Source organism: Amphiura filiformis, chromosome 3 (assembly GCF_039555335.1).
Source record: "Amphiura filiformis chromosome 3, Afil_fr2py, whole genome shotgun sequence".
In the NCBI taxonomy this organism is placed as follows: domain Eukaryota; kingdom Metazoa; phylum Echinodermata; class Ophiuroidea; order Amphilepidida; family Amphiuridae; genus Amphiura; species Amphiura filiformis.
In genome coordinates this window covers 42320423-42462585 of record NC_092630.1, presented here as the reverse complement: position 1 = coordinate 42462585, position 142163 = coordinate 42320423, and the positions used below count along the sequence as shown (strand labels likewise).

Here is a 142163-nt window from a genome sequence, read left to right as displayed (position 1 = left end):
GCGCATCTATTGAAAATCACTCTCATGTGACGGGATTTTGAATAGATGAACGGGCGTATGATACGTACGTTTGGAAATCGCAAGCTCTCTACTACATGTATACCCATTTTGGGACTAATGGCCATGAATATTACGCTCTCATTTTGTCAGGGTACTATTATGAGAACACCTCACAGAATATATTTCAATATGACATTCTAATAAAAGGACAAACTGAGAAAGGACTATAAGTAATAAAGAGGGACAAAATGGCAAAAGGACAATCTGGAAAATAGACAAGTGGTTTAAAGAACTAAGTGACAACTGCACAATATGCAGTGGTATAGCTAGGGGTTGTAGCGCCCGGGGAAAGAATAGAGCCTGCCTCCTCCCCCATTTCTGACAATTGCGCGGCAAGCGCACGAATTTCATTAAGTTTTGGTCTTAAAACGTCTTTCAAATGACTATTATAAGTTAAAATGCGCTCAAAATGCGAGGAAATTTTGACTTTCACCAACTGAGGGGCTCAGAATCGACTAGCTTGTGCTAAATCGGTCGATTCGGACCAAATGGCAAAGGACGAATTGGTGGTAAACCTTTCCTATCGGAAAAGATTGAGACAATCGTTTATTTTTATCTGTTTAACACGGATTAGCCTACATGTTATTATGATTTGAAAGAAGACGGAAACGTTATTATGGCGATCTTTTGTAATCTAATTACATGTAAGAGGTAATGTTTGATATTTATGTGAAAAACACTCCTTTAAAGGAACAAGATAGTCTCATGTAAATGTCTTTCAAATGTAAGTAACTTAAATCAAGCAACCCAACTGGAATGTGAATCATGCGGCAAAGACTAACACCCTAACCACCGAGCCACGATGTCACAAATCATGGTCTCCATGCGTAGCATAGAAGAGATTAATAATTCAATTTACCCAGCTTGGATCATCATGAAGGAAAAAAGCGGCGAGCGAATACACAGTGAATGTAGCTTGACTGAATTCGACAGCATAGTACACCTCGCATATTTGACTTCCTCATATTCTCATCACGCATGGGCGAGGTTCAATGAATCATATAAAATGTTTGCCAGGAAACCTAACCTGGGTATTACAATCATACAATTGTCCTTATGTTTAAACTATTATGGTAAATATAATACTCTCAGTGGTTGAACTGCGACGTAAGGGATGAGGTTGTATTAAGTTTGTAGTTATTGTGCAATGAAGCAGGACCGTAGATGATATCCTAATGACCGTGCCGGTTCTAGACATACTCAATTATGTATGTTTGATTCCACAACTGTATCGCCAACTATCATGATTTAAACATACAAACGCGTCATACGCATGCGCTCTTATCATTATCGCTAATGCAGGAGTGTCAAGTCCCCCTTTTTAAGAAGCGATTCTAAAACCAGAAATGGTTTACGTAAAAGTAAAATACAAGGGAAGAAAATTACTTTAAATAATTTAGACATCCTCAGTGTGAGCATTTTAACATGAGGATGGTGGAAACCTGTTAAATTTTTAACGCGTAGGTTGATGAGCTCAAATTGTTATAAAATTACTCTTTCATTTTTAATAAAGAAGATACATGGTGACAAATTATGTTAATTCGTTTACAGTATAGACTTAACTTACTCCGAAAACAGATTGTTAGCCTTAATTTCATCATTTATATTCATACTAGGTTTATTGCAGAACTATTACGATTACAATAAGCAGTTGCATATAGATGGTACTTTTCACCATATTCTAAAACGCTCCCTCTCCGTTAAAATATTGTAAAGACTTGGCTCGTTTGTTCGTGTTTCCACGCTTATACATATTTCATACACACCACAGTGGCAGAGGATGTGTTTCTACTCGACACGGGTTAAAAAAGAATTGTATAATGTGGCAACGTGTTATGGACATGTATAAATCAAATTAAATATATCCTTTCTAACATATAACTAACTATACACTGTAAAAAATAATGTGCTGAATTTTACGGACATTTCCGACAACAGTTACTCCTCCTTCAAAAATTCTGCAAACTAAGTAACTTACCATAAGAATATAAAGAATCATTCACATCCTTACGGAAAGTTAAGGATTCCTACAGAACAGTTTTGCACAAAAAGACAGCAGGATTTTTTGACAGTGTACATCGGATGTATACCTGTACCATTGAACTCATGACCAAGTTGGTATTTTGATATGTAATGTGAAATCAAATTGGAGGCGAGTAATGGTTACGTCGGGGTTACGTCAATGCTCATACCTGCAAGTTTCAGTGTAAAAAAACCCACACCCGTCTGTGCCTCAGTCTCCCTATGGATAAAGAATATCTCACCGAATCAATAATATACATGTTTGTATGTACTCGAATGTTTAGCATCTGAGTTTGAGTTTTAAATCGTGAGGGTTTGGATGAAATGTTAAATTATGTTGGACAAGTAAAAACTGAACTACACAACATTAGCAGACGGAATAGTGTTAACATAGCCATGGGATGCATGTATATAATATCTTACGACAAGGCCGCCATATTTCTTTTGAATTCAGTAGCATTCAAACCTCTAAGGTTGTTTTTTACCTGTTTGACATTCAAAACATGACCAACACGTTTTCGTTATTTCTTTTGGATCGGTGCTTGACTTTAGATTAAAGGAAAATAATGTACTCGAGTATTCCTTTAACGTGCAACACGTGTCAAGGTGAATTCATCAGTGTTTCATTTAATATTCTCTTTCTTTGCATTAATTCCATTCTGTTAGATTGCACATCATGTTTGTTCTGAGTGGCTACTTAGCCAGGCCAGATGTGAAATTGACCATTTCGACGTTTCCCGAAATCCTTTGCAAAAGAAAAACTACCGTATACTGTGAATCCGACATTACATTGTAAACGAGCACTTTCACAATATGCGGATTGGTAATGACGTATTTTCGGTATCTGTGTACGGGATTTTGGGAAATGCCGAAATGGTCAATTCTTAAGCTCTGCTTTTACAAGTACATTATACACAAAAACTAAATTCGTCATTTACAATGTTCTGTTAGAAACTTACTTGTCTTTTCCTAACCTATTTTAGAGCCAATTTACTTAATATTGATAAAGGAAATTCAAGGCTATGGAAAATAGACATTACGGATGCGGCGAAAACAATTCACTTTATAATGTACACTCAAATGCTTTTATCATTTCGAGAAGTGCCTAATTTTACACTTTCATTTGAAAAGATTAAGAGGAACCTTTCAAACATTATTTCAACGAGTCGACTTAACCGTTACGTGCAAACTCCGATCGGAAATAGCTATTTCCACCTGCATAAATAAATTATACAAACTATCTCAGTTATTCAACTACCTGCCTTTAAATAAATCCCTCAATCCCTCGTGCTCGTAAGTTTTTTCCAAGTTACGTAATTAATTTGGCGCACCCAAGTTAACCAAAATATAGAAACTACACTGCAGCAGGTTGCCGAATCATTCCAACATCATCAGCCTTGAAAGAGGGCGGCATTACCGAAGACAGCTCATCCTCGCTCGATGTTTGTTTGCTAAAACGACTTAATAAAATATTGAATCTATACTTTTGTATTAAGTTTCTTCTTCTTCATATATTTTTTTTTGTCTTTGAATTTTGATTTATCAAACAAACACTTGTGTCGGATACTTGTGAAGGAATGAATTTACGTGACATAAATTCTCATCTATCGGAACTACAGAAGCAGACGGCATGACTGAAAAGGTTATATTCAAAATGCATAAAACATGTTAGGTGTGTACAAACATGCCTCACTTATGCTCCTAACATTAGCTTAATAATTATAACAACCCCTAAATCGTTCCAGTGTTTGATGATTTAATTTAAGTTACGTGCTCCCCGTAGTTTTGAAACGCTTCATTTTATTGCTACAAACAACAAAATGCACTATTCTGATTTTTCTAAACATTATCACGAAACCTTTAATTCTGTCGTATTTTTTAATATTTAGTCACATCGTGGGTTTATTGATCCAATAATGCTATATTTAACTTGTCAATGATATGGCATTCTTCGTCTATTTCGTTCTGACATTTTAACTCATATAAATGGTAACATTAACATACCTAAACCTAATGCTTTTCTTAAGCTGATATACACTTTCAACTGTGGAAATAATTAGGGCACTTTATGTCTCTATGCATATTTTTTCCGAATGTTTTAATATCTCCGTGTATAGTATATTTTAGATATATGTATAAAAAAACTTCGACATTAAACACATTAGCATATGATAGTTGGGTTTCCATGTCAAATATAATGCAGGTTTTACATACTTAAGAGTAAGGATCCAATCCAGTCAGTTTTGCAACAGAATTTGGCGAAATTTATCCCCGTATTTCGGACAATTTGAATTTTAACAAAATATGAAAGTACGGGGTAAACCTTTGTATCTGGGTCAAGTTTTCTTGGCACGGAATAAGAATTCCCAATTTCTTATTTTTCGACCCAGGGGCTAAGAGCAATTGATTCGTTGGGAGTGGCCTTCTTTTCCTTGTTCTTTTTCCTCAATCCTGTTTCTTTCTTTTCTCTTCATATAGGCAAGCATTAAGCATGCTTTTAAAACTTGGCTAAAGCATTTTGCTTGAACCTGCTTCCATCAGGACCCAAGTGTGAGCCCGTCTGGACCAACCTGTTAAACAAACAAACAAACTACAAAGATTGCAAACAAGTGTAGCCGCAAACAAGTGTAGCCTGTAGTCAGTGACGTTATTAAAAAGGCGTATCTTATAGTTATGTTGCTATTTCCTTCTGCTGAGGTACATAGTATTTTCATCCCATTTTAACCCATGTACGATGTGAAATTAACCTTAACAATATAGTTTTCTGAAAACTGTTTTCAAAAAAATATGAACCAAAGTGTATAAGCTGCCAAAGCTTTATTTACATTGAGGACAAGATTTACCATATTGTAAATGATATTTTAGAATATGAAGAAGTTGGAAATGTGTATGTAATATGGTGATTTTGTCATAATGAACCCTTGTAAATCTCCGATCGGTTTTCTTTAAAATCGCTGATTTTCTGCCACGGATTTACGTCTTCGCTCGGCAAAGATACCATCTATCTTATGTGTGTTAGCTATATGGTAGTTACCAATATATGATAATAGAATATGCACACTATGTTTTTGTGTTCTATGAGATCTGATAATGGTAAGATGTCGTAGACGGGCTATCTAATAACATTAGGGACCATCATAGGGCCCACGGGAGTGAAAACCAATCACAAACAACATCTACGGAGACTAATAGTAAGAATAAATTCGGTCCCGTACACTAACATGATTTGCATATTAGGGCATGTGCTCGCTAATATTGCACAGTGGAGTAGTACATACTTGGCAGGCAGGGCATACATGGATTGCTTAGGTGAGATTGGATGGGATTAACCTTTTCAATGGCGATGTTGGATGATAACCACTTCCGATTTTAAAAATCTATATATAGATATGAATATAATACATTTTCATTAACATATTTAAATCTACATAAAATATTATTAAAATCAATTCAAACATATTGCTAAAGTGATTCTTTCGACCCAATCTAGAACTTAGTAAAACATTTGTAACCAATAAAATAGTACTTTATATGACTGCGTATAGTACATTAAAGGGTGAAACAACTAATGTTATGTGTGTTATTTCTGCTGTATACGTGGGTGTCGAGGCAACCTGGCATATTCTTATATTTAATGTGTATGTAAAAATCCTATGAAAAATTGTATAAGTTCAAACATGTTTATTATCATCTATATTAGACTAGGATATTTGTATAATTTGATGTTGTAATGTGAAATACTAAGCTACTTGCACACATACACACCACAGTGATTTTACGATCTTACCCGAAATCAGTTCCATTCTTATATCATGATTAAAAAGCAACATTGAATTTTACTCAACGTAATATAATGTTGTATGTCTTTTATCAATTGACACATAGTTGCCTTAACCCACAAGTTCAATATAATATCGATATGTTTCTATGTGATAAAATTAGTTTTAGATTCCTCTCCTATCTATCTTAATTAATGTTTTAGAAATCATTATTGACATAATAGAAGCAATGGTGGAAAGGAAATTATAGAAGATTGCAATGACATTTGCATTGTATTCACTGGGGAAATTATTCTAATTCTCTTAGTAATCTAGTCAATTCCTTAATTGACAAAGGTGTAAGTGCAGTACATTAAAGAGAACATACTTTATTTTGTCATATGTATTTAACACAAAATCCACGATGTGCTTCATGTCATTTGTGATAACTGTGTGTCAGTGGGCAACAATATCACCTGTATCCTGTGGAATAAAGGTGTAGATTATATCAATAGCACAAGGAGTCTGGGTATTATCAATTAGTTGTAACATTCCAATGAGAGACAAAATAGCACAAACAACCAGGGTAACTAACGTTTTGTATTGCCAAAGGATTCATGAATTTAGATTCAAATGTGCTAATTATATAATATTCAAGTTCAAGTTTAAACTGGTATACATAGAATGTGTGATTGTGTGACAGTAGGGGTATGTTTGTGATAAAGATATGCGATTACTGTAATATTTTCCGACAGGTTTACGAGTAATATTAAATTATATCTGAAAGTATGTTCGATTGTGTTTAGGGATATACTTGTGTGACATAGAAATGCATTTGTTGTAATATTTTCAGACTAGTGCTTTTTTTATTACATACAATGTCTTTGAACTCTGCCTATATGGAGCGAAATCACAAGAGGTCCAATACGAATTTACCAATGTAGCCTTTCAGCCAAATTGTAAATAGTTACAGTAACCATATTGAAATTGATATACTAACTTATCAAAACTTTGAGCATAATCTCTAATACATCGCTACACACTTGAACGTTCTAAGTTCATAATACAATTCTTCCCTACATACCCAGTTTCATGTCGGCTTTATTTGATCAACTTAAATTAAATACTGCACTGCGTAGTCAATTTGGATTTTGTTAATAGTTATTGCACTACTCAATAATGAATTTATTACTTTATTTTAATTGTCAAAGAGTAACTTGACTTTAAACGAAAAAAAAAACTTCTTCAGGACACAAAATATATTGGCAACAACACAAACGTGAGCTTATTACTGTGAGTATACTCACACCGCATAATATGGTAAGATCATGTTTTCCTATAGATTCTGTTCAGCATGTTCAATGATTAACAACTCTTTTGAGAACGACACGACTCACGTGTTTCCGCAATTTCTTCCTCGAGTTAGCTTTGTTTTTGTTATTACACCAGCCTTCCTTGCAAAGGAAGTCAAGAAACAGGTCTAATATACAAGTCAACATGTGAAGAAACAGAGAGTTTGTGACAAAGATGTCCGGACAAAAGATGTTTATCAAAGACAACTCCATTTGAAGTTCAAACCAGAATGGAAAACGTGATTGTGGCAATGAAAATCTGTGCAGGAGTAAGTTAATAGAATGTGTGAAAGGATAATGACTAACGGATATGTGTCGACTGTATTTCAGAGTGTGTACGTAGGTACCAATGTTATTATAATGTCAAAAGTGTTAATCTCTTTTTCTTGGGAAACCTAATTACATTTTATATTTCTCTTGAGATAAGTTAGTGGGTTAACATGTTTATTAAAACAACAGGTCTCATGTTCCAGTTTTTTACACTTCATCGAGTGCTACAGTGTTCAACGAAAATACTATTTCAGGGGTCTTCTTATCATTGAAGTATTATAATATTTTTGAGTCACGTTAAAATCATGCTTGCGTAAGCATGGGACATTTTAGGGCTTATGTGGTGTTAGATGTTTATGAATCTACACAAATGTGGTGTGATCAAGCAAAATCAGTCTGAATTCAATTTTCAGTTTTCTACATGATTGTATCATTCATTTGCAAAGCTACATTTGGCAGAAAACCCCATAAAAGTTGAATATTTAGTTTCAAAGATATGTACAGTTGAAGTTTTTCCAAAACAAAAGATAGCAAAAGAAAGTAGATCCTTTGTTTGGCCGTTTCTGAAAATCAATATTTCCGACTTCCAACTGATTTTGCTTGATCATAAGATCAGACATATACGAAGGTACGAAAAGATGAGATGAGATTAACCTTTTCAGTGGCGATATTGGATGATAACCGCTTCCGATTTTAAAAATCTATATATAGATATGAATATAATACATTTTCATTAACATATTTAAATCTACATAAAATATTATTAAAATCAATTCAAACATATTGCTAAAGTGATTCTTTTGACACAATCTAGAACTTTGTAAAACATTTGTAACCAATAAAATAGTACTTTATATGACTGCGTATAGTACATTAAAGGGTGAAACAACTAATGTTATGTGTGTTATTTCTGCTGTATACGTGGGTGTCGAGGCAACCTGGCATATTCTTATATTTAATGTGTGTGTAAAATCCTATGAAAAATTGTATAAGTTCAAACATGTTTATTATCATCTATAATACACTAGGATATTTGTATAAGTTGATGTTGTAATGTGAAATACTAAGCTACTTGTACACATACACACCACAGTGATTTTATGATCTTACCCGAAATCAGTTCCATTCTTATATCATGATTAAAAGCAACATTGAATTTTACTCAACGTAATATAATGTTGTATGTCTTTTCTTAGATTGACACATAGTTACCTTAACCCACAAGTTCAATATAATATCGATATGTTTCTATGTGATAAAATTAGTTTTAGATTCCTCTCCTATCTATCTTAATTAATGTTTTAGAAATCATTATTGACATAATAGAAGCAATGATAGAAAGGAAATAATAGAAGATTGCAATGACATTTGCATTGTATTCACTAGGGAAATTATTCTAATTCTCTTAGTAATCTAGTCAATTCCTTAATTGACAAAGGTGTAAGTGCAGTATATTAAAGAGAAAATACTTTATTTTGTCATATGTATTTAACACAAAATCCACAATGTGCTTCATGTCATTTGCGATGACTGTGTGTCATTGGGCAACAATATCACCTGCATCCTGTGAAATAAAGGTGTAGATTATATCAATTAATAGCACAGGGAGACGGGGTATTATCAATTGGGTGTAACATTCAAATGAGAGACAAAATAGCACAAGCAACCAGGGCAACTCACGTTTTGTATTGCCAAAGGATTAATGATTTGATTCAAATGTGCTAATTATATCATATTCAAGTTCAAGTTTAAACTGGTATACATAGAATGTGTGATTGTGTGACAGTAGGGGTATGTTTGTGACAAAGATATGCGATTGCTGTCATATTTTCCGACAGGTCTACGAGTATTATTAAATTATATCTGAAAGTATGTTCGATTGTGTTTAGGGATATGCTTGTGTGACATAGAAAAGCATTTGCTGTAATATCTACAGAGGAATACTTTAATTTTATTTGAACAAAATGGCGGATACACGCCTATGATATATTCAAACATTTCCTCTCCAAGTCTTGGGACATATTTTTTTAATTAAATACAATGTCTTTGAACTCTACATAATTATATGGAGAGAAATCACAAGAGGTCCAATACGAATTTACCAATGTAGCCTTTCAGCCAAATTGTAAATAGTTACATTAACCATATTGAAATTGTTATACTAACTTATCAAAACTTTGAGCATAAAATATCAACAAATATGCTCGCGTATCAAAAGGAAACAATATACTTTTTATGTACCAATTTTCATCTCTAATACATCGCTACACACCTGAACGTTCTAAGTTCATAATACAATTCTTCCCTACATACCCAGTTTCATGTCAGCTTTATTTGATCTACTTAAATTAAATACTGCACTGCGTAGTCAATTTGGATTTTGTTAATAGTTATTGCACTACTCAATAATGAATGTATTACTCTATTTTAATTGTCAAAGAGTAACTTGACTTTAAACGAAAAGAAAGCTTCTTCAGGACACAAAATATATTGCCAACAACACAAACGTGAGCTTATTATTGTGATTATACTCACATCGCATAATATGGTAAGATCATGTTTTCCTATAGATTCTGTTCAGCATGTTCAATGATTAACAACTCTTTTGAGAACGACACGACTCACGTGCTTCCGCAATTTCTTCCACGAGTTAGCTTTGTTTTTGTTATTACACCAGCCTTCCTTGCAAAGGAAGTCAAGAAACAGGTCTAATATACAAGGCAACATGTGAAGAAACAGACAGTTGTGACAAAGATGTCCGGACAAAAGATGTTTATCAAAGACAACTCCATTTGAAGTTCAAACTAGAATAGAAAACGTGATTGTGCCAATGAAAATCTGTGCATGAGTAAGTTAATAGAATGTGTGAAAGGATAATGACTAACGGATATGTGTCGACTGTCTTTCAGAGTGTGTACGTAGGTACCAATGTTATTATAATGTCAAAAGTATTAATCTCTTTTTTCTTTGGAAACCTAATTACATTTTATATTTCTCTTGAGATATCTAGATAAGTTAGTGGGTTAACATGTATATTAAAACAACAGGTCTCATGTTCCAGTTTTTTACACTTCATCGAGTGCTACAGTGTTCAACGAAAATCCTATTTCAGGGGTCTTCTTATCATTGGAGTATTATAATATTTTTGAGTCACGTTAAAATCATGCTTGCGTAAGCATGGGACATTGTAATGCTTATGTGGTGTTAGGTGTTTAAGAATCTACACAAATAAGGTGTGATCAAGCAAAATCAGTCTGAATTCAATTTCCAGTTTTCTACATGATGTATCATTCATTTGCAAAGCTACATTTGGCAGAAAACCCCATAAAAGTTGAATATTTAGTTTCGAAGATATGTACAGTTGAAGTGTTTCCAAAACAAAAGACAGCAAAAGAAAGTAGTTCCTTTGTTTGGCCGTTTCTGAAAATCAATATTTCCGACTTCCAACTGATTTTGCTTGATCACATCACAAATGTGATAAGTAATACCTCAACATTCGCTTGTCTCGTCTACAGTGACTCTGTAATACCTAGTATGCAATGCAATGATGCTTATGGGATATGACAATAGGAAGGTACGAAAAGATTATCTTAATATTGTTATTTGTTTTCTCTTTTTTGCCAAAACTTTGTCAGTTTAGCTGTACAATAAGTTTCAATATAACCTACATCACTATATAACCAAACCTCTCTAGAAACTGATATCCATTCGATGCAAGACATTCAACAATTTTATTCCTAACCATCCATGACTTCTTTTTTCATAAAAGTGAGTCAATAGTGTTTGGTCTATTCCCTTTGTTTTGTGTACCTCTTGGAAGAGGAGAAAGAATGAAGAAGAAGAAATGGAAGGAGAAGAAGAAAATAGAATATTTATTTATTTATTTATTTATTTATTTATTTATTTATTTATTTATTTATTTATTTATTTAATGTCTGATCTTCATTGTATGCTTATTTATTTATTAAAATTTATTTATTTATTATTTATTTATTTATTTATTTATTTATTTATTTATTTATTTATTTATATTTATTTAATTATTTATTTATTTATTTATTTATTTATTTATTTATTTATTTATTTATTTATTTATTTATTTATTTATTTGTTTATTTATTTGTTTATTTATTTATTTATTTATTTATTTATTTATTTATTTATTTATTTATTTATTTATCTAATGTCTGATCTTCATTGTATGCTCTCAGCATTTCTTGTATTTAAATATAATAACATTCTTGTGAGCATATGTGAAAGAGGTTACTGGATGTGAAAAGTTTAATTTACTATCATAATTGGATTTCAGTTTATTTATAATTTCTGCTGTATACGTGGGTTTAAAGCCAACCCGACAGCTTTCTTATATTTCATGTGTGTTTAAAATTCCTATGAAAAATTATAGACGTTCAAACATGTTTGCTATCGTCTATATTAGGCTAGGATATTGTATAATTTGATAGCATGTTGTAAGGTGAAATACTAACGTACCACAAAGATTTTACGATCTTACCCGAAATCAGTTCTATTCTATGGATGGCGGAAACCTTCAAAATACGCCTAAGAATACGCCTAAGAATACGCCTAACCTTAGACGTCTAAGATGCAATCTTAGACGTCTAAGATGCATTCTTAGGCGTCTAAGATGCAATCTTAGGCGTCTAAGAAATTTGCGGTAGACTTAAATCAACGAATCACAGGACCAGAAATCCCAAACAACCAATCATCTTAGGCGTATTCAATTATTGACCAATGAAATCTTAGACGCCTAAGATTTTACACGCCTAAGAATTCTTACACGTCTAAGATTGATATTTTAGTGATGGACGGTATCACCAATGTGATTTTCTCTGAGGACTTGCAGCAAAATTGATTAATTGGTTTGATTTTATTTTCGTTGGTTTGGTGTGCTGTTTTGGTGTGGCTAGTAGTAGTCAGGTATTAATGTTGATGAGCATGATGACGGCGACGACGACGACGACGACGATGATGATATGATGATGATGATGATGATGATTATGATGATGATGATGATGATGAAAATTAATACACAAACAACAAAGAGGAACAAACATGCCTAGCATATATTTATATACCTCCATGATTCTATTTTTAACATAGAAAATTTGACCTCTTGTCTTCTTGCACTTTGCAGACTGAAATTATGCATATCTGATCTCTTCAATTATAAAAGACGATTTGGCCTTGGCCCGGGGGCCTTGGTGAAAATATGTTACACGCTGTTCGAATTATAAAGACATAGTTGGTTGACCTTATAATGTGTGTGCAGTAATAACTTGACCTCTGAACGTATTGGATATAAACGCATCATACCCTACACCGTCAGGTTAACTTTCTTGTTGAATGGAGGTATCGAGGTCTCTTAACTGTGTATTTTGGCTCAGTCATAGCATACGTGTTAAGAAAAAACATACATGAAAAGTGAGCAGGGTGACACCATGGACACGTGCTCTTTGTTTAAACATAACAAGTAACATGAGTGGCAAACATTAATGTTTCATATTGCTTGCAACCCCCTCCCACCAATCAATGTTGGAGCCAATACTAGTCCGTTCCTATCTCAGTATCAAAACAACATTGACTGGGTGGGTGCGGGGGTGAAAATTTCATACTAAATTTAATCCTCATCACTGCCATCATCATCACCACCACGACTCTAATAATCATCTGACATCATTTGTATTATCCATCATCATCATCATCATCATCATCATCATCATCATCATCATCATCATCATCATCATCATCATCAACAACAACAGCAACAACAACACCATCATCATCATCATCATTATCATCATCATTTACACTATAGCCACACAAATAGAAATCTTACATTAACTGCAAGTCATCAGAAAAACAAAATATTTAAAACAAATTAAAGTTTTATCAGTTTGCAACAACAACAACAACTGCTAGATTATGTTCAAATGAAAAAAAGCCTATTATGTAAAAATACATTGTTCCGCCTGAGTTGTCTGAAAAGAACAAAACAATGGGCCATTGTGCCGAAAGGTGGAGAACATGTACCCTATCCCCTCCCACCCCATCACCCCTTTCTCTTTGGGATTGACGCGGGTGGCTATGGAGAGAAAAGGAGTTTATTAAAAACACACCACCCAGCCATTGTTCGAAATATTCTCTAACGCACAGCGTCCGTTGTACGTTTTGATACCGTCCATCACTAGTCACGGTCAAATGGTCAATCTTAGACGTGTAAGAATTCTTAGGCGTGTAAAATCTTAGGCGTCTAAGATTTCATTGGTCAATAATTGGATACGCCTAAGATGATTGGTTGTTTGGGATTTCTAGTCCTGTGATTCGTTGATTTAAGTCTACCGCGAATTTCTTAGACGCCTAAGATTACATCTTAGACGCCTAAGAATGCATCTTAGACGTCTAAGATTGCATCTTAGACGTCTAAGGTTAGGCGTATTCTTAGGCGTATTCTTAGGCGTATTTTGAAGGTTTCCGCCATCCATACTATTCTTATATCATAAATAAAAAAGCAACATTGAATTTTACTCCACGTAATATAATGTTGTATGTCTTTTCTTCGATTGACACATAGTTGCCTTAACCCACAAGTTCAATATAATATCGATATGTTTCTATGTGATAAAATTAGTTTTAGATTCCTCTCCTATCTATCTTAATTAATGTTTTAGAAATCATTATTGACATAATAAAAGCAATGGTGGTAAGGAAATTATAGAAGATTGCAATGACATTTGCATTGTACCCACTGGGGAAATTATTCTAATTCTCTTTATAATCTAGTCAATTCCTTAAGTGCAGTATATTAAAGAGAAAATATCTTATTTTGTCATCTATATGGGTAGTTCCCCCAAAAAATCAAACTTGTACTTCTTGTTATTTTGTGATGACTGTGTATCATTGGGCAACAATATCACCTGCATCCTGTGGGATAAAGGTGCAGATTATATCAATTAATAGTACAAGGAGATGGAGTATTATCAATTGGTTGTAAAATTGAAATGAGAGACAAAATAGCACAAGCAACCAGGGCATCTTACGTTTTGTATTGCCAAAGGATTCGTAAATTTAGATTCACATGTGCTAATTAATATCAAGAAAGTTCAAGTTAAAACCAGTTTGCTATACATACGGTATGCGAACATCCTGACACACATTTCCTTTTACGCACAATGTTTTAAACTGTACATATATGGAGATAAATCACAGGATGTCCAATACGAATTGTGCGTAGTTACATTTACCATATTGAAAAATTGTTATATCATTAGCTTACCAAAAGTTGAGCATAAAATATGAGAAAACGGTTTCTTGTATTTAAAGAAACAATATACTTTTTATATACCCACTTTTATAATTCTTCCTTACATACTTCGTTTCATGTCATTTTTATTTGATCTATATTACATTACTTAATAATTAATTTATTACTCTATTTTAGTTATCAAAAAGTAGAAACGAAAAGGAAGCTTCTTCAGGACACAAAATATATTACCGACAAACCCTGAACTTACTATTGTGAATATACTTCCACACTGCATGATATGGTAAGATCATGTTTTCATATAGATTCTGTTTAGCATATTCAATGATTACAAACTCCTTTGAGAACGACACGAATTCCATGAGTCCGCAATTCCGTCCACGAGTTAGCTTTGTTTTTGTTATTACAACAGCCTTCCTTGCAAAGGAAGCCAAGACACATGTCTAAAATACGAGGCAACATGTGAAGAAACAGAGAGTTTGTGACAAAGATGTCCGGACAAAAGATGTTTATCAAAGACAACTCCATTTGAAGTTCAAACTAGAATAGAAAACGTGATTGTGCCAATGAAAATCTGTGCAGGAGTAAGTTAATAGAATGTGCGAAAGGATAATGACTAACGGATATGTGTCGACTGTATTTCAGAGTGTGTACGTAGGTACCAATGTTATTATAATGTCAAAAGTGTTAATCTCTTTTTTCTTCAGAAACCTAATTACATTTTATATTTCTCTTGAGACAAGTTAGTGGGTTAACATGTTTATTAAAACAACAAGTCACAATATTACAGTTTTACACTTCATCGGATGCTACAGTGCGCAACGAAAATAATATTTCAAGGGTCTTCATTTTATCACTGGAGTATTATAATATTATTGACTCGTGTTAAAATTGTGCCTGCGTGAGCATAGGGCATTATGGAGTTATGTGGTGTTAGATATTTTATGAATATATACAAATGTAATTAGTATAGCTCAACATTTGCCCATGTCTCATTGACAATATAATACCATTTCCAATATGACAGCCTTGCACTCCATAATACTTAGTATGCAACCAAACAGCTTATGGGAAATGCAAATAACATGTAGGTCCTGAAAAAGTTTTAACCATTAATAGTAAGTTTTACAAGAGAAGTGCTGGTAAAAAAGAGAAAAGAAAACGAGAAAAAATAGACAGAAAAAGAGAAGAGAAGAAGACTAAGTATAACAGAAGAAAAGAAGGCAAGGAAGAAGGAAATGAAAAAAATGAAGGGGGTAGAAGTCGAGAAAAATGTAAAACGTGAAGAGACGACAACAAAGAAAAACAAAAAAGAACAGGAAGTAGAAAAAGGAGAGAAAATAAAAATAAATTTATTTATTCATTTATTTATCTATTTATTTTTCTAGTTCTGCTTGTATGCTTCACAACATTTCATGTATAATATAGTCGTTACAAACCAATGTCCAGAACGTGGAAAATGTGCTATCAAAATTGCATTTGAATCATTGCCTGTTAGTGTACAGCCTGTCTCAAAAAAAATTGTGCAAGTGAACAGCGCCCTCTCTGGCAATTAGAAAATACCGCTGTGACATAATGCTTACATCAACGTCAAGGCGTAGTCTTAGCTCTCAAATGCCATTTATTCTGTTCAATTTGCTTGTTTTAATCTCGAGATATGTTTAGTTTAAGACAAAAGGGTAAAATCACAATTGTGCCACTTTTTAAAATAAAATTGTGACAGGCTGTATATCGTTCATGGAAGTTTTTAGACAGTGTAAATAAAGGGTATTTACATTCTCCAAACCCCGAGGTATGCTTGTTTCATGAATTGATGATTGGATCGATCAATTTATCGATTCAGTCATTATTTAGTATTTACTCAAATTAAAGTTGTCATAGATAATTATGTGAAGGAGGATCCAGGATGTGAAATACGTATAACTATCAGAATTGCATTGTAATCTTTACCCTATTTTCTCATCAACCCGGTTCAAAATGTTTATTAATGATTATTTCCTTAGATAATTATTTATTCATATACTTGTCTGGCTTTCGATGCATGCTTATAAATATTTCTTGTATTTACGCATTTTAAGTTTTCACAGAACAATGTCAAAGGTTCCAGGATGTGGAAAAAGTACTATACTAACAAAATTGTATTTCAATCAATACCTTGTTCATAGAATTACTTATTTTATGTATGTATATCTTACTTTGTATTAAGCTTTCCTATCAAACATTTTGGCTCCTTGCCATCTTATTTGGCACAGTTTGTAAAATTAATGTTGAATAGTTGCCAGTTCGTTCTGCATGTAGGCTAATTCTCATGTATTTGCTTAACCCAGTCCAAAATGTTTGATAACGCTTATTTCTTTGCATAACGCATGCTAGGAATGACTCATTTTTAGAATGTTTCATTAATGTTTGCAATTCATTTTCATACAAGGATTTGCTGTTGTACTTCTGTCGAATCCTCTCGGAATCCTGTTATATCCATCCATATAGCTCCATATTTTCAACTACATGAACTGGTGCATATGCGGTAATGTATGATTTAGTATAAGAATGCTGAGACCCGCACATACTCGTGCCTGATACAGGTGCACAGAGGAACAAGTACAAATATTATTACCCCAAAATTATGTGGCAAACAATATTAAAAATTACTACAAAGACGCCTATTATTGCCTTATTATTGAAATAACTAACTAAAAATTGCGGTTATCATAGATCCAACTATGTTGAAAATGTGTGTCCAAAACATGGACAATTAGGGTGCATTTCCTAAACCTTTGAATATTTTAATATAAACCCCGCAAGTAGAGATAAATCAATAATTTTCAAAATGTTAATCACATGACATTAGACATTAACCCTAGTACTACAAAGAGGGCTGTACCAACCCCGAAGGATTATTTATCCAGCCTAAAAAACACGTGTGCTTACGCCCAAACGACTTAAGCTAATCGTAGTTCCATCCTTAACACTAATTTTAGTTATAAGTTTATTACCACAGCTCCTTACCCGGGGATAGGACCAACAATTCAAAAATGACCATTGAGGGGAGGGGGTGGTTGGTGTGAGACCCACCATAGGTTTCTGCAGTAAAATGCATGATTTTCGTTTGTAAAATTATTCCAAGATGTGTCGACTTTTTACTTTTACTTTGTAGGTATGAGAAAATGTATGAGAAAATCCAGTGAAAGTCAATTTTGCCTACACTTTAGTAGAAAGTAGCCAGAATTTCCCAATTTTAAGAGGGCGCGCTCACATTATTTACAGTTGTCGTTTAAAGAATAATGAATATGTACCAATCCCGAAGTTTGTTTTTAATCCAGCCTAAAAACCCGTGTATTCACGCCCAAACGACTTAAGCTAATCGAAGTTCCATCCTTAGTTATAAACTTATTACCACAGCACCTTACCCGGGGATAGGACCAACCATCAAAAATGACCATTGATGGGAGGGGGTGGTTGGTGAGACCTTTCTACGGCAACCTGTAAAATGTGCTGAGGCTTGTGGATCAACGTCTAGGCGTTGTGCCTGTGCGTAGCGCACTATAAATCACTGCGGTTTTTTTTAAGCCAGTTTAATTATTTATGTATTTATTTAGTTATTTTTTTCCATTAATATGTATATTTATGATATAAAATATAAAATGTTATATAATATAAACAAAGAAAGAAAGAAAGAAAAAAAATACATCTTATGGCGGAAAAAATTACAAAATTATACAACGAGATAGATGTTAAGACAACCTTTTCAGGACCTACACATTATTGCATATCCCATAAGCTGTCTCGGTGCATGCTAAGTATTATGGAGTGCAAGGCTGTCATATTTGAAATGCTATTACATTGTCGACGAGACATGATAAAATGTTGAGGTATACTAATCGCATTTGTATAGATTCATAAAATATCTACCACCACATAACCCCTAAAATGGCCCATGCTCACGCAGGCACGATTTTAACATGACTCAATAATATTAAAATACTCCAGTGATAAAAATGAAGACCCCTGAAATAGTATTTTCGTTGTGCACTGTAGCATCAGATGAAGTGTAAAAATTGTAGCAATGTGACTTGTTGTTTCAATAAACATGTTAACCCACTAACTTATCTAAATATCTCAAGAGAAATATAAAATGTAATTAGGTTTCTCAAGAATAAAGAGATTAACACTTTTGACATTGTAATTGGTACCTACGTACACACTCTGAAATACAGTCGACACATATCCGTTAGTCATTATCCTTTCACACATTCTATTAACTTACTCCTGCACAGATTTTCATTGGCACAATCACGTTTTCTATTCTAGTTTGAACTTCAAATGGAGTTGTCGTTGATAAACATCTTTTGTCCGGACATCTTTGTCACAAACTCTAGGCTACTTCACACGTTCTCTCTTATTTTAGACCTGTTTCTTAACTTCCTTTGCAGGGTAAGGCTGATGTTAATAGCAAAAACAAAGCTAACTCGTGGAAGGAATTGCAGAGACATGTCAGCCGTGTCGTTCTCAAAGGAGTTTGTAATCATTGAACATACTGCACAGAATAATAGGAAAACATAATTTTACCATATCATGCAGTGTGAAAATATACATTACTCACAATACATGTAGTAAGTTCATATTTTGTCGGGAACATATTTTGTGTCATGTACAAAGTTCTTTTTTGCTTCTAAAACAATTAACATTTTGTCACTTAGAAATAGAGCAATAAAATCATTACTGAGGAGTATGTCTAGAGATGAAATAGGGATAACATACATTGTGATAAAAAGGAGTGTTTCCTTTTAATACGAAAAAAATATTTGTTCAATTGTTTTGGTAAGTGAGTACGTCAATTTCAATGTGTTAAATGTAACTACATACAATTTGGTTGAAAGCCTACGCTTGAGGCTATTTGTAAATTCGTATTGGACCTCGCGTGGTTTTGTAAAAAAGAAATACCGTATGTCATAGTCACAGGTCATGTAAAGGAAAATATTGAAAACATTTTATTTACCTATTTGTTAATTAATTGATTAATGTTTTGTTTTAATTTGTTTACTTACTTTTTTCTGGTTCTCCTTGTATGCTCGTTAACATAGACTACCTCAAAGTTCATATTATTAAGGTTCTCACAACCAAGATGTTCCAGGAAGTGGAAAGAGTACTTTGATTTCAAAATTGCATTTCAATTGTTGCCTTATTAATTCTCGGTGGAAGTTTTAGTATTATAATTTCATTTGCTCTAAACCCTGCTGGATGCTAATTTCTTGAATTATGGATTAATTGCAAGATTGATTACTTGATTGATTGCCTGATTGATTGATTGATTGATTGATTGATGGATTAATTGAGTGATTGAGTGATTGACCGATCGATCGATTGATTGGTTTATTGATTGAATGATTGATTATTCTGGAAGTAAACGTCTCGAACACTTCTTTACTCACTCACATTGAATGTGTCACATACATTATGTGGAAGAGGTTCCAGTATGTGGAAAGAGTACTTTGCTCTCAGAATTGCCTTTCAATTCGTTACTTGCACGAGTTCTGCCATTATGCACTATGTGCGGGAGAGCCTCGAACTGGCAGCATACATGAATGGGAATTGAACCAGTCATATAACATTCTGTGTAAGGTTACGTAATTCTTCCTTTCATGTATGCTGCCAGTTCGAGGCTCTCCCTGCATATAGTGCATAATGGCGGAACTGTGCAAGTGGCGAATCGTTGCCTTATTGTTTCCAATTTTTTCATGAAAGGTTTTTTTTCTTCAAAATTTTGGCAAAAAGGCAAACAGGAGTGTTGATAGATATGAAGCCCAGTTCAGTTGAGTGTAGCTATAAGTGTCCGTGCGCACAAACTCCTCCAATTGACTAAAATGTAATATTTTATCTACATTGGGGCTTAACACCTTTACAAAAATGTAAAAACATGATTTTTGATGAGTGCTTTATAGTTTTGATTTAGTAAATCACAGATAGTGTCTTTAACTTCCTACCAAACATTTGAATGTTTTGACATCTTCTTTGATAAAGTGTGAATGTTCTCCAATACACTTATTTCTTCTGGGTCAAGTCTGATCGTAATCATAGTCCAACAATGTTTGATAACACTATATATATGGATAAGGCATGCCAGGAATGACTCATTCTAAGAATGTTTCATTGATATTTGGGATTCATTTTCATATTCAAGACATTTATGATACATGGATTTGCTGTTGTGCTTCTGACGAATCCTCCCAAAATCCACCTAGATCTATCCGCATTCTCAAACACATGAACTAGTGTGCATGCATATGCGGTGTATAATAAATATGAAATATTTTGATGCGCTCAGTCATCTGACATCGGTGTGGAGAAAAATAGCTACAAATATTAATTATTATGACCATTGTTTCTAAACAATATTAACATTACAACAAACATGTTTATTATTTTTTTACTACTTGAAATACCGAATTTTAAATTGTAATAATCCTCCACATGAACTATTTGTTAGCATTTATTAATTAACAGCCACACACATGTGTCTAAAACATACAAAATTACGGTAGATTTCCTAAACCTGGAAAACATGTTGTCAAATTCCATTTCCAACTAAAACAATGCTTGATCACGTTTGTCTAAAACATTGTAAATCGAGTACTAAGTATCGTGCAAAAATAATGTGACCGAGCATGCAAGCAAGCTTAACGCCCGGGCGTAACGTCACTGCTTGCTCATTTCTACATGTAACATTATTATCATATTGGAGCACATCATACATGTTGTTGTAGAAAACGTCTTGGAACTTCATACTTCAATTATGAAAAAAATCAATATCTGCTCAAAATAAGTGATGTTGGAAATGCGAAAGGTAAATTGCATTGAGTACACGGGGCAGGTGGATGGAAAGAATATAAGTAAGAGAGTATACCATCACTGTCAGTTGCCCATTCTTCAACATGCAATCACTAACCATATTTGAGTACATTATAATGCCCTTAAAAACTACGGACATAATTCCTTCATCAGTTGGCATTAATCTCCCAAGGGTTTCCGTCGTTATATCGTTGTGGCATCCCAAATCCCTCCGAGTAGTTCATCATCTAGATTAATTTTTCACACGTATCTATTAATAGTTGATGAGACGGTTTAGGGACAGTTTTCAAAATCTTCGAACAAAATTTGATTAGTTGCAGTATATTTTTCAGTTTGTGACGTCAGTACAAATAATTTTTGTATCGTAGTATTATAGATTAAATCATACAATTTACCACCATATTTGTAAATACTTCTGAAAATACATTTGGTCAAATTACGTCATCACTCATTTGGCTTCCACAAATCAGTAACGTAAGCGCTTGAGGCAGATATCAATTTGTGTACAGAGCTCAGAGGTACCATTTTATACGTGTTTGGGGATATTTGAAAATATCGATTTCACTGAATATAGCCGAATTTTGTTTACTTTTTCCTGCATGCATTTGAGTGTGTTTGTGCATGTCTGATATTGGGTTAATATAAACTAAGAGGTGCGGATTGAGAGTGCGGATTCATCTTTTGATCAATACATCACTATTACGAATGCATGAGCCTTGTAGCATTGTGAAATCATATGGTGAAATCGTTACTGGTGGAAAATGTCTTTTCGATCGCGCGACCCTAAGCATTTCCAACATCCCTGAAGACGATCAAAATGGCGGTAGTTACTTACATCAACTGAAACATGAAGGCCTATACTGTTAATTCTCATTTTGCATTTCTGGTTAGTTATTTGATTAAAAAATATGAAAGCGTCAGTAATTACATATACAAGCATCAACATTAACGCTCTAAGACATGCAGGTCATCCAATGGGCTCAAACTATATAGTATAACCAGTCACTGAGATGATTGAGATCATTCATGAAGCGGAAGGGCTGAGGTTCAAGTCCAAGTGCAGGCAGGTATGTCCGGAATTCTTCTAATCTCTGGCTCTGGTTTATCTGCCTATGCATGTTATGTTTCCAGGCAATTATGCTAGTGTGCAATGCGTGGACTGTTTGAATGATTCTATGTTTCAACGATGCGTAAACCTCTAGCCTTGTTTATATCATTTCATGGTAAATTCAAGCTTCAATTTTATGAAATTTTAAACATATAAACTTTATGGCGATTCAATTAAGCAAGACCACCTTTTGCTTCCTCTGACCTGATACGCGAACTAAAGTTCAAGTTTTTAGTATTTATAATCACACAATGATCGGCCATGATGAAGCCCGCCTTGTTCTCAAAATGTAAATGGCGGCGCGATTCCTTGGCTACAAACACTTGGATTTTTACATTGATAGCGATAATTGTCATCCAGGCACTATTTTAATAGTGTTTTCTTTTATTATTTTAACCAGGAAAAACACATTAATTATAATGATATCTTTCCAAAATGGCATATGTTCATTGGAATAGTCATCCATCTTTTATGCTAATTTTAATTATGTTATACAAATTTAGCATAGAAGAAAAATCTTGATTTATTACTTTTTTGGACAGCGACTTTTAAAATACTATGACAGTTTTATATAAGAAGCTTAAACTGTCTACAGAATATGGTTCTACGCAATATTCCTTTTGATGTCAAAAAATATAACGACATTCATATAGAGCAGCAAATTTCTGACAGTTAGTTCCCCAAGCACAACGCGCTTCATAAGCATCCTGAGTTACCCTACCTTTTTCCCTCATCGCATCATTTCCCATGATGCAGTTCAAGTTGTCTAAGATAATTACCTGCGTCTATGGCCTCACGCAGTTGTCAATAAGCTTATATTTGGCCTTATGAAAGCTGAAATGACATCGCTTTACCTTTGCATTCAACGTTCCCTCAAAAGACTTTGTACACTTAACCATCGCGGGAATTTGATTTCAGTTCCACGTGCCATGCAAGGAGCTGACCCCGCGGCATTAGATGCTGCTTTATTTGTTCGGTTAGTTGAGAGGCTACCAGATACGTAGTCTATGGCAAGCCTTCAGGCTAACTTCTTAGTTCTTACCTTACATCACTGATTTCTTGAAAGGCTTTGGGGAGCCAGGAAGAACAAGAAACTCATGCGAGATTACTTGCAACCTCTCATGTGATGCGTTGTTCTCTTTTCCTTTGTACACCCTTGGGGTTTGTGCGATTTAATCCCACGAGACAGCTAAAATCAGCTGAAATTTGGCCCTCTTGCTTGCCGTAATTTCGCACTGGTTCACCTTTCGTTTTCTTTAGCAATGGCCGCGAGTGTGAAAGAAAACCAAACTTGACTTGACAAGGGTTTCTTTTCGTATGACACGATGTAGTTCATTTTGACCCAACTCTGACATGATAGAATACACACTTTTCTGTCGGGCTTTTCATGTGCTTTTTAACCCTCCTCATGCTTATCTTAGAAAAAATGCACCAACAAAATATTTTAATTTCAATTTTAAAGTTATAGGGCCAAATTTTTAATCACTTGAATGACACTCAGCAATCGAATGAGTATAATATCCTTTGTTTTGGTTAATTTTGTATTTCAAAAAATGCCTTTCAATTAACAATTAAGTGTGGATAAAATAATCTTCAAGCTTAGCGGTAAACACGCCGGAGAAATCTTCACTCAAGTGCTGCGCGTTATCATAAAATTTCATTAGTTTTGAAAATGAACTCTTTGTAAGAGTTTTGAGAATAAACTTGACAGTTTGTATCATGTAAAATAAAAGCAGGTCAACTGTTGTACGCAAAGGCATGTTAAGGCTCTATAAATACCTCCATGTCAACAACCTAACTGAGCTTTAAGTAGCTAGGACGAGAGACGAGCATCCTAGAACTTAACCAAACCCCCATACATGACCAAACTAATGTATCTGATTATGTCCAAATTTAGGGTATGCACTTAAAGCGTTGCAAACGGCCAGAAGATCACCGTCGAATGTTCAGATTACTCCCAATAATATATGACTATGTCACCAAAAGCTAAATCAATACTATGCATTTTTGTACTCGTATGAATGCATTTTGAAAGTAGATTTCAAGTTCAGTCATGAAAATTATACTTATAAAGTTGTAAACACATATTCATGAGCTTGTAATTTGTACTTAGAAAATCGCACATAGAAGGCTATGGTTCAACTTTTAAAGTACTCTTCTCTGGAGCAAATACATGTGAACTGATGTTTTAACCTCGACATCGATATTACCTAGTACCTTTTTGTCCCGCAGACATTTGGGTACTGTGTAAAACAGTGTCAAAATCTTTACGTTGTATTTCCAGCAAGTGCATGGGGTGTGTTAAAAGTCATGAATGACAAAGTACTACATCATATGCGTGTACACCTTCCAGGTAAAGAGCTTTTAATTTTAAATTGCCGAAGAGAAAAGGGAAATATATATAAAAGATATTTACTTTTTTTAAATAGTGTTATTCTTTATTAACAAAATTTGAACACATTTGAACTGTATTGATTCGTATCTGGCGGTTGTGGAATTGGCAAAACCATGTAATATTTATTACGATTTGTATTTGCCCAAGCATACTTCCATGACAACAGCAACTGACTTGTGGCTAATATTTGAAGGTACCTCTAAAACATTGGAGACGAAGATTAACATTCGTCTTTATAATGTACACCTTGACTTCGACTACGGTAAAGCAGAAATAAAATAACTTTATACTACATTTACCTTGGGTGCTACTACAAACGTACTGTGCCTTTCCTTTTCTACGCTGTGCCTTTCCTTTTTTTCACTGTGAAATTAGTTTAAAGGGCATCTTGAACAAGACTATGACATTCGAACCAATCTTATGTAGAAAGGTTCCATTTCATACTTTCTTACGAGGAAGCGACAAATAATAATGAGTGCTCTAGTAAAACTACCGTAAAGAAAAAACTTTTTATAAAACACTTGTTTGTCTGTGGCAGAAAACATTGTTTGAAACGATGTCAAAATGTGTCCATTGCAATATTTGTCAAACTGAATGTATCAGATACGGGGAGAGAAAAGGGACAATAAGCTATGAATAGATATTTACCTTTTTCTAAATAGTGTTATTCTTTTAAAAAAAACTCTGAACACATTTGTACTGTATTGATTCTTACCTGGCGAAAGTGGAATTGGCACACCCGTATAAAATATATTACCGGTTGTTTTTGCAGGGGGAAACTATCATGACAAGAACAAGGAACTTCTTCATGAGTCATGAGTCAAATGTAACTCAATATTGATTATTAAATTGTTACTCAATTTGAATACAATTTAATCAATGTTGAGTTCTATTGATTCGCTTTGTTGCTCTGTTCCCTTTATACTCAACACTGAGTAATTTGTGATATTTTGATTTGAGTGTGATACAAATATTGCAATGACAAATGTAAGCTAGGATAAAGCTCAAACAGGTTGGCAAAATATTTATATTTGAAGATGAGTTGACAAAATCAACAGCAATTAGTTGGATACTGTTATAGTTATTTACGGCATCCTTGAACAAAATATGTTTATATGGCGATATTCGTAACTCCATGTATCTGGTACTTTCGGTATGAAAAATAGTGCAATGGACACATTTTTACATCGTTTCATACAATGTTTTATGCCATAGACTAAATTTGTAATAATAGAATATTTTCTTTTTAATTTTACCCCTAGAGCACTCATTATTGTGTTATCATGTAAAAAGGTATGAAATGAAGACTTCCTAGATTGGCTTAAATTTCAGGGCTTGGTCAAAATGCCCTTCAGACTTATTTCACAGTGGAAAGGAAAGGCACAGTTGTAAGAATAACACTTAAAAATGTAAATATCTATTCATATTGACATATTGTCCTTTTCACTCTAGTATCTGATACTTTCAGTTTGAAAAATAGTGTCATGGACACATCTTGACATCGTCCAAACAATGTTTTATGCCACAGACAAAAGAACGTTTCATAGAAAGGCTTCTTATAGTTTTACCACTATAGAAATGAAAATTCTTTTATAAGATTATTGGTAAGAAATTGAGCGATTTTGTATTTTCATTGCAGATACCTGGAGAGAAAAAGTAAAATCTGAATAGATATATTATGTTTACCTGTTTTATATAGTATTATATTACCGTTTGTATTTTCCCAGGCATTGTACCGACTGCAAGTGACTAGTGGCGAATATTTGAAGTAACCCCAGCATTGGAGGCTAAGATTAACATTCGTCTTTTTATGTAAAACTTGACATCAGTATAGGTAAGAAGTGAATAACTTTATGCTACAGTTACAATGGGTATTACTACAAACCTACTGTATCTTTCCTTTTTCACGCTGTCCCCTTCCTTCTTTTAAGGTGAAATAAGTTTGAAGAGCATTTTGAACAAGACCTGACACTTAAAACAAATCTTATCAAGGAAGGTTTCATTTCATACTTTCTTACAAGGACGTGACAAACAATAATGAGTGCTCTAGTGGTAAAACTATAAGAAAACTTTTTATGATACACTTTTTGTCTGTGGCATAAAACATTGTTTGAAACGATGTCAAAATGTGTAAATGGGCTATTCCAGTTGAAATCCACACTCCCCCTGTGGAAGATTTTGGAAATATCTTCCACAGAGGGAGTATGTTTTTCAAATGTTATTGGTCAGAGTTAATAATTTTGAAGCCCATATTCCCCCTGTATTATGGCTTTACCTATATCTTCCACAAGTGGAGTAAGTATTTCAAATGGAAGTTACCCAATTTGTCTATTCTATTCAAAATTGATACTCCCTTTGTGGCAGACTTTAGCTAAATCGTCCACAGGGGTAGTATGGATTTTAAATGGAATAGCCCAATTGCATTATTTGTCAAAGTGAAAGTATCAGATACCTGGAGAGAAAAAGGAACATATGAATAGATAGTTGCCTTTTTAAACTTTTAAAAGAGTGTTATTCTTTAAAACCAAACTTGGGTTATTTATTACCATTTGTATTTCCCAATGTATCATAACGACTGCAAGTGACTAGTGGCGAATATCTAAAGTAACCTCTAAAATATTGGAGTAAAACTTCGGTTAACTTATTTGATTATGTTATTCTTTAAAACCAAACTTTGAACAAACTTGAACTGCATTGATTCTTACTATACCGGATGTGGAATTGTCAAAACCATATAATATTTATTAATATTTCTATTTGCCTAGGCATACAAACATGACGACAGCAATTGACTAGTGGCGAATATTTGAAGTAACCTCTAAAAATTGGAGATGCATATTAACATTCACCTTTTTTTTTTTTATTGTGGGATAGACTCTTACGACGGGAGTTCATAACAATTAGTAAGTTTTTAGCGGGTTCGCCGTCGGACAAGTTTAGAACTGTCAAGCTTTCAAGCTTTCGTCAGGAGTAGCTCTGATGGCTCTGAAAAGAGCCGTTCACTGAAGACTGCTTCTTGTGAACAGTGAACAAGCAGACCTACCTATCTGCTAATGTAAAAGTTTTTGGTGGCTCTAAAAAGAGCCGTTTACTGAAGACTGCCCATTGTCAACAGATAAAAGTAAATAAGTGGTGTTTTGAACAAGACCTGACATTTAAACCAGTTTCATCTAGGATGGATTCATTTCATACTTTCTTACGAGGAAGTGACAAACAATAACGAGTGCTCTAGTGGTAAAACTATAAGAAAACTTTTTATATAACACTCTTTTGCCTGTGGCATTAAACATTGTTTGGAACGATGTCAAAATGTGTCCATGACACTATTTTTCAAACTTTTTTAAGTGTTATTCTTTAAAAACAAACTCTGAACACATTTGAACTGTATTGATTCTTACCTGCCATGTGTGTAATTGACAAAACCATATAATATTTATTACAACTGTGCCTTTCCTTTTCACTGTGAAATAAGTCTGAAGGGCATTTTGACCAAGCCCTGAAATTTAAGCCAATCTAGGAAGTCTTCATTTCATACCTTTTTACATGATAACACAATAATGAGTGCTCTAGGGGTACAATTAAAAAGAAAATGTTCTATTATTACAAATTTAGTCTATGGCATAAAACATTGTTTGGAACGATGTCAAAATGTGTCCATTGCACTATTTTTCATACCGAAAGTACCAGATACATGGAGTTACGAATATCGCCATATAAACATATTGTGTTCAAGGATGCCGTAAAAATGACAACTGCCATGTGTGTAATTGACAAAACCATATAATATTTATTACAACTGTGCCTTTCCTTTTCACTGTGAAATAAGTCTGAAGGGCTTTAGTCTATGGCATCAAACATTGTTTAGAACGATGTCAAAATGTGTCCATTGCACTATTTTTCATACCGAAAGTACCAGATACATGGAGTTACGAATATCGCCATAAACATATTTTGTTCAAGGATGCCGTAAAAATGACAACTATAACAGTATCCAACTAATTGCTGTTGACTTTGTCAACTCATCTTCAAATATAAATATTTTGCCAACCTGTTTGCGCTTTATCCTAGCTTACATTTGTCACAATTGATAAATATAAATGCATGTTCAAGTTAAGGATGCCACTTGTGTGTTAAAACAAGTATACTCCTGTTCTTATCATCTGACAGATAACCTGGACCAAAGTGACACAGGGAAAACATTGTTTGGCGGATTGCCTGCGGAACCAAAGAGGCCATCGTTAAAACAATAACTATGTCGTGAAGATTCTCCAGCACGAACGCGCCAAAATTCGAAACATAATAGCCATATGTTGTTACAATATGCCTAAGTTCAAAAAGGTGCAAATTAGTGGATGACAATGTTAAGCAACGAGTTTGAAAGTAGCTGTGGGGGAAATAAAGTTGGATAAGCCAGTGAACTTTATAGCGGTGAGTTAAGTTCGTGACTTTGGCCTTTTTAAGTTTCAAAAGTTTCTTAGTGAATACATGAAATAAGGTGATTTCTGATACATGTTCTTGTTTTTTGAATTATCAGTTCTCTTCAACCAAACCAAGCTTGATGTATTGTATAGCTTACCCAGTACACTGTTCTAAATAAAAGTATTATATGCGGCTCTCAACAGGACGGCAGGTTAGCTTACAGACTTACCTAAATCATGTATACCATGTGATAATCTAGTACTAGCTTCATACTTGTTGCCATGATCAATCTATGGTTGGAGGCTGGCCTTTACCATGGTCTGCATGTAAACTCTTGTTCGGTGCATGAAATACATCACTATGGACCACAATGGCCTCATCCCAATGGCATAGTTCAATAACCTCAATTAAACAATCATAGTGCAAAATTAAACCTCAAGTTTCAGAGTATGAGTTTTTGTACCCAAATTTTTAAAGGTTATATATTGAATGTGCAAATGTATTGGGGTTAAATAACTGTGCCTTGATAGATGAGCATGTTGTGGATCCTAGAGAAACGAGAAAATCAGTCATTATCATAATTGTCATAATACTTAAGTAATGTTTAAGTACCAATTGCAGGATTGCAGCACCATATCTGCTTAATCGCAATCTTACACAATCATTACAAGTGAACATGGTGAAGCTGAATCTCGATTCTATGAAAAGAGTCTTATTAATATCCTTTGCAAAATGGGCTATGCCAGTTGAAATCCATACACCTCCTATGGAAGACACGACCTTAATCTCCCACACAGGGGGTGTGAATTTCAAATGCAGCCACCCATTTTGGTAACCCCATTTGATATTCACACTCCCTGTGTAAAAGATTAAGGTTATGGCTACCATAGGGGGTGTATGAAATTCAACAGCAATAGCCCAATACAATGTACAAAACTATGTTTTGACAAGGTTCTGTCTCTTTGACACATTTTGTCAAATACTGTAATATAAAAGATAACATTTACCTTGGCAGTGTAACACTTGATATAAGTTTGTGCCGCATTTCAATTCAGGAATACATGTGACAAAGTTTGAGTGCTTTGTTCATCTCTTACAAGTTAGTATCAAGGATTTCATTGATCGTGTCATTGAGGACCGTGTTATTTTGCACCCTTTTTACCGGCCCCGCGTGTCACTTTCATTGACTAAATGACATGTTCAGGTTCCGTATACTAGCACTCAAACCCAGAAAACCAGAAAAAGTTGGTGGATTTTTATCAAGGACATGACTATGTTGGTAATCTAAGAAATGTGTGTGATTTTAGTCAATAAGGAAAGATCGTGTCAAATATCCGGAAGTAAATGGCGATGCATTTAACTAGAACTTAGAATTGGATGCTTTTTTCTGTAACTGGACAAAACACCTTTTGTTTATTTATTTATTTATATATTTATTTATTTATTTATTTATTTATTTATATATTTATTTATTTATTTATTTATTTATTTCATTGTTTGTTTCTTTAAATGATCCACAATTTTAGAAACTATATCTGAAGCTATTGTATAAGAATGCTCGGTAAGGTCGAGAAAAAGAAACAGGATTGAAGATGATAAAATTGACGAAGAGAAAGCAATTGATAAGAAGTCAAATGAGTAGCGTTATATTTTCACACAAGAAAGTCCTTTCTAAATCCACAATCTCATTTTAACATTATTAACATACTTGACATAATATAGTCCATTTGGCTTTTTTGAGACAATAGAGTTCACGTGTGACACACACGCGATCAAAGGCGGTGTATCTGTAGAGCGCACTCGCCGCATGATGCACACCTTTGATCGCGCGTGTATTACACGTGTACGCTACTGACTTGAGGAAGCAACGACTTTAGTAATATCCGTCGTGTAAGAAAGCACAAAACAAATCCTAGCCCTAACCCTAACCTTTACACTAACCCTAACCCTAACCATAACACTAACCCTAACCCTAAATCCTAACCATAACCTTAACCCTATTATTATTTTGTGCTCTCTTAGAAGCTCTTACACGAAGGATAAACCCAACTTGGGGCCTAGTTGTCTTCTTCATAGAATCGCAAGAGCTCAATCTATAGAGGTTATCTATGTTCTATAAGCTGTATATCCTATCAGCGACTGCTATACATTGTTTAGGATTTTCAAAAGAAGTATCTGCATGTGCAACTATGACTGTTTCAAAATAGCCCGTCAAAGTCATGCAAGTAACTCAGAGGTCGTGCATTGAATTGGTTTGAATAAGGAATACTACGCGAACCAGCGCCTTTTGTTAGAAGTCACACATGAGTAACGTGGATAACCTCTATTGTTAATTCAGTTAATCTGTGATTATGTTTAATATGTACACGAGTTTCAAATAGAGTATAAATGTAATGAGATTGACACATTAAACAAATACACATAACATTATGAACTTTCAGAAGTCCTCTCGCATATACACGATAGGCTACAGTAAATACGAAATGGACATATAGAATTGAAATTCATGATGTGGTTTGAGAAATGGCAGGACATATTTTGACTGATCTGTTGTCAGTATTGGACCAAGCTAATTAAATCTTCGGTCATTGGCAATGGGAACGTGATCAATTCCGACAGACTTGCTACCATATTTGGACTGCTACAATTTGCCGATGATTTCGCTAGGGATAGTAACACCTGATCCATCCACATCGTGTTATTAGGGGAAAAGGGAAAACAGACACGTCTTTTGCTAGAATTAATTAAATAATGAATTAAAGTGGTCGGATAAATATATTTACAACTGTTTAATTGCTTATGGTAATTGGTGACAAACACATTGAATTTGGCGCCAATGTATGGCCGTTTATGTTAATTTTACCCATATTGACACTAAACGGGCAATACCAACCTCAAAGCGTCCGTGAGGTCGTTTTTCAGGACTGAACTTATCTGTTTACTAGTTGTAATACAAATATAGTAAACAGCAATGTGTGTATGTGGATTTTGTTCCTTTTGAACAATTACAAAGAAAAATGAAGATGTTCCTGTGTTCATGTTAATGACGTTTCTCCATTACACTAAACCTGATATACAGCGCTAATTTGTTGGTATTAAAGAAATATTATCCTGTTTTGCCAAATAAAACATAGCTAAATCTTAATCCTTTAGTCAGTGCTAACTGGCAGTTAAAGTCAAATTTTTATATTGGGCCAATTTTTGGAAATAACATGAATAAGGGCCAAAACATGCCTTTTAGGTGTTGTTTTTTATGCTGTGACAATGAAGAAAAAAATTACTAAGACTAATTTTAAGGTTTTGCATTCTAAATTTTGGAAGAAAACATTTTTTAATATGTTTTTATAACTGATGATCAAAATTAACATAAAAACAACATTTATGACCAAACTCATAGCCTTTACTCCAAACTTTGAATGCTTAGCTTATTCTTTGAATTTTGTGACTGCAATTGCATTGCAAAATTGCATGTTTTTTGGCCAATTTCGCCTTAAATTGCATAGTTATTAACATTTGAGACTTTCCTTGCCAATTAGAACTAACTAAAGGATTAAGATATGGATATGATTCATTTGTCAAAACCTGATAATATTTTTTAAATCCCAAAAAAATTTGAGTACTGTATTTTTTCTGGAATGGGGAGTAGTGGTTTCGTACTGGGGAAACATCACTAAAATGTGATTTAAACATCTTAAATTTTCTTTGGAATTGTTCAAAATGAACAACATCCACAATTGAGTCACATGACATTTCTAATGAACTTGTTCAAAGAAGCAAAGCGTGTCGTTTTACTATAAGCACTAAAAGCACGCGATAAATTGCATGAAAAAATAAATCTTGAGCTTAATTTTTAACGACTTTGTCCTTTCTAAATTGATCTTCTTTTCGGCAGTGCCCTTAATTTAAACATAAAATCAAAATTAACGTGTCTTCAATCGGTATCTCTTCATTGCCTTCAGATCTGCGTAAGTAGGGATGTTGTATAATGGCGAATGCATTGGCAGGATCGTTTTCACAATCTCTTCAACAACTGCAGTTCTTATGTAATTCACCTGCAAGTGTATGTCGTTGAAGTGACTTTAGCAACTATTGTGTATGAGTTCATTACGTACAGGAAATGAAGTGATACGCGTGGCCGGAAAAGGCGCGAAACTTGAAGATCTTGTCGTCTGTTGGAAATGAAGTCAAATGGAGTTTTGTATTGGGTAATGTTTCTTCTGCCCTGCAGTCTTCAGCGTGCAGTATTGGTTATACGACACCAAATAAGCTTTACGGACAAGAAGTGAAGCAGTTGTTAGCCATATTGCATTCAAACGAAATAATATTATTGTCCTGAATGCTAGAGCTGCATGTGGCTGAATTTTCAAAATAATCGTTTACGTGAAAGAAAGAAAAAAGATTCGGCGGATTTATTGCACGCAGTGTCTTAAAACAAAAGTATTGATTGAGCACACACTTTTAAAGAGACATTTTTTAAAAAGAAATTCGTCAGGGCATTTCAAAATATCTTGACGTTGTTTTTGTTGTTGTTGTTCTTGTTGTTGTTGTTGTTGTTTTTGCTGTTGTTGTTGTTGTTTTGTGATGAGCAGAAATTAAGAGAAAGTACATGTGTAGAAGCAATCGAAGAAGCTTTTCAGTTGGAACAATTACAATATGTGATGGTAGCACCACCTTGCCTTGTCCTGAGCCTGTGCGATGCATGAAAATACAACGAGGAACTATTTGTTTGTGGGCCATCTAAAAAGACTGCTTTAAAATCACTGAAATTTACCAAGTTATAAAGCAAAAAAGTACATGTTGGGTGTTGATGCTTTGAAGTGGTAAATTTTGTCTTATTACATGACATTTTTGTTGAAATATTATCAAAATTCATCCGCGCGGCATCGGTTTTTAGTAAATATTCGCCCACTTCATTGTAGCTTTCAGCTTTGAGGGCGCAAGTGCGATATTTACGGTTCAGTGCGTGGGTCAACCTATGTTGAGATTTCTTAGCCATTTTTTCATTGAAAACTGTGTAATAAACAAGTAAAGGTATTGAACCAATAACACAGTATAATAAACTACTATGAAAGGAAAAACCCGCTTATCTTCTTCATATAGAAAGGCGAAGGAAATCTTATCAGGCCACCGAAATATACAATATTTCACAAAACATCAACCACCAAAAGCCTCTTATTTTACAATGTTTCACAAAACATCAACCACCAAATGCCTCTTATTTTTCAATGTTTCACAAAACATCAACCACCAAAAGCCTCTCATTTTACAATGTTTCACAAAACATCAACCACCAAAGGCCTCTTATTTTACAATTGTTTCACAAAACATTAACCACCAAAAGCCTCTTATTTTACAATGTTTCACAAAACATCAACCACCAAATGCCTCTTATTTTTCAATGTTTCACAAAACATCAACCACCAAAAGCCTCTCATTTTACAATGTTTCACAAAACATCAACCACCAAAGGCCTCTTATTTTACAATGTTTCACAAAACATCAACCACCAAATGCCTCTTATTTTTCAATGTTTCACAAAACATCAACCACCAAAGGCCTCTTATTTTACAATGTTTCACAAAACATCAACCACCAAAAGCCTCTTATTTTACAATGTTTCAAAAAACATCAACCACCAAATGCCTCTTATTTTACAATGTTTTACAAAACATCAACCACCGAAAGCCTCTTATTTTTCGATGTTTCACAAAACATTAACCACCAAAAGCCTCTTATTTTACAATGTTTCACAAATCATCAACAACCAAAAGCCTCTTATTTTAAAATGTTTCATAAAATATCAACCACCAAAAGCCTCTTATTTTACAATGTTTCACAAAACATCAACCACCGCAAGCCTCTTATTTTACAATGTTTCACAAAACATCAACCACCAAAAGCCTCTTATATTACAATGTTTCACAAAACATCAACCACCAAAAGCCTCTTATTTTATAATGTTTTACAAAACATCAACCACCGCAAGCCTCTTATTTTACAATGTTTCACAAAACATCAACCACCGCAAGCCTCTTATTTTACAATGTTTCACAAAACATCAACCACCAAAAGCCTCTTATATTACAATGTTTCACAAAACATCAACCACCAAAAGCATCTTATATTACAATGTTTCACAAAACATCAACCACCAAAAGCCTCTTATATTACAATGTTTCACAAAACATCAACCACCAAAAGCCTCTTATATTACAATGTTTCACAAAACATCAACCACCAAAAGCCTCTTATTTTATAATGTTTCACAAAACATCCTCTTATTTACAAACATCAACCACCAAAAGCCTCTTTTTTCATATGGAAGCAGTTACTCCAAAAAATACAGCAGTAATTTTCTGGAATTAAAAATTAAAAAGAATATTATTTTGTTTTGCCAAATGAAACATAACTAAATCCTAATCCTTCAGTTAGTTCTGACTGGTACTAAACGCTACATATTAATATTATTGCAATTTGAGGGGAAATTTTGCATGTATTATAACAATTGTAGTCACAAAATTCTAAGACTTGGAACAAGTCTTAGCACTCTAAATCTTGAGTATAGGCTAAGAGTTAGCTCATAATTTTAATATTTCATATTATTTTTGATAAATGGTTATGAAAAATGTTAGAAAATGTGTTTTCCAAAAATTAGAATGCATAACTTGAAATTAGTCTTAGTACAAGTCTTTGGCCTTGATTGTCACATCATACCAAAAACGCCTTTTTAATTTTCATTGCCAGTTAGAACAAAGAATCAGGATTTAGATATGTTCCATTTGGCAAAACAGGATAATATCTTTTTAATCCAAAAAAAAATGAATGCTGTATTTTCTGGAATGGGGAGTAGTTCCTTTAATAGTGTAAATTTATGAAGTATTTTGCTATCTCCTAGTCTGATCAAGAGTGTTGGTATTCAGCAATTCATCTCCATCATCTCCGTAAGGGCGAAAACACGCCAGTATATTGGCTCAATCAAGATTTTGATATGAGGAATAAAACGTCTAATGATTGCTTTGCAGTAAAGCGGTTACTGGATAAAAACTCGCCGTCCATCTTCATTTCAACACTTGAAATCAGGTTAAGGGACCTAATTAACCACCACCTTGCACTTCAGTACGGGGTCACCAAGACACATGACCGCATCTCACCTCCGTCTATGGATGGCGGAAAGCTTCAAAATACGCCTAAGAATACGCCTAAGAATACGCCTAACCTTAGACGTCTAAGATGCATTCTTAGGCGTCTAAGATGCAATCTTAGGCGTCTAAGAAATTCGCGGTACACTTAAATCAACGAATCACAGGACTAGAAATCCCAAACAACCAATCATCTTAGGCGTATTCAATTATTGACCAATGAAATCTTAGACGCCTAAGATTTTACACGCCTAAGAATTCTTACACGTCTAAGATTGACCATTTGACCGTGACTAGTGATGGACGGTATCGCAAATTCGATCAAAACGTACAACGGACGCTGTGCGTTAGAGAATATTTCGAACAATGGCTGGGTGGTGTGTTTTTAATAAACTCATTTTCTCTCCTTAGCCACCCGCGTCAATCCCAAAGAGAAAGGGGTGATGGGGTGGGAGGGGATAGGGTACATGTTCTCCCACCTTTCGGCACAATGGCCCATTGTTTTGTTCTTTTCAGCCACTTTTTGACAATTCAGGCGGAACAATGTATTTTACATAATAGGCTTTTTTTCATTTGAACATAATCTAGCAGTGGATGTTGTTGTTGCAAACTGATAAAACTTTAATTTGTTTTACATATTTTGTTTTTCTGATGACTTGCAGTTAATGTAAAATTTCTCTTTGTGTGGCTATAGTGTAAATGATGATGATAATAATGATGATGATGATGGTGTTGTTGTTGTTGTTGTTGTTGTTGTTGTTGTTGTTGTTGTTGATGATGATGATGATGATGATGATGATGATGATGATGATGGATAATACAAATGATGTCAGATGATTATTAGAGTCGTGGTGGTGATGATGATGGCAGTGATGAGGGATTAAATTTAGCATGAAATTTTCACCTCCCCCCCCCCGCACCCACCCAGTCAATGTTGTTTTGATACTGAGATAGGAACGGACTAGTATTGGCTCCAACATTGATTGGGGGAGGGGTTGTGCAATATGAAACATTAATGTTTGCCACTCATGTTACTTGTAATGTTTAAACAAAGAGCACGTGTCTATGGTGTCAACCTGCTCACTTTTCATGTATGTTTTTTCTTAACACGTATGCTATGACTGAGCCAAAATACACAGTTAAGAGACCTCGATACCTCCATTCAACAAGAAAGTTAACCTGACGGTGTAGGGTATGATGCGTTTATATCCAATACGTTCAGAGGTCAAGTTATTACTGCACACACATTATAAGGTCAACCAACTATGTCTTTATAATTCGAACAGCGTGTGACATATTTTCGCCAACTTCGGGCCCCCAGGCCAAGGCCAAATCGTCTTTTATAATTGAAGAGATCAGATATGCATAATTTCAGTCTGCAAAGTGCAAGAAGACAAGAGGTCAAATTTTCTATGTTAAAAATAGAATCATGGAGTTATATAAATATATGCTAGGCATGTTTGTTCCTCTTTGTTGTTTGTGTATTAATTTTCATCATCATCATCACCATCATCATCATCATCATCATATCATCATCGTCGTCGTCGTCGTCGCCGTCATCATGCTCATCAACATTAATACCTGACTACTACTAGCCACACCAAAACAGCACACCAAACCAACGAAAATAAAATCAAACCAATTAATCAATTTTGCTGCAAGTCCTCAGAGAAAATCACATTGGTGATACCGTCCATCACTAAAATATCAATCTTAGACGTGTAAGAATTCTTAGGCGTGTAAAATCTTAGGCGTCTAAGATTTCATTGGTCAATAATTGAATACGCCTAAGATGATTGGTTGTTTGGGATTTCTGGTCCTGTGATTCGTTGATTTAAGTCTACCGCGAATTTCTTAGACGCCTAAGATTGCATCTTAGACGCCTAAGAATGCATCTTAGACGTCTAAGATTGCATCTTAGACGTCTAAGGTTAGGCGTATTCTTAGGCGTATTCTTAGGCGTATTTTGAAGGTTTCCGCCATCCATATCCGTCTTTTTATTCCGTCTATAACTCTGAGTTGGTTATTAAAAATCTCTACATCAGATTTACTTGGCTCGACCTGGTGGAAAATATTTCTTTTAATTAAGTTGATGAGTCGAGAATCTCGTTTCTAAGGCGTCGTATGTTCGCTGGCCGATATCCATAACCCCATGCATAACAGTATGCATTCATAGGTTGTTTGATTCGTAACGTAGAGCATGTTTGTTACGTATGACTTCATGCCAACATGAAGCTGGTGCAGGTGAAAGATTTAGCAAGCTTTGCAACAAATAAAGGCATGCACCAAATAATATTATAATTTGAGAATTTCATTTAGATGAGGATGATCCGATCCGATCAACAGCTTATACATCCCCACAGTCATCTCTAAATTTCCTCATTTTGTATTACTGAACTCAAACAGCCCAACCAAAGTGGAAATCACCTTGGTCTGGGGCGGACATTTTAAAAATGAATTTAGAAGAGCAGCAACGGCATCACTTGCATTACATTCCAGACGTTAAATCTACATCATATGAAAAATTTGAGGAAATTCGCACGAGTCCGTTTTATTTTAGGGCCATTTGTCTATAACTGGTCTTTACATGTAGCCCTATGGAGAGAGTGCCTGTTGAGGGCGCTATAACCCCCATTTTAGGAACAAAAATGTGATTTTAAAAAACGGACTCGTGCGAATTTTCTAAAATTTTCAGAGTATGTAGTATGAACATGTAGAAATATAATCAAGTAGTTGCCCTACCTGCTCTTCTCCGAAAAAATAAAAAGTCCTATACCTCAATGATAATGAAACCTAGGTGAAATAGCATATTTTGAAATCGGATCATCCTTCTTCACCTTATTCTTTATTTTAAAACAATTATTAAAAGTGTGATGGAATACGCCTTACTGTCTTTGATGAGTGCCAGTGCCACCACTCTGTAGGATTACAAGAGTCTATCCAGAGGAAGGGCCTTCAAATAATAGGCGTGAGCGAAGAGGTAGCAAGTACAGAGCTGAACATCACATCTCTCAATCAAAGATGTAAAGTGGCTGCAGCAACAGTGCACACCAGTTTGTGCTCACCTGATCTGAAGGCACTGCTACCAAAGCCATTTGTAAATGTAATATAGTTAGAAGAGCTATCCGCTCCAGCTTGTGAATGCCTTGTCTCACAATACCAGTTTCTAGAACCACGTCTACTGGCAGGACCTTCATCAACACTGCAGTTCACTTTTGGAATAACCTACCAGATGGAGTAGTCAGAGACATAAATATATGCATGACAACGGTGCACTGATCCTTCAAGAGCAGTCTGCATAAGCATCTTCATGTGTCTGATACTTTACTGTACATTCACTCTTGTTGTTCCTAAGCTGCTGTGAACCACTGATATTTTCTTTTATAGTGCCTATATAAGTTCTTGACCTGTGTCACTCCTCATGGGCTATTGTTCACTCTAGCATTTTATATATAAAACAATTGCTCTAGAGATTATGTTTTAGGCCAATAGTTCCTATAGTTTTATAAATATGTAGATGCAAATTAAAAACTCCAAAGCGAATTTTAAGAAGTCCATTACAGATCGCCTATGATCTTAAGGCGAATGTCATCTGCAGAGCAACTGAAATCATTACCTCAAGTTTTGATTGTATATACCACGACATTTTGATTCAAATGTTAGACATTTGTATTCCAAAATCAATTACTGATTGGCATGTGACTCATTTTCTCTAATCACCATGATCACCGCAGATACAAACGTGTAGATCACAGTGTGTAGACCGTAATGAAAGAACATGGTCAGATTCTTGTTGTTTGATAGCATGTAAACTGTAGTCATTTCTAAGAAAAGGTTAACAATGATGGCGCTATTTATCGTAAATCCTATTTACATGAAAAGGGGTAGATACTTGTACAATGGCATTAATAGAACATCAGATAAAAGACTAACAAATGGCAAAGAAATTTGCAAAAACTTTTGATCATGGAGTGCAAGGAACAACTCGTATTACTTGGCTAATTTGAATTAATAATGTATGTAAATAGCGCCCTCAGTTTGCACACAAATGTGCAATAAAAATTACCACATAAAAGCTGAAAAAGATGAATCAATTTGATATAGAAATGAGAATCTATGTTACAAATAGCTATAAAATATATGTGTATATTAGTGGGATAACTGTTGATATTGTCCGGTTGTAGAATTGAACATTATATACTGTTTTGTTAGAAAAGTTAATAAATGATCACATCAAACCCTGATGCTCACGACTAAATCAGTCCTCTTTTTGTGTGACCCTTCCGGCTAAAAGAAAAAATGGAGGCATATGCCCTTCTCGTCTGAAAATCTAGACTCAAATTGCTAAAAAAATATCAGGACCTCCACAAAATCTGATACTGCAGTTCCTCGAATTTAAATATGGCGGGAAATGATTGAATTTGGCCGTTCACAATCAGCATGTCGATACCATGATACAGCAAGGGCGCTGTTTAAATGCTTATACTAGGATACGGATATGGAAGACTAGCCATTAGTTAGTTTAACTTTTATCGATTTGAAATCGACTGGTTATCAAATATATTTTAGATTATGCCCAAAAGGTCTCAAAGCAAGCAATAAAAAATGTTATGTTTATGTGACGATGTGCTCTCATCAGCTCTCATCGTGCATGCCCGTGTGGACTAATTTTGGAGCAATGCATATGCATCCGAATTTGTCTATAATAAATGCAGATAGTTCCATTAAGAATATTTAAGTGTGTTTAGAGGTCATAGAATATAACTTGTTAATGTGAAGTGACGTGTATATAGGTTAGTCGTGATTTTTTAACGTCTTTAGCGCTATTACATATCAATCAATATGACATATTCCATTACAATTTTTTAGAAATAAATTGTTCTCCTATTTCATGGGTACTATTTGAAAGAAGTGTGTACAAAAATTGTGTACGTCTTGTTAATTAATTACTGACACGAGCAGCTTCCTAATAATATTTAAACCATAATACAAGCAGCTTCTTTATTAAATAATTTTTAACTTATATGACAATATGTAAGTAGATCAAAAGTTTCGCGGTTATCGGAAATAGCGATGTTCCGATCGACTAGGAAGGTGATGGGGGCGTTATTCCACAAAGACGAGTGCATCTGGCATCTACACAAAGTCGGGTCAATGAAGTTTATTTTAAGAGCTGCCAGAAAGAGAGTGATCACACATTATCTCATGTATAAATATTGTCTCAAATTATGTTGCTGTTGCAGCAGCATGATATGGTTTGACCTCAATTAACTCAATCATGATGAAGGAGCATCGTTAGGTGTCGAGCTCTTCAATCAGGAAAGGATATTTTCTTTTTTAAGTTTAGGTGTTCTCTACCTCAATAATTTCATAATCTTAAACGCACCATTGGAGCCACTTCAAATGACCGGATTTATACGTTATATTTGACCAATACAAGTGGCTTCAGTGGTGCGAGTGGACGAAGAATTTTCCAAAACACCAAAAACTGACGGAAAACAATCATACAAGCTGTATATAATTTGGTTCACCTCAAGTTCGGTAGTGACGTATGTGCGTACAAGAGCGGTTTGTCGGTACGCTTGCGGCGCAACCACGAAAAGGCATTGACGTCACTCAAAGCAAATCAATGACATAGCTCAATAATGCAACCGGCAACCCATGCATTTGTTACCGCTTTTTCCAGACATGACTATAAATATGTACTCCAATACATCAAAGCAAGTTCAATGTCCAGAGATGCTCATTAAAACAATCCGATGGGCTAATAATTTGTTAATAACATTCCATTTTATATAAATTCCTTTGTACTTATAAAGAGTTATGATATTTTGATGCATGCATGTATTCGGTCCATCTATCGGGCGTTGTCTGTCGGCACACGCTAATTTTCCCCCTTTTAGTAATGGATACAGTGCGGACGTATGTAATGTAGTTATCTCAGTACCCTACCATCTACCATCCATTGCAGTAATCTGATATGCAGAAAGATTTATCTGATTAAATGTTTTAATGAAGAAAGCTTGGCAAAGTCCATATCAAATATACTACAACTGGAACAAATAATAGTGTGAAAGTATAGCCTAAAACAATAAGTTATTAAAGAGATAATACATTTCGGATAAGTGCTTCTACAAATCAAATTCTCTTCGCTTTTCAATATTCTGGAATATTTGCAAGCCTCTGAAATACATCGTAGAAGAAAGTGTATTTGTGTCAACAAAATACCCGTACACTATAAAAACAGTGTTTAGACTTAAAACACTTTTCTAAACACTATATTGCACCACGTTCCAAAATACGTTTAAAGTCTACACACTTTTTATATTGCGTAAATTATGATTTGCGAAGGTATTTCTTGTAACAAATCTGCCAGCACACCAAGTAGCCAAATTCGGAAACCGTGACAAATATGTAGTGAGCTAGCCCTAAGGCTATAAAGCTGTGATAAACATTATACTTTACCTAAATTGTACTTCGGCTGGTTCTTTAAAGCAAAAGCAAACTACAAATGACAGAAACGCCTCATTTCATTCAATAATGTCAATAGATTTATCGAGAAAAAAAATCAAATTTGCAAATAGAAAAGTAACCAAAAAAACTAACACGAAACTAGACAAGCAAAGTAACTAAGAAACGAAAAAAGAAAGAAAAACAGAACAGATTGTCTCAAATTTTGTTGCTGTTGCAGCAGCACGATATGGTTTGACCTGAATTAACTCAACCATTATTAGCTTACCGGAAAAAACATAAAACTTTGAACACGTCGAACCCGATACAGAATAACATTAATGGAAAGACAAGTGTGATATGACGGCTAATTTATTTGGGCGTAATCGTGGCACCCGAGCTTGTTTGTACAATGTTGTTTTCTTTCTCTTACAAATTTGACCACGTCTTCTTTTCACCTTCCACACGTGAGCTCCTTCATGCCGGTGCGATTAGGGTGCAATATGTAAGAGAAACCAGCATATTGTCTTACATTTTAACAGTAAGCAGAGATAGACGAGTGGTGCACTATATCGTCAGCCAGAATAGGCTCTTCTGGCAATAAAGATGCACCCCTCGTTATAATATAGGATGCATTTTGTTCAAATATGTGCGGGGATGCAGACACTTGTCGGCGGTGCATCATTTGAATCTGAAAATTTGACGCGAATTCATAATTCTGTATACATTACAAAATCGAGGCAAATAATTTATCACACCTTTCATATGATTACCATTCTCTGAGAAGACGAAAAATATTTTGATTTTCAAACCTTCTAAACTAAAAACAAAAGGCAATTCCTTCAAACCCGATGAGAGGAGTGTGTTTGATTCTTGTAAGGGCAGAATATGACGAGCCATGACTGCAGTTCATCATCAAATTCCCAGTCCTCGCATATGTTTGTCATTGCAGTAGGAAGGAAATTTAATTCATTTTGATGAAATTTTTTGAAGAAATCGGGTAAAATATTTGCCAAAGATTTCTGGAGATATTTGAACTTCCATATAGCGTGGCTCGGGGTAAATAGGCTTAAAGAGAAACTGTGCATGTTCAATCATGCAGGGGCACTGATACGCATAACGCATAATATTTTCGGGTATCAGAAGAGTGATATAGCCTATTTGAAACTCGTGTCGATGTGATATGCAAGGTATAAAATAACTTTCTGTGCAAACACCCTCTTGGTATGATATCCCATATCCGTTCTCCTCAATCAATAATCACATAAGTAGTTTCCATTACCTGCCTTTATATCGAAATATGATCACACCCTGGTAAAAAACTCTCTCTCTCTCCCTCAATTTTGATTTTAGAAAGGAAAGATGAGTGTATTTATCCCGAGAATTTTAAATTGTTTTTGCGAAAGGTAAGCTTTGAAACTAAACGGAGTAAAATGTAAGCAGACACATGGCAAATGATATGCTATACATTTTTTTTTGTAGTTTCCATTTTCAAATTAATGACTTGATTATTAAGTAGTCTCGTTACATGTTAGTTTGCAGTCTTTTGACACCAAAAATCTGCGAACGAGACTAAATCGTAAAAAGAAGATATCGTATAACACAATTATTTTACATTGTTCTTTCAATAAGTTTTGTAACGTCATACGTCAATTATTTAAACATGAAAATTATATACTTGAAAAGTGCGAATGTTAGTGTTCATAATGCAATTTTTGCTTTTTGACTCTGTCATGTAAGTGAGGTTACCGTTAGCAATAGGGATGGGCCCGTTGCAATCATTCGTTGGAATCCGTCTTTAATGGTGAAATGCCGAATTAATAGCTTGCCGAAAAATTTGTTAATAACCATGTCCAATGCATTAGCAGCTGTGAATGTAATTTCGGAATTTCGTCAAACTAGACGAGTATGAAATTGTAGCTAAGTACTACCAACAATACATCAATACCATACGTACTTCAAATGGACTACAAATAATGATACCAGTGCCAAAATTTCGTCATTATGGAAGTATGACGGCACTCACGTTTTTTAGCAGCGACCCTTCGTTGTTCGGCGTACCAAGAAGTTTGTTAAACATTTATCGGGGACAGATTGGTGTTAAGAAAGTTAAATCTTTAACATTTTAAACATTTTAATGTTTGGATCCCAAACACATTTCATATGATTATGATATATTAGGAGCTAAACATTTTTAATTGCTAAACATTTAACATTTAACCAATCCGTCTCCGATTTCTAAAACAATGTTTTTGGATTGTATACATGGCATGTTAAAATTAAACGCTACAAACTGTACAAAGTGATCTTCAGTTGAATATTGAATATGGAAGATTCATCGAAGAGATAACGACACCGCCAACGACTGGATGTGGAGAATGATTAGTCGGCTGACGAAATACGGTAATAATGCTGCCCTCGGAATCAAGAGTGAGTGAGAAATGAAAGAAGAAAAGAAGATGGAGAAATAGGAACAGGGACTGATGGAAAGAGAAAGACAATCAAACACATTGACGCTTACCGTGAAAATATTTTGCAAATTTTGTGGAACCAATGCTGCAGCTATAATATCTCAGGTTTTACTATATACGCTAACTTTTAGTTTTTACTTGATATTACAAATAAAAGGGGCGGTTTCTTATATGATATTATAAAGGAGAGGTATATCTTATATGCTACTGTTTTTTTTACTTGTGTATATACCTTTAAAGAAAATACAAAATGGCACCTCTGTCATGTTAAAGAATTTGACCTGTTTTCGTGGTAGATTTATAAAGTAGATAAGAGTATGTTTATTCGCATCCTTTGTCATGTTTGTGAAGAGAACATGCAATTAAGTCCTGTCGGTTATTGCAAGGATATTTGGTCCCTCAAATCTGTCTACTTTCCTTCCGCAAGTCCGACTTTCTTGACCCCGCCGAAATTTAGTTTTCACACAATAAAGTCTAGCGCAACTGCACAAGAATCCCTACATCCATGTCGGAAAGATTTTTCCCAAATTTAATAAATATGGCAATTTATATATTGGCTTATATAAAGCATTTGGGTTTGACATTCATAACAGTTTTACATTTTTAGTTCATGTTCATATAATGAATCTGAGAACAAGCAGAAGGAAATGGTTAATTTTTGATACAAAGAAATTTGCCTTGTTGATGTTTTGACACGGGCGGGAGTTTTGAAGAGTTAACGACCCATTCAGTGATCTGGACGTAAACAATAGAATTGTGTACAAATTGCTTAAAAGTGAAGGATAAGTCATTAAAGTTGTCATTAGGTATTTTTAAAATCAAAAAGATAAATAAAAACGAAGAAAACAGCAATATTGATCAAGTTGATTAAGGACAGAAATTACAGATCCATGTAAAATGTCTTATTTTGTTTTTAATATACACGGCTTTTAGCTTAAAGTCCCATTCAGTGATCCCCGCGCAAATGTAAAAAAAAATGTTTATACATTGCTTAAAAGTCATTCAAATTGTCATTTAAATTTAAATTTAAGTTTTAAATATGTAGCTAATTTATGTCAGTATATAAATTACAGATTCATGTAAAATGCCCTAGTTTGTCTAAAATGCACAGCTTTCGGTTGAACCACCAGCAGCTATGTTAGCACATCTATATATGACAATGTCAAATGTACCAAAATCTGAATTTGGATGATTTTTACGATCTTCCCGATGAGTAAATCACTGAATGGGATAAGAAAGATGAAGAAAGTATAATAACGAAGTTTAATCACTAGGCCTTATATATGTTAGCACATAAACACTAACAGTTTTAACAAAGGTTCCAAAATCTGAATGTTGAAGATTTTTACGATCCTCCCGATGAGTAAATCACTGAATGGGATAAGAAAGATGAAGAAAGTATAATAACGAAGCTTACGAGGAAACAAGTTGACAAAATTAATGAAAATGATGATGTATCTGTGACGTATCGGTGAATTGAAAAGCGTTCAGCAATGGCCTGATATTATTGTCATACATGTGGTCAGTGTGGTCATTGAATTTGATAATCCTCAACACGTTTCTTTTTCATTCAAACTAATTGTCTTAATTAAACAAACTGATTATTTTAATTCAAAAACCCACAATATGGTTAGCGATATTATAAGATTTTAAATTTTGCATAATAATGTGAGTTATTTAATCAAAAACCCAATTTTAGTCCAGATTTAATTCAATTTACCTTTCATCTATGCCATACATGTGATTACGTTTTTCTTTCGCGGACAGAGATAGTATCATGAACGCTCCAATTAAGTTAACGTATATTGGTCTTCCTAAATAAGATTATAATAAAATCAGTGGAAACTCGTGCATATAATGCAGTGACCGCAAATGGTCTAGACTTAAGGTTAAAACCTTATGAATTGTGCAAGATTTTTAGTGAAACCAATGGTTTGTTGGCAAGTAAACGATCATGCTTATTTGTTTATCCTTTCATTTATTCGTTTGTTTTTTTCCTTCCTCCCTTCATTTATGATATTTAAATAACAATGGGTAAATGAGGGACTTTCCCTTTATCTCAGCTGCAAAAACAATGACGATGCATATCTTATATTAAGAATATGTTATATACTTTTTCCTGTTTTTTTCTTTCCTAGCTCCCTTCATACCATCTCTCTCCATCAGCTTAGTCCCCCTCTCTCAGATTTGTCAAATTTATTACTGAAGTACAATATTTATTTCGGTATTTATCAAAGATATTATGCCTATGTAAATAATTTATTTACGCCTTCATGAACTAAACAAATTATTTGAAATTTGAATAGGTTCTGTTTTTCCATATCGGTCGGATAGTCATTGCGTCCAAAACTTAATACGCGAATGTAAATGTTACGACCTTAAAAAATTGTAACATTTGGTATAGTAAATACATAAGGCCTTATGTAATCATTAAATTATACTCTTTAAACATATTTCAGATATGTTTACTAGAATTCCTAGAAAACAAATAATTCGGTTATACAGTTTTATTGTACCAGTGGTCTAGCATCTGCGCGGATAGAGGTTAATGCGTAAGATGGAGAAACCTTATCCCCTGTCTGCGCCGGGTCGATATCAAGTGATGACATCAATGGGTAGAAATTTGTACAAAATCAGACGAAATTGCAGAATATTTTACAAAATGTACGATATAATGTATATGTATAAAAATACATTCAAATGGAAACAAACATGCGTAGTATTTGATCAGCATTTCTCGTGAGGCATGGGTCTTTAAACTGTCAAAAAACATGGAAAACGGTTGGTGAATTTGTTGAGTTATATATGTTGAAATTTAAAACCATATGTAATGCATTATTACATTTTGCTTGGATGTTTGCAGCAATGAGTGCATGGCTGTGATTTGCCTCTTCTTCTTGAGAGTGTGTCATTTGGCAGCCAGGCTAGGCTGCAAGAAAAGAGCGAGGGAGGCGAGCATCGTAGGCGAGGCAAGAGTTGAACAGCTTCGCAGCTGCCGATCGATAGCCTGCACTCTACCGTGATACGCCACACGATTTGCTTGTGGTTTTTCAAGTCCATGGTCGATTTTAATGCCCGGCCCAAATCTAGCCTTAAACATTAACACCCATAGGAAATGGCGTTAGTAAATACTATACGTAAAGGAGTGAAATCATACGACTTCTACATAATTCGATTATTTTGCGGTTTCTCAGGGGTTAGTTTCCTCACACACCTACATCTTAAAGTTAAACTTACATTAAAATGTCTTAATGATTTGTTGTCGTTGAGAATTTCATATTTAACTCAATAAATTAGACTGGTGGCATCACTTCATATTTTTTATAATGATATACATATTTTTGTGTGCATTATTTGCAGATAACAGAACTTAACAAACAAACAAACAATCAAGTAAACAAATAAATAAGTAGTTTGAATTCTCGGGACGAAACAATTTTTAAATTAAAAAAAAAATGAGTTTACTATCTACGGTAGAAAGCACTTTATATGCAATGTCTTCCGTTTTAGCAAATCAGTTATAATTACAACTTTACTGGGTTTTTTTTGTCCAATATATATCAATAAGCATTAACAACTTTGAATTTAAATTCAGTAATCATAGTTTAAAAATCAATTACAGATGTGTTTTTACGTAAGGAAAAAAATAAAAATTATATATCTGACAAAATACCACGCTATCATTGCCGAGGCCTTGTCGAGGTACATTTTTGCAAAACGGAATGATGGCGCTATTATCTACTGAGTACTCCGGATTCAAGTCAGATGGTGCAAGCCAAGAAGATTCAAATTGGTATCGCCTGAATTAAAATCTGGACGGCAACACCAGCAATACAAGAAATCTGTGAGAATTGCACATACAATTATGCTCCTGGACCATGTCGTTGTCAAAATCGAAAATGATGCTTCATTTTGCTTTGTCTTTGCTCTCTCTCTCTCTCTCTCTCTCTTCTCTCCCCCCTCTTATCCTCCTTCTTCCTCCCCCTCTCTCTCTCCCTCCCCAATCTCTTTTCCCTCTCTCTCTCTCTCTCTCTCCCTCCTCTTCCCCCTCTACCTCCATCTTTCTCTCTGTGTCTCTCTCCCCCTCGACAAAGATAACCCTTTTCCTCGTTCATCACCTTTAACCCTGTGGATCCTCTAGTTAACCTCATAGATCCCAATTTCTTCTCATGCTATTAAGCCTCGTAGATCACCTTTCTACAGTATTCATTAGCCTCGTAGATCACCTTTCTATTCATTAGCCTCGTAGATCACCTTTCTATTCATTAGCCTCGTAGATCACCTTTCTATTCATTAGCCTCGTAGATCACCTTTTCTTCATAAATTAACCTCGTAGATCATCTTTCTTTTCTAATTAGTCTCGTTGATCATCTTTTTTCTCTAATTAGCCTCGTAGATCACTTTTCTTCTCACATTAAGCCTCGTAGATTCCCATTTCTTCTCATATTAAGCCTCGTTGATGACCTTTTCTTCTCTAATTAGCCTTGTTGATCACTTTACTTCTCTAATTAACCACGTAGATCCCATTTCTTTACTTATTAAACCTCGTTGATCACCTTTCTTCTCAAGTTAGCCTCGTTGTTCATTTTTCTTCTCTAATTAACCATGTAGATCCCATTTCTTTACATATTAAGCCTCGTTGATCACCTTTCTTCTCAAGCTAGCCTCGTTGATCACTTTTTCTTTTCAAATTAACCTCGTAGATCCCCATTTCTTCATCATATTATTAATTAAGCCTCGTTGATCATATTTCTTCTCAAATTAAACCTCAAAGATCACATTTCTTCTCATATTAAGCCTCGTTCATCACCTTGTTCTTCTCAAATTAACCTCGTGGACTTTCCTCTCAAATCCCATCTCTTCTCATATTAAGCCTTGTTGATCACCTTTTCTTCTCAAATTAAACTCATGGATCCCATCATCCTCTCTTATTAGCCTCGTTGGTCATCTTTCTTCTCTAATTAACCTCGTAGATCACTTTGCTTCTCTAATTAGCCTCGTAGATCACTTTTCTTCTCACATTAAGCCTCGTAGATCCCATTTCTTCTCATATTAAGCCTCGTTAATCACATTTTCTTCTCTAAAATTAGCTTCGTTAATGACCTTTCTTCTCAAGTTAGCCTCGTTGATCACCTTTTTTTCTCTAATTAGCCTCGTAGATTACCTTTCTTAATTTTATCAAATTAGCCTCGTAGATCCCATCATCCTTTCTGCTCTAATTATCCTCGTAGATCACTTTGCTTCTCACATTAAGCCTCGTAGATCCCCATTAAGCCTCGTTGATCACTTTTCTTCTCTAATTAGCCTCGTATCTCATTTCTTCTCATATTAAGCCTCGTAGATCACCTTTTCTTCTCAAATTAACCTCGTAGATCCCACCATCCTCTCTTATTCCCATCCTCCACTTTTCTTCTGTAATTAGCCTCGTAGATCACCTTTCTTCTCATATTAAGCCTCGTAGATCACCTTTTCTTCTCAAATTACCCTCGTAGATCCCATCATCCTCTTTTATTAACCTCGTAGATCACTTTTCTTCTCTAATTAGCCTCGTAGATCAACTTTCTTCTCATATTAAGCCTCGTAGATCACCTTTTCTTCTCAAATTATAACCTTGTAGATCCCATCATCCTCTCTTATTCCCATCCCCCACTTTTCTTCTGTAATTAGCCTCGTAGATCACCTTTCTTCTCATATTAAGCCTCGTAGATCACATTTTCTTCTCAAATTAACATCGTAGATCCCATCGTCCTCTTTTATTAACCTCGTAGATCACTTTTCTTCTCTAATTAGCCTCGTAGATCTCATTTCTTCTCATATTAAGCCTCGTAGATCACCTTTCTTCTCATATTAAACCTCGTAGATCACCTTTTCTTCTCAAATTAACCTCGTAGATCCCATCATCCTCTCTTATTCTCATCCTCTACTTTTCTTATGTAATTAGCCTCGTAGATCTTATTTCTTCTCATATTAAGCCTCGTAGATCACCTTTTCTTCTCAAATTAACCTCGTAGATCCCATCGTCCTCTTTTATTAACCTGGTAGATCACTTTTCTTCTCTAATTAGCCTCGTAGATCTCATTTCTTCTCATAGTAAGCCTCGTAGATCACCTTTCTTCTCATATTAAACCTCGTAGATCACCTTTTCTTCTCAAATTAACCTCGTAGATCCCATCATCCTCTCTTATTCTCATCCTCTACTTTTCTTCTCTAATTAGCCTCGTAGATCACATTTCTTCTCATATTAAGCCTCGTTGATCACCTTTTCTTCTCAAATTAACCTCGTAGATCCCATCATCCTCTCTTATTCTCATCCTCTACTTTTCTTCTCTAATTAGCCTCGTAGATCACATTTCTTCTCATATTAAGCCTCGTAGATCACCTTTTCTTCTCAAATTAACCTCGTAGATCCTATTATCCTCTCTTATAAGCCTCGTAGATCACTTTTCTTCTCTAATTAGCCTCATAGATCACATTTCTTCTCATATTAAGCCTCGTAGATCACATTTTCTTCTCAAATTAACCTCGTAGATCTCATTATCCTCTCTTATAAGCCTCGTAGATCACTTTTCTTCTCTAATTAGCCTCGTAGATCTCATTTCTTCTCATATTAAGCCTCGTAGATCACCTTTTCTTCTCAAATTAACCTCGTAGATCCCATTATCCTCGTAGATCACTTTTCTTACCTAATTAGCCTCGTAGATCCAATTTCTTCTCACATTAAGCCTCGTAGATCACCTTTCTTCTCATATTAAGCCTCGTTCATCACATTTCTTCTCAAATTAGTAGATCCCATTTCTATTTAAATTAGCCTCAAAGATGATCAGTTTCTTGTCTAATATTTAGACCGCAGATCCCCTTTCTTCTCAAATTAAGCCTCGTTGATCACCTTTCTTCTCTAATTAGCCTCGTAGATCACCATTTTTTTCTCATATTAAGCCTCATTGATCACCTTTCTTCTTTAATTAGCCTCGTAGATCACCTTTTTTTTCATGTTAAGCCTCGTTCATCACCTTTCTTCACAAATTAACCTCATAGATCCCCATTTCTTCTCATATTAAGCCTCGTAGATCACCTTTTCTTCTCAAATTAACCTCGTAGATCCCATTATCCTCGTAGATCACTTTTCTTACCTAATTAGCCTCGTAGATCCAATTTCTTCTCACATTAAGCCTCGTAGATCACCTTTCTTCTCATATTAAGCCTCGTTCATCACATTTCTTCTCAAATTAGTAGATCCCATTTCTATTTAAATTAGCTTCAAAGATGGTCTGTTTCTTGTCTAATATTTAGACCGCAGATCCGCTTTTTTCTCAAATTAAGCCTTGTTGATCACCTTTCTTCGCAAGTTAGCCTCGTTGATCACTTTTCTTTTCTAATTAGCCTCGTAGATCCCATTTCTTCTCATAATTATTAAGCCTCGTAGATCACTTTTCTTCTAGCCTCGTAGATCACCTTTCTTCTCTAATTAGCCTCGTAGATCACCTTTCTTCTCACATTAAGCCTCAGATCATGTAGATCACCAATTTTTCTCATATTAAGCCTCATTGATCACCTTTCTTCTTTAATTAGCCTCGTAGATCACCTTTCTTTTCATGTTAAGCAACGTTCATCACCTTTCTTCACAAATTAACCTCGTAGATCCCCATTTCTTCTCATATTAAGCCTCGTAGATCGCCTTTTCTTCTCAAATTAACTTGTATGGTGGAAAAGCATCATAGACATGTCTTCAACAATGGAAAACACACACAAAATATGTGATCTACGATGCTATTAATTCTCGTAGATCACTTTTCTTCTCAAATTAGCCTCGTAGATCCCCATTTCTTTTCATATTAAGCCTCGTAGATCACCTTTCTTCTCATATTAAGCCTCGTTCATCACATTTCTTCTCAAATTAGTAGATCCCATTTCTATTTAAATTAGCTTCAAAGATGGTCTGTTTCTTGTCTAATATTTAGACCGCAGATCCGCTTTTTTCTCAAATTAAGCCTTGTTGGTCACCTTTCTTCGCAAGTTAGCCTCGTTGATCACTTTTCTTTTCTAATTAGCCTCGTAGATCCCATTTCTTCTCATAATTATTAAGCCTCGTAGATCACTTTTCTTCTAGCCTCGTAGATCACCTTTCTTCTCTAATTAGCCTCGTAGATCACCTTTCTTCTCACATTAAGCCTCAGATCATGTAGATCACCAATTTTTCTCATATTAAGCCTCATTGATCACCTTTCTTCTTTAATTAGCCTCGTAGATCACCTTTCTTTTCATGTTAAGCAACGTTCATCACCTTTCTTCACAAATTAACCTCGTAGATCCCCATTTCTTCTCATATTAAGCCTCGTAGATCGCCTTTTCTTCTCAAATTAACTTGTATGGTGGAAAAGCATCATAGACATGTCTTCAACAATGGAAAACACACACAAAATATGTGATCTACGATGCTATTAATTCTCGTAGATCACTTTTCTTCTCAAATTAGCCTCGTAGATCCCCATTTCTTTTCATATTAAGCCTCGTTGATCACCTTTCTTCTCTAATTAGCCTCTTTGATCACCTTTCTGCTCTAATTTTAATATGCTTCGAAATACCAAGCAAATATGTAGCAAGCAAATAATGCCTATTATATGTCATTAATACTAAATAAAATACATGTTAATGTACAATTAAGGTCATGGTCACTGAGTAGTGGCAGTAGGCCAACTGTGTATTAAACTTTGAATAAATAATTATAAAGATAGCCAGTGTCAAAAAAAAAAGTTTCAAGGTATAAGTATGCAAAATAAAAGTACCCTGAACATTTATGGATGGGGTTTTTTAAGCAAAATATTGGCAAAAATTACATATTAATGTCACTTTGTATCCATTTTAGCTCATAAACTGCAGGATTAACTACGGTACATTGATAAAAAAACAGTAAGATGAAAAGATAATATAAATGAGTTATGTAGGCCCCTATATCGTATGTCCGATTTGCTTCAAACAAAAGGCATATTAATAAGTGTGTTTGACTCTTCTCAATTAATATGTTTCAAATATGCATAGAGCACTTCCAAAATGCCACAAATACCACCTTAACTCTGTGCATTATGTTCCGATTGCTTTCTAGATTTTGCAACAAGAAAATCATGTTCAACCCCCCGTGTGAAATCTATCAGATTAAAATAGCGCCATCCACTCCTTTTTCCTTATTGTACATATGCGTGCTGGACTTTCTTGTTATACACCATTTACCCATCTATGGTTTGATGAGCATCCGTCGTTTTCCCTTGAAAGCACATCAATATAAATTATTATAAAATATAGCATAATTATTCAAATCTTTTCTATCACAAATCAAAGAATTTTATGTCATAATTTAACATTGTGAAGAGAATATTGAACCCGTAATTTGTATGGATGACTTGCTCGATCTGACTATTCGACGTTTGTATAAAACGCCATCAACTTATTCCCATAAAACAAATTGGTTGTTCAACAATAATTTTGCAAATAGAAATGCATTATATAATCGTTAATTTCTTCGCAACCATCAACCGAATTAGATTAAATTTTCAAATGTAATACACAATAAAATAGGCTAAGCGCTACATTTTAAAGTTTTTGATTCTGATATTTATTTCTCGACTTACGTTCAATTTTATTTACTCGGTAATTTTTTATGGGACAGCCTGTATACTCAGTAGTAGCAATCCGGTATGCTATCTACTGAAGATAGAACTGTGTTATATATTGATTTGAACACAATATACACACTACTAACATTCTGGTATGCTATCTACTGAAGATAGCAATGTATTATGTATTGATTTTAACACTATATACTCAGTAGCAGCAATCCGGTATGCTATCTACTGAAGATAACAATGTATCGATTTGAACACAATACACACTACTAGCAATCTGGTATACTATCTACTGAAGAAAGCAATGCGTTATGTATTGATTTGAACACAATACACACTACTAGCATTCTGGTATGCTATCTACTGAAGAAAGCAATGTGTTATGTATTGATTCGAACACAATACACACACTACTAGCATTCTGGTATACTATCTACTGAAGATAGCAATGTGTTATGTATTGATTTGAACACAATACACACTACTAGCATTCTGGTATACTATCTACTGAAGATAGCAATGTGTTATGTATTGATTTGAACACAATACACACTACTAGCATTCTGGTATGCTATCTACTGAAGAAAGCAATGTGTTATGTATTGATTTGAACACAATACACACTACTAGCATTCTGGTATGCTATCTACTGAAGAAAGCAATGTGTTATGTATTGATTTGAACACAATACACACTACTAGCATTCTGGTATGCTATCTACTGAAGAAAGCAATGTGTTATGTATTGATTTGAACACAATACACACTACTAGCATTCTGGTATGCTATCTACTGAAGAAAGCAATGTGTTATGTATTGATTTGAACACAATACACACTACTAGCATTCTGGTATGTTATCTACTGAAGATAGCAATGCGTTATGTATTGATTTGAACACAATATATACACTACTGGCATTCTGGTATGCTATCTACTGAAGATAGCAATGTATTATGTATTGATTTGAACACAATACACACTACTAGCATTCTGGTATGCTATCTACTGAAGAAAGCAATGTGTTATGTATTGATTTGAACACAATACACACTACTAGCATTCTGGTATGCTATCTACTGAAGAAAGCAATGTGTTATGTATTGATTCGAACACAATACACACACTACTAGCATTCTGGTATACTATCTACTGAAGATAGCAATGTGTTATGTATTGATTTGAACACAATACACACTACTAGCATTCTGGTATGCTATCTACTGAAGAAAGCAATGTGTTATGTATTGATTTGAACACAATACACACTACTAACAATCTGGTATGTTATCTACTGAAGATAGCAATGCGTTATGTATTGATTTGAACACAATATATACACTACTGGCATTCTGGTATACTATCTACTGAAGATAGCAATGTGTTATGTATTGATTTGAACACAATACACACTACTAGCATTCTGGTATGCTATCTACTGAAGATAGCAATGTGTTATGTACTGATTTGAACACAATACACACTACTAGCATGCTGGTATGCTATCTACTGAAGATAGCAATGTGTTATGTATTGATTTGAACACAATACACACTACTAGCATGCTGGTATGCTATCTACTGAAGATAGCAATGTGTTATGTATTGATTTGAACACAATACACACTACTAGCATTCTGGTATGCTATCTACTGAAGATAGCAATGTGTTATGTATTGATTTGAACACAATACACACTACTAGCATTCTGGTATGTTATCTACTGAAGATAGCAATGTGTTATGTTTTGATTCGAACACAATATACACACTACTAGCATTCTGGTATGCTATCTACTGAAGATAGCAATGTGTTATGTATTGATTTGAACACAATACACACACTACTAGCATTCTGGTATGCTATCTACTGAAGATAGCAATGTGTTATGTATTGATTTGAACACAATACACACTACTAGCATTCTGGTATGCTATCTACTGAAGATAGCAATGTGTTATGTATTGATTCGAACACAATATACACACTACTAGCATTCTGGTATGCTATCTACTGAAGATAGCAATGTATTATGTATTGATTTGAACACAATATACACCCTACTAGCAATCTGGTATGCTATCTACTGAAGAAAGCAATGTGTTATGTATTGATTTAAACACAATACACACTACTAGCAATCTGGTATGCTATCTACTGAAGATAGCAATGTGTTATGTATTGATTTGAACACAATATACACCCTACTAGCATTCTGGTATGCTATCTACTGAAGATAGCAATGTGTTATGCATTGATTCGAACACAATATACACACTACTATATAGCATTCTGGTATGCTATCTACTGAAGATAGCAATGTATTGTGTATTGATTTTAACACTATATACTCAGTAGTAGTAATCCGGTATGCTATCCACTGAAGATAGAAATATGTTATATATTGATTTGAACACAATATATACCCTACTAGCAATCTGGTATGCTATCTACTGAAGATAGCAATGTATTATGTATTGATTTTAACACATGTTACTAGCAATCTGATATGCTATCTGCTGAAGATAGCAATGTATTGATTTGAACAACAATAAATTATTAGAGACACACATAAAAGAAATTCACACAACAATATTGATTAAAGAATCTTTTTATAATACCTTTATTTTTGTTCACATTTTGATTAACATTAATTGATAAGGATCAGATTAATTGCATGCAAATCTATCAGCTAATTACATGTAATAAAAGTAAGTACGGCAATCATAAATGTGACATAGTCAAGGGAGATGGGTTTGTCAAAAATATTAAATTTCATATACGAGTGGATATTCATACGTAGTGGTAGATAAAATGATTAAAGTGTTTAACTTCAACACTACAGTATTTTTCGCTCACCTGGAACGTTTTCACTAGTTCGACTAGCATCTTCAGCAGATGGTGATGCTGTGATGATATCTTGTCTACAACCTGCTGATGCCCAGGGGGAGCTAGGGGGGGCGGCGCTACATCGTAACATCCTATGACGTCATTCTGTCAATCATATGACGTCATCAGTGAAGGTTATCCCGATCGTAGACAAGATATCATCACAGCATCACCATCTGCTGAAGATGCTAGTCGAACTAGTGAAAACGTTCCAGGTGAGCGAAAAATAGTGTAGTGTTGAAGTTAAACTCTTTAATCATTAAATTTCATGTTTTTCTACATCAGCTAATAGCCCTTACAACATGTACAAAAATGCTACTGGTTACCAAGTTATAGGCAATTTTATCAGTTGCTGAAAATATTTGGATTATTACAAAAGAGTTTGAGTACCATTTTACACCCCGGGGGTACTGTTCAAATTATTTTGACGGGTGGGTGGTCAGTTAATTTGGCCACATAGGGGTCAGAAACTAAAAGTGCTCCGTTTTCAACGAAAATGGTCTCAAACTGTTCGTCATGTAAACTTAAGTCATGAATAAGGAAAAGTAAGGGCATGCTGCAAACAGATGCTAGTGCTAAGCAAATAATTCAATCTTTGTATATCTTTCAAATGATATTTCAAATAATATTGTTAAAGAACACTCAGAAGAAGAAAGACCAAACGCAAAAAAAAAAAAAAATAGGTAGGAATTTCTTGATAAGGAAAAGTAATCAGAAGGAAGGCAGAGTGACAAAAAATGAAAGAGAAAGGACATGGTGTTCCCTCTGAGAAAAAAAAGAAAGAGAAAATCGGGGAGGGCAAAGGAAAAGGAAAATGAGCCTGTGTCCCAGCAAAATTCACACCAATCATGTGTCAAACTAGTATAGAATACCAAATTTTTCCGCGCTACGCTCGCACACTTTCCCAAATAAAGTCATGTTTGAAAGCTTGAAGACTTTACATGTAGAGTCTCTTTAAAAAAAACATCAGCTTGTATGAGAATCTAATGTTTATATACCTATGAGAAAGGTTTTAACCCTTGTCTTCACATAGATAAATGACAGCCGATGTAAATATTTCACTGACCATCCAGGATTTGAACCTGGGACCTTCGGATCAATGGACCGATGCTCTACCAACTGAGCTAATGTGTTTGGGATTACCGGTATATAAACACACAAAGAAAAAGAAAATGTGTTTTGAAATATAAATGACAAAATAGTAATAGAGTAAACGAAGAGAGAAACGATAAGAAATATACCATACTATAAGAAAAGCAATGTTGATTAGGGCGTGTGCCTCAGGCCTTATTCGCCATTGCGCTTTCACTCTTCAATGATCACCCTTTGAAGAAATGTTCCTCACACTACCCCGTGAGAAAAGGGCTGGCTATGGCACTCCTTTAAAATGAGAACACGTCGCTTTCCTTTTTGTACTTTTTGGTATATACATATAGCCCAGAACCATGATTATAAATCAGATTTCCCGATAACCTATCTTTGTGTCATCTTACATTAATTATGTGTCACTGGTTGGTGTTATACCAAAGAATACCCATGCAGCATTATAAATTTCTGTTTACTAAAGCTATGGTCAAACTATGCATGCTAACTGATTGGTCTGTGAACTTACCAACCTCTATGTCCAGTTCATCTTCTAAACATCAATCAACGGTATTGATGAAAACATCATTTAACCTACGGGTTAGCCACTGCTTGAGAACTTAATTTGGGAATTGAGAGAAGCATCTCTAGTTAACTGCCAGTGGCTGCATCCTATCTATACCGGTTTACCTAATTCACCAAAAGCCGATTGATTGATTGGGTAGACGGTATAGATTTGGTAGAAATCTTGCTAATATTTATATGACTATTTTATACCAGGTTTCTAATTCTACTCCAAAAAATGCGTATCGCACGATATTGTAAAAACAGTTGAATGACTTAAAAAATGTAACCATATATTTTTTTGCCTAAATTACTATGCATGGAATTAAAAATGCCGAAACTAATAACATTTTGACCAATAAACCCGCCCTTTTTTGATGAAGTTTTTTAATAAGTCTAAGATTTGACACCAACTCTTTGACTACATGTAATTCCCTAGATAAGAGTAAGCCTTAAACTAAAGAAGCTTACTGAAAGCTGGGGCTACACATGATCAACGCTTCCTTAGTTCTTGTGAAGAGGCGTGTCAAAAACTAATCATCCTCCGGGTATGGTGAGAGTATAATGTTGCAAAAACACTAATATAGCTAAACCTCAGCTAACAGCCTGGAAAATAAACATAATGAAGATATAGATGGAGTGAAAGCCATACTGCCTCTTGGCTGGATTATTGTATAGAGGATTTAAGCAATAGTTTTATGTGGTTGGGTCATTTACGAGGGAAAATGAACACGAGTGTCTATTCAATACACGCTCTTGGCTTTGTTTAGTACCCTCCAATCTAGATGATTTGTTTAACGTATATATTTTGATGCTATATACCCTATGTGTTTGTTATTTTCCTTTCCTAATTGCATAACCACTACAAGAGACTCGTGTCACAAAAAATGTATATATTTCATAATGATCGGTGAACCGGGAACAGGAAAGTTAACCTTGTGTTATTTATTACAGATTCACTTGTAGTTTGCGTGCATGGTGTACACGAAAACAAGCATACCATGATAACATACATGACTGCCTTTACCAACTACTAGCATTTTTTCAAGGAGGAGGAGGAGGAGAAGAAGAAGAGGAAGAAGAAGAAGAAGAAGAAGACACACCATCTTCATTCTTATTATTAACATATGTCTAAATCTGTAAAAGGGGTTAAAATGTAAATATGGTTAAGTTTAGTCAATGTTACATTAAGGTTACTGTTGCTTTCTTGCCCTATAACCCTAACCATATTCATAACCATAACCCTAAACTCTATAAACCTAACCCTGCGGCCTTGATATTTTTGTTGACACTGGGGCGAAAAGGCAATAGCAACTTTGCTACGTGGATTTCCATATTTCGTGGTTAATGATTCTTTGTAGCCATGCGGGCCAAATTAGTTGGATATCCACATTTCGCGGTTAGTGGTTCTTTTTTTAACATATGTTTTTTACATTAAGGTTACTGTTGCTTTCTTGCCCTATAACCCTAACCATATTCATAACCATAACCCTAAACCCTATAAACCTAACCCTGCGGCCTTGATATTTTTGTTGACACTGGGGCGAAAAGGCAATAGCAACTTTGCTACGTGGATTTCCATATTTCGTGGTTAGTGATTCTTTGTAGCCATGTGGGGCAAATTAGTTGGATATCCACATTTCGCGGTTAGTGGTTCTTTTTTTAACATATGTTTTTCATATAAAACGTTTTAAAAACGTCATAACCTTTGTTTGCGGGGTACACACAATTAGCAAAATAAGAGAACACTAAATAATTTAGTAAAGAATAAGGCAACCCCTATCATCTAAAAAGTGATAAACCAATTATTACAAAAATGCTGATTTACCGCGACATTATTGTAAACCATGAACGAGTCCAAATGCCAAGTATATAATTTACTTTTGGGGATATCCCTTGTGAATGGAGCACGAACACTGGCAGTTTAAGTGCGATCGGATAACATTCAAAGAACATTAACTCTTACTCCAACTAATATTGTTTGGGCTTAATTCTTCCACAAATTTTCCACATCCGATTATCAACTGCCATTTTTGAAAACCATCGAAAACCAAGCAAGAACAAACATACATAGAATTGGTTCAGCGACTCCTGAAATATCATACGACAGACCCAATTAACGTAACACATTGATAGCATAGTATGAAAAAAGGGCGCAGATGTAAGTATTAGCGAGCGATTAAAAGTAAATAGACATGGTCTTCAAGAGTGTCTTCTAAGGGCTGTATTTGCTTTTATCAAGTTAGCTCAGTGGCGGCTAAAGTGGCTTGCAAATTTTAAACGCCGTATATATACGACGTTAATAAGCCCTCCAGTCATCCGTGTTTTAGTGCGACAGACGACCGACCATACGCTAGCTTAATTTAAGAAGATGTTCAAAAAAATTTGCCTAAAATTTGATACATTTGGGAACACGGTTGTAAAATTGGTACGATTTTTCTGGGAAAGGAAAGCTTATAAAATGGGGAATGTACTCGCATCTAATTGTCTCTGAATGTTAGAGAATTGATTCTATAATTATGGGAAATGAGTTCAGAGATCTCTAAAAGAAAGGGCTAAACAGGTACAACATTGACTTTAAGCAACAAATATTTGAATCGTAAAAGGGAAAAAGAAGAAAAAAGAAGCGTAATAGTTACGATTCAAAGCAACAAATTCATTTTTACAATTATCGTTCATGTCCAAATAAGCACATCAAACAAGCCTACATTCTTTGTATGTTGAATAAAATCTTCTATTAAAAGAAAAAGAAAACAAGTATATGAACTTCATTCGCAATTCATTATTTAGAGTCAATTTGCTATCGACTGTTAAAACAAGCATGTATTTATTGAACTGTCGTGATAAATGTCTCTGTTTAAATTATACGTACGTTTTAACCTCCTATATAGTCATGCACATATCAGTTCAATCAATCAATCAATCAATCAATCAATCAATCAATCAATTTGATGTGCTTATTTGTGTTTAATTTAGTGTTAGCGTTGATTAAATAAATAAATAAATAAATAAATAAATAAATAAATAAATAAATAAATAAATAAATAAATAAATAAATAAATAAATAAATAAATAAATAAATAAATAAATAAATAAATAAATAAATAAATAAATAAATAAATAAATAAATAAATAAAACTTTGATAGTAAAATACTCTTTCCGCATCCTGGAACTCAAGGATGTTCCAGGATGCGGAAAGAGTACTGTACTATCAGAATTGTATTTCAATCGTTGTCTTATTTTATCTCGCTAACATTTTACAAAAGCTGTGGAAACAGAAGAGGTAAAAGATCATGTACTTGCTCCGATTTTCGCCAAATATAAGTAAATCGTTCATCTACCCATAGCCATTCAGAAAAGAAAACTTTATACCGTGCTTTACACTATCTGTAATGTATGATAAACGTGTTTCATGGTATAAAGAGGTCAAAACCACACAAAGGTCAGTAGGATCACATAGCCATCGCCCATCGCCCTTGTTTGTTTATATCTAATTGGTAAATTTACATCACAGATAGTGCAAACTATACTTTTTAAGGTAAATCTCTGATAGCCATCTCTATGAAGCCAGACGTTCAATATACTGCAAATTAAAAACAAAATCAATTCTGACCTGAAAATTTATATAACCCACATTGTCGTATAATATCACAAACAAAAGCCGATGCTCATAAACATTGCATTTTGTATTTTTGTGATATTTTGGACCAGATGAATAATTTGTCATCTATATACGGTATGTAAAGTAGACGCTTTTTTACATAAGACATCGAGTGATTATGGACATTTACACCTATTTTGGCATCAAACTTGAATAACGTCAGTAATGGGTTCAAACAGTTTTCGGGTCCAGTCCAAATGTATTTACGTTGAATACGGTCACACGTGTTCACAAATATGACGCGATCAAGCAAAATCAGTCGGAACTCGAAAATATTGATTTTGAGATAGAGCCATACAAAGGAAATATTTCCTTTTGTTTCCTTTTGTTTTGGAAACGCTTTAATTGCTCATATCTTTGGAACTGGTTGTTCAATTTCAATGAGGTTTTCTGCAAAATCCAGATTTGTAAATGCTTTTTACGATCCTATAAAAAAAACTGAAATTTTAATATTTCCGAGTTCCGACTGATTTTGCTTGATCGCATCACAAATTAAGAGATCTTTTGCCTGTCTGTGTGGCATACTCGTCTCCAAAATGGGTGTGTCCATGGACTTCATAATAGTATGACGATTTCCAGATGTCTTAAAACGATTCCTTTATGATACACAGCACCGTTTCTATTCTCAAATTAGGTATAATACCGGAATACCCCAGTGTGTCATAAGTTATGATTAAGGATTGAATTTAGGTTAGTGATACTGTTCAGGATGTTTTCCTGCGGGGGGGCTCAGAGGGGCTTTCAGAGTTATGCAGGCTTCTGGACACGCCACTGCCGTTGGGTGACGGTTAAACAAATGGGTTATAGAGCAGCGGTTTCCAAACTGGTGGTCGCGACACTTTTAGGCCTCTTCCAAAAGGGGTTATGGGACTTGCCATAAAAAAAATAAAACAATATATAACCCCATTTTGACCAATTTTATCATTAAAATTGCATATTTATGATTTATCCCATTAAAGTCATTCAGGGAGCCGATCATCAGGACAACTTTGGAAATTTTCCTCTGTACTTACGCCGCTGATGAAGTTTCGGTAAGTAACAGCATTCGTATTATGCTGTGGATCGCGCAATAATTATTTTTCTTGTGAAATTTTGGTCACGGGAAAAAAGGTTTGAGAAGCTCTAGGTTAGATGTGCACATGATTGGATGATAAATGTGTTTGAAGATTGAACGAACATGTATTCACTTATAAGAACGTTAAGAGGGTCCATTGATATTTCAGAAATCCATACACGTGTCTTGCAAAATTATAATATGTTACCAAACAAAGTCATCCCTCTGTAATAAAAAGAAATTAGAAATAAATGAAAACATGAAATTAATTACTCGACAAGATAAAAAATATTGTTTTCTGACTGTTTATTTTCATTTTAGCTTGGCAAAATCAGAACAACGTATATACACATAATTCTATACAATGTTTTGCTTTTGGAAGGATTGATATTAATAGCATAAAAGTTACATTCACAGCTGATATATAAGTATCACATTAGATCAAATTTTATTTACAACTCCACATTTTTCTTTTATTTCAAAGATATAGCGATTCTTCGTCATATTACTTATGTTTATAATGTATGTAGTTTGGTCCACACCTCCAATCCAGAACTCAGAGAGCTGGTTCTAAGGAGAACCTATAAGTGTTTGCGCTGTGTGTAGAACCTTAATGGTTTTACAAAGAGCCCAAAATGGTAAGGCCAGAAAGAACCATTTTAGTTCTGAAAAAGGTTCTGTAAAGGCCAGAAAGAACCAATTTGTTTTATTTTCAAGAACCTTTTCTCTTGATAGTTCTACACGGGACTGAAACTTCATATTGCATGTTGTACTATAAAGTTTGAGCAAAATGCACTAATTTGCTTAGAAAGAGCATGCTTTAACTGATGCTGGCTGTTGAGACGACAGATTTCCAATACGTGTGCAATCTTAAACTTCACAGATTTGGTAAAGCCTTGCCAAAGTGCATTTGACCTTGTCTCAATATTGCATCACACTGAAACAAGAAATGCCCGATCCAAGTGCGGACATTATTATGTTCTCAAAATCTTCCTTCCTATACTTTGTACAGAGTTGAAGGGTCCAATATAATCAACACTTGGACTCAAAACTGTGTTGGATAGGCTCACTTTTTCCCCCCAAATTTTTTGACCATAACTCATTTTTGACCAAAATCACATTTTTGACAAAAAATCACATTTTTGACCAAAAATTACATTTTTGACCAAAATTACATTTTGGACCAAAATCACATTTTTGACCAAAATTACATTTTGATTTTAAAAATCACATTTTGATTTTAAAAATCACATTTTTACCAAAAGTCATGTTTTGACCAAGAAAAGATTCTGAAAACATAATAATGATAAAATTGGATGTTTTTTTTCACCCAATACAAAATTTATTGGTCTCGCTATGAGTTTAAAAATATTGGACTCGACTTCGCCTTGTCCAATATTTTAAAACTCATAGCTCGACCAATAAATTAGTGTATTGGGTTCAAACCATCCAATTTTATATCAAATTCTGGCATGATGGATTATTGCTATATAACGAGACACTCTAAAGAAAGCGATAAAACTAGTTCCGATTAAGGCTTTTGTTTTGTTCGCAAGTTTTAAAAAACTTTCGGTTAGTCTTCTTATTATTCTAAAAATGAGATATACAAAACAAGTGGTCATCTTTTGGGTCATTTACTATGATTTGCACAATATTTTTGATATAAACAGCATTGTATGAATATCATATACGATATCGTATGTATCTTTAGGTCCGAGAAAAGTGTCCCTGCATGAGTACCTATAGTGTCTCTTTAGGGCCGAAAAGTGTCCCTGCGTAAGTGTCCCTTTAAGTCAATTTGGAAATGCTCGAAGTGCCGACCAAGTAAGACCATTCTATTGTCAAAAAAGTTTTTAAAAGGTGTTACAATATAACACCATGTTTATTTTTCTAAACACTTGGCATTTGCATTCATCATGGACCTTGTTTAAATAATAGAATGTGCATTTTTCAAGTTTTATTACCATAAAGTAAATAACATTGAACTATCCAAAACGGTGCTCGTGAATCCATCTAGATCTAATAAAGGATTCAAATCTGATCATCTGACAAATCTGATCAACATTTAAATTATACAACGTGTTCAATGTACATGTGCTCATATAGCGCATAACACCACAATGTGGTCACGATCAGTTTAAAACACATACTGAAAACTTTCTTACGTTTCCTTATTTAAAAATTATATAAAAACGAAAATAGAAAAGAGGAAGCGGTCAGTGTCACCTTACGTCAAAGAAGCAAATTGACGTACATTTTTACCTAATCATCAGGAAGTATTTGTGCTGTGGACGTCTTGCGTAGCTGTAAATTGGAATATAACACTTCTAAAGATGTGATTAATTGTTTAAACACATATAAGTATTTAGATTCTAAACACATACATGTTTAAAACACTTAAATACATACAAGTATATACTAGATTCTAAACATATACATGCGTATTTGTATTGAACTTAAAAGAGGAATGTTTAGTTTCAAAAGTAAACACATTATCTTTCGAATCTAAATACTTTGATGTATTTAATCGTACGTTTAAGTGTTTATTTTAGTGTTTAGTGTTGAGTAGAAAGTGAAACTGCATCTATCTTCACTGTGCCGTTGCGTTGAGAAATATACACTTATAAGTGTACCTTCTTTAAATCATAAAACATGCATGTTTCAACTTTTATTACCATAAATAACATTGATCCAAACGGTGCTTGTGAATCCATCTAGATCTAATAAAGAGATTCAAATCTGATCATCTGACTTACATTTAAAATATACAACGTGTTCAGTTGTACATGTGACCTTATTTAGCACGTAACGCCACGAAATGGGCTATTCCAGAAATGGCACACCCCTAAAGAAGACATGTAAGTTTGTACCATGAATTTCCAGACCAAAATTTTATCAAAAAAATGGAAATTCCCATTTTGACAATAAAATGATTAAAAAATTGGGAATTCCCAGTGTCCTTAAAGAAGACAGGTAATTTTTTGCCAAAATTTTTGGGAATGCTCAAGCCTAAAATAAAAATGTGTCTTTTTCTTGGTAATTCCCATGTTTTCTTTATGTTAGGGTTGTGAAAATAATGACCATCTTTTTGGGGGAATTCCCATGTGAGTCCCATGTCTGCTTTAGGGGTGCCTTTCATTTCTGGAATAGCCCAATGGCCATGATCAGTTTTAAAACACTTACTGACAACTCTCTTACGTTTCCTTATTTCAAAATTATATAAAAACGAAAATAGAAAAGAGGAAGCGGTCAGTGTCACCTTACGTCAAAGAAGCAGATTGACGTACAGGTGCCCCCATTCATCAGGAAGTATTCGTGCTGTGGAAGTCTTGTGTATTATAGTAAAGTAAAAATAATTATTCAGAATAACTCTCAACTTTCCATTTTTAGGTCACGACTATTTATATGGTGCCAACATAAACATCATACTTTGCTATAATACAAATGCTAGATAGCAATATGGCCCAATACATTACACTTTGAAAGTCTTTGGATTCACTGTTTTTTGGTCATGAAGCGTGTCCTTTCTCTGCACTTCCCTAAGCCATTCCAGATGTCACAATGGATAATTCAGAGTCTAAAAAACACGGGTGTAGAGTATGGAAATCACGATTTGTCCTGTTTTCTCCTATTAACAATCGCTGGCATCAAAGGGACTGCATCAGAGTTTATAGAGACTATACCACTGGGTTTTTCAGTAGGTGGCACCATGGGTACAGCAGGCAACAGCGAATTATACGACGGTGGACTACTGAAATACGGTGAGGCCGCTGAAGCTGCAGCCGAGGCGTGCATTTGACTCTGATTCATATAGCTAACCACTCTTTTCATTTCTTCTAAAGCATTTGCTTGCATGAGAATATAATTCTTGGCAAGTAGCAACGTTGCAATCTTGGAGAGCTTGCGCACCGAAGGACTGTGTGCGTATGGAATGACAGAGCGAAGTTCATCAAGAGCGTCATTCAGATCATGCATTCTACGGCGTTCTCGTGCATTTATATTCAACCTCACTACCTTATGTACTTTACCATTACCGTGTTTCTTTAAATGAGTTCCACTCAGACAATGCTGTTTTTGAGTGTGCATTGGTGATGATTCCTCTTCAGATGGATCTTCGCTCGAGCCTTCTCCTTCTGCTTCCTCATCAACAGTTTTCGACTCCAAGTTTTCGGTTTCCCAATGTCTGGGCATATTAAAATAGGCATTACTAGGAACAGATTGCTTACGTCTTTCGCTGGATCCTCGCCAGTCTGGATCTCCAAGTTTAACGGCAGTGTCAATCATTCGATCCAAAGTTGAAGCAACTGTTACCCCTTTCCTAGAATGAAAAACTTGTCCACTCGTCTTGTCGCAAAACATTATTGAGAAAGTTTACACCAATTTCCACTTGAAAACAGTCACAATACCAAAAATGTTTCGTCGAGTATTTCCTCCTCCACACTTTCTTTTGTGCAAAAATGTACAGCTTACCCGCAGTCTGATGCTATTTCAAATGTGCAAACAGAGCCACGCAATTATGCGTTTCGGAAATAGTAAGGCAAGTAATCTTGTCCGCCTAACCGCCCTTTATATTGGTTGAGTGTGAAATCCCTAGAGCACCACACCAAGCTCCACTCGTCTCGCTATTGTCACGTTGAGCTTGGCTAAACTTGCTGACATGTCAGCGCAAATAAAAAGGCATGAGCAATGGTATTACTTAATTAATAAATCAGAACCGAATATATGACGATGACAACGTGCGAGTCAAGCTCTTGCTTACACTACTGACTTCCTCGAGTCAAATGGGGGCTTGGCTTAGCTTTTAATATGCACACACATCACCCTATCAGTGATCACTTAAATAAATGATGTACCATGTTTGTTATGCGTCGCTAAATCAAGTTAGAAAATTACTCTGCATTTTCACGACCTTAATTTTCTTGACTTTGACATGTTTAACTCAAGTCATTTTATAGTATAGAGCGTAAGTGACGAGCCTGATCATTTACAGAGATCTATTCTGGTGACGTGAATATTATATCCGCGTCATCTCAGATTGTAATATCTGATCAAAATTGCTTGTAAATGCTACCGTGAATAGATAGTATCATCAGGATATTATATGAAAAACCTGTTTATGTTCTAATATATGTAAATCAAATGAAGATAATATGCTGCCCAATTATATGTTTTGCATTAATCTTTCTATCATCTGGTTTTTTTTAATTGTATAGTGCCTACGCACTAAATTTAATTCAAATTTATTTCAATTTCTTTCTAGGTCAACCAATCCCAGATCTTTTGTTTAAAACTTGCGTCTTCACTGACCTGGATGCAAATTATTGACAATAACATGTACCAAAAACCGAATATTGACGTAATCCTACATTATTAGCAATCACTTTCTACTGAAGATAGCAGTACATAATTACGTCTTTACTTACTTTGGCAATCACGCTGAATATTTTAGCAGATCATTCAAAAAATAAAATAAGGTTCCTCATTAATTCTGTTATCTACGGCGAGAAAACAACAGCTCATAAAAAGACAAAATAATGAACTCTTAAAAACTAGTCCCTCATACTGAAGATATCATTACATTAAAATACCCAATACTGTACTTCACTAAATCTGATTGTATGCTACCTACTGAAGATAGCAGCCCATTAAAAGACCCAAAATACTGTACTTCGCTAAATATAATTTTATCCTATCTACTGAAGATAGCAGCCTATTAAAAGACCCAATGTTTTGCTTCTCTAAGTCTAATTGCATGATATCTAATGGAAATAGTAGCCCATTAAAAGGCACAATACTGTAATTTATTAAGCTTGATTGCATGCGATCTATACTGAAGATATAATTACCATCATATCAAAATACCCACTACCGTGCATTTAAGTCTGATTGCACGCTATCTACTGAAGAAAGCGGCCCATTAAAAGACCCAAATACTGTACTTCACTAAATCTGATTGTATGCTGTCTACTGAAGATAGCAGCCCATTAAAAGACCCAAATACTGTACTTCACTAACTCTGATTGTATGTTATCTACTAAAGATAGCAGCCCATTAAAAGACCCAAATACTAAACTTCGCTAAATCTAATTACAGGCTATCTACTGAAGATAGCAGCCCATTAAAAGACCCAAATACTGTAGTTCGCTAAATCTGATTGCATGTTATCTACTGAAGAAAGCAGCCCATTAAAAGACCCAAATACTGTACTTCACTAAATCTGATTGTATGCTGTCTACTGAAGATAGCAGCCCATTAAAAGACCCAAATACTGCACTTCACTCAATCTGATTGTGTGCTATCTACTGAAGATAGCAACCCATTAAAAGACCCAAATATTGTACTTCACTAACTCTGATTACATGCTATCTACTGAAGATAGCAGCACATTAAAAGACCCAAATACTGTACTTCACTAAATCTGATTGTATGCTGTCTACTGAAGATAGCAGCCCATTAAAAGATCCAAATACTGTACTTCGCTAAATCTGATTGTGTGCTATCTACTGAAGATAGCAACCCATTAAAAGACCCAAATATTGTACTTCACTAACTCTGATTACATGCTATCTACTGAAGATAGCAGCACATTAAAAGACCCAAATACTGTACTTCACTAAATCTGATTGTATGCTGTCTACTGAAGATAGCAGCCCATTAAAAGATCCAAATACTGTACTTCGCTAAATCTGATTGTATGCTATCTACTGAAGATAGCAGCCCATTAAAAGACCCAAATACTGTACTTCACTAACTCTGATTGTATGTTATCTACTAACGATAGCAGCCCATTAAAAGACCCAAATACTAAACTTTGCTAAATCTAATTACAGGCTATCTACTGAAGATAGCAGCCCATTAAAAGACCCAAATACTGCAGTTCGCTAAATCTGTTTGCATGCTATCTACTGAAGATAGCAGCACATTAAAAGACCCAAATACTGTACTTCACTAAATCTGATTGTATGCTGTCTACTGAAGATAGCAGCCCATTAAAAGACCCAAATACTGTACTACACTAACTCTGATTGTATGTTATCTACCGAAGATAGCAGCCCATTAAAAGACCCAAATACTGTAGTTCGCTAAAGCTGATTGTATGTTATCTACTGAAGATAGTAGTCCATTAAAAGACCCAAATACTGCACTTCACTCAATCTGATTGTGTGCTATCTACTGAAGATAGCAACCCGTTAAAAGACCCAAATACTGTACTTTACTAACTCTGATTACATGCTATCTACTGAAGATAGCAGCCCATTAAAAGACCCAAATACTGCACTTCACTCAATCTGATTGTGTCCCAGCAAACACAAAACGTTTTCGACATCATTCACAAAAGGCTATAAAAAGGATGTCAGAAAACGTTTAAATGTCGGGTTTTATAAAGGGTATATTAAGGGCATAAAACGTTTTCATAACATTAAAAAACATTTTCTGATAATCTTCTGCCCAGCACACACAAAATGTTTGACAGAAAACGTTTAAATGTCGGGTTATATAAAGGGTATAAAACGTTTTAATAACATTCCAAAAATATTTTTGAAATCTTGATATAAAACATTCTATGCAGAATGTTATTTTGGGGTTGAATAAATATTTTGCGAAAAATGTTTGCCCAAAATATTGGCAATAACGTTTCAAAAACATTTTCATGACCTTTATATAACTCGACATTTAAATGTTTTTAAAACGTATTGTAAAAACATTTAAAGAATATTTCTGTGTTTGCTGGGTGCAAATATTTTAACATGTTATTTAAGAGTTGACAAAATATTTAGCCAAAAATGTTTGCCAAGATAGTTTACAATAACATTGTGAAAACATTTTAAAAATATTGTTGTAGTGTATTTTCATGCAAAACGTTTTAAAACGTTTTCATGACCTTTATATAACCCGACATTTTAAAGTTATTAAAACGTTTTTACCTAAACTAAAAGCCAAAATTTAAACGTTTTTAAAACGTTTTTGCTGGGGTGCTATCTACTGAAGATAGCAACCCATTAAAAGACCCAAATACTGTACTTCACTAACTCTGATTACATGCTATCTACTGAACATAGCAGCCCATTAAAAGACCCAAATACTGTAATTTACTCAATTCAATTGTGTGTTATCTACTAGCAGCCCATTAAAAGACCCAAATACTGTACTTCACTAACTTTGATTGTATGTTATCTACTGAAGATAGCAGCCCATTAAAAGATCCAAATACTGTACTTTACTCAATTCAATTGTGTGTTATCTACTGAGGATAGCAGCCCATTAAAAGACCCAAATACTGTAATTTACTCAATTCAATTGTGTGTTATCTACTAGCAGCCCATTAAAAGACCCAAATACTGTACTTCACTAACTTTGATTGTATGTTATCTACTAAAGATAGCAGCCCATTAAAAGACTCAAATACTGTACTTCACTAACTCTGATTGCATGCTATCTACTGAAGGTAGCAGCCCATTAAAAGACCCAAATACTATACTTCGCTAAATCTAATTACATGCTATCTACTGAAGATAGCAGCCCATTAAAAGACCCAAATACTGTACTTCACTAACTCTGATTACATGCTATCTACTGAAGATAGCAGCCCATTAAAAGACCCAAATACTGTAATTTACTCAATTCAATTGTGTGTTATCTACTAGCAGCCCATTAAAATACCCAAATACTGTACTTCACTAACTTTGATTGTATGTTATCTACTAAAGATAGCAGCCCATTAAAAGATCCAAATACTGTACTTTACTCAATTCAATTGTGTGTTATCTACTGAGGATAGCAGCCCATTAAAAGACCCAAATACTATACTTCGCTAAATCTAATTACATGCTATCTACTGAAGATAGCTCAGCCCATTAAAAGACCCAAATACTGTACTTTGCTCAATTCAATTGTGTGTTATCTACTGAAGATAGCAGCCCATTAAAAGACCCAAATACTGTACTTCACTAACTTTGATTTTATGTTATCTACTAAAGATAGCAGCCCATTAAAAGATCCAAATACTGTACTTTTCTCAATTCAATTGTGTGTTATCTACTGAAGATAGCCGCCCATTAAAAGACTCAAATACTGTACTTCACTAACTCTGATTGCATGCTATCTACTGAAGATAGCAGCCCATTAAAAGACCCAAATACTGTACTTCGGTAAATCTAATTACATGTTATCTACTGAAGATAGCAGCCCATTAAAAGACCCAAATACTATACTTCGCTAAATCTAATTACATGCTATCTACTGAAGATAGCAGCCCGTTAAAAGACCCAAATACTGTAGTTCGCTAAATCTGATTGTATGTTATCTACTGAAGATAGTAGTCCATTTAAAAGACCCAAATACTGCACTTCACTAAATCTGATTGTGTGCTATCTACTGAAGATAGCAACCCATTAGAGGACCCAAATACTGTACTTCGCTAAATCTAATTGCATGCTATCTACTGAAGATAGCAGCCCATTAAAAGACCCAAATACTGTGCTACACTAAATCTGATTGTATGCTATCTACTGAAGATAGCAGCCCATTAAAAGACCCAAATACTGTACTTTGCTAAATCTAATTGCATGCTGTCCACTGAAGATAGCAGCCCATTAAAAGACCCAAATACTGTGCTACACTAAACCTGATTGTATGCTATCTACTGAAGATAGCAGCCCATTAAAAGACCCAAATACTGTACTTTGCTAAATCTAATTGCATGCTGTCTACTGAAGATAGCAGCCCATTAAAAGACCCAAATACTGTAGTTCACTAAATCTGATTGCATGCCATCTACTAAAGATAGCAGCCCATTAAAAGACCCAAATACTGTACTTTGCTAAATCTGATTGCATAAAGACCCAAATACTGTACTTCACTAAATCTGATTACATGCTATCTATTGAAGATAGCAGCACATTAAAAGACCCAAATACTGTACTTTGCTAAATCTGATTGTATGCTATCTATCTACTGAAGATAGCAGCCCATTAAAAGACCCAAATACTGGACTTCACTAAATCTGATTACATGCTATCTATTGAAGATAGCAGCCCATTAAAAGACCCAAATACTGTAGTTCACTAAATCTGATTACATGCTATCTATTGAAGATAGCAGCCCATTAAAAGACCCGAATACTGTACTTCGCTAAATCTGATTGTATGCTATCTACTGAAGATAGCAGCCCATTAAAAGACCCAAATACTGTACTTTGCTAAATCTAATTGCGTGCTGTCTACTGAAGATAGCAGCCCATTAAAAGACCCAAATACTGTGCTACACTAACTCTGATTACATGCTATCTACTGAAGATAGCAGCCCATTAAAAGACCCAAATACTGTAATTTACTCAATTCAATTGTGTGTTATCTACTAGCAGCCCATTAAAATACCCAAATACTGTACTTCACTAACTTTGATTGTATGTTATCTACTAAAGATAGCAGCCCATTAAAAGATCCAAATACTGTACTTTACTCAATTCAATTGTGTGTTATCTACTGAGGATAGCAGCCCATTAAAAGACCCAAATACTATACTTCGCTAAATCTAATTACATGCTATCTACTGAAGATAGCTCAGCCCATTAAAAGACCCAAATACTGTACTTTGCTCAATTCAATTGTGTGTTATCTACTGAAGATAGCAGCCCATTAAAAGACCCAAATACTGTACTTCACTAACTTTGATTTTATGTTATCTACTAAAGATAGCAGCCCATTAAAAGATCCAAATACTGTACTTTTCTCAATTCAATTGTGTGTTATCTACTGAAGATAGCAGCCCATTAAAAGACCCAAATACTGTACTTCACTAACTTTGATTTTATGTTATCTACTAAAGATAACAGCCCATTAAAAGACCCAAATACTGTACTTCACTAACTTTGATTTTATGTTATCTACTGAAGATAGCAGCCCATTAAAAGACCCAAATACTATACTTCGCTAAATCTAATTACATGCTATCTACTGAAGATAGCAGCCCATTAAAAGACCCAAATACTGTAGTTCGCTAAATCTGATTGTATGTTATCTACTGAAGATAGTAGTCCATTTAAAAGACCCAAATACTGCACTTCACTAAATCTGATTGTGTGCTATCTACTGAAGATAGCAACCCATTAGAGGACCCAAATACTGTACTTCGCTAAATCTAATTGCATGCTATCTACTGAAGATAGCAGCCCATTAAAAGACCCAAATACTGTGCTACACTAAATCTGATTGTATGCTATCTACTGAAGATAGCAGCCCATTAAAAGACCCAAATACTGTACTTTGCTAAATCTAATTGCATGCTGTCCACTGAAGATAGCAGCCCATTAAAAGACCCAAATACTGTGCTACACTAAACCTGATTGTATGCTATCTACTGAAGATAGCAGCCCATTAAAAGACCCAAATACTGTACTTTGCTAAATCTAATTGCATGCTGTCTACTGAAGATAGCAGCCCATTAAAAGACCCAAATACTGTAGTTCACTAAATCTGATTGCATGCCATCTACTAAAGATAGCAGCCCATTAAAAGACCCAAATACTGTACTTTGCTAAATCTGATTGCATAAAGACCCAAATACTGTACTTCACTAAATCTGATTACATGCTATCTATTGAAGATAGCAGCACATTAAAAGACCCAAATACTGTACTTTGCTAAATCTGATTGTATGCTATCTATCTACTGAAGATAGCAGCCCATTAAAAGACCCAAATACTGGACTTCACTAAATCTGATTACATGCTATCTATTGAAGATAGCAGCCCATTAAAAGACCCAAATACTGTAGTTCACTAAATCTGATTACATGCTATCTATTGAAGATAGCAGCCCATTAAAAGACCCGAATACTGTACTTCGCTAAATCTGATTGTATGCTATCTACTGAAGATAGCAGCCCATTAAAAGACCCAAATACTGTACTTTGCTAAATCTAATTGCGTGCTGTCTACTGAAGATAGCAGCCCATTAAAAGACCCAAATACTGTGCTACACTAAATCTTATTGTACGGTATGCTATCTACTGAAGATAGCAGCCCATTAAAAGACCCAAATACTGTACTTTGCTAAATCTAATTACATGCTGTCTACTGAAGATAGCAGCCCATTAAAAGACCCAAATACTGTAGTTCACTAAATCTGATTGCATGCCATCTACTAAAGATAGCAGCCCATTAAAAGACCCAAATACTGTACTTTGCTAAATCTGATTGCATGCTATCTACTGAAGATAGCAGCCCATTAAAAGACCCAAATACTGTACTTCACTAAATCTGATTACATGCTATCTATTGACGATAGCAGCACATTAAAAGACCCAAATACTGTACTTTGCTAAATCTGATTGTATGCTATCTACTGAAGATAGCAGCCCATTAAAAGACCCAAATACTGTACTTTGCTAAATCTAATTACATGCTATCTACTGAAGATAGCAGCCCATTAAAAGACCCAAATACTGTAGTTCACTAAATCTGATTACATGCTATCTATTGAAGATAGCAGCCCATTAAACAGTAAAAAGACACAGATAATGTACTTCACTAAGTTTGATTGTATGCTACCTGGAGATGATAGCAACACGTTAAAATACACGAAAACTGTGCTTCACGAAGCCTGATTGCACGCTATGAAGATGTCGTCCTGTTAAAATACCAAATATTGGTCCTAATAGGCTGATATCTTATAGCTAGTATTTAATCAGCAGCATGATTGCATGCTATCTACTGAAGATAGCAACATATTATAATACACAAAACTGTACTTTATATTCTGATCTACTGAAATCGCAGCCCACTAGAAGACCCAGAGAGCTTTGTTCCACCATGTCCGATTGAAGATACCCATGAAGATCAAAACAGTTTACACTAATTGACTGAAAATAATGTCAGTCCAATATAGCACATAAAGATATGCTTTTTGCAAATTATGCTACCAATTGCTGTGCTTCTTATTTTATATTCCGATTATTGAAACTCATATAGTCGTATTATAATATCCGAAGAGCATGAAGAGGCAAAAATTTACCCCAAATACCCAAAATCAAGTTCATCACGCTCCTCTTGATTATACTCAAGATGGGCACCTAAACAGGGACGTGTTCAAGAACAGCTTGTTCCGTCTCATTCTATAGATAGTCTGTCGTATTCAATCAATTACAAACATCAATTATAATTCATTGTAACTACTATTTTGTCACCATCTGTGCTTGACAACTAAGTTCCATCACTGTACACAATGAAAACAAAAACATCCAATTGAAACACTTTTCAAGCATTCGTGTCAACCATACGGTATTACTTAATTCAAACAAACACAAATGTTGTTGTGTCCGTAAGTATTGCCATCAGGAATTGATTCTTTTTACATCTTGGTTTTCACAAAAACTATAACAAGAAGAATAAACTAAACTAGTGTTAATCCTCCATGCTCTCATGTCAGTAAGTGTTAAATACAAGCCCCGTCTGGTATCACAGCCTCCTTCAAGACACCCTTGTCTACCAATCTGACAAGCCGACAATGCATTAACCCGCTCACTATCGCAGTCAAGTTCAGGGAGAAAAATCTTATTTGTTTAATAAATATAACACAATAAATTCCTCGCGCTGGTTTTAATCATAACAGATATATGATTTACGTACATAAATACCTTAAATAAGTACAGTCATGCCAAGTATTTATTCTGTGATTCTTGATATTAAGAAACAAAATTAGATCAAAAATCTTAATATCTGTGACTTTATGATAGAAAGTGAGATGTTAGACTCTTTGGCAGAGCCTGCTCGTTTTAATTGATGGAATAGCTCTTTAGCCTTGGGCGCGTATCATAATACATCTCTGTTAACCAGGACAAAGAAATGCCTTGGGTTTATATCTTGACTTTTAAGTCCTACTTTACCCGGTGTGATATAAGATTACTTGTATCTTAACTTATAATATTGCGTTGTTGTCTCAAGGTTTTATGTCGTTATTTAATTTCAAAATAAGCCGAGCAAAAATAAGTGTAGTATCTTAAAATAAAAACAGTAAATTCGCGCTAAGAAGTAAAGTGTTTATATCTCTTCACTCATCAAAGACGAAATGCGTTCAGAAAAAAGCTAAATTAAAAAACAAAATAGAAAAGATAAGTAGAATAGCGCGACCATTGAGATGTTATCGAGCATTCAAAAGATCGGAACCAACCGGGCAAGAAAAGCTAAGAAAAACAACTTTAGATTAATAATTTCTTCTCTTTTTAAGACAAAAATGTGTCCATTAATGTCTGATTCAGCTTTCACATATCCCCATCTTCCATATCGAATCGTAAACTTTAAATATGGGAGAAACATTTAATATAGGCCTACACATTATAAGTACATGCATTGATCTTAAATTGTGATTTGGTATGGGGTTGAAACAACGCGTATTACATGCTGTGTTTAGAAATCCAGTTGGAATTTCATAGTAAGATGTGCTTATAGGCAATATAATGTTCATGAATTAGAAAATTTGACGAAAGCAGACCATCTGACTTTGAGAACATTTTAAGGTTACTTATAGGTGACATATGGTCTTTACTGTAAATATATCTCCAAAAACAGAAATATATATTCAAATTTAAATATCATTCAAAAATTTTGTCCTATTTTTTTTGACACCGAAGCCGTCTGAAATAATTGCTCCAAGAAGGTGGCTCTAAAGCCATTAAGACTCATATAATTGCGCTTCAGTGCACCAATTGATAGATGCTAACTGAACCAAGCAAAATGAGCCACGGATAATTTATCGGTTGTCGTGTCGTTGATGAAAGCGCCATATGTCCATAAACACAACATCTATATAAAGGGTACGAAAGTAGGTCTGAGAAAATGTACAATTTGGAAAAGTCTTCCCGAAATTAAAAAGATTACACCCAGAAGATGCAAATCAATATTATTCCGATTAAAAAAACCCCATACAGAACAAAAATGGTTGAATTACATAATATTCGGTTTTGCCAGATGAGGCATATCGTCAGCTTGCTATTGCCGATATCATTTTTTGTAGTTTTGAGAGCAAAGTACAAAATATGGTTCAAGCATGCATTTAAACATATCTATTCACCAATCTTTGCACAAGAACAACTTTAAATGATAATGACACAAATTAAAAATTAAACGGAATAATCAGAAATAATTAATGTAATTACGTAACGGATGCATGCTTGAGCCATATTTTGTACTTTATTCTCAAAATTACAACAACAAAAAAAGAAAAAAAAAAAGACTTAATCGTAGGGTGGTGATATGACAATCTTAATTCGAGTTTCGACCTAATAGGGCATACAAATAGGAAATCCATATTTTAAATTTTTAGAGTGAAAAGATGGGATTATTTAGGCTAGGGTGTTTTTGTATCATAGAACAGCCACTCATAAAAACGCGAACCACAAAGACCAACTTTGCAATAGTGTACTCAGTTTTGTGATTGGACCTTTCTGTCTCAAGTTATATGCATAGTTAGCATAAAAATGTCAAACATTGTCCAAAGTATATCCACCTTGGTACCAAAATGTGGCAAATTTCACAAGAAAGACTGCAACTGGACCTTTCTGTCTCAAGTTATATGCAAATTAGCGAATTTGGATAAAAATGTACAAACATTGTCCGAAGTATACCGGTATCGATCTTGGTACCAAAATGTGGCAAATTTCACAAGGAAGACTGGAGGTGGTGTTAGTTTTGTGAGGTTTCAGAAAAGAATAGTTTGCACTATCTGGGATGTCTGGTTGGTATGTTACATTTCTTTTCCTGAATCCTTTGAACTTGAGGAATAATTTGCCTCCAGTTTGACAAAATAGGAGCAATTTTCATTTTTACACCTATACAACATGCAAATTAACCTTGAATCTGCTGAGCCTCATAATCTAATAACTATATGCCCTACCCACACATAATTACATTTTTGTGATCCGTAGGCACAGACAAATATAATTTGAAATGTTTTTAAAAAAAATTTATTTGTAATATGTTTAATTGTTGCCTCCTTATGATCCTATGTGGGTTTGGGGGTCCTTTGTCAGGGCTCTGGGGTTCAAATGCCGATTGACGCTTACATAAGCAGATATTTCCGACATAGAACCAGTCTATAATACTTTCCAGTAATCAGTCGAAATACAACAAGTGATATCTGAGACATAATCATTGGTTTCTCTCTGTTATTTTATTAACCAATAGGCAATAGCATCATGGTCCAAATTAGAAACAATTAAAATATACTGAAAATATGCTTTCCTTTCAAATGTTTTAAAATATATTTAAAGCAAACTTCAAGATCCTAGTATTAAATTATTAGGTACAATCATCCCAGACAGGGATTACAGAGGCCACATCATATTACACCGCTTATTCTTTGAGCATTTGGACGCAACTGTGGTGTATTATACAACTGTATGTAGATAACCTACCAATTTTCCATTAGGCCTATATGGTAAAAAGCCAACAGTAAAGAAATATAAACTGCGCACAAAAAGTACCGTAAGAAATCATTTCTTGATGAAATTTACTCTAAATTTGACACAAAATGAGAAATTCTGCCAGTGGAAACATTTTGATATCTCATTCAATTCTATAAGGTGTCGATTGACAAACTGAGGTAGGCCGGAACGTTTTACCCGCCCCATTTAAAACAGACTCACTGCTGTATGACGGGTTTAGAGACTGTGTCCGTATCAATGTGGAAATAAATGGAAATGTTATCAGTTTTGAAACTCTACTACTTGTCAATTAAAATGGGCACAGATTAAAGGAATTTTAATTAAAAGGCGCGATGCACCCAGCAAACACTAAAATGTTTTTAAAACGTTATAAACCTAATATAAACGCGTTATGGTTTTTGTCAAAACGTTTTAATAACATATAAATATCGGGTTAGATAAAGGTTGTCATGAAAACATTAAAAAACCACTACAACAACACTATAAAAATGTTGTCAAAACGTTATCGTAAAATATTTTGTTGGCAAAGATTTGTGCAAAGTGCTTTGTCAGAATCCTTTGCAGTAAGTTTTTTGTGCGCAGCATAATTATAACACATCATCAATAGTTTAAACAAGTTAATAATCTTAATCCTACAATTTCATTGCAAATAAGCTGATACCTGGGTTAATAATTTCCAATATCTTAAAAATATCAATATGTCATACATATTATCTATATATACACAATTTTTTATTAATGTGAAATTATTTTCACCCTTGCCATTAATTTACCTATTATAATACATAATATGAAACAAAATGATTAAAGCGCTCACAAAAGCAATTTATTTTTCCCAGAGTTCATTTAGAATCACATATTACAAATAATTATTTCTACAATAAGACAGCATAGAAACGCAAGTTACTTAAGGGGGTACTACACCCCTGTGGTAAATTTGTGACTATTTTTGCATTTTTCTCAAAAATTAATAACACACTGGTAACATAAGTTGTGCATGTTATTGGGGCAAGGAATCCAATTACTACACTGAAATGTCAGTGACCCAAGACAAGCGGTTTAGTAGATATGATAGGAAATGAGGTACATCCTAGCCGTACCTCATTTTCTATCACAAGTATCGAACCGCTTGTCTTGGGTCACTGAAATTCCAGTGTAGTAATTGGATTCCTTGCCCCTATAATATACTAGTACATAACTTTTGTTACCAGGGTGTTATTAGTTTTTGAGAAAAATGCAAAAATAGTCACAAATTTATTGAAGGATGTAGTACCCCCTTAAAAAGTACCGCAGATTAATTAGAGTCCGAGCTCTTAAAGGCCTATTCAGTTTTTGCACATTTTGTTAGTGGCATAATTTTCTTGCTTGTTTTTAGATTGTTTTCTTGTGTCATTTCATATGTAATAAAGCCTGAAGAAGGTACGCCCAGTACCGAAAATTTGCTGTACAACTGTTTCCCGTCTTCGTTTGTTTTATTTTATGTTATATATTTCACGGGAGTGCATCTTTAGAGATCCAGTTAAAGTATGTGTGTTTCGTCAACTTTCTGTCTACAATTTGTTAGTGGCATAGATATGCGAACATATCCTGCTAGTGGTTAAGCCGAAAGCCATGTAAGACAAAATATGACATTTTATATGAAAATGTATAAGCTACATGTATTTAAATGTAGGTTCCAACTTCCAATACTGTTATTTTTGCCAAATATGTAATTTCAAAAATACATAATGACAATTTTAATGACGTATCCTTCATTTTTAAGCAATTTATATACAATGAAATTTATTAATTTAGACTTCAACACTACTTGTTTATTTCGCTTACCGGGAGCGCTTTCGAGGAACTTCCTCCTCGAAAGCGCTCCTGGTAAGCGAAATAAACAAGTAGTGTTAAGTCTAAATTAATAAATTTCATTGTTATTACCACTACGTATGAATCTGCAATTCCATATAATTTATATACAATTTTAATTTCGCTGGGATCACTGATCAAATATTTGCAAGACGTGTTACCAAATTAACCGGGAGGCTGCAAAAAATGTTGGGACTTTGCTGGGATATAATACTAGTACATTCATAATTTAATAATAGTGGTGTCAAAAGAACTGTAAGAAGTCTAAACAAGAAAACCTCCCAAATTGAATGATGATCTAAAGTCCACATTTGGCAGAATCATGCAAGAAACCATTCCCGCAAAGAAATAGGTTTATGAGAATCAACTTCCTTCTAAAATTCATGTACATAATATTAGTTTCCTTCCAATAGTCTTAATACAGAAACGTCTTGAGAACATCCTTTCGATCAAGAATTGTTTTTCCAATTAATTTCGTTCTTATGAATGATCACTTTTGATGAAAACATCTGTGGCGCAGTTTGGTAGGACTTTAGTTACTTTTTGGCGTGATGAAGAAATCATTCTCATAGAAGTAGCTGGTTCCCCATGTCTTCTGCCATGCACACATTACGTTTACGTTTTCTAAGTGCTCAACTGTGCATTTAGTGCCTGTAAAAAGACAAAATTACATTAACATTATGAATTTGCTTGATCGTCTGAAATTAAAATTATTTTCTGCTTATAACTACTGCCTACTTTATCTGTTCAAAACAATTGTATTGCAATACGTTCTTAGAAAGAAAGAAAGAAAGAAAGAAAGAAAGAAAGAAAGAAAGAAAGAAAGAAAGAAAGAAAGAAAGAAAGAAAGAAAGAAAGAAAGAAAGAAAGAAAGAAAGAAAGAAAGAAAGAAAGAAAGAAAGAAAGAAAGAAAGAAAGAAAGAAAGAAAGAAAGAAAGAAAGAAAGAAAGAAAGAAAGAAAGAAAGAAAGAAAGAAAGAAAGAAAGAAAGAAAGAAAGAAAGAAAGAAAGAAAGAAAGAAAGAAAGAAAGAAAGAAAGAAAGAAAAAGAAAACATTGTTTTATGCCAACAATTATCCCAAAAATGTTTGGTTGTCCTCCGCCGGCCCTCGTTAAATTTGAAAAGTGGAAAGTGTTTTGTTACTAAACTAAACAAAAGAATGCCTACCCTGATTTTTAAATTTCTGAAAAGGTTTTTTTTTTTCAAAATGTCCACATTTTCATTACATTTCAGAAATGAAAAAAAAAATCGTTTGTTAATACTAAACTGGTTTAGAACAAGAAAGAAATATAATAGTGAAATAGCCTAATTCAGATATTTAGGCTTCATCGGTAAATAATTTAAATGAAGTTTTTGATTTATGATTTATTTGAAAAAAAAATTGTGGAGGACAACCACACATTGCTGGATTATTCCAGTTTAAATCCATACACCCCTTATGAAAGACATGACCTTAATCTCCTTCACAGGGAGTATAGATTTCAAATGGAGTCACCCATTTAGGTAACCCCATTTGAAATTCACACTCACTTTGTGGTAGATTAGGTCATGTCTTCCATAGGGGGTGTATGGATTTCAGCCCATTTAGGTAACCTCATTTGAAATTCACACTCCCTTTGTGGTAGATTAAGGTCATGTCTTCCATAGGGGGTGTATTGATTTCAACCCATTTAGGTAATCCCATTTGAAATTCACACTCCCTTTGTGGTAGATTAAGGTCATGTCTTCCATAGGGGGTGTATTGATTTCAACCCATTTAGGTAATCCCATTTGAAATTCACACTCCCTTTGTAGTAGATTAAGGTCATGTCTTCCATAGGGGGTGTATTGATTTCAACCCATTTAGGTAATCCCATTTGAAATTAACACTCCCTTTGTGGTAGGTTAGGTCATGTCTTCCATAGGCATGATAGGGGGTGTATGGATTTCAGCCCATTTAGGATAACCTCATTTGAAATTCACACTCCCTTTGTAGTAGATTAAGGTCATGTCTTCCATAGGGGGTGTATGGATTTAAACTGGAACAGCCCATTTTTAGCCTATATTACATACCGTATAGTTTTTGTGCATCTTCTGGTTCAAAGTTGTGTGGTGGTCCAGCAAATGTGTGATGCTCCAACTGGAACATGTCCAGTAGGTACCGACTGTCAGGTTTCATCAATTCTATGATTACTTCAGAGTACCTGCATTGGTAGAAACATTTATATATAAAATTATCAGAAATATTCCTTTTTCAAGTTTATAGCGCAGTTGATAAGGCATCAGACTCATGCGCGTATTTTGGGGGGCTTTGGGGGCGCCAGCCCCCCGGGGTCAAAGTTGGGGGCGGCAAAAACGAAGGGGCGGCGGAAGAAGAAGGGGCGGCACAAACAGCGGCGGCAAAAACTAAGGGGGCGGCAAAACGAATTAGCAAAGAAAAAAAGGGGCAAAAAATTTGAAAAAGCATAAAAAAATTTTATTTTGAAAAAAGGTTGCTTTTAGGGCGCTAGCACCTAAAATCCTTTTTTTTTTTTTTTTTTTGCTCTTCACTTTTCAAACGACCGTGAAAAAATTGGGTCATCCTTTGCGGGCTGTTAAGGAAGGGCGGCAAAATTGTTTCTTCTTCAGCCCCCCGGGGTTGGGGCGGCCACCGTACGCCACTGAGACTTCAGTGCGAAAGGTCCCGAGTTCGAGCCCCGGTATACAGTTGGAGTGAAAATAATTGGGCCGCAAATTGGTCAGCAAAAATCTGTAAAGTGTGCAGAGGCCTGCTGTAGGGTGGCATCATGCACAATCATGAAAAGAAAAAAATAAAGAAAAGAAAGGCATCATGCACAATCATGAAAAAAGAAGAAAAGAAAATACGAGAGAAAAGTCTATCAATTTTTTATTTGATTTTGTTGTTATTGCTGTTATAGATCTTGTTTTGTTTGGTTGGTCTATTTATTATAGCTTATTATCAAAAGACAAAGAACAAGCAGCAAGGTTTATACATGCATCTCTATATCCAACCCGTATTGGCCGCTATGCCTGACAGGTATTATTGATAAAATTTTGTCTTGATTAAAAAAAAAATATATATAACGTAACAAACAAGCAAGTAACAAAATAACTAATTACTTTTGTCTATCTTCTGGATTAATGGCAGCCATCGAGCCTCTGTCCCAAATGCAGTCAACTTTACTCATGATGGCGCTAGTCAGTTTGAAGAAATCACACGAGTAGATTGTGATGTCGTCATCTGTTCCCTGGAATGAACAAGACATGAAAAAATATGATTTTTGTTCCAAGTAAGGAGGGGCCGTTCAATATTTACGTCAGGGGGTGGGAGATTTGACCAAATTATCGGAAAAATCGCATTCTCCCCTCACGGCCGCTCAAAATTCTCCTTCTTGTTTTCTCCCTTTTCTCCGTTTATAATTTAACATTTATTTATTCCCCCAGGATCAAGAAAACAATTCTGATTCCCCCTAAAGATCTAAAAAATTTCCCTCCTTAAAACTCACACTCCCCCGGCGTAAATATTGAACGGTCCCTATGCTGACAAATATCGCTTCCTCTCCTCTATTTACGCTGTCTTATTTTCACTTCGCTCCCCTCTCCCCATCTCTATCTTTCCCTCCCTTCCTCCCTCCACTCCATTTCTTTCCCTTTCCCTCGCTCTGTCCCTGTCCCGGGGGCACGGTGGCACAGCGGTACAGGCTCTACCTCGCAATCGGAGGGTTGCGAGTTCGAGCCCCGGCGGTGCCTTCGTGTTGCGCACTTAGGCAAGGCGCTTTACCTCTCTTGCCTCTCTCTACCCAGGGGCAAAATGGGAAGCTGTTAGGAATAATGTCCATTGAGCGCCGCCCAAAGGTATGAGCATGCCTTAGGCATTGTGTGGCAGCTGACATATTCTAATGACAGCGGAATAAATGTAAAAAGCGCTTTGATACATGTGAAAGGCGCTATATAAATGTCAACATTTATTTATTTTTATTATTCATAATCTCTCTACATGTACCCTCACCTCTCATCTCGCGGTTCAGTCTTCTATTCTATATATCTGAGTTTTTTTCTTCTCGACTTCCTCTAATACGGAAGCATATTAGTGCCAAAAAAAAAAAAAAAAAAATTAGAAATATTATTGCGAATATTCGCAATAATTATTGCGAATATTCGCAATGTTATTGCGAATATTCGCAATGTTATTGCGAATATTCGCAATATTATTGCGAATATTCGCAATAATTATTGCGAATATTCGCAATGTTATTGCGAATATTCGCAATAATTATTGCGAATATTCGCAATGTTATTGCGAATATTCGCAATAATTATTGAGTATAAAACTATCGACAGTAGATAGCTGGTGCAAAGTGTGAACATAAGACTATCTAGAGTAGATAGTGTGTGAGTAAAAACCTTTCTAAAGTAGATAGCAAAGTGTGAATAAAACTATCAACAGTAGATATCAGGTTATGAGTATGACAGTAGGCCTATATATAGCAGATATCAGTGTGTGGGAATAAAAGTATCTTCAGTAGATAGTAGGTGTGATTATAAAACTATCTAGAGTAGATAGCAAAGTATGAGTATAAAAGTATATTCAGGAGATAGCAGGGTATGAGTGTAAAACGAGCTAAAGTAGATGGCAGGGTGTGCGTATAAAAGAATCTTAAGTAGATGACAAGGTGTCCGTGTAAATATATCTACAGTAGACAGCAAAGCATGAGTATAAAAATATGTAGAGTAGATAGCAGGGTGTGAGTACAAAACGTTCTAAAGTAGATTTCAAAGGGTGAATAAAACTCCCAACAAGTAAAAAATCAGGGGTGTGAGTATTTATAGTAGATATTAGAGTTTGAGAATAAAAGTATCTTCAGTAGTAGGCTGTGAGTATAAAAGTATCTTCAGTAGATTAGAGGACGTAATTATAAAACTATCTAGAGTAGATAGCAAAGTTTGAGTATTAATGTATCTTCAGTAGATAGCAGGGTATGAGTGTAAAACGAGCTAAAGTAGATGACAGGGTATGCGTATTAAAGAATCTGATGTAGATGACATATCTAGAGTAGATATCAGGGTTTGAGAATAAAAGTATCTTCAGTAGATTGCAACATGCAAGTATAAAACTATCTTCAGTAGGTAATAAAGTGTGAGTATCAAACTATCTATAAAGTTATAGAACCGTGACGCCGAAGCATGAAACACCGATTGCATTAATAAGTAGGCCTACATAATCAAACTGGTGGTGTGATTATTGCGAATATTCGCAATAATTATTGCGAATATTCGCAATAATTATTGCGAATATTCGCAATATTATTGCGAATATTCGCAATAATTATTGCGAATATTCGCAATGTTATTGCGAATATTCGCAATGTTATTGCGAATATTCGCAATAATTATTGCGAATATTCGCAATGTTATTGCGAATATTCGCAATATTATTGCGAATATTCGCAATAATTATTGCGAATATTCGCAATGTTATTGCGAATATTCGCAATGTTATTGCGAATATTCGCAATAATTATTGCAAATATTCGCAATGTTATTGCGAATATTCGCAATGTTATTGCGAATATTCGCAATAATTATTGCGAATATTCGCAATGTTATTGCGAATATTCGCAATGTTATGCGAATATTCGCAATAATTATTGCGAATATTCGCAATAATTATTGCGAATATTCGCAATGATTATTGAGTATAAAACTATCGACAGTAGATAGCTGGTGCAAAGTGTGAACATAAAACTATCTAGAGTAGATAATGTGTGAGTAAAAACCTTTCTAAAGTAGATAGCAAAGTGTGAATAAAACTATCAACAGTAGATATCAGGTTATGAGTATGACAGTAGGCCTATATATAGCAGATATCAGTGTGTGGGAATAAAAGTATCTTCAGTAGATAGTAGGTGTGATTATTAAACTATCTAGAGTAGATAGCAAAGTGTGAGTATAAAAGTATATTCAGAAGATAGCAGGGTATGAGTGTAAAACGAGCTAAAGTAGATGGCAGGGTGTGCGTATAAAAGAATCTTAAGTAGATGACAAGGTGTCCGTGTAAATATATCTACAGTAGACAGCAAAGCATGAGTATAAAAATATGTAGAGTAGATAGCAGGGTGTGAGTACAAAACGTTCTAAAGTAGATTTCAAAGGGTGAATAAAACTCCCAACAAGTAAAAATCGGGGTGTGAGTATTTATAGTAGATATTAGAGTTTGAGAATAAAAGTATCTTCAGTAGTAGGCTGTGAGTATAAAAGTATCTTCAGTAGATTAGAGGACGTAATTATAAAACTATCTAGAGTAGATAGCAAAGTTTGAGTATTAATGTATCTTCAGTAGATAGCAGGGTATGAGTGTAAAACGAGCTAAAGTAGATGACAGGGTATGCGTATTAAAGAATCTGATGTAGATGACATATCTAGAGTAGATATCAGGGTTTGAGAATAAAAGTATCTTCAGTAGATTGCAACATGCAAGTATAAAACTATCTTCAGTAGGTAATAAAGTGTGAGTATCAAACTATCTATAAAGTTATAGAACCGTGACGCCGAAGCATGAAACACCGATTGCATTAATAAGTAGGCCTACATAATCAAACTGGTGGTGTGATTATTGCGAATATTCGCAATAATTATTGCGAATATTCGCAATATTATTGCGAATATTCGCAATAATTATGCGAATATTCGCAATGTTATTGCGAATATTCGCAATGTTATTGCGAATATTCGCAATAATTATTGCGAATATTCGCAATGTTATTGCGAATATTCGCATTATTATTGCGAATATTCGCAATGTTATTGCGAATATGCGCAATATTTATTGCGAATATTCGCAATGTTATTGCGAATATTCGCAATGTTATTGCGAATATTCGCAATAATTATTGCAAATATTCGCAATGTTATTGCGAATATTCGCAATGTTATTGCGAATATTCGCAATAATTATTGCGAATATTCGCAATGTTATTGCGAATATTCGCAATAATTATTGCGAATATTCGCAATGATTATTGAGTATAAAACTATCGACAGTAGATAGCTGGTGCAAAGTGTGAACATAAAACTATCTAGAGTAGATAATGTTAGAGTAAAAACCTTTCTAAAGTAGATAGCAAAGTGTGAATAAAACTATCAACAGTAGATATCAGGTTATGAGTATGACAGTAGGCCTATATATAGCAGATATCAGTGTGTGGGAATAAAAGTATCTTCAGTAGATAGTAGGTGTGATTATTAAACTATCTAGAGTAGATAGCAAAGTGTGAGTATAAAAGTATATTCAGAAGATAGCAGGGTATGAGTGTAAAACGAGCTAAAGTAGATGGCAGGGTGTGCGTATAAAAGAATCTTAAGTAGATGACAAGGTGTCCGTGTAAATATATCTACAGTAGACAGCAAAGCATGAGTATAAAAATATGTAGAGTAGATAGCAGGGTGTGAGTACAAAACGTTCTAAAGTAGATTTCAAAGGGTGAATAAAACTCCCAACAAGTAAAAATCGGGGTGTGATTTATAGTAGATATTAGAGTTTGAGAATAAAAGTATCTTCAGTAGTAGGCTGTGAGTATAAAAGTATCTTCAGTAGATTAGAGGACGTAATTATAAAACTATCTAGAGTAGATAGCAAAGTTTGAGTATTAATGTATCTTCAGTAGATAGCAGGGTATGAGTGTAAAACGAGCTAAAGTAGATGACAGGGTATGCGTATTAAAGAATCTGATGTAGATGACATATCTAGAGTAGATATCAGGGTTTGAGAATAAAAGTATCTTCAGTAGATTGCAACATGCAAGTATAAAACTATCTTCAGTAGGTAATAAAGTGTGAGTATCAAACTATCTATAAAGTTATAGAACCGTGACGCCGAAGCATGAAACACCGATTGCATTAATAAGTAGGCCTACATAATCAAACTGGTGGTGTGATTATTGCGAATATTCGCAATAATTATTGCGAATATTCGCAATGTTATTGCGAATATTCGCAATGTTATTGCGAATATTCGCAATGTTATTGCGAATATTCGCAATGTTATTGCGAATATTCGCAATAATTATTGCGAATATTCGCAATAATTATTGAGTATAAAACTATCGACAGTAGATAGCTGGTGCAAAATGTGAACATAAAACTATCTACAGTAGATAGTGTGTGAGTAAAAACCTTTCTAAAGTAGATAGCAAAGTATGAATAAAACTATCAACAGTAGATATCAGGTTATGAGTATGACAGTAGGCCTATATATAGCAGATACCAGTGTGTGGGAATAAAAGTATCTTCAGTAGATAGGAGAGTGTGATATAAAACTATCTACAGTAACAGTAGATAGCAAAGTGTGAGTATAAAAGTATATTCAGATAGTAGGGTATGAGTGTAAAACGAGCTAAAGTAGATGGCAGGGTGTGCGTATAAAAGAATCTTAAGTAGATGATAAGGTGTCAGTGTATATATATCCACAGTAGACAGCAAAGCGTAAGTATAAAAATATGTAGAGTAGATAGCAGGGTGTGAGTACAAAACGTTCCAAAGTAGATTTCAAAGGGTGAATAAAAACTCCCAAGTAAAAATCAGGGTGTGAGTATTTATAGTAGATATTAGAGTTTGAGAATAAAAGTATCTTCAGTAGTAGGCTGTGAGTATAAAAGTATCTTCAGTAGATTGGAGGGCGTAATTATAAAACTATCTAGAGTAGATAGCAAAGTTTGAGTATGAATGTATCTTCAGTAGATAGCAGGGTATGAGTGTAAAACGAGCTAAAGTAGATGGCAGGGTATGCGTATCAAAGAATCTGATGTAGATGACATATCTAGAGTAGATATCAGGGTTTGAGAATAAAAGTATCTTCAGTAGATTGCAACATGCAAGTATAAAACTATCTTCAGTAGATAACAAAGTGTGAGTATAAAGCTATCTATGAAGTTATAGAAACATTTGCAAAGTATCAATGAGAAGCTCTGTCTTTCTGTCTTTTCAATATATATCTCATGATCATAGCACCTAAAATAAACAAGAGGAGTCTTTCAAAAGACACAGTTCACGGATCAGGTGTATAGTAATTTGTTCTAACTTTTCATTTTAATATCTAACCTACTCTGCACTGATCTTACAATAAATTAGTGATTTGACGCATAATGATACCTACATCCTGACTCTAGCTTATATAACTCTCCATCCAGCAAGAAACTCATTGAAATAGAAACTTTCAAATCACTTACACTATCATAGGCCTATTGAAATTCAATAAATATACCATACAGATAATAACCTTGGCCCAATAATTATTAGGGATCCAATTATGATAAGCAAACACCACTGGGTAGATAACAGGAACTAGATTTTGTCAGTTGGAAGGAATTGAGTAAATCGCCTGTATCAAAATAGTAGTGTATTTTTCATGCAGTAATATGCTCAGCCTTATCACAAAATAAACAATAGCATTGACATTACCCACTAATCAGTAAAGCCTATTATAATCATGTGATGGCTCAATCCAATAGTGAACATGCTTAGAAAAAAAGCAAAAAAATAGTCTTGGCTGCCATTGTCTCAATACAAGATAAGATGTGCTAAAAAGTCCTTATCATGTGGGGCAGGATTAGATAAAGCCGGATACAAACCTGGGTATGAGACATTAGGAATTATTTCCTAGCCTCTTAACCACAGGGTTGTTGGGCTACAATAGCTATTTAGCACACTGTGTATATAAGGGATAAAATGTGCATATGAGATATGGGTTCAAGTGGGGAAAATGTTCACTCCGTGAACAAAAAGCGCCAAATAATTGGGCGCCAAATCCAAAAGTTGGTGACCACCATGTGAGATCCCTTGTTATAAGCTTTTATTGATATAAGTATCATCCTCACAGCAACTACAATAAAAGAGCGCCCCATTGGGAGCCAAATCAAAAAATGTGATATGATCAAGGTGAATGAGTCACATGTCGGCAATTTTCAATTAGAAGTTTTATTTTTACATCATCTTCTGGCAGTTTATGAATGCTACATTTTGGTGCAAACCCATCAAAATCAGACATCTGGTTACTGAGTTATGAACAATTTACCAATGGCTGAAAAAATATAAAACAAATGAATTGGAACACTGTTTTTGCCAATATCTCAAAAACAATATTAACGACATCCGACTCATTCACCTTGATTATGTCACAAATTGGTGACCATCATGTCATCTCTTGCCCACCGTGACAACCCTTAACCCACCCTAAGACCCTTAAAGCAACCACACCCCTTGACCCACCATGGCAACCCGTTGATGTTGTCCCGGGATGTTGTCCAGGGAAAGAAAAGCAACTAGATGTCACAGCTGTGTTTGAGCAAACACGAATATATATGCCCGTGGCCCCCCTATGCTCACAAACGAAAACTTGGTGACCATCATGTAAAAGCCCTTGTTAAAAGCTTTAATTGATATCAGAATCATCCTCATAGCTCTTAGAATAAAAAAAAACGCCAAATTGGGCGCCAATTCCAAAAATTGGTAACCATCATGTGAAAGCCCTTGTTATTAACTTTAATTGATATAAGTATCATCCTCATAGCACCTAAAATTAAAAAGCACCCAATTGGGCGTCAAATCCAACAGTTGGTGACCACCATGTGGAAGCCCTTGTTATAAACTTTAATCGATATAAGTATCATCCTCATAGCACCTAAAATAAAAAAGCGCCCAATTGGGCGTCAAATCCAACAGTTGGTGACCACCATGTGGAAGCCCTTGTTATAAACTTTAATTGATATAAGTATCATCCTCATAGCACCTAAAAATTTTAAAAGCGCCCAATTGGGCGCCAAAACCAAAAGTTGGTAACCATCATGTTGAAGCCCTTTTTATAAGCTTTAATTGATATAAGTATCATCCTCATAGCACTTAAAATTTTAAAAAAGTGCCCAATTGGGCGCCAAATCTAAAAACTGGTGACCACCCCTTGCTCACCCCCTTACAAACCTTGACAACCCTTTACCCTCCTAACACCCATTAACCAACCACACCCATGTCCCACAATGACAACCTTTTGAGGTGGTCCAAGGCACCAATATCAAAATGCCTACATTTCCTTTTAAGGGAGTTTTGTCAAGTGATCAATTTCCTTGACGTACGATTCAGGCCGTTATCATTGTAAACCCATGTAGCTAACGAAATGCTACCTATTGCGTTACACTGTGTTAATAGGTCGTACCTATTTTGCCTTTTAAAGCCTTTGAACTTTGACCTTTGGGGTTGCAGCTACCATAGGATACATCTGGGGCCATGGGCCATCATTGTACCAAGTATGAACCCTGAGGGCGCTGTAGATCTTGAGCTAGAGCTGTTTGAAATTTTACACATATTGGTCCCTGTAGCCCATGACCTTTGACCTCTGGCGGCGGGGCTACCCCAGGAAATTTCTAGGGGTCATGGGCCATCATTATTCCAAGTATGGGCCCCGAGCCTACTTTAGATATTGTGCAAAGTTATTGCGAATATTCGCAATAACATTGCGAATATTCGCAATAATTATTGCGAATATTCGCAATAACATTGCGAATATTCGCAATAACATTGCGAATATTCGCAATAATTATTGCGAATATTCGCAATAATTATTGCGAATATTCGCAATAATGTATGGGTGGCCGATAGCAACAAAACACGTCTAAATTATACGCCTGATCAAGATGCAATCTTGGACGTCCAAAAATTTCGCGGCAGACATAAATCGACGAATCACAGTGTCAGAAATCTACTGTAGATAGTTTTATACTCACACTTTGCTATCTACTGTAAATTCTTTTATACTCCCACCATGCAATCTACTGTAGCTCCTTTTATACTCACACCCCGCTATCTATAATGTTATACTCACACTTTCCGATCTACTGAAGTTACTTTTGTAGTAACACTCTGGTATCTACTGAAAATTGTTTTTATACTCACACCTGATATCTACAGTAGATAGTTTTTATTCGCATCCTGCTATCTATTGTAATTTTATACTCACTTAAGTAGAGATTAAAGTGCGACATGGTCGGAAATCTACTGTAGATAGTTTTATACTCACACTTTGCTATCTACTGTAGATTCTTTTATACTCACACCATGCAATCTACTGTAGCTCCTTTTATACTCACGCAAAATGCCATCTTTTGCACTATACTGTGTTAATAGGTCGAACGTCTTTGCTATTGACGTACGTTCAAATCCGTCATCATTGCAAATACAGGTAGCTACCAAAATGCCATCTTTTACACTACAATGCGTTAATAGGTTCAACGTACGACTCGTATTTGATATTGACGTACGTTCCAATCCGTTATCATTGCAAATACAGGTAGCTAGCCAAATGCCACCTTTTGCACTACACTGTGTAAATAGGTCGAACGTTTTTTTTCTTTTTAATCCTGTGAACTTTGACCTCTGGGGTTGCAGCTACCATAGGATACATCTGGGGCCATGGGCCAACATTTTACCAAGTATGAACCCTGAGGGCGCTGTGGTTCTTGAGCTAGAGCTGTTTGAAATTTTACACATATTGGTCCCTGTAGCCCATGACCTTTGACCTCTGCCGTCAGGGCTACCCCAGGAAATTTCTAGGGTCATGGGCCATCATTATACCAAGTATGGGCCCCGAGCCTACTTTAGATATTGTGCAAAGTTATTGCGAATATTCGCAATAACATTGCGAATATTCGCAATAATTATTGCGAATATTCGCAATAACATTGCGAATATTCGCAATAACATTGCGAATATTCGCAATAATTATGCGAATATTCGCAATAATTATTACGAATATTCGCAATAATGTATGGGTGGCCGATAGCAACAAAACACGTCTAAAATTATACGCCTGATCAAGATGCAATCTTGGACGTCCAAAAATTTCGCGGCAGACATAAATCGACGAATCACAGTGTCAGAAATCTACTGTAGATAGTTTTATACTCACACTTTGCTATCTACTGTAGATTCTTTTATACTCCCACCATGCAATCTACTGTAGCTCCTTTTATACTCAGACCCCGCTATCTATAATGTTAATTGTTATACTCACACTTTCCTATCTACTGAAGTTACTTTTGAAGTAACACCCTGGTATCTACTGAAAATTGTTTTTATACTCACACCTGATATCTACAGTAGATAGTTTTATTAAGCATCCTGCTATCTATTGTAATTTATACTCACTTAAGTAGAGATTAAAGTGCGACAGGGTCGGAAATCTACTGTAGATAGTTTTATGCTCACACTTTGCTATCTACTGTAGATTCTTTTATACTCACACCATGCAATCTACTGTAGCTCCTTTTATACTCACGCAAAATGCCATCTTTTGCACTATACTGTGTTAATAAGTCGAACGTCTTTGCTATTGACGTACGTTCAAATCCGTCATCATTGCAAATACAGGTAGCTACCAAAATGCCATCTTTTACACTACAGTGCGTTAATAGGTTCAACGTACGACTCGTATTTGCTATTGACGTACGTTCCAATCCGTTATCATTGCAAATACAGGTAGCTAGCCAAATGCCACCTTTTGCACTACACTGTGTAAATAGGTCGAACGTTTTTGCCTTTTAAAGCCTTTGAACTTTGACCTCTGGGGTTGCAGCTACCATAGGATACATCTGGGGCCATGGGCCAACATTTTACCAAGTATGAACCCTGAGGGCGCTGTGGTTCTTGAGCTAGAGCTGTTTGAAATTTTACACATATTGGTCCCTGTAGCCCATGACCTTTGACCTCTGCCGTCAGGGGCTACCCCAGGAAATTTCTAGGGGTCATGGGCCATCATTATACCAAGTATGGGCCCCGAGCCTACTTTAGATATTGTGCAAAGTTATTGCGAATATTCGCAATAACATTGCGAATATTCACAATAATTATTGCGAATATTCGCAATAATTATTGCGAATATTCGCAATAATGTATGGCCGATAGCAACAAAACACGTCTAAAATTATACGCCTGATCAAGATGCAATCTTGGACGTCCAAAAATTTCGCGGCAGACATCAATCGACGAATCACAGTGTCAGAAATCTACTGTAGATAGTTTTATACTCACACTTTGCTATCTACTGTAGATTCTTTTATACTCCCACCATGCAATCTACTGTAGCTCCTTTTATACTCACACCCCGCTATCTATAATGTTATACTCACACTTTCCGATCTACTGAAGTTACTTTTGTAGTAACACTCTGGTATCTACTGAAAATTGTTTTTATACTCACACCTGATATCTACAGTAGATAGTTTTTATTCGCATCCTGCTATCTATTGTGATTTTATACTCACTTAAGTAGAGATTAAAGTGCGACAGGGTCGGAAATCTACTGTAGATAGTTTTATACTCACACTTTGCTATCTACTGTAGATTCTTTTATACTCACACCATGCAATCTACTGTAGCTCCTTTTATACTCACGCAAAATGCCATCTTTTGCACTGTACTGTGTTAATAGGTCGAACGTCTTTGCTATTGACGTACGTTCAAATCCGTCATCATTGCAAATACAGGTAGCTACCAAAATGCCATCTTTTACACTACAGTGCGTTAATAGGTTCAACGTACGACTCGTATTTGCTATTGACGTACGTTCCAATCCGTTATCATTGCAAATACATGTAGCTAGCCAAATGCCACCTTTTGCACTACACTGTGTAAATAGGTCGAACGTTTTTGCCTTTTAAAGCCTTTGAACTTTGACCTCTGGGGTTGCAGCTACCATAGGATACATCTGGGGCCATGGGCCAACATTTTACCAAGTATGAACCCTGAGGGCGCTGTGGTTCTTGAGCTAGAGCTGTTTGAAATTTTACACATATTGGTCCCTGTAGCCCATGACCTTTGACCTCTGCCGTCAGGGCTACCCCAGGAAATTTCTAGGGGTCATGGGCCATCATTATACCAAGTATGGGCCCCGAGCCTACTTTAGATATTGTGCAAAGTTATTGCGAATATTCGCAATAACATTGCGAATATTCGCAATAATTATTGCGAATATTCGCAATAACGTTACGAATATTCGCAATAACATTGCGAATATTCGCAATAATTATGCGAATATTCGCAATAATTATTGCGAATATTCGCAATAATGTATGGGTGGCCGATAGCAACAAAACACGTCTAAAATTATACGCCTGATCAAGATGCAATCTTGGACGTCCAAAAATTTCGCGGCAGACATAAATCGACGAATCACAGTGTCAGAAATCTACTGTAGATAGTTTTATACTCACACTTTGCTATCTACTGTAGATTCTTTTATACTCCCACCATGCAATCTACTGTAGCTCCTTTTATACTCACACCCCGCTATCTATAATGTTATACTCACACTTTCCGATCTACTGAAGTTACTTTTGTAGTAACACTCTGGTATCTACTGAAAATTGTTTTATACTCACACCTGATATCTACAGTAGATAGTTTTTATTCGCATCCTGCTATCTATTGTAATTTATACTCACTTAAGTAGAGATTAAAGTGCGACAGGGTCGGAAATCTACTGTAGATAGTTTTATGCTCACACTTTGCTATCTACTGTAGATTCTTTTATACTCACACCATGCAATCTACTGTAGCTCCTTTTATACTCACGCAAAATGCCATCTTTTGCACTATACTGTGTTAATAGGTCGAACGTCTTTGCTATTGACGTACGTTCAAATCCGTCATCATTGCAAATACAGGTAGCTACCAAAATGGCATCTTTTACACTACAGTGCGTTAATAGGTTCAACGTACGACTCGTATTTGCTATTGACGTACGTTCCAATCCGTTATCATTGCAAATACAGGTAGCTAGCCAAATGCCACCTTTTGCACTACACTGTGTAAATAGGTCGAACGTTTTTTGCCTTTTAAAGCCTTTGAACTTTGACCTCTGGGGTTGCAGCTACCATAGGATACATCTGGGGCCATGGGCCAACATTTTACCAAGTATGAACCCTGAGGGCGCTGTGGTTCTTGAGCTAGAGCTGTTTGAAATTTTACACATATTGGTCCCTGTAGCCCATGACCTTTGACCTCTGCCGTCAGGGCTACCCAGGAAATTTCTAGGGGTCATGGGCCATCATTATACCAAGTATGGGCCCCGAGCCTACTTTAGATATTGTGCAAAGTTATTGCGAATATTCGCAATAACATTGCGAATATTCGCAATAACATTGCGATATTCGCAATAATTATTACGAATATTCGCAATAATTATTGCGAATATTCGCAATAATTATTGCGAATATTCGCAATAATGTATGGGTGGCCGATAGCAACAAAACACGTCTAAAATTATACGCCTGATCAAGATGCAATCTTGGACGTCCAAAAATTTCGCGGCAGACATAAATCGACGAATCACAGTGTCAGAAATCTACTGTAGATAGTTTTATACTCACACTTTGCTATCTACTGTAGATTCTTTTATACTCCCACCATGCAATCTACTGTAGCTCCTTTTATACTCACACCCCGCTATCTATAATGTTATACTCACACTTTCCGATCTACTGAAGTTACTTTTGTAGTAACACTCTGGTATCTACTGAAAATTGTTTTTATACTCACACCTGATATCTACAGTAGATAGTTTTTATTTGCATTCTGCTATCTATTGTGATTTTATACTCACTTAAGTAGAGATTAAAGTGCGACAGGGTCGGAAATCTACTGTAGATAGTTTTATACTCACACTTTGCTATCTACTGTAGATTCTTTTATACTCACACCATGCAATCTACTGTAGCTCCTTTTATACTCACGCAAAATACCATCTTTTGCACTATACTGTGTTAATAGGTCGAACGTCTTTGCTATTGACGTACGTTCAAATCCGTCATCATTGCAAATACAGGTAGCTACCAAAATGCCATCTTTTACACTACAGTGCGTTAATAGGTTCAACGTACGACTCGTATTTGCTATTGACGTACGTTCCAATCCGTTATCATTGCAAATACATGTAGCTAGCCAAATGCCACCTTTTGCACTACACTGTGTAAATAGGTCGAACGTTTTTTGCCTTTTAAAGCCTTTGAACTTTGACCTCTGGGGTTGCAGCTACCATAGGATACATCTGGGGCCATGGGCCAACATTTTACCAAGTATGAACCCTGAGGGCGCTGTGGTTCTTGAGCTAGAGCTGTTTGAAATTTTACATATTGGTCCCTGTAGCCCATGACCTTTGACCTCTGCCGTCAGGGCTACCCCAGGAAATTTCTAGGGTCATGGGCCATCATTATACCAAGTATGGGCCCCGAGCCTACTTTAGATATTGTGCAAAGTTATTGCGAATATTCGCAATAATTATTGCGAATATTCGCAATAATTATTGCGAATATTCGCAAGAACATTGCGATATGCGAATATTCGCAATAATTGTTGCGAATATTCGCAATAATGTATGGGTGGCCGATAGCAACAAAACACGTCTAAAATTATACGCCTGATCAAGATGCATTCTTAGTCAGTGGGAGTGGTCTAGTTCGTAGACACATTTCTGATTGGACAATCGCATGATTTCGGGTGCCGTCTATCAGGCCGTAGACGACCTCACGTCATCATGCGTCTTGATAGTGCGTAACACGCGTGTAGAGGTGCGCGTATGTATCGCGCTGGATGCGTAGACTAGTGCGGAATACGCGAACGTGCTAGCAATACGCGTAATAGAATACGTGAAGTTGTAAACAAGTTTCGTTCATTTATAATGAGGGGTTTTTATGACGGTAACTTAGTTTTTGCTTAAAAATTTGTTTTAAGTTATTAAAATAATATTTAACTGACTAAGAATGAGAATAAACGATAGGAATTTTTATTTTGCCTATCCTCTACCTATGATAGACGACAGGCAGGTCAATATTTTTATCGTAGTGGATACCGGCTGCGCCGGCATCCACTACTCAAAATATTGGACCTGCCTGTCGTCTGATCACACGAAGGATAGAGCAAAATAAAATTCCTATCGTTATTCTCTAAATCTTGGACGTCCAAAAATTTCGCGGCAGACATAAATCGACGAATCACAGTGTCAGAAATCTACTGTAGATAGTTTTATACTCACACTTTGCTATCTACTGTAGATTCTTTTATACTCCCACCATGCAATCTACTGTAGCTCCTTTTATACTCACACCCGCTATCTATAATGTTAATTGTTATACTCACACTTTCCTATCTACTGAAGTTACGTTTGAAGTAACACCCTGGTATCTACTGAAAATTGTTTTATACTCACACCTGATATCTACAGTAGATAGTTTTTATTCGCATCCTGCTATCTATTGTAGATAGTTTTATACTCACTTAAGTAGAGATTAAAGTGTGAATAAAAACTTCATCAGTAGATATCAGGGTGTGAGTATGAAAGCTATCTATAGTTCTATAGTAGATATCAGAGTGCGAAAATAAAAGTATCTTCAGTAGAAAGCAGGATGCGATTATAAAACTATCTGCAGTAGATAGCAGAATGTGAGTATCAAACTTCTAAAGTAGATAGTAAAGTGTGAATAAAAACTATTAACAGTAGATATACGGTTGTGAGTATAAAATTATCTACAACCAGATTTCGCGGTTCTCGGGTTGGGTGGTTCTCGTGACAGGACTATCTCTAATTACCCAACACCCGTTACCCATATAGGCCTACCTACCCTGACCTTTGAAACTACTATGATAATATACGTCTACTGTATGGCTTCTGTACGTGTGCCGTATTGAAATTGGGAAAATAGGCCTCCGATGAGATGCACCTGCACGGTTAACCACACTGTTTGCAATGTTTGCCGATGCTCGCACTCCGCCCGTCGGTACCCTGCGCTGTAGTTGAAAGCCATCATATATAATATGTGGTTTTCTCTCCTTCATGATCTGCTTTATTCCTGGTTATAAGCCATCTTCCTTGTATGTGCCGCCCCATAAGCCACCTTAGGGCCTTTTATGTAGTGCCGCCCACAAGCCACCCTCCTTCTATGTTTCACGACGTAGGCCCATTACAGTAACACAGCGTGATATACCGTTTTCCACTCCCTCTTTTCTCCTGGTTAAAAACAACGTGCCGCCATTGATATGCGACTGACAAGCGTTTTCTCTCCTCCCTCCCTCTACTTTTGTCCTGGTTACAAGTCGCCCTCCTTGTATGTGCCGCCTCACAGGCCGCCCTTCTTCACCAGCTTTCACCTATATTTATAACGCCTGTTGTATTTTTCCACCCCCCCCTTTCTCTTGGTTACAAGCCAACATGTGCGGCCCTATAAATAGGTGGCTGATAAGCTTTTCTCTTCACCTCTTACTTTTTCCTTGTTACAAACCGCCTTCCTTGTACATGTATGTGCCGCCCAAAAGCCCCCATACTTCTGTGTGCTGCCCCACAAGCCACCCTCCTTGTAGTGCAGGCCCATAGTTAAAACGTGTGATCTATCTTTTCCTTCCTTGTATGTGCCGCCCGTCACAAGCCGCCCTCCTTGTTATAGGTCACCCTGTAGGCATATTACGGTATAGTTATAACGCTTGTTGTACTTTTCCATCCCCTCTTTTCTCTTGGTTATAAGTTTACCATGTGCCGCCCTTTATGGGTGACTGACACGCGTTTTTCACAAGCCAGCCTCCTTGTACCGCTCTTCTTGTGAGTGCACACCATGTAAATACAAGTCTCCTACACCCTGGGAGGAAAAAATCAGTGTTTCAAACGAGGAATCGTGCCAAAACGACTAAATTAAATACATTAGAAAAGGCTTAAAACCCAACTATTAGGCCCTGATTCATATTTAATCCTCATTTAGGCCTTGACTAAACTTTCAAAATGTGTTACATTTCAGAAACACCAAGCTATTCGTAAGGTGGCGTAGGCTGCATGGGCTATAGGGTGATCTAGTCGGCATTTTTCTGGGAAAAATGCTGGACTCCATATATAATTTCTACAATGGATGTCTTCATCTGACCTGCAACTTGCAGAAAGGGTAAGTTTTGAAGAACTGAGTCGCTCTGGAGTCAGTGCACCCTTGTATGTCGCCCCATAAGCCGTCCTCCTTGTATGTGCCACCCTGTAGGCCTAATAGTGCTCTCTCTCCTATTATTGCCTGATTACACACCACCCTACTTAAATGTGACACCAATATAGGTGATATGCGTAATTTTCTTTCCTCTTCTCTTCTCTTCTTTCCTTTCCTTTCCTCTCCTCTCCTCTCCTCTCCTCTTCTCTTCTCTCCTCTCCTCTCCTCTCCTCTCCTCTCCTCTCCTCTCCTCTCCTCTCCTCTTCTCCTCTCCTCTTCTCTTCTCTTCTCTTCTCTTCTCTTCTCTTCTCTTCTCTTCTCTTCTCTTCTCTTCTCTTCTCTTCTCTTCTCTTCTCTTCTCTTCTCTTCTCTTCTCTTCTCTTCTCTTCTCTTCTCTTCTCTTCTCTTCTCTTCTCTTCTCTTCTCTTCTCTTCTCTTCTCTTCTCTTCTCTTCTCTTCTCTTCTCTTCTCTTCTCTTCTCTTCTCTTCTCTTCTCTTCTCTTCTCTTCTCTTCTCTTCTCTTCTCTTCTCTTCTCTTCTCTTCTCTTCTCTTCTCTTCTCTTCTCTTCTCTTCTCTTCTCTTCTCTTCTCTTCTCTTCTCTTCTCTTCTCTTCTCTTCTCTTCTCTTCTCTTCTCTTCTCTTCTCTTCTCTTCTCTTCTCTTCTCTTCTCTTCTCTTCTCTTCTCTTCTCTTCTCTTCTCTTCTCTTCTCTTCTCTTCTCTTCTCTTCTCTTCTCTTCTCTTCTCTTCTCTTCTCTTCTTGCCGCTCCGTTTTTTTACCCCAGGGGATGGCGCCCCCAAAACCCTCCCCACAAAAAAAAAAAAAATATGCCTAATAGTATGTACTGGTCCATATGGGACATAGCCTAAGTGTGACATGGCCTAAGTGGGACGTGGCCCTAGTGGAACATGGCCCTAGCGGGACATGGACCTAGTGGGACATGACCCAAGTGGGACATGGCCCTAGTGGGACATGACCCAAGAGGGACATGACCCTAGTGGGACATGGCCCTAGTTGGATTGGACGAAGTGGGATTGGACCAAATAGGATTGGACCAAGTGGGAATGGATCAAGTGGCATTGGACCAAATGGGATTGGACGAAGTGGAATTGGACCAAATGGGATTGGACCAAGTGGGAATAAACCACCGTGACAAACGTTTCTAGAACTTTATGCGATGGTAGTTTTTATACACAAATCTCTGCTTAAGTGAGTATAAAACTATCTACAATAGATAGCAGGATGCGAATAAAAACTATCTACTGTAGATATCAGGTGTGAGTATATATAAAAACAATTTTCAGTAGATACCAGAGTGTTACTACAAAAGTAACTTCAGTAGATATGAAAGTGTGAGTATAGGATTATAGATAGCGGGGTGTGAGTATAAAAGGAGCTATAGTAGATTGCATGGTGTGAGTATAAAAGAATCTACAGTAGATAGCAAAGTGTGAGTATAAAACTATCTACAGTAGATTTCTGACCATGTGATTCGTCGATTTATGTCTGCCGCGAAATTATTGGAGGTTCAAGATGCAATCTTGGACGTATATGGTTAGGCGTAGAATTTTAGGCGTGTTTTGTCGCTATCGGCCACCCATACATTATTGCGAATATTCGCAATAATTATTGCGAATATTCGCAATAATTATTGCGAATATTCAAATGTTATTGCGAATATTCGCAATAATTATTGCGAATATTCGCAATGTTATTGCGAATATTCGCAATAACTTTGCGAATATTCGCAATGATTTTGCAAATATTTCAATAGCTTTTCTCAAGATCTAAAGTAGGCTTGGGGTCCATACGTGGTATAATGATGACCCATGACCCTAGAAATTTCCTGGGGTAGCCCCGACCCCAGAGGTTAAAGGTTATGGGCTACAGGGACCAATATGTGTAAAATTTCAAACAGCTCTAGCTCAAGAACTACAGCGCCCTCAGGGTTCATACTGGGTAAAATGTTGCCCCATGGCCCCAGATATATCCTATGGTAGCCGCAACCCCAGAGGTCAAAGTTCACAGGTTTAAAAGGCAAAAAACGTTCGACCTATTTACACAGTGTAGTGCAAAAGGTGGCATTTGGCTAGCTACCTGTATGTGCAATGATAACGGATTGGAACGTACGTCATTAGTAAATACGTTCGACCTATGAACGCAGTGTCGGGCGCAGTGTAGTGCAAAAGTCAGTGCAAAAGATGGTATTTTGGTAGCTACCTGTATTGCAATGATGACGGATTTGAACGTACGTCAATAGCAAATACGTCTGACCTATTAACACAGTGCAGTGCAAAAGATGGCATTTTGGTAGCTACCTTTATTTGCAATGATAACGGATTGGAACGTACGTCAAGAGCAAATACGTTAGACCTATTGACACAGTGTAGTACTGGTAGCTATCTATATTAGCAAAGATAAAGGCTTAGAACGTACGTCTTGATATAAAACTTATATAAAATTCCCTTAAAGGGGAATGTGTACGCATTTTGCTTTTCTTTCTTGGCGTCCAATTGGGCGCTTTTTTTTATTTGAGGTGCTATGACCTTGAGATATAAGAAATGAAAGCTTATAACAAGGGCTTCCACATCGTGGTAATCAAGTTTTTGTTTGAAGGCAGGGCAAGAGGGGGGGGGAGATAACGGATATTATATTCGTGTTTGCCTAAACACAACAGTGCTTTCTCGTTATCTTTCTTTTTGTCTTTCACATCCTGCTATCTGATGTAGATAAATTTATAGTTATTAGTTTTTATACTTCACCCTGATATCTACTGTAGATTATTTTTTATTAACATCCTGCTATCTGATTTACTCAGACCACACTATCTATAATTTTATACTCTCACTTTGCTATCTACTGAAGACATTTTTGTAGTTACACCCTGGTATCTACTGAAAATGGTTTTCATACTCACACCCTGATATCTGCTGTTGATAGTCTTTATTCACTCTTTACTATCTACTTTGGAAGTTTTACTCTCACAAGCCTGCTATCTACTGGAGATAGTTTATACTCACACTTTGCTATCTACTGTAGATAATTGTATTATCATACACTGATATCTACTGAAGATAGCCTAATTTAATCTCACACTCTGATATCTAGGCCTACTATAGATACTTTCATACGGTTGATAGTTTTATTCAAACTTCGCTTATACTCACAGCCTGCTATCTACTGAAGATACTTTTATTTTCAAACTCTAATATCTACTATAAATACTCACACCCCGATTTTTACTTGTTGGTAGTTTTTATTCGCCCTTTGAAATCTACTTTAGAACGTTTTGTACTCATACCCTGCTATCTACTCTACATATTTTTATACGCACGCTTTGCTGTCTACTGTAGATATATTTACACTAACACCTTGTCATCTACTTTTAAAAGATTCTTTTATATACGCACACCCTGCCATCTACTTTAGCTCGTTTTACACTCATACCCTGCTATCTTCTGAATATACTTTTATACTCACACTTTGCTATCTACTCTAGATAGTTTTATAATCACACCTACTATCTACTGAAGATACTTTTATTCCCACACACTGATATCTGCTATATATAGGCCTACTGTCATACTTATAACCTGATATCTACTGTTGATAGTTTTATTCATACTTTGCTATCTACTTTAGAAAGGTTTTTACTCACACACTATCTACTCTAGATAGTGGTATGTTCACACTTTGCACCAGCTATCTACTGTCGATAGTTTTATACTCAATAATTATTGCGAATATTCGCAATAATATTGCGAATATTCGCAATAACATTGCGAATATTCGCAATAACATGCGAATATTCGCAATAATATTGCGAATATTCGCAATAATTATTGCGAATATTCGCAATAATTATGCGAATATTCGCAATAACATTGCGAATATTCGCAATAACATTGCGAATATTCGCAATAATATTGCGAATATTCGCAATAACATTGCGAATATTCGCAATAATTGTTGCGAATATTCGCAATAATTATTGCGAATATTCGCAATAATTATGCGAATATTCGCAATAATCACACCACCAGTTTGATTATGTAGGCCTACTTATTAATGCAATCGGTGTTTCATGCTTCGGCGTCACGGTTCTATAACTTTATAGATAGTTTGATACTCACACTTTATTACCTACTGAAGATAGTTTTATACTTGCATGTTGCAATCTACTGAAGATACTTTTATTCTCAAACCCTGATATCTACTCTAGATATGTCATCTACATCAGATTCTTTAATACGCATACCCTGTCATCTACTTTAGCTCGTTTTACACTCATACCCTGCTATCTACTGAATATACATTTATACTCAAACTTTGCTATCTACTCTAGATAGTTTTATAATTACGCCCTCTAATCTACTGAAGATACTTTTATACTCACAGCCAACTACTGAAGATACTTTTATTTTCAAACTCTAATATCTACTATAAATACTCACACCCCGATTTTTACTTGTTGGTAGTTTTTATTCGCCCTTTGAAATCTACTTTAGAACGTTTTGTACTCATACCCTGCTATCTACTCTACATATTTTTATACGCACGCTTTGCTGTCTACTGTAGATATATTTACACTAACACCTTGTCATCTACTTAAGATTCTTTTATATACGCACACCCTGCCATCTACTTTAGCTCGTTTTACACTCATACCCTGCTATCTTCTGAATATACTTTTATACTCACACTTTGCTATCTACTCTAGATAGTTTTATAATCACACCTACTATCTACTGAAGATACTTTTATTCCCACACACTGATATCTGCTATATATAGGCCTACTGTCATACTTATAACCTGATATCTACTGTTGATAGTTTTATTCATACTTTGCTATCTACTTTAGAAAGGTTTTTACTCACACACTATCTACTCTAGATAGTGGTATGTTCACACTTTGCACCAGCTATCTACTGTCGATAGTTTTATACTCAATAATTATTGCGAATATTCGCAATAATATTGCGAATATTCGCAATAATTGTTGCGAATATTCGCAATATGTGCGAATATTCGCAATAACATTGCGAATATTCGCAATAACATTGCGAATATTCGCAATAACATTGCGAATATTCGCAATAATATTGCGAATATTCGCAATAATTATTGCGAATATTCGCAATAATGCGAATATTCGCAATAACATTGCGAATATTCGCAATAACATTGCGAATATTCGCAATAACATTGCGAATATTCGCAATAACATTGCGAATATTCGCAATAATTATTGCGAATATTCGCAATAATTATTGCGAATATTCGCAATAATTATTGCGAATATTCGCAATAATCACAGCACCAGTTTGATTATGTAGGCCTACTTATTAATGCAATCGGTGTTTCATGCTTCGGCGTCACGGTTCTATAACTTTATAGATAGTTTGATACTTTATTATATTCACACTTTGCTATCTACTTTAGAAAGGTTTTTACTCACATAATATTGCGAATATTCGCAATAATTATTGCGAATATTCGCAATAATTATTGCGAATATTCCTGCAATAACATACGCGAATATTCGCAATAACATTGCGAATATTCGCAATAACATTGCGAATATTCGCAATAACATTGCGAATATTCGCAATAATTATTGCGAATATTCGCAATAATTATTGCGAATATTCGCAATAATTATTGCGAATATTCGCAATAATCACAGCACCAGTTTGATTATGTAGGCCTACTTATTAATGCAATCGGTGTTTCATGCTTCGGCGTCACGGTTCTATAACTTTATAGATAGTTTGATACTCACACTTTATTACCTACTGAAGATAGTTTTATACTTGCATGTTGCAATCTACTGAAGATACTTTTATTCTCAAACCCTGATATCTACTCTAGATATGTCATCTACATCAGATTCTTTAATACGCATACCCTGTCATCTACTTTAGCTCGTTTTACACTCATACCCTGCTATCTACTGAAGATACATTTATACTCAAACTTTGCTATCTACTCTAGATAGTTTTATAATTACGCCCTCTAATCTACTGAAGATACTTTTATACTCACAGCCAACTACTGAAGATACTTTTATTCTCAAACTCTAATATCTACTATAAATACTCACACCCCGATTTTTACTTGTTGGGAGTTTTATTCACCCTTTGAAATCTACTTTAGAACGTTTTGTACTCACACCCTGCTATCTACTCTACATATTTTTATACTCATGCTTTGCTGTCTACTGTAGATATATTTACACAGACACCTTGTCATCTACTTAAGATTCTTTTATACGCACACCCTGCCATCTACTTTAGCTCGTTTTACACTCATACCCTGCTATCTTCTGAATATACTTTTATACTCACACTTTGCTATCTACTCTAGATAGTTTTATAATCACACCTACTATCTACTGAAGATACTTTTATTCCCACACATTGATATCTGCTATATATAGGCCTACTGTCATACTTATAACCTGATATCTACTGTTGATAGTTTTATTCATACTTTGCTATCTACTTTAGAAAGGTTTTTACTCACACACTATCTACTCTAGATAGTGGTATGTTCACACTTTGCACCAGCTATCTACTGTCGATAGTTTTATACTCAATAATTATTGCGAATATTCGCAATAATTATTGCGAATATTCGCAATAATTATTGCGAATATTCGCTAATAACATTACGAATATTCGCAATAACATTGCGAATATTCGCAATAATTATGCGAATATTCGCAATAACATTGCGAATATTCGCAATAACATTGCGAATATTCGCAATAATTATTGCGAATATTCGCAATAATCACAGCACCAGTTTGATTATGTAGGCCTACTTATTAATGCAATCGGTGTTTCATGCTTCGGCGTCACGGTTCTATAACTTTATAGATAGTTTGATACTCACACTTTATTACCTACTGAAGATAGTTTTATACTTGCATGTTGCAATCTACTGAAGATACTTTTATTCTCAAACCCTGATATCTACTCTAGATATGTCATCTACATCAGATTCTTTAATACGCATACCCTGTCATCTACTTTAGCTCGTTTTACACTCATACCCTGCTATCTACTGATGATACATTTATACTCAAACTTTGCTATCTACTCTAGATAGTTTTATAATTACGCCCTCTAATCTACTGAAGATACTTTTATACTCACAGCCAACTACTGAAGATACTTTTATTCTCAAACTCTAATATCTACTATAAATACTCACACCCCGATTTTTACTTGTTGGGAGTTTTATTCACCCTTTGAAATCTACTTTAGAACGTTTTGTACTCACACCCTGCTATCTACTCTACATATTTTTATACTCATGCTTTGCTGTCTACTGTAGATATATTTACACAGACACCTTGTCATCTACTTAAGATTCTTTTATACGCACACCTGCCATCTACTTTAGCTCGTTTTACACTCATACCCTGCTATCTTCTGAATATACTTTTATACTCACACTTTGCTATCTACTCTAGATAGTTTTATAATCACACCTACTATCTACTGAAGATACTTTTATTCCCACACATTGATATCTGCTATATATAGGCCTACTGTCATACTTATAACCTGATATCTACTGTTGATAGTTTTATTCATACTTTGCTATCTACTTTTTAGAAAGGTTTTTACTCACACACTATCTACTCTAGATAGTGGTATGTTCACACTTTGCACCAGCTATCTACTGTCGATAGTTTTATACTCAATAATTATTGCGAATATTCGCAATAATTATAGCGAATATTCGCAATAATTATTGCGAATATTCGCAATAACATGAATATTCGCAATAACATTGCGAATATTCGCAATAATTATTGCGAATATTCGCAATAACATTGCGAATATTCGCAATAATTATTGCGAATATTCGCAATAATATGCGAATATTCGCAATAATATTGCGAATATTCGCAATAATTATTGCGAATATTCGCAATAACATTGCGAATATTCGCAATAACATTGCGAATATTCGCAATAATTATTGCGAATATTCGCAATAACATTGCGAATATTCGCAATAATTATTGCGAATATTCGCAATAATCACACCACCAGTTTGATTATGTAGGCCTACTTATTAATGCAATCGGTGTTTCATGCTTCGGCGTCACGGTTCTATTGAAGATACTTTTATTCTCAAACCCTGATATCTACTCTAGATATGTCATCTACATCAGATTCTTTAATACGCATACCCTGTCATCTACTTTAGCTCGTTTTACACTCATACCCTGCTATCTACTGAAGATACATTTATACTCAAACTTTGCTATCTACTCTAGATAGTTTTATAATTACGCCCTCTAATCTACTGAAGATACTTTTATACTCATAGCCAACTACTGAAGATACTTTTATTCTCAAACTCTAATATCTACTATAAATACTCACACCCCGATTTTTACTTGTTGGGAGTTTTATTCACCCTTTGAAATCTACTTTAGAACGTTTTGTACTCACACCTGCTATCTACTCTACATATTTTTATACTCATGCTTTGCTGTCTACTGTAGATATATTTACACAGACACCTTGTCATCTACTTAAGATTCTTTTATACGCACACCCTGCCATCTACTTTAGCTCGTTTTACACTCATACCCTGCTATCTTCTGAATATACTTTTATACTCACACTTTGCTATCTACTCTAGATAGTTTTATAATCACACCTACTATCTACTGAAGATACTTTTATTCCCACACATTGATATCTGCTATATATAGGCCTACTGTCATACTTATAACCTGATATCTACTGTTGATAGTTTTATTCATACTTTGCTATCTACTTTTTAGAAAGGTTTTTACTCACACACTATCTACTCTAGATAGTGGTATGTTCACTTTGCACCAGCTATCTACTGTCGATAGTTTTATACTCAATAATTATTGCGAATATTCGCAATAATTATTGCGAATATTCGCAATAATTATTGCGAATATTCGCAATAATTATGTGCGAATATTCGCAATAATTATTGCGAATATTCGCAATAATTGTGCGAATATTCGCAATAACGTGCGAATATTCGCAATAACATTGCGAATATTCGCAATAATTATTGCGAATATTCGCAATAACATTGCGAATATTCGCAATAACATTGCGAATATTTGCAATAACATTGCGAATATTCGCAATAATTATTGCGAATATTCGCAATAATATTGCGAATATTCGCAATAATATTGCGAATATTCGCAATAATTATTGCGAATATTCGCAATAATATGCGAATATTCGCAATAACATTGCGAATATTCGCAATAACATTGCGAATATTCGCAATATTGCGAATATTCGCAATATACGAATATTCGCAATAACATTGCGAATATTCGCAATAACATTGCGAATATTCGCAATAACATTGCGAATATTCGCAATAATTATTGCGAATATTCGCAATAATATTGCGAATATTCGCAATAATATTGCGAATATTCGCAATAATATTGCGAATATTTGCAATAACATTGCGAATATTCGCAATAACATTGCGAATATTCGCAATAACATTGCGAATATTCGCAATAACATTGCGAATATTCGCAATAATTATTGCGAATATTCGCAATAACATTGCGAATATTCGCAATAATTATTACGCGAATATTCGCAATAATTATGCGAATATTCGCAATAATCACACCACCAGTTTGATTATGTAGGCCTATATACTTATTAATGCAATCGGTGTTTCATGCTTCGGCGTCACGGTTCTATAACTTTATAGATAGTTTGATACTCACACTTTATTACCTACTGAAGATAGTTTTATACTTGCATGTTGCAATCTACTGAAGATACTTTTATTCTCAAACCCTGATATCTACTCTAGATATGTCATCTACATCAGATTCTTTAATACGCATACCCTGTCATCTACTTTAGCTCGTTTTACACTCATACCCTGCTATCTACTGAAGATACATTTATACTCAAACTTTGCTATCTACTCTAGATAGTTTTATAATTACGCCCTCTAATCTACTGAAGATACTTTTATACTCACAGCCAACTACTGAAGATACTTTTATTCTCAAACTCTAATATCTACTATAAATACTCACACCCCGATTTTTACTTGTTGGGAGTTTTATTCACCCTTTGAAATCTACTTTAGAACGTTTTGTACTCACACCCTGCTATCTACTCTACATATTTTTATACTCATGCTTTGCTGTCTACTGTAGATATATTTACACAGACACCTTGTCATCTACTTAAGATTCTTTTATACGCAACCCTGCCATCTACTTTAGCTCGTTTTACACTCATACCCTGCTATCTTCTGAATATACTTTTATACTCACACTTTGCTATCTACTCTAGATAGTTTTATAATCACACCTACTATCTACTGAAGATACTTTTATTCCCACACATTGATATCTGCTATATATAGGCCTACTGTCATACTTATAACCTGATATCTACTGTTGATAGTTTTATTCATACTTTGCTATCTACTTTTTAGAAAGGTTTTTACTCACACACTATCTACTCTAGATAGTGGTATGTTCACACTTTGCACCAGCTATCTACTGTCGATAGTTTTATACTCAATAATTATTGCGAATATTCGCAATAATTATTGCGAATATTCGCAATAATTGTGCGAATATTCATAATAATTGCGAATATTCGCAATAATATTGCGAATATTCGCAATAATATATGCGAATATTCGCAATAATATTGCGAATATTCGCAATAACATTGCGAATATTCGCAATAACATTGCGAATATTCGCAATAACATTGCGAATATTCGCAATAACATTGCGAATATTCGCAATAATTATTGCGAATATTCGCAATAACAATATTCGCAATAACATTGCGAATATTCGCAATATTGCGAATATTCGCAATAATATTGCGAATATTCGCAATAATATTGCGAATATTCGCAATAATATTGCGAATATTCGCAATAATTATTGCGAATATTCGCAATAATTATTGCGAATATTCGCAATAATCACACCACCAGTTTGATTATGTAGGCCTATATACTTATTAATGCAATCGGTGTTTCATGCTTCGGCGTCACGGTTCTATAACTTTATAGATAGTTTGATACTCACACTTTATTACCTACTGAAGATAGTTTTATACTTGCATGTTGCAATCTACTGAAGATACTTTTATTCTCAAACCCTGATATCTACTCTAGATATGTCATCTACATCAGATTCTTTAATACGCATACCCTATCATCTACTTTAGCTCGTTTTACACTCATACCCTGCTATCTACTGAAGATACATTTATACTCAAACTTTGCTATCTACTCTAGATAGTTTTATAATTACGCCCTCTAATCTACTGAAGATACTTTTATACTCACAGCCAACTACTGAAGATACTTTTATTCTCAAACTCTAATATCTACTATAAATACTCACACCCCGATTTTTACTTGTTGGGAGTTTTATTCACCCTTTGAAATCTACTTTAGAACGTTTTGTACTCACACCCTGCTATCTACTCTACATATTTTTATACTCATGCTTTGCTGTCTACTGTAGATATATTTACACAGACACCTTGTCATCTACTTAAGATTCTTTTATACGCACACCCCTGCCATCTACTTTAGCTCGTTTTACACTCATACCCTGCTATCTTCTGAATATACTTTTATACTCACACTTTGCTATCTACTCTAGATAGTTTTATAATCACACCTACTATCTACTGAAGATACTTTTATTCCCACACATTGATATCTGCTATATATAGGCCTACTGTCATACTTATAACCTGATATATCTACTGTTGATAGTTTTATTCATACTTTGCTATCTACTTTAGAAAGGTTTTTACTCACACACTATCTACTCTAGATAGTGGTATGTTCACACTTTGCACCAGCTATCTACTGTCGATAGTTTTATACTCAATAATTATTGCGAATATTCGCAATAATTATTGCGAATATTCGCAATAACATGCGAATATTCGCAATAACAATGCGAATATTCGCAATAATTATTGCGAATATTCGCAATAATATTGCGAATATTCGCAATAATATTGCGAATATTCGCAATAATATTGCGAATATTCGCAATAATTATTGCGAATATTCGCAATAATTATTGCGAATATTCGCAATAATCACACCACCAGTTTGATTATGTAGGCCTACTTATTAATGCAATCGGTGTTTCATGCTTCGGCGTCACGGTTCTATAACTTTATAGATAGTTTGATACTCACACTTTATTACCTACTGAAGATAGTTTTATACTTGCATGTTGCAATCTACTGAAGATACTTTTATTCTCAAACCCTGATATCTACTCTAGATATGTCATCTACATCAGATTCTTTAATACGCATACCCTGTCATCTACTTTAGCTCGTTTTACACTCATACCCTGCTATCTACTGAAGATACATTTATACTCAAACTTTGCTATCTACTCTAGATAGTTTTATAATTACGCCCTCTAATCTACTGAAGATACTTTTATACTCACAGCCAACTACTGAAGATACTTTTATTCTCAAACTCTAATATCTACTATAAATACTCACACCCCGATTTTTTACTTGTTGGGAGTTTTATTCACCCTTTGAAATCTACTTTAGAACGTTTTGTACTCACACCTGCTATCTACTCTACATATTTTTATACTCATGCTTTGCTGTCTACTGTAGATATATTTACACAGACACCTTGTCATCTACTTAAGATTCTTTTATACGCACACCCTGCCATCTACTTTAGCTCGTTTTACACTCATACCCTGCTATCTTCTGAATATACTTTTATACTCACACTTTGCTATCTACTCTAGATAGTTTTATAATCACACCTACTATCTACTGAAGATACTTTTATTCCCACACATTGATATCTGCTATATATAGGCCTACTGTCATACTTATAACCTGATATCTACTGTTGATAGTTTTATTCATACTTTGCTATCTACTTTAGAAAGGTTTTTACTCACACACTATCTACTCTAGATAGTGGTATGTTCACACTTTGCACCAGCTATCTACTGTCGATAGTTTTATACTCAATAATTATTGCGAATATTCGCAATAATTATTGCGAATATTCGCAATAATTATTGCGAATATTCATAATAACATGCGAATATTCGCAATAACATTGCGAATATTCGCAATAATTATTGCGAATATTCGCAATAACATTGCGAATATTCGCAATAACATTGCGAATATTCGCAATAACATTGCGAATATTCGCAATAATTATTGCGAATATTCGCAATAATATTTCTAATTTTTTTTTTTTTTGGCACTAATATGCTTCCGTACTCTAACGATTGAAAATTATCAAATAAAACACATGTATAGTTCTTACCTTATAGACGGTGCCTTCTATCTCTGTCATTTTTTCTGTCTTGTACTTGATATCGTGCTCTTCAAAAAATTGTTGAATTCCTAGCTCTGCAATCTCACATCCAATGACTGCGTAGCCTCTGTCTAGTAACCTGATGATGATGGTGATATATAAATAATAATAATAATAATAATAATAATAATAATAATAATAATAATAATAATAATAATAATAATAATAATAATAATAATAATAATAATAATAATAATAATAATAATAATAATAATAATAATAATAATAATAATAATAATAATAATAATAATAATAATAATAATAATAATAATAAATAATAATAATAATTTAAAAAAAATTATAATAAATAAAATAAATCACCCCAATATTTAGCCGGGGGTGGCTTCGCGCGCAAATTTGTACCATAAACTTATTCTGTCGCTAAAAGGTGCTGGATTCACTATACTTCAAGAAATCCCCCCCCCCCCCCACATACACATGTCAAAAGAAAATATCTACGCCACTGGCATTCAGTAACTCTTTTAGTAGATTGAGTGAATAAAACTTAAAGATACCGATAGGTTTTTTTTTTGTTTAACTCATATTCATGTCTGTACCTACCATTTGAGATCCACTGACTTTCCACACAGCGGTAAATAGAATCTAGGTTTGTCCTTTCCCTCAACCAAACGGTCAATGTGTTTCAGCAGCATCCTGGGAAAAAGAGAAAGGAGATAAATTGTTTCACCTTCGAGGACGTGACAAGATACTGATGTCGTCGTTATTTTCATTGACAGTGCATTTATTATTGCTAATTTGTCAACAGTAGGGCCCTATACCATCGTGATTTTGAGTAAAAGTTTATTTATTTAAACGATCGCTCTGTGCGGAAAAACACTTGGGTCCTGATATGGGACCAGGCATATTGAGGCCAAGGTAAAGTACCATCAATAAGATTTCTGGACTCAACAACCATGACAAAATTCGGATCCAAATCATTCTGATGTATAATCTTTATAGATCTTAGTTTTTCTTAAATAATATTGTCTTGATGCATACGATCCAAAATCTGCTTCAAAGAATGTAACTGCAGGTTCTGCACTCGAGATCTGCATATAGGCCTATCATGCGCTCTAAAAGTTCCAACAAGCCTATATTAAACAATTTATTTCTATCATTATATTAATACTTACGGGTGAACTGCTGACTTGTGAAATTTCGTCCTACCATTTTCCCACTGCGTCACCCAGTCACCAAGTTTCATGTGTCCGTCAGAAATTTCCCCAAATTGATTTTTGCGTTCTTTCTTGATATTTTCGCCATTGGTACCCTTTGAGTGTCCATTGGTGGGCCCATTGGCAGAGTCTTGTCTTGTCCTTTTCAGACTTTTTGCTGTTGGTGTGGTGGTGCTTTCGCTAGTATTGATGGCTGTATCCGGCATGATGGATGTCTTGGAGGTAATACTGCAAAGACGTTCAATAAGATATATATTTAATGGTTTTATAAGAGGCGACATAAATAGAGCACAGCGTAAAGCACAAACAAACACATTTATGTCAGATTTGTAGCGCAAAAACTTCGACTCCGATTAACCGTCCGAATTAGAATTTTTGCAATTTCGCATAATAAAAAAAGGCTAACTTTTTGGAGTTGCTATTAAAGTCAAGAAAGTAAAATACACAATTTGGTATACAGATATTTGGTATTTGGTCAATTGCTGAGATTAAATATATTTTGTGGAAAGTTGTTTGCTCGATTCAAGTATGGACTGTCGTGAACGATTATCATGATTTAATATGGTAATTTAGTATACACTTGATTCATTTGCTTACATGAAAAGATAAAGCTTAAACATGGATTAAATCATTCTTATTATTAAAAATATGGACTATTCCAGTTGAAATCATATACACCCCTATGGAAGAAATGGCCTTAGTCTTCCACACAGGGAGTGTGAATTTCAAATAGGGTTACCTGAACATGCTGAATGGGCGACTCCATTTGAAATCTACACCCCCTGTGTGGGAGATTAAGGTCATGTCTTTCATAGGCTATATGAAAAAAACCATAAATAAAAAGCTGAATGGATCTCAACTGGAATAGCCTAATTTTCCTAGAGTGAATTTTACACCTCACCTGAAAGGCTCAGGAATAGCTCGAGATTTTTATTTCAAATTCCTTTCATTACATCCGATTATAAAAGTTCCCAATGACATGCATGCAATTTGTGTGTTTTAATTGCTCTGTATATGCAATAGTAAACACAAGAGCTTTAAATTCTTTAAATTATTCCTTGAACCTTAAAGGCTATTAGAAAAACAACTGTATTCCAAAGGCTATTTGAACAACTGTATAGGCGGGATAATACTAATAGCCCTACTGATATAATTTCTTATTTTATTTACACAGTCAAATACAATCATGAATATTATGTCAAAATGTGATGGAGTTAAAGGTCCATTCATTGATCATTGGTGATTTGCTCATCGGGAGGATCGTAAAAATCATCAAAATTCAGATTTTGTATGTGCTAACATAGCCTGCTAGTCGAGTCGTAAAAGCCTTGTATTAAAAGACAAAACAAGACATTTCACCTGAATCTGTAGGCCTAATTATACTCTATTTAAGTTGAGATATTTGCTGCATGTATTTGAATAGGGCTTCAACTTCAACTCTGAATGGACCTTTAAAGTTAAATAACCGGTTTCAAGTTAAATAAGCGGAAAATAAAACAAAAGCATTATCGTTCGTAATGTGATTGAAAACAATAACACATTTATATTGAACTTATAATCTCTATTATTAATTATATTGATTTAATAGAATATGCAATACCGTATTATTAAAATGAATAGGGTCGTATATGAAATCAGTTATTTACCGGATACGTTTTATTTGTAACACGTGGATGGAGAATTTCATTAAACAAACGGTCTCAGTCTTCAGAAGCTGTATTAATGGTTATGATCATCATTGGATGTTGCAAGTTCTCCCAAAATGAAATAGGCCTAATTGTAAAGCATTGATTTTGTTCGAAAAAATAGGCAACAATAATTCGTCAAGGCGTATGTAATTGGATATAAGGGTTTGAGGTTTGAACCAACCGAATCTTTGCACATCAAATTACTTTGACTATTTTTATAAAAAGGAATATGAAGTTACTCATTGTGAACAACCATGTCCCAGCACATCCCTTTTTAAAGGGACTTTTATTATAAGTCCTGCAAGTAAGACTCTTCGAAAGTTTGTTGCACGTGGTCTGATGCAAGTTTTTTTTTTTTTTTTCAGAAATAACCGAATGACATCTTTGTTTTTGATGAATATTCAATAATTTTATTACTTTATATTGTATACTTCAAGCATTAAACAAAGGCCGGAATTTACGTGAAAAAGATAAATGAGAAAATTTGGTCTTAACTCTTGTCAGCTCTTCATAAGTGGTAAAATCAGTGTGTAAACCCCGGCATCAAATTCAGTCACTCTTTCCCTAATCTGTTACCTTGTCCTGAACATTATATATACATGTTTTATTATTGTCACTTTTTGAACATTATACAAATAAAATCTTATTTACATAGCTTAAGGCGAATGGGATGGCAAGACCCATATTTTTTTTTCAGTTTTAGCAATTTAACTAAAAACCTTACTTAATATTAAAATAATCGCATATGTCCTTGTGGTTCTTGAGCCAAAATGAATGAGACAAACCATGCACGTGGGGCAGAAATTACACCCCTTATATTGGGTTCCCTTTATAGAACCCATACAAATACAATTCCTCTTCAGCTTTATGTGTTTCAATATTTGAGTGCAAATTGAGTTAGCTTGAAATTCCCCTGGACAAGGAACTAACTGCTAATTGTCTCGTCGTAACCCGTACGAAACTCGGGGAGCTGATCCTGGTTGCGATGGTTATTTGTGGAATGTCTAGGGTGTGCGCTCTTGAAGTAGCAAAGTCCCTGATTTGTTGTTAAATGGTTTATGGAATGATGTGGGCCGTAGTGGTCAGCGACAACCTGTAAAGTGTGCTGAGGCTTGTGGATCAACGTCGAGGCGTTGTGCCTGTGCGTAGCCCGGGTGCGTAGCGCACTATAAATCACTGCGCTTTTTTAAATTTTAGGCTATGCTCCCCTCCGACCAGCCTTAACAACTGGTAAATGGTAAATCTGGTCAATTCTCTGAAAAATCCCAGTCCAGACACCATTCATAGTATAATTATCACTCGGACTATTGTGTTATAAGTCTGTGTTTGGATTGGTAGACGAATTATTGGTATGCTTATTAGCTCTTATTATATAAGTCTAGTCTGTCTAAAATGTAATCCCGGGAATGTAATGATGTGGAAAATATTATCATGTACAATTCATTATTTGTTTCACAGGTTGTTCACGGTATCCATGGCATCAGAGCGGAATAATAATCGAACGAGTTTTGGTTTATATTTTTGGTGAATATTGTCCTATCGAAATAATTTCTCATGTTCACTGTCTTTAGATCAATTCAAATAAACACTAAACATGAACCTTACAAAGTTATACGACGGCCCTCTTGCAATGTCAGCTGGTCATATGTATTCACTGTCAGCATTCATGTTAACCAAACGCTAACTATCACAAATAAAGTATGTCTTTACCAATGAAATGTTATTACAAAGTTCCATTTGTCATGATCAGATATCTTGAGAATATAACAAGATTCTAACATGAAATGACCCTGGCCCTTTTCCCTTAAAGTATACTGAAAGTGGGCTTGAAATTTGGATTTATTTAAACAAATTCGGTCTTGGAGCCAGGCAAAAGCCCAAAAGTGCACAAAACACAAAAATTATTAGCATGTTTGAAGGAATCTCAATTCTACATTAAACAAGTTAAAGGGTGACATAACAAAATCTAACAAAAACAACAAAACTAAAAAATATCAAATTACAAAATGGCAGTGCAAATTTGAATGAAATTCATTGAGCAAATGCCTGGAATGCAATAAAACGGAAACAATATATCCTGTTGAAAATAATAGAAAACAATAGCTCCAAGGTAAAACAAATCTTAATGCGGAAAGAATGACTTAATTTTACAAAACACTAAATGCACTTACCTTGAGATGCTTTGAGACGAGCAAAGAAGATCTAGTTGTAATGCTATTGCAAACTGCTGCTCTGTTTAGAATAAAAACAAATCGCACAAATCCTCAAGGATGAAATAAACTCGTTCAGAAATGACGTCCTTCACATATGAAAAGTAACTATTTTACTGGTTGATCGTCACTTTTAGAAGATGATGAAATGAATGAAATTTGAACACATTAGCGGGTCATTTTATACTTTTTGACCACTAGAGGACGCTCTGAGTATCATCGTTAGACTGAGAACAAGTCTGACAATCAAATAATTATAAATACCTGTGCCATATCAATCTCTAGATGTTTGTATTGTAAGGTTTCAATCAATTATAAAATTTAAACATATACATACATATTATGATGTTATTTTGATATGTAAATGCTTTTCAAAACGATAAATTGTCTACTGGGTTGTCTATATAATATGCCACATTCCTGGAGATCTTTCCCAAAATAATATGAAAACGAATGATGAGCCTGGTTGGAAAGACACTCTCATTGAAATTTGTTTAGTTGTGATTTTCCATGAACAAAATTTGCATGATACACTTTGTTATCAAATCAAATTATTGTATTTAGTATTTTTATGGATACTATATAATATAAAAAATTACTATACCAGAAATTTCATTTCCAGCTATTTCCAATAGCCTTCCAATATAAGGGCTTCAAATATTTTTAACAAAAATGATGTACGGCCCTCTGAATGGGCGTAGGCCCAACATCAGTAGGGCCCGTACTGTGTGCATGGTGTGTGTTGTGCTCGATTTATACACCTTTTAGAGAAAAACAGCGCTTTTTTACGTTTAATATTTCGCTCTTTGTAATATTTGGGGGGAATAATGTTGTTGTTGTTGATTGGTTAAGTAGTTAATGTATTCAACACTCGGAAATCAAGAGCTTGGATCAAGTCTACCATCACTTCATTTAGATAGAATGAAGCTCCACCTCCATCGTCTCCAACTCCAAACATCCCCTCACCTCCATCCGGCCAGCGGGTACGGATAACAGGGGGACCGGAATAATTTGGATCATGCGTTAAGGGGATCTCCGGACCGGTGTGACGTGAACAAAAGTTTCATGACTTTTGAGGGTAATATCTGGTATTCGAGAAACGTGAAATTCATTATTATAAAGTAATACATCTAATAAAATAATTGAATCTAAAAACAATATTTTTCGATCAGATAATAGCGCAAACAGTCCGATATTTGAACCTGTCGCATTTAAATAAATAATAAAAAACAACAACTTAGGAGTAGGCCTACCAATATTTTTGAATTAATTTATTTGGTGTATTTAAGACGATCAGTTAGATGATGATGATGATAATGATGGTGTGGTGGTGATGATGATGATGATGATGATGATGATGATGATGATGATGATGATGATGATGATGGTGATGATGATGACGATGATGAGGAGGACGGGTCTCCCCGTCAGTCCGAAACACCATCAATCCGAACCCCCGTCAGTCCTTACGGTTAGGGTAAGGGTAAGGGTATAAGGGTAAGGGTAAGGGTAAGGGTAAGGGTAAGGATAAGGATAAGGATAAGGATAAGGGTATAAAGGTTAGGGTTAGGGTATAAAGGTTAGGGTTAAGGTATAAAGGTTAGGGTTAGGGTATAAAGGTTAGGGTTAAGGTATTAAGGTTAGGGTTAGGGTATAAAGGTTAGGGTTAGGGTATAAAGGTTAGGGTTAGGGTATAAAGGTTAGGGTTAGGGTATAAAGGTTAGGGTTAGGGTATAAAGGTTAGGGTTAAGGTATAAAGGTTAGGGTTAGGGTATAAAGGTTAGGGTTAGGGTATAAAGGTTAGGGTTAGGGTATAAAGGTTAGGGTTATGGTATAAAGGTTAGGGTTAGGGTATAAAGGTTAGGGTTAGGGTATAAAGGTTAGGGTTAGGGTATAAAGGTTAGGGTAGGGTAAAAGGTTAGGGTTATGGTATAAAGGTTAGGGTTATGGTATAAAGGTTAGGGTATAAAGGTTAGGGTTAGGGTATAAAGGTTAGGGTTAAGGTATAAAGGTTAGGGTTAGGGTATAAAGGTTAGGGTTAGGGTATAAAGGTTAGGGTTAGGGTATAAAGATAGGGACGTAATATGCAAGGTTTTCCCCTCGCATACGTTCGAACTTTCCATATTGTTTTCCCCCCTTTTCTATATTTAACACCTAACAATTCCTCCTCATGGTTAAGTAAAAATTCAAATTCCTCCCTCAAGACCCTAAAAATTTGGATTCCCTTAAAACTCCTACCCCGTGACGTAAATATTGAACGGTCCCTTAATGTTTGTTTTTCCTTTAAAAAATAATGATAACTTAGTAGAGAGTCGCAAAAATCCCAAATCATGGCAAAACACCATCTCTTATACTGCGGACAAGGCAAGCTGGCTTACCTTCTAAATGACTTATGACGTCGTCCAAAAACGGAAATCATCTTTCACTAAAACAGAGGCAACAGCCGGACACGAGAGGAAGCATTTTATTGAGCACGTTGTAAATCCAGGAAGATTCTTGTTTTCATTTGACTTAACACTTTGACTGCATTTTCTATCATTAGTTGAAATATGGTAATATGGTAATAAACATAAAAAATAAACAAATAAATAAATAAATAAATAAATAAATAAATAAATAAATAAATAAATAAATAAATAAACAAACAAACAAACAAACAAACAAACAAACAAACGAACGAACGAATGAATAAATAAATAAATAAATAAATAAATAAATAAATAAATAAATAAATAAATAAATAAATAAATAAATAAATAAATAAATAAATAAATAAATGAATAAATAAATAAATAAATACGGTAAATAAATAAATATTATGAATTCCTTCTTTTTCTTTTTCTTTCTTTATCGTTTTCTTCTTCCTCTTCTTCTTCCTTGCTTTTCTATTTTCTCTCTCTCTCTCTCTCTCTTCTTGACTCCTCTTTTCTCCTCCCTCCTTCTTACCTTTTTCATGTTCTGCTTACTCTTTTCGTCTCTGTGTCCTTTTAATTATCATTGTTCCTTCTTTCCTTGATTCTTCCCCTCGGCATATTTGACACATCCTTACACGTCACATCACTTTAGGAAGGTATCAGAAGGTTCATCGGAAGGTTTTCATTATGGGGGGATTCCCAAGATGAAACGTCATCTTGATCATTAATACTTGACATTTTTTTGCTTACTTTGTAAAGTGCAAAGAAAGTTCACTTTTTTCATTGCATTATCTGAGATAACTCAGGCATCATAGCGGTCATCCACAAAGAAGAAAAAAAAACGCTCATAAAAGTACCAAAATAGTAAAGCCGATATTTCTTTCGTTACCATGGTAACTGGATATCGCTAATTAATAATACATTTACTTCAGTCAAGTTAACCCAAATGTGGTTTTGCGTCATTGCCTAAAATTTCGCAGAAATTTTAAAAATGTTGGCTGCCCGATTTTACTTTAAGCCAGAATGTACAATCTTTTAAGTCGAATCATTTTTGTTGGCATATTGTAATGTTTACACATGTCCCGACTTACACCTAATTGGAATCGGTCAAATTCCCCGCCGACTCGATTTAACTGGTAACTGTAGGCTCAGTAATTCTAGGGAAGTACAATGTAGGCCTAAATGTCAGACGATTTTGACAAATGATGCAGACAAACGACGTAAACAAAAGATGCATGTCTTACTGGAATTGTGGATATCACTTGAACCGAAGCCTACCATGCCTACAGAGTGAAATCGGAGTGTTAGGCCTATGGAACAATATTGGCATATTTACACGATCTTGATTTATTTATCACCGTTTGCTGAATTTGAAATGTCAGGTACCGAGCTTGAAATCACAAAGCATTTTCTACTTCAGTCCTTTCTTTCTGAGAAGAAGGCGAAAAATAAACTGTACAGGGCCGACTCGATCGACCCAGATTTTGCATTTCTTTTAAATTTGGCTAAAATCATGTAAAAATTAACCTTTTTTTATCATAACTTTTGACTGAAAAGTTTTTGCAAACAATCATCAAAATTTGCCACATTTTTCAAGCTTTCGGGTCATTTTAGCGTCAAGGAAAAAAACAAATCCCGACCAAAAGATCCTATACTTGAAACTCTGTCCACTTGGTAAGACAAAGTGTTTAAAATTGGAAATCGATGTTTTTTGTTGTATCTCTAAAAGACACCCCAACAATACAGTATATCCAAAGACGGGGATAGGGGAAAAATACCAATTTGCATAAAAAAAGAAAGAAAAAAAGGCGCTTATGCAGGGCCAATTTCAAAATTGGTTGATTTTGGGTAGAACACATACCTATGTATATATGTATTCTTCCAGGGTTGTTTGATTTAAATCACGCCGATTCAAATCACTGATTTAAATCGTGATTTAAATCACATGATTTAAAAAAATCATTGATTTAAATCAACTCTTTCATTTTTTACCATATTTGATAAACTATACGTTAACTTCTTTCTTAAATTGACTGTAATATCTATTGCTTTAAATTCATCTTCAACAGGTTTTTCCCTATGATTTTTGCCAAATTTTTCTTTGAAATGTTCACATTTTTTTGGTAAATACCTGATAGGATTGTGTCTAGCATTCCACTGGTCTCTTTTGCTTTTGAATTTAATATGGGGGTATATCAGTTCTTGGAATTAAAAATATCAACAAAAAATCGATTTAAATAAAAAATAAATCCGATTTTATTTTAATAAACCCTGTATTCTTCTCTTTATTATGATTCAGAAAAAGTATAGTTTGACCTATCTCCAATGTTCAGGTTTTAAGGTTTACTACAGGCATAAAGTTTTAAATGTCAACCATTGTCCATAGGGGTAAAAATATCAAAAATACTTGATTTGATCATCATCACAGTGGTGTCAAATAATGTTATCCCCTTGGAACATTTTAAACGAAGAATAGTTTGTAAATTGTAACATCAGCTAACATCTCAGGTGTTTTGCTACCCATACCTGTAATTTGTAACATTACAAAATAGGGCAAGGTTAACATGATTCAATGCGCTTTTGACCTTTTTGCCCTGTTACCTAGCAACGAAACACCTGACAAACATATGGTAAACTATTGAGTTAAAATGTTTTTCCCAGCGGAATAATTTTAGACCAAAATTTGACAATTCACTAATATGCCTGCAACTCAAGAATCGTATCGGAGATAGGTTAAACTGCATGTATTGTAGTCCTAATAGTGAGGAGAATACAAAGTAGATGTTTTTTAAATCCATATTTGCCCAATTTTGAAATTTGAGCCTGCAACTGAGTATTCTAACATGTATACCAAATTGTGGGATAGGTCTTTACGATTGGAGTTCATAACAATTAGAAAGTTTTAGCGGGTTTTGCTGTCGGACATCGGACAAGTTAGAACTCTCAAGCTTTCGTCAGGAGTAGCTCTGACTTCTTCAGGACAAAGTAACTAAGAATGAGACATGTAGTGAACGGCTCTTTTCAGAGCCACCAAACCTGCTTGTTCTCTGTTGACAAGGGACAATCTTCAGGGAACGGCTCTTTTCAGAGCCAACAAAACTTTTACATTAGCAGATATGCGACTTCTGCTTGTTCTCTGTTGACGAGGGGCAGTCTTCCGGGAACGGCTCTTTTCCGAGCCATCAAAACTTTTATACATTAGTAGATAGGCGAGGCATCTGTTGTCGATCAAGGGACAGTTTTGAGTGAACGGTTCTTTTCAGAGCCATCACTAGGCAAGGGCGGCCTACATGGATATGTCTCATTCTTAGAGATTCTTATGTACTCTGTCCTGAAGAAGTCAGAGCTACACCTGGCAGTTCTAAACTTGTCCGACAGCGAACCCGCCAACAAATTTACTAAATGTATACCAAAGCTGATGTAGAAACGCTAAATTCATCTAACAAGGTGAAGATAACAGATATTGTTTCAGCTAATTAAAGCATTTGTTTTTACATCCAATATCACAGTGAAGTACTATATAGTAACCGTGATTTGTACAACATCATCTAATCCCATCTAAGATAATACTTTTAATATATATAGCTTCCGGATGCTGTGTAACAAAAGAGTATTATGCAAACTCTCATTTAATAATCAGATTCAACAATAGCAGAAAAGGGACTTAACACGGCATTAATAACCTGGGCAAGGTCATATGTGAGTAAAATAAATAATATTGTCTGCACTTCCGTTTTGTCTCTGAATCTAAATTACCTTGATAGAAAAACCTGCCTTTATCGCTTCGTTACGCAATTATCGTTTCATCGGTATTATTGTTAATAACGTATTCATTATTAAATCTCGGCCTTGTCTATAGAATGTGTGTCATTTTGAAATAGTTTATTATCTTTATTATTTATTATTTAATGTGTTTTACGCTATATTTGACAATAACAGCTAGCAGTGCTGGCACGTTAAAGGCTATTTATTTATTATTTAACATTTATTTGTTTATTTATGTATTTATTTATTCATTTGTTTATTTATTTATTTTATTTTATTTTATTTTATTTTATTTTATTTTATTTTATTTTATTCTATTTTATTTTATTTTATTTTATTTTATTTTATTTTATTTTATTTTATATTTATTTATTTATCTATTTATTATTTAAAGATTATTTAAAGAGATAGTCATCTATCTCCAAGTATTTATTTATTTATTCATCTATTATTTATCATTTATTTATATATCTATTTGTTATCTATTATTTATTAACTATTTATTTATTTATTTATTCATTCATTCCTTCATTCATCCCTTCATTCATTCCTTCATTCATTCCTTCATTCATTCCTTTATTCATTCCTTCATTCATGCATTCATTCATTCATTCATTCATTCATTCATTCATCCATTCATTCATTCAATCCAGTAAAATTATAGTGCATTACTGCGACAAAAAATTAAAGTAATATTTGCCATGCAGATGCATCACTGTTGATGTAAGCACCAAGAAAAATAATTAAACCTGCTGTCAAAAATTTAGACAAAAATGATGAGCGGAAGATCAAAATTACGAAAACTTCCTTAAAAACGTCATTTTTTCTGAAATAATTTAGGCTTGGTAGTGATAATTCATATAGGAAGAGACAAGCGGATTGGAACTCACGTTCACCATGTTCAGAGTAAGGAACACAGGAATTAAACGTCACTAAGCATGTTAAACCGACACATCCTAATTTACTCTCAAACTGTCAACTAAACCAGGCCAGGCACGTTTCATTAAAGTCACTGAATCATTCGAGAATTGTCATCATTGCGGTACTCCGGAGTTTTGTAACTTTAGTAGGGCATAGAAAGATAGTTAAAACCACAATACACGATTTGGGACGAATTTTAATTTTGTTATTTTTAAAATGCATTTTAACTTGAATTAATTATACCAGCATCATCTGCTATTTTCAAATTAGTTTCTTTGGTGTTCAATTAAAAGTTTAAAAACTGCTTCCATTTAGCCCTTTTTCTAATACAGACAATTTTCACATAAATGTCTTTTGGACATTTTGAAGAAAAATATTAATAATTTGATTTAATTATTTAATAATAATTATTTAAATAATTTTAAACAAAATGATATTTTTGACATTTAACTGTCCTCAAAATAAACTTGACCATGAAGATAGGCCTATACAATACATGAAATTTCATAAAATACCTATAAAGAACTAACCATTTTAGGTCTTTTGGAAAACTTTATGGTCGGCTTTTCATCCCAGTACAAATAATACTAGATTTATAAAGTTTACTTTGAGGACTTTTGAATTTTAAAAATTTCAATTTTGAATAATTACATTTGCCATAAAATTTGTATTATATCGCGAATTTCAAAAAATCAAAATTATTTGATATCAGAAGGACATTCCTCGTATTCATAATGCAATTCGATATGTCTGATGTGCTCCCACATCCCACAAAATACTGTGCAAAGGTGGGTGACCGACTCCTTAAAACGTTTCATTGTATAACACTACAACAACATTTTAAAAATGTTTTCCGAATGTTATTGTAAAATATTATTTGGGAAACATGTTTGTAAACTATTTTATCAACACTAAAATAACATCATATGCATTAGAATATTTTGCAGCAAGTTTTCAAAAATGTTGTTGAATGTTATTTAAATGTTTTATATGACCCGACATTAAAACGTTTTCTTCAAAACGTTTCGTATTTGATGTGGTGGGCAGTAGCGCACTACGCGAACACCTCATCCCAATAAAGCATTCTTTGGAAGCTCGAAGACATGTAGGCCTATCGTCTCTCTAAAAAACAAAAATTGCAATTTTTTTCAGCTGTGCCCCTGAAATTTTATTTTGCCACCCCTGACCAAGATGGCTACGCCGCTGGGTCAGTTGATCGGTCGTGTTTCATTTTTCTTACCAAAATAATGACCTTAAAAATTACAAAAATCTGTAAATTGCATTTTCTATTTGTTATCACTCGTTTTGCTTGCGTTTTTTAAGTCAAAAAATAATCTACATTCTGCCCCAAACAGCTGACTTTACATGCGTACAGCAATTTTCGTCAAACTTAATCCACTTTTGGTAAAGCAAAAAAACCAAATAAACAAACAAACAAACAAAACGGCCGATTAAAGGCTTAATGTACGATTTCCTTCAAATTTTAAATTTGTCATTATACCGTATACTCAAAATGCTGAAATAATACTAGTAATAATTATCGGGAATGGTTTCTGTTAATTTTGAGCTGAAATAACGAGGTAAAGTGAAAGAAACACTGCTTGTTATTTTGGTCGTTTAACACGCAGTTCTATGGGAGGACATAAAGTCATAATTCTTTGAATTATGACTTTATGTCGAACTTTGCTCTGTTTACCTACAAACACAAGAAATTTGGCTGATTCCATTTAGGTGCAAGTTGTGACATGTGTAAACATTACAAATATGCCAAAAAATCAGGTTTGAAAAAAATTAACCAAATTCATATTATAAGATCGTACATGACTTTAAAAAAAATTAGGAATTAAACTGTATTGTTGAAACTGATGCCGTGCCCAATTTTGAAAAAGGTCCCAAACATGATATTTAGTTACGCCTTATAGGCCTACACTTCCAAGTAGTAGGGCCTAATCTAATTTACGGAAATAGGTTTGTCCAATTTTGGGATATTTTTTGACATAAAACTATAAAAACAAATCTGAGGACAAAATTCAAGAAAATAAAGGGGGACTAGTTAAACTCTTGTCTCTAGATCAATAATATGTAGGCCTAATGTTTATTATTGGCAAATGTAAAATGTATATAACCAGTTATGGCGGATCAAAACTTTTGGATGGATAGAAAAGTCGCGTTTATTTTTTTTTATTTATTTACCTTTTTCAAACATTCGTAATATTTTTCAATTCTCAAAGACAAGGGCATACGGTTGAATTCCTTCCATCCTTCCCTTTCCAAAATACTAGCCTAGTAGGCCTATATAGCTAGGCCTACATACTGTAAAACATACCGGTAGGCCTAGGCTCTTTTAATACTAGGCCTAGATATAGTGAAAAATAACAATGGAGCTGCCCACCTAGATGAAAAGATTTTCACTTGTTATTTACCTCAGCCCACACTAAACCCCGCCACCACCACCATTATCATCATGAACCATCATCATTTACCATCAGGACTGTCATCATCATGCTACCTTAGCTCACCATAATTAAATTAGTATTTAGGCCTATCCTCCACCTCAATATGACACTTGAGATACTGTACTTAAAGTATTCTTTTTAATGTTTTGCTTCCAGTTACTACAGCAGTGAAAGCTCTGGTCCCATTTGTACAAGGGCAGCAGTTGGCAGATATATATGGAGATTTTGGAGGTTTTTATCGCAAGATAACAAGTGAATCACAACTTAGATGGGTAGGTAGCTGGGGGGGCACTTGCCCAGAGGCACTTGTATTTCAAATTGCATATCACCCATGTACAAAAAAAACAAGTAAAAGGGGTCTTTTTTTCATGGCTAGATGCAATATGCAAGTATCTTGTTTAGGGTATCAAAAACAGCAAAAATGTGAAAAAGGGTATCTCAATCACACAGATGTTACTAGAAAAGGGCACCTGATCTTGGTACCAAGGTGCTAACAAAATCAGTTGAAACAAATTTCTGTGAAATGGAAATAGTACGGAGTAATACTGGGAAAGCAAACTTATCACATCACAATTGAATAGTCAGGTAACAACATTGGGCTATTGCCAGTTGAAATCCATACCTTCTATGGAAGACATGACCTTAATCCCCACGCAACAGGGGGTGTAGATTTCAAATGGAGTCACCCATTCAGGTAACCCTATTTGAAATTCACACTCCCTGTGTGGAAGATTAAGGCCGTGTCTTCCATAGGGGGTGTGTGGATTTCAACTGCAATAACTCATTAAGGGGGTACTACACCCCTGCCCAATTTTGTGCCTATTTCCCCGGGCCTATTTCTGCATTTTCAAGAAAATTATAGCGCATTGGTGACAAGTAAGATATGTACATTATAGGGGCAAGGACTACAACTACTGCACTGGAAATTTTATTTCAGCACAGACAACAGTTGTGGAGTTACAGTCAAAAATGAGGGAAAACCAATATTTGATCAATAAATCAATAACTACTTGCCTTGAGTTGCCGAATTGTTAGTGCAGTAGTTGTAGTCTTTGCCCCTATAATATACATATCTTACCTGTCACCAATGCGCTGTAATTTTTGAGAAAAATGCAAAAATTGGCACAAAATTGGCCAAGGGTGTAGTACCCCCTTAAGTCAGTGGCCCCATGATGAAGCAGGGTGATTCAGAGTAGTGGGAGTTTAGAGTCTGAAGAGGATTCTGGATTAAAACAAATTTTATGCCATTTGTGTTAAACAAAATAACTGTTACTAAAAATGCTATCATCTTTATTTTAATCTGACCTGGAAGTTTGTCTTTTTTTCAGATTGGACCAGAAAAGGGTGTGATTCAGCTAGCAAGTTGTGCTGTTCTCAATGCATTGTGGGACCTGTGGGGAAAAAGAGAAGGCAAGGTAAAAGTTGAAAAGTGCACACGGGGAAATTTGGGTATCATATATTATGATGAAGTATCCTCTGATGACAAACCAATGAGCTTGTATGTATGATAGAAGTTTGTCCACATTGAAGCTGTTGCTCAAACAAACAACTTGTAAAATGTAGTTGCCTGGATTTAATTTGAGATTTATTTGAAGGCAATCAATCATATTGCTGTTTCAAGGAGATCTGCTGTCCAAACACCCAAAGCATTTCTCATCATTACCTTCATTCATTGGTTGATCATACTAGGCTCCATATTCCCTAAACACATCATTCAACAGGTGACTGAGCCTTTTCAGCCTCGGCTGTGGAACATACTTCCTCTCTCCACCAGAGAAGCAGTTTCTCTTATTGTTTTCAAAAAATGCACCCTTTCTCTCTTGATATGTAATTTTTCCTTTCCTTTTGTATTTTTGTTGGTTTCTTTTCATGCCTTGGCAGAAGTTTGCAAAGGCACTTAGACCTATTTGGTATAAGCCTGGTATAACTTGTGTATGTATGTAGGGGTGGATGTGTGTATATATGGGGTAGGGGTGGGTAGATATGGGTGTATGTATATTCTACTTACTAGGGGATGCTAATACTTTTTGTATATGATTATATTTTAATTGAAATCATGACATTAGTTTATTTTTTTATTTTCAGCCAGTGTGGAAGCTCTTATCAGACATGGTGAGTATAACAAGTAACACTGTTGCATTATCAAAAAAATATGAAAATGTTTTCGTAGTAATTAATATGACCTATAAAAAGGTGACATTCCAACTTTGTAATATATATTTACTTTGCAGAAACAAGTGGTGTATTGGCAAGTATGAATCCCTTTATTTTGTCATGAATGTGGAAAACAATGTCATGCAGCAACATGTGAATCCAAAAAGGAGAAACTCTATGGACTAGTCCAGTTGAAATCCATACACCCCCTATGGAAGACATGACCTTAATCTTTCACACAGGAAGTGTGAATTTCAAATGGAGTTACCTGAATGGATACCTCCATTTGAAATCTATACCCCCTGTGAAGAGATTAAGGTCATGTCTTCCTTAGGGGGTGTGTGGATTTCAACTGGAATGGCCCAATATCAAGGTTACACTACACAGTTGTTGCAGTATCACTATGTGCAGCAGGCTTATTCAAGTTGTGTTTATGATGAGTATTTGGAATCTTAATTCCTGATATAATTAAGTAGTCTGTTTTAATCCATTCAATGTGTTGTTTTGCTCAATAATACAGGAGCCTGAACAGTTAGTATCTTGCATTGATTTCAGATATATGTAAGTATATTAGAGACATTGTTGAGATACTAAAATATTATATTATTTTATGGATAAAATCAACAAGTCAGTATTGACTTTTAACCAATATTTAATAAATAATATAAAATAATATAGGGGGAGGGGAACAGCTTGGCATGAAATAAGGGGACCTGATAAACATAAGGCTAAAAAAAACAAGTTTGTTTCCCATACGCCGCATGCAATTTTTTTGGAGCAATTTTACCGCTTTTCATTTTCTTTATTGAGAAATTTAGAAAAAATATATTTCTAATCAATCCATAATTTTCCTAAAACTTATCATTTTCATATTCAACCTACTCTTCACTGACGTGTGGCATATAAATCCTAAGAATACAAGACAAGTATTTTGCATTTTTGTTTTCAGGCCACCTTCAGGAAACAGTTTTTTAGCGTAATATGCCATTTTTGCTTTATTTGTGTAGATCAGATGTGTTGACCAAAGAAGAAGCAATAGAAATGTTGAAGAAAAATGCAGCTACTAAGAAGGAAAGAGGTAATGTTGTCACATTAAAAACCTATGTGCTTGGTCCTGATTCAAATTCAGATCAAAGCCATTTTTACCTTTATGATTTCACAAGCATTTGGGATATCAACTGGAGCATCTGAGTAAAGTTACTTTTAAAGGAACAAACTGTCAAAATCAAATCAAACAGTAATATTTTTGTTCAAAGTTGCCCAGATTATTAAACCATGTAGAGTAAGCTGTCACCATTTGTTATTTTTAGCAATATAATGAGTATTTTTCAAAGTCTAGAATGAAGAGGGTATTTTACGCAATGTGTGTTTATGTGACAATGCTTGACAAGTGATAGATATGAAAGGCCCTAATATGACAGAATTCAAAGTGTGCACATTTAATAAGGTGTGTGACATCTTTCCGATTCTGACCTGGACACTAACTAGAAATTCATCATATCTAGAAGAAAATTCATGGTTCATTCATAACCTCCGTGTATTACGCCATATTTGCGTCCCAATCAAATTGGTCGTTAGATGATTTACGCACACTGCGGTGTACCGGCGCGGAGGTTATGGATATCCATCAATGACCTCCGCGTATGCTTACGCGGCACAATGATTCCGCGTAGAGGCGCATCCGCGTAGTACGCATCCATATTTGCACATGGCGTGATTGCGCAGTGCTGTAATTGGTAAGTCCGTTTTAGCCTGTTCGACTTTTTGAAGGGCGAAATATAAGTTTTGATAAAATTGTTTATTTCAACAAATTTCGGAGAATAAAATCTTCAGATTTGGTTGAGTGATGAGTTAAAAGTGACGAATGAATTAGGACTAATAACTTTTTGCATCAGTTATAGTCAGGCATTGTGAAAAATCTAAACATTTTGCTTTGGACCTCGGAATATCCCTCGGTTCCAAAGGCAAAATGTTTAGATTTTTCACAATGCCCTCCAAATAACTAATGCGCAGTTATTAACCTATAATTATAATGCTCATAATCAGCAGTTGTACTTACTATTTTTATTGCTATTTTTTGCCTGCCAGAGGATTATCTAGTGAAAAATGGCTATCCAGCATACACAACATCAACTGCATGGCTAGGGTACAGTGATGATCAACTGAGACAGGTGAGAATAAGAATACACAGACCTGAAACAGGGTCTTTATAAAAAAGGAAATAAGCTGAAAATGCTAAAAAATGATGAAAAACATTGTAAAATTGGAGGAAAATGGCTCAAATTGGACTGAAAATAAAAGAAAATGTGTGAATTTCAGGAATAAAAAAAGAGGAAAAGAGGAAAAGTTTCAGGTCTGAATACACACATGCACACACCCCAACCACTACCACCCCATGCATACACATACATTGTTCCCTCATCTCCCTAGAGTCCAAATGTATGACTTATCAATTGTTTATTTTACCATTTATAGTAGTGTTACTAAGCTCATGACTTAAGGCAACAAGCTCTTTTGTTGGTCAAAGCAACCAAAAAATTGATTTTCATTGTCTAAATCAATATATTATTGAAAAATAGCACTTTGATATTTTGCAAATGTTCATACTACAAATCATATACTTTGAAAACTTGCTTGATTTATTCTTGTTAACGGTTATGTACGTTTGACAAAAGTGTTGTTGTTTCAGCCCTCTTTACAATGTAACTCAAGAACCGCATGACCTACAAAAGTATGTCTGTGATATTTGAATTCTTCTATACACTCGCTAGGAAATGATCAATGCAATTTTGCCAAAGCTCACTACCATTCGCAAGATGCTGTGAACTACCAAATCACAAGATTTTAAAATAGTTGCTAACATTAATCTATATTAGTTAGTTGTGGGCTAGAACAGCTATATATCATTTAGCTAAACATTTTATTTGTACTGTTATGTACCATATAGCGCTGTAAGACAGCATTGAAGGAAGGCTGGACAAGGTTTAAAATGAAAGTTGGCTCTGATTTGAAAGATGACATCCGTAGAGCTGCATTGTTACGTGAAGAGATTGGATATGACAACATTTTGGTAAGTGTGTCAAGTTATGTTGAATATTATAACTATATGAAAGAAAATATTTCTTTGTGTCAAAAGGAACCAATACACTTTGACAGCATTGTGCAATTCCAGTTGAAATCCATACACCCTCTATGGAAGACATGACCTTAATCTTCCAAACAGGGTGTGTAAATTTCAAATGGGGTCAACTAAATGGGTGGTTCCATTTGAAATTTTCACTCCCTGTGTAGGAGATGAAGGTAATGTCTTCTGTAGAGGTGTATAGATTTCAGCCTGAATAGTTCATTTGCAACAAGACTGACATTTAGAATTTGAGCTATGTAGAATCTTGAGCCGTGGACCTTTATTAAGAGCCCAGGCCTACCAAAGACCATGCATCTCAATGTTGCAGAATGGAGTGTCACCCATTCAGGTAACCCCATTTGAAATTCATACTCCCTGTGTGGGAGCTTAAGGTCATATCTTCCATAGGGGTGTATGGATTTCAACTGGGTCAGCCCATAACAGGTTTTTGTAAGGGTTATAAAGCACAAGAAAAAACAACATACAAAACATAAACAAGAGAATATGTTATGAAAGATGTTCTGTGTAACTATGTGCTTTGGTACAGTGCGCTGAAATCTGTGCTATAAATAATAGTTTAAAAATAATTTATGTTGTTTACAATTACACTCTTTGACGTAAGCTATTTGTATTTCACCTCATAATATGTAGATGATGGATGCTAACCAGAAATGGGACGTACAAGAAACCATCGATTGGATGAAGCAATTAGCTAAATTCAAGCCATTGTGGATTGAAGAGCCGACATCACCAGATGATGTCCTGGGACATGCTACCATATCAAAGGTAAGACTTGCATGAAGCAATTAGCTCAATTCAAGCCTTTGTGGACTTCAGTTCATTCAGCCTTCGTTTTATGCACTAACAACCAATCAATGGTTGTGGGGAATTTAATTGACAGTGATGTCAGATGCAAACTTTTCTTTTTAATTCAACTCAGATTATAGCTCTTACATTGATAGGAGGGCTCTTTGGGTTAGTTTCCAATCACATCTGAGCTAGTTCTAAAATGGTCACTTGAAACAGTAGAAACATTTACTTGGTGCATAATGTGCCATTTGTCTTTAATTTATTGATCGAGTTGGATCATCTTCATAAAAGACTTTTTCTACGTAAGAGTTGTTGTCTTATCTACCAAATATGTTCTAATCAACTCATCTTATACTTTCCATCCACTGTGCTTCAGGCCATGCAGCCTCTTGGTATTGGAGTTGCTACAGGGGAGCAATGTCAGAATCGTGTCATGTTCAAGCAGTTCCTACAAGCTGGTGCACTACAGTACTGTCAAATTGATAGCTGCCGTGTGGGAAGTGTCAATGAGAATGTGGCCATTTTACTAATGGCCAACAAGTTTGGTGGTAGGTATAAGCCCAATCGCCATTCTAACTTCCGGTTTTTGAGAGCAGTTTTGGGACAGTTTAATTATTATTAATTTTCTTATTATTGTCATAATTTTGATCATTAAAAATACCAAATAATTAATTTATAAAATACTAATATTTTTTACATTTGTTTTAAATATTGTAAAACATTTTAGATTATAATTTGTATGTACAAAAACCCAATATTTCTGAATTTTCTGAAAGGTCAAAGGACAAAGTGTCCCAAAACTGCAAAACTGTCCTACAATGCATTGCAAATTTCCAATGCCGATTGGGCTTATTGGGATTAAATCAGTGGTTCTCAAACTGGGTCGCGACCCTTTTGGGTGTGGTGGCCTCTTACAAAAGGGATTATGGGACTTGCCGGAAAATATAAAGAAATACATTTGCGTGCATTAAAGTTCAGGGTACCTTCGTATTTGTCATGCAACCCCATTTTGGCATTAAAATTTTCATGCCTGCATTATTATGTTAAATCATTCTGGGATCCGGTAAGTGGGATGATTTGGAAATTGAGCCCCCTTTAGAAATTTTTCCCGGTACACTGCATGCTGATATGTTTTGGTAAGTAACAGCCTTTGTGTTATGCTGTGGGTCATGCCCATCTTTGTTTAATGAACTTTGGGTCATAGGAAAAATAATGTGATATTGTATAAAGAAGGATTTTCCAAACCTTTATTCTTAAAAACTGTTAGTACATTTTAAAATTGTGTGAAGAATGTTGCAATAATGAATTTCAAGAAAACTGGTAAGAAATTCTTGATCTTGATGGAAAATTATGGGTGACACATTCACATTCGCTCACATTAATTACATAACTTATGCATCATATTACCATCATCTGTTTCATATTTATCTCATACATAGAAGGAACTTATTTGTAGTTTTTGGATGAGAAGGTATTACAGGATCAGGATCGAACTGTATACTTAAAAATTAAAATCTTCTGCTGTTAGCTCAGTTGGTAGAGCATTAATTGGACTGGTAAACCAAAGGCCCCATGTCCGAATCATGGATGGTCAGTGAAATTTTTTCACTGGCTATCATTCATGGCAAGTTTAAATCCAAATACCGTAATACAATTGATCTGTCATTTGTTATTTCCTGCAGTGCCTGTATGCCCGCATGCTGGAGGTGTACTACTCTGTGAATTGGTTCATCATATGAGTATGTTTGACTATATTGCTGTATCTGCTACTACAGAAAATAGGTAAGTAAATAAATGGTTTCTGTTACTAATAATTTAGACATTTCATACTTTTCTGATTATTGTGTCTTTGTTTGTGTTTGTGACTAAATACATGACAATACACTAAATACAGTGGGAATTTTCACATAACAACCGTCTAAGCATTTTATCATTGGCTGATATCAAATTAGATGGTTTTAGCACAATACAAGAGGTAAAGCTATGAGTTTCAAGACTATTGAAGTGAGTCACACATTTTTAAAACTTCAGAGGTATATATTTACTTGAAAGTAATCTTGATAGTTTTTGTGTATTTGTTTCTCATGTATTTGCAGAGTAATTGAATATGTTGAGCATCTCCGTGAGCATTTCAAGTGTCCAGTCAAGATGCAGAACTGTCATTATCTTCCACCACAGGTAAGTGGTATTGCACATTCCTGATGAATGTCACAGTCAATGACTCTGCAATAATTATCAAATTTCACCATTAGCAGAACCATAGGATGATAGGATCTAATAATTAAAAATCCCAATTTTCCAGGAATTCTATAGAAAATAACAACCATCACAAATAAATTGTTTATTCATAAGCTGAATGTCTTCTGCTTGAGTAGAAATCGGTTTCTGCACCCAAAATGTACGTCAGTTTGGCATCATAGACCCTTTAAAAAGTGAAAGATCATCCTTCACTTTCCTAGTATTTTCATTTCCACTCAGCAGGACTTTGTAAATGTTGAATTACTTACTTCTATGTTGGGTGGTTTTCCCAAACCACAACAGCTCTCCATATCCTTCTTTCCTACATCTCAGTTCTCAGGACAGATGATTGAGCGCATCTACATATGTAATAAGGGATGGTCTACCAGGATTTCTTGCTCCATGCTTAGGTGTCCTTCTTTTTTTGATCTTCTCTGAGAGTTGTGGAAGGTCTCCATACAGCTCTTTGTAAAAATGTTTGTTAGTTATGTGTGGTTTCTAATTGAACACTGCTCTATCTGTGTAACTGTCGTTAGAGCCACGGTCCAGGCTTTACATTCATATGTTAACAAACTTCACTGTTGCACTGAAGACTCACAGTTTAAATATCTTTGGAAGAGCAGACTTCCAGATCTTGTTTTTGTAAATCTGCTTTTGTATAAATATTGGAATTGTAACATGGGAAATGCATTTAATACAGATGAATGGGGTATTCCAAAATTAATGGTACATCTCCTATAGAAGCCATGGGAATTCCCCAAAAAAGGGTAATGTTTCATCAGACATGGTATAGAAGACATGGAAATCCTATTATATTGTCAGTTTTTGACACGCTGCTGGAAATTCACAATTTTTAAAGCACTTTTCTTAATTCACAATTTGTAGGCAAAATTTGGAATTCCCAATATTTTATGTAAAAATATAGGAGGGTACCATTAATTTCTGGAATATTCTGATTTACCCCACATCTCTAAATGCCCAGCAACAGTTTTCAGAAGTTCCTTAAACAGCAAAAAGTGCTCTACCTTACTTATTTGGTTAGAAATGTATAAATTTAATTTAATTCAACACTCCTGTACTTAGAAGAAGTTGCACTAGCATTTACATGATTTTTTTCTTCAATTACAGTATCCTGGTTATTCAACACAACTAACAGAAGAGAGTCTGCGAGATTATGAGTATCCTAAAGGGAAAGTGTGGCAGGATCTTATACAGCAGGGAAAATTTAAACCAGTCTAAATCTTTTGGAACTGATATAATAATCTTTGGGGTTAAGGTGAAATAAATAAATATTAAAGGTTTTGGTGCCATTTTATTTTTTGGGAAAGGTAGTAATTCTTCCAACATAAATCACTGTCAGAAACTTTGCATATGTAATGCTTAGAAGATTCCCTTGCTCAGCCCCCAAGAATGGTATCCTGGGGTGGGAATCGGTCTCCCTTCACTATACCAAGTAAAAATCTGTCTTAAGTAAATATTATGTGTGTTCATATTGTTGTTGTAAATAAGATACCTTGAAACAGACAAACTGTCTTCCAGAATTGAATTATATTTTTTACAAATGAGAGATGTGAAAACTTGTAACTAAATTAATCTTTATACTTTTGTGCAAGGAAAAAAAGAGAGAAAAAATGGGGGTTTGTCTCAGAAACATGTGCCTTTAAAGTAGGCCTGGCATTTTCGGGTAATTTTGTACCGGGTACCCGCCGCAATTTTCAGGCAGGTAACCAGGTACCAATTACAAAAAAAAAAAAAAAAAAAAAAAAAAAATTTTTTTAAATTTTTTTTAAGTTTTTATTTTTCGGTTTTGTAGTGTCTCTGGACCTAGACCTAAATGCCAGGATCATTCATGGTTGATTTAAAAAAAAAAAAAAAAAAAATTTAAGTATTTTGTTATTTTTAATGATTTCAAAATGTATTGAATTTGAATTAATTTTGAAATCATTAATAAACTATGACATTAATACAAATTATCAATTTTCATATAAAAAATAACAAAATATCTTGAATTTTTTTTTTTTTTTTTTTTAGGTCAACCATGAATGATCCTAGCATTTAGGTCTAGGTCCAGGACACTACAAAAACCGAAAAAATAAAAACTTTTTTTTTTTTTTTTTTGAATTCGGTACCCGGGAGGGTATTTCCTACCGGGTAATGTAATCTCGGCGGGTACCCGCCACCCGACCGAAAATGCCAGCCTTACTTTAAAGTTATTAACTATTTTAAACTGTTGCGATTTGGTAGTTCACAGCATCTTGCAAATGGTAGTGAGCTTTGGCAAAAACTGCATAGCTCATTTCATAGCGAGCATGTAGAAAAATTCAAATATCACAGATATACTTTTGTCGGTACTGTGGTTCTTGAGTTATATTGTAAAGTGGGCTGAAACAACACTTTTGTAAAACATACATAACTCATTAACAACAATAAATTAAGCAAGTTTTCAGTGTATAGGATTTGTAGAATGAACGTTTGCACAACATCAAGATGTCATTTTTCAATAATATATTGATCTAGATAATGAAAATCAATTTTTTTTGGTTGCTTTGACCAACAATACCATGTCTACCCTTAAGTGTTTGAAAGCCATTCTAGCGTGTAGCCCTATGTGCTAGGCTTTTTTACTGGCTTTTTTTGTAGTTGTCAGAATAAAAAGGTAAAACAAGAAAATGGTGAGAATTGTTAAAGGTGAACCTCATTGAAAATAAAGTTATATATCAATGGAAAGCTTATGATGTCAGGATACTAAAAACTATTTTTTCCGATTTTTTTGATGGCCAATAAAGCTGAAAAATTAAAAAACGAATGAATTTTTTGGTCTTTTTAAGGCCCAAAAGCACCCAAATCAATCGCCTATGACCTTGGGAATGCTCGTGACGTAAGCTCAGGGTTCGCAGTCACGTGATCCTGATTGGAAACATGTAAACAAGACTTGCTTCCTGTACTTTGCAAGCTGCCCGGCACACGGCCCTGAAGAGTGCTAACGCTTCAAAGTGTTCATAGTTCTGGTCGCTAGGGTTCAACTCCCCGCACAGGCATGGAATACTACGTAATATGTATCATGTTCGCTTCCATCTAGC

The 142163-nt window shown here is 34.9% G+C and overlaps 3 protein-coding genes and 3 non-coding genes across 6 annotated transcripts; 1 reads left to right on the top strand and 5 right to left on the bottom strand.

Annotated features, from left to right (window-relative positions):
- Positions 1-59133: 59133 nt before the first annotated feature.
- Positions 59134-59209, bottom strand: Trnan-auu (transfer RNA asparagine (anticodon AUU)). Its single transcript has one exon. It is a non-coding gene; the product is annotated as a tRNA-Asn (tRNA).
- Positions 59210-67790: 8581 nt separating this feature from the next.
- Positions 67791-69171, bottom strand: LOC140147700 (uncharacterized). The gene has a single exon (XM_072169466.1). It carries the CDS (start codon positions 68795-68797, stop codon positions 68045-68047), a length of 753 nt encoding a protein of 250 aa, XP_072025567.1. The 5' UTR covers positions 68798-69171; the 3' UTR covers positions 67791-68044.
- A 13645-nt stretch (positions 69172-82816) lies between these two features.
- LOC140148554 (probable thiopurine S-methyltransferase) lies at positions 82817-121335 on the bottom strand. The gene is made up of 7 exons (XM_072170549.1): positions 121163-121335; positions 117262-117531; positions 116690-116782; positions 116078-116207; positions 85828-85955; positions 84781-84911; positions 82817-83380 (listed from the first exon to the last, which is right to left on the bottom strand). The coding sequence occupies exons 2-7, from the start codon at positions 117507-117509 to the stop codon at positions 83262-83264; spliced, it is 849 nt and encodes a 282-aa protein (XP_072026650.1). The 5' UTR covers positions 117510-117531; positions 121163-121335; the 3' UTR covers positions 82817-83261.
- On the bottom strand, positions 107658-107803 carry LOC140149402 (small nucleolar RNA SNORA72). The gene has a single exon (XR_011858638.1). It is a non-coding gene; the product is annotated as a small nucleolar RNA SNORA72 (small nucleolar RNA).
- LOC140149401 (small nucleolar RNA SNORA72) lies at positions 112111-112236 on the bottom strand. Its single transcript, XR_011858637.1, has one exon. It is a non-coding gene; the product is annotated as a small nucleolar RNA SNORA72 (small nucleolar RNA).
- Positions 121336-131015: 9680 nt separating the features above from the next.
- On the top strand, positions 131016-140527 carry LOC140147699 (mitochondrial enolase superfamily member 1-like). The gene is made up of 12 exons (XM_072169465.1): positions 131016-131029; positions 132086-132172; positions 132843-132869; positions 133432-133472; positions 133919-133989; positions 135000-135082; positions 135859-135981; positions 136687-136821; positions 137222-137393; positions 138528-138627; positions 138942-139023; positions 140212-140527. The coding sequence occupies exons 3-12, from the start codon at positions 132867-132869 to the stop codon at positions 140320-140322; spliced, it is 921 nt and encodes a 306-aa protein (XP_072025566.1). The 5' UTR covers positions 131016-131029; positions 132086-132172; positions 132843-132866; the 3' UTR covers positions 140323-140527.
- The last annotated feature ends 1636 nt before the right edge of the window (positions 140528-142163 follow it).

What these genes read in the sequence shown, in the direction of transcription:
- LOC140147700 (XM_072169466.1), bottom strand. Translation starts at nt 68,797, where the DNA reads ATGTTTTGCGACAAGACGAGTGGACAAGTTTTTCATTCTAGGAAAGGG.
- LOC140148554 (XM_072170549.1), bottom strand. Translation starts at nt 117,509, where the DNA reads ATGCCGGATACAGCCATCAATACTAGCGAAAGCACCACCACACCAACA. An exon ending in CACAAGTCAGCAGTTCACCC is followed by an intron (nt 116,783 to 117,261) that starts GTAAGTATTAAT and finishes TCTTTTTCCCAG; the next exon opens with GATGCTGCTGAAACACATTG. An exon ending in AGATGCACAAAAACTATACG is followed by an intron (nt 83,381 to 84,780) that starts GTATGTAATATA and finishes GTCTTTTTACAG; the next exon opens with GCACTAAATGCACAGTTGAG.
- LOC140147699 (XM_072169465.1), top strand. An exon ending in AGCTACTAAGAAGGAAAGAG is followed by an intron (nt 133,990 to 134,999) that starts GTAATGTTGTCA and finishes TTTGCCTGCCAG; the next exon opens with AGGATTATCTAGTGAAAAAT. An exon ending in TTGGATATGACAACATTTTG is followed by an intron (nt 135,982 to 136,686) that starts GTAAGTGTGTCA and finishes CATAATATGTAG; the next exon opens with ATGATGGATGCTAACCAGAA.